Genomic DNA, 144,179 nt, shown 5'->3' with positions numbered 1-144,179 from the left:
TAAATACTTGGTTCGACATTGAATTGATGGCCAGATATACCATAAACAGTAAAATATGTTTGTAGTTTTTGATCATAAGAGCTTCCAGGCATATTTTTCATGACTATATCAATATATAGGTAATTATTCCCAATGTTTTGACTTTTTGTGAATTGACTTATTAACCTGATATACTTTTGTGTTTTAAACGTTTTTCTGCTAACGTTATGAATAGTTTCAATGGACGATGTACCATATATTTGCAGAGTGTCTGGGTCAATATTAACATTTACCCACATGATCTCAAGACAAATAGTATATTGATCGTTTACCAATGTATAAAGATTTAGTCCAATTCTCGAACTATAATAACGTTTTGAACTGTCAAGCAACAATTTCATGTCAACTACCTCTTTATTTACCTTATGTGGTGAATTTTGAAAGGTTACAACATTCCCCAATTCGACATCATCTTCTTCACTCACTTGTGCATTGGGATCATCCATTATATATTTGAATTTATTTTCACCATTAGCTGATTGAACATGACTTTCACCAACATGATCAAGCATGAATTTTTTGTTTACAGCGTGTGAATCATTTAAGGGAGGTTTTAGATTTGTTATGCGATTATCGTTCATATCGAGATTTGCCTCCATTACATTTGTACCATGGATATTGAGCCTATTTTGTATGCTCTGAGCTAAGCCATTACCCACGGATTTAGTTAGAAAAGTACTGTCCACATATACCTTCGAAGCCTTACTCTGAATATTGCGGGCTAAATTAGCTCCTGTATTTTTGGTTAAATATGTATTATCAGTGTATTGTTTATCTGCTTTCTGTATGATTTTAGTATCAATTTTTTGTATTTTAGTATCAATTTTTTGTTCAAGATCAGTGTCCATTAGATCTACATACTGTTTTGATACCAAGCTCGTTTCTTTATACATTCCAGGATAGTATAGCTCAGTATTATGAATATTATTTTGATTTGCATCGAAGTCGTTACCTGAAACATTTTTCGTTAGGCAGTTTAATTTAACGTAGTCTTTATTTACAGCTGACGATAAATCAAGCCTATACGATTCATAGTCAGCATCGATGGCTACATCGGATTAAGTCTTTAACCCAAATATTTTCTTTTTATCCATATCATAGTCACCAGAAGCTGTTAGTTTAAACCCAATTCCGGGTCTTCCAGCTTTTATATTTTGAGAATATTTGGTAGTTATAAAATCATTTTCGTCATTAATGTAACCCATCTATGTTAATATATTAGATTATAATATAGATTCGTCGAAATTCTTTTTTACGGTATATTTTTGCTTGTCAAGAAATAAAAACTCATATTTTTTGAGTTTATCAAACAAATTCGGATCTATTAGATTCTCCCGTGCGATCATCTGAAGGTTATTTTTGGTTGTTGGTTTGTACAAAATCATATGTGAGGAATTCAAGCGAATTTTCTGTGGTATATCATAGTAGCTTTGACTCAAATAAATTGGACTAATATTATGGTGCCTCCCATCAGTAAAATGGTTAGCTATTTTATCCTGGATTTTATTGTTTGAATTCATCATATCATCGAAAATGACGATTTTACGGTTATCAGTTTGATATTCGTTTGTATTTTTTATATCATCTCCACCACCAACTTCGAGCACATCATAACCTACAAAACCAGATATTTCCTGCATCAACTTTATAAGATCTTGAATTTTATCTTGATGCTGATTAGGGGTATAAATATATATTTTATCATAAAAGACAAGCGGTTTTCTCAACATGAACATCATTAGGTTTGATTTACCGCAATTGCTACTGCCCGCTACGAGCATTCTATAATCTTCGCTTATAAAATCGCATAACTTTCTCTCAGGCTTATTTGATGATTTTCTGTCTAAATTTGGTATCTTCATTTATATTATTTAATTATATAATATGAAAGACTTCTGGAAGACTGATGAAAGACTGATGAAAGACTAATGAAAGACTAATGAAAGACTTCTGGAAGACTAATGAAAGACTGATGAAAGACTTCTGGAAGACCGATAATAATCTACACTAATATATATATAAATGAGTCTATTAGCTTGGCAAAAAATTGCTGACCAAAAAGAGGAAGTTGAGAATCAAATCAAGAATATTAATAATCAAATAATGTCTTCAAAATTGGTAGATGAATTAGGCCAAATCAAATTTGCAAAAATGTTTATACCAGTGACATCTCGTCTCGACACTCAAATTGAAGCAACTAAAAAGTTGAAAAATAAAGGGGTAAAAGAGGGTGATCCTCTTCTAGAATATCCAATTGATGAAGATGAGGATGAAGATGAAATGCCAAATTATCCACCCCCGATACCAATTGATGAAGATGAGGATGAAGATGAAATGCCCAATTATCCACCCCCGATACCAATTGATGAAGATGAGGATGAAGATGAAATGCCCAATTATCCACCCCCGATACCAATTGATGAAGATGAGGATGAAGATGAAATGTCTGATTTTAAAGTATCACCCTCAATAGAACGGAAGAGAAAAGAATGGGCTCCTAGTTCAGTCAAAAATGCTGATCAAAAGAAATTAGATAATGAACGCAAATATCTAGCTGAAGAAAGACGTCGCGTCAACGTTTTATTAGGGAAGCTCTCGAAAAGTGGTAAAAATTATGTTAAAACGGGAAAGTATCGTGGGCTATCATATGATGATCTATTAAAACAATCAGATAATTTTACAAAACAAATTAACAATATTGAAAACCAGTTGTTATTAACTAAGCAAAAAATACAACGTATGGAGTACAAACGGGTTCCTTTCTCAGCTTCGGATTTACAGGAAAAATCAAAAAAATTAAAAAAGACCCCCCGTAAAACTAAATATAAGAAAAAACCAGCTATAGAAAAATCATTATTTGATAAGATAGAGGGTATGAGGAGGGACACAGCGCCTGATTCTGATAGAGAAGACGATGAATGGTATGGAAGTGGATATGATCAAAATTATAAAGTAATCTATTACAATAATCCTGAAAAACTTATTGGAAAACTGAATGTAATTTGCGGTACCATTAGAGCAGGCAATTCAAGTAATGAAGTAAGAAATCAAGGTGTTATAATATTGGATGAACTGTTAAGAGTGAAAAGAATTACAAAGCGTCTATATGAAAAAATTTATAACAACTATTTTATCTAAATTAAATATATAATGGAGAAACATTTAATACTTAGTTCATTCAGGGCGAAAAGACAAGCCAATAATTATAATCAGAAAGCACATGATTTTACAATTTATCTTGACCAGCCTTTATTCCTAGATCCAAACAAAAATTATGAAATGGCGTTGGACGAAATAATCAGTATGACGTATAGCTGGTATAACGTGACAGCCTCATTCGGTAACAATAAATTAAGATATCGAAAAACAACAGGTAGTGATACAAGCTTTAAAGATATCGTTTTTCGAGATGATGTGTATTCATATAGTGACATCGATACTTTTTTAAAAAATGCAGTGGGTAAATACGATGATGATAATTATATATTTGAAGTCAAGTTTGATTTATCATTATTCAAAGCAATAATAACCATAGCACCAAGTTATGAGCTAGATTTATCTGTATCAGACTTTAATATGATACTGGGTTTTGATAAGAAAATTTTAACTTCGGGGAGTAATATAAGTGACAAAATACCTGATTTAACAAGGAGCGTTGATATGATATGCATCCATACTGATTTAACCAGTAGAAGCTTAACAGACGAATCAAGAGATGTATTATTTTGTTTTAGTATAATAGCACAAGGAATTCGTAGATCATTTCCTTTCACTCTTGAACCAAGACGACTGAAATTTTCACCAATTAATAAAAATAGTATTGATTCAATCAGACTATATATAACCGATTCGTATAATCGTCCCATTGATTTAAATGAAATCGATACGGCGTTTCATATCGTTATCAAAGAGGTGAATTAATCTAAACTAATAATATAAAATGAATCGAGTATACGAATGGTCAAAATTTTATAACCCTAAAAAAGGTTTATATCAATATCGTCATAAAGGATCAGGTTTAATAACTAATGATTTATCAAATATCGGACAATATTCTAAAAAAATGGTAAAAGATATCAATAAAACTGTAAAAAATATCAATAAATCACCTATCATCAAAGCACAAAAGAAAGGCTTAAAATCAGTGTTGAATAAAAGTGAAAAAGCAGGTGATCTTATTTTGGCACGATTAGCACAATTGAAGTAAATTATCTAATCTATTAATATAATGAGTTTCAGAAGCATAGAAAATGTTGAAAAAACAGATTATCTCAGGTTTAATTTGTCAACGCCAATTATTCAACCTGCAAATGGACTATATCAGGAAAAAACAGGCTATATATTCAATATGACTGATCGTTCTTCCTGGTTTGATTGGTATAATGGATACTTTATCGTGAAATATAAACTTTAAAAAAAGGCGGATGGCGCTAACATTGTAGCCAATAACCTACAAACACCAGTAATAACGTCTACGATCAATGATAGTACCAGTATGATCAATCACGTTATGATAACCAGTGGAGGTAAAAAAGTGTACGATGGTAATGACCTACATAAAATTTCTTTCATAAAAGGATTGCTTGAATTTTTGCAGGACTATGCTAACACCATTGGTACTAATTTCAATTGGTATCTCGACGATAGAGTATTAGCAGGTGATATGAGAACAGCCCCGAAAGTAGGAGCAATTAAAAGAGCTGAATTGTGTTCAGAATCGAAGAACGTATACGCAAGCATTCCGTTAAATCGTTTTTCAATTTTTCAAGAACTCCGCGACAAAATGCTTCCCCCTATGCAAATCGAGCTAAATATAACATTAAATGATGACAGAGAGTTCATTTATCGTGTTGCGGGTGATGAAACTCGATATGTGGTTCTAGATTTTCAGTTATGGCTACCACGTTTGAACTTTACATCAGCTGGACAAAAATTAGTTAATAATACCTTTTTAACAGCATCAAAATGGACATATTTAAGGGAGTTTATTAAGCATTCATCACCAACAACTGCTATTTCTGGGGTATATCAAATTACACCAGCTATTAAAAATGCAAAACATGTATTTGTGTACCTGCAAAGAAACAAGAGTAATAATGAACTAGAAAACCCCTTCATTTTTGATACTTTTAAAGTAAATTCGGGCGATGATGCATGTAAATTATCTACTTGTCGTTTACAACTTGGAAATTCGTATTTTATGCCAGAATTAGAATATGATTGTGATTTTAAACCAAGATTATATAATGACATTCAAGAATATGCATTCAGAACCAACGACTACAATTCAGGAACTCAGTTGACTTTGCAAAATTATTCTGAATTATTTCCTGTTATCTATTTCGATTTAAGAAATCATAAGGAATCGGTTACTGATGATCCAAAACAGTTATTGTTTCATTATCGATTGAATGTACAAGCTACTGACAATTATATGATTTACGCTGTAGTACTTTATGAGGAAAGTATCGTAATTGATAAAATTGGTAATGAACTTATTGTTATGTAATATTTAATCTAATACTATTATATACATGAGCACAAAATATATTTCAACATATATTCCTCTAACAGAAGGCCAAATGAAAAAGCTAGCCAGAGCAATCAAAAATTCAAGTCAAGTGAGTTTATTGATTGATAAGCATCAGATCAAAAAGAAGAGTAATACTGAGTTATACCTTACAGAAAGGCAAATAACACGGTATAATAAAGTAAAAAATCAGGGGAACGGAATTACATTGAGTTTATCTAAAGCCCAAATAAGTAAAATGCGAAGGGATATGATTGGAAAAGGAATTCGAGTCACACCCCCTCAAGGAGGGACAGGAATGCAAATTGAATACCCTTATTATCCATCACCAAACATTAGAAAACAAAGATAAAAAAACGGTGGTAAAATCAAACTACCGACTAAAAGAGATGGATTATCTTACAGACCTCCACCAGTAATAGGATCATGGGATGAATATGATAAATTTCTTAGAACAGGTGGATTGGTGCTTCCAAAAAAAAAAGATCTTAAAACCAAAAAGAAAGTAAGAAAGCCAACATTCCATAAGAATATACCGATGAGTAATTTTGATCTAATAAAATGGTGCAGATATTTAAGCATCCCAATCAGTGATGTTTTGTCAAGGGATGAAAGAGTACCACATAACCATAGACAAGCATTATTTATTTACAATCTTGAACCATCTTATATGAGCGGTAGCCATTGGGTTGCAACTTATGTAAAAGATATGGTAATCAATTATTTTGATAGTTTTGGTATGCCTCCATTTCAAGAAATAGTCGATCACGCAAAAAAGAAGAATTTAACATTGATACATCAAAACAATCAGATACAGAATATAAATACAACCACATGCGGATACTTCTGTTTATACTTTCTCAACGAAATGAATAAGGGGAATTCGTATTATAATTTATTAGAAGTGTTTGACATATATGACACAATGAATAATGAAAAATTCATTCAACATTATTTCAAAAATATGTAACGTAATATATATACAATGACTAAATCGTATTGTGTACGTGAAAAAATAAAAACTAATTCAGTTCCTAATTCTGAAAAATATATGAGAACAAAAAACAATCGTTTAATACTCAAATCGAAATGCGTTTCTTGTGGTATTACTAAAACCCGTTTTGTTAGTGAGAAAAAGGGGCGTGGAGTTGGTGAAACGATTAACAAAAAGGTCGGTGATAAAATACCGGGATTCAGGGAAGCTCAAAACACTGCAAGTGCTCTAATGGCCATTACAGGAGGTGATAAGGATTTATTTAAAAATATTGGGACGGAACCTTTTTGAAAGGTATGGTGAATAAACGATCTGGCATTCAAACCAGCAACTTCTGGAAGCCCGCATCAGCATATTCACATGAAAAGTTTGATCCCAAGTGTAGTTATAGCGAATATAAGGGGAATGGAAGGTGGGTCAACCACTATTGCTGATGTCGTGCTGATTAATATAAATAATATATATACAAAGATGTGTCGATCATACTGTGTTTCGTGTAAGAAAAAAACAAAATCAATCAATACTAAAAAAGTAAAAACGAATAATAACCGACTTATTGAAAAATCAATTTGCCATATATGCAGGAAGAATAAGAGTAAATTCGTTAAAGGGGGAGGCATTGATATTCAAAAACACCTATCAAAACTTGGAGAACTACACATGAGAACACCTACAGGCAAAAAGTACAATTATTGCGGACCAGGTACTCGATTAGAAGAAAGATTAGCTTCTAACAATCCTAAATATAGAGATCCAATAAACAATCTTGAAAGCATATGTCAACAGCATGATATTGATTACAGTAATTCAAAATCACTAGCTGATAAACATAAGGCAGATGATCTTATGCTTAAGAAAATATCAAAAATACCATTCAAAGATCGTCCATGGGGCACAACAGGAGTACAAGCTTTACTCGCTAGTAAAAGAAAACTTGGTCTTGGTGTTAAACAAAAAAGGAAGCCAAAAAACGGAAAACGGCGTTGAGTAAAAATGATTGGTCTCAACAATTAGCCGATCAGCTTCATAAACCAATCAGACGAAAATTTAAAACTAGAAGAGTAATATCAAATGGAATTGACGAGATATGGTGTAGTGATCTTGTTGAAATGCAACAGTTTAGTAAATGGAACAAGGGATACAGATATCTTCTCATGGTACTGGATGTTTTCAGTAAATATGGTTGGATAGTGCCTCTAAAAGACAAAAAAGGTGAAACTGTAACTCAATCATTCAAAACCATATTCAAAGAGGGGCGTAAACCTCAATATCTTTGGACTGATAAAGGGAAAGAGTATTACAATAAAAATATGAAGGAGCTTTTGGAAAAGAATGGTATAACACTATACTCCACCGAAAATGAAGAGAAAAGTAGCGTATGCGAACGATGGAATAGGACAATTAAAACCCGAATGTGGAAACAATTTACTGCTCAAGGTAATACGACGTACCTCGATATGCTACCCAAGCTGTTAAAACAGTATAATAATACCAAACACTCAAGCATTAAAATGACACCCGGAGAAGCATCGAGGAAAAAGAATGAAGGCTTAGTATATTTCAATTTATACGGTGATATGAAAACATCAAAACAGAAACCGAAATTCAAAATAGGTGATAAGGTTCGAATATCGAAGTATAAAAGAAATATTTTCGATAAAGGGTACACGCCAAACTAGACCGAAGAAATTTTTACAATCGATAAGATACAATACACTAATCCTATTACTTTCAAATTGAAAGATCTCAATAATGAAGACATACAAGGAAGCTTTTATGAACCTGAACTGTTAAAAGCAAAACAGGATGTATTCAGAATTGATAAAGTCATTCGGAGGGATTATAAGAAGAAACAAGCTTTAGTGAAGTGGAAAGGATACAGTGATGACTTCAACAGTTGGATTCCAATCAAGGATTTGAAAGATATATAAACAATTTTTAATTTTATTTACGGAGTATATGTTAAGAGTGCCTTAAAATCAATTATCAAGTATTACACATGCAAATAAAAATATTAAGTATAATATTTTTATAAATCAGTATTTGATTACAAAAAATATTTTAAGACATACATACAAGATTAGATAATCGTAAATCTGTTTCATTATTGTTTAAAATCATAATATCACAATCTTCAATAGGCCCATGAAAGCATTCATAAATAAATTGCTTTTTTAAAATTTTGTCTCTAAAACGAAATAAACCCGCGAGATTTACAACAATTTCATTATATTTATTAAAAGACTGTTTTGGTGTTTTTTTAGTATGAATATTAATCAAATTACCAAATACATCACTACCATAAGATTTATATTTATAATGAACATAATACTCATTATTATTCAATATGACTGTTAAAAGGCACATATATATTTATATAAGATTTTAATTTTTATATGTTATACATTAAAAATATTTTTTGAATCTTAAGCTCTGATTCTATAATATATTCACAAAAAAATTGATTCAAACTTCTTCTTAATATAGTTAATATCTTTAAGATTGTCAAATTCATCATAAAAATATTTATCAATGTTTATAATACTAGCTTGGTTAAAAACGAGCATTTCAATCACAGCTATATCGTTTAAATTGGTAATAACGTAGCTGTTAAATTTATTATCAAGGTCATCAAATATATCCTCAATTTCATCAACAAAAGGATTATTCATTTCGAAAGGGATAATTAATTGTTTTGGTTTTCTATATTGTATATGCTGAATTTTATATTCATCTTCAAGCATTTTACAAATTTGTAATAAATCATTCAATCTCTTATCATAATATGTTGTCAATCCCAAAATATTCATTTTCTATATATAGAAAAGAGATTTTATTCTTAAATGATTAATGCGTTTAAACATACTTGATTCAATTTTTTATTTCAATGATTTGATTCCAATATAAAATTTAAGTATAAGAAGTTTGATTTAAACGCACTTTGATTCCATTTTTGAATTTTAGTATAAGAAGTTTTTTTTTATTTTGAACCTAGGGTTGAGTTAGGGTTGGTTTTTCAGGCTTGGTTTTACAGGCTTGGTTTTCTAGGGTTTCAATCCATTTTATGTAATAATTGATTTTCATATTAATTTAACAAATTAATATGAAATACATATAATATTTATCCAACACTGATTTCCAGCACTGTTTCCATATTTGATCCCATTTTTGGACCCAATATTTGGACCCAATATTTGGACCCATTTTTATTACCATATTTGGACCCAGTACTGGAAAGTAGTATGTACTATCTCTAAGGCAAATTTGCCTTAGAGTGTAGTACATTACTACTCACGTGAACTTAAAATAAACGTCAAGTTTATGAAGTCAAAGTATTTACAGTACATCACTTGCGATACACATCTGACGGTGAACCAAGTCCACTGTTGGTCGTCTCTTTTTCCCTAAAAGAAGACGATAAAAAGAAATTTAATGACAACTGCCGTATAACGAGTGTATAAAAGTTATGGCTCATTTCTTATTTATATTAAGCAAAGACAGCCAAGGGTATTTTAGACACCGATACCCTTTCGTCACCCCAGCCTGAAAGAATAAAAATGTTAAGAAATAATAATAAAAATAATCAGCTTAGAGTTAAATAAAACCACTTTTAGTTAAAGAGACATAGCGGAATTTAAGTAGGCACCGGCTAATTTGAATTAAGTGTCTGTACTATTAACGACTGAGATTTCAGATAGAGTCGAGTCGAGTCGAGTCGAGTCGAGTCGAGTCGAGTCGAGTCGAGTTTAGTCGAGTCGAATAGCCGCTCTCCAATCTATTTCGTGGAACTAACTCGGTGCCATGAAATATCGGCTGGGAAACTACAATTTTGGAAAATAACTGTTTCGCGCACATTTGTTTTGTAATGATTTTTCCTTTCCGTCTCCTCTGATCCATACTGATTGGATCTGAATGTGAACGCTACTGCTTAAGACCCTTACAAGTAACATGACGTTTGGAAGAGGAGAGGGGGAGTTTACTTATCAGGGTATTTTAGGCGCTTGATTCTTACAAAGTGCATTATAACCTAGGCCAGCTAGGTTCTGTCCAAAATTGTAGCATGACACGAGACTGTCATAATTGTGTTTTAACGAAAATGTTAGCTGCTTTTAATTGTGATTATTATCTCGTACAGTATGTATCTTTACTTCTCTAAATTTAACTTACTTTAATTTTCCAAAGTCAATCGTCACGTTGTCTCCAATCAGCACAAATGGCGCCCAGTCGCAAACTTCAGAATATCCGTTTCCTCTCATCCACTTCATTGCCTCGTGAAGAGATTCACTGGCACTTTTTTCATTAGAAAGGTGCTCATAGAAACGATTCATAAGCTGCTCTGTTGCTCTGTCTCCTAAGGCCCACAGTGCCACCAACACTGAGCGTGCACCGGAACCTAGGAACGCTCGAGCAATTCCAACCACTCCTTCGGCTCTTATTTGTCCACGTGCACTGTGACAACAGCTTAGTACCACCAGTTTAGCTCGCAGTTGAACTTGTGAAATGTCAGACATGGTCAATAGGTAGTCTTCATCTTGTGGAAACTGATGAGTTGCGCGTAAAGGGGATAGGGCAATTTCTCCTCTTTCGGCGTTACCATGGGCAGCAAAATGTATCAGACTCACTGAATGTATCCTTTGAAGTACCGCATGTTTAGTGGCTTGCTCCCCCAACAAAGGCTGAACGCCTAGCAGACGTCCGATCATTTCTGCTTCCTTTCTGGCACAAGGCAATGGTTTGAAGTTTTCGAGATATCCCTTGTAAAACACCCGACCAACGTCAGGATCGCCCACTATCAGTGCACCAATCTGACTGTGATAGTCTGCTGGACTGTCATGAATGAGCTTGAGTGTCGTCAAGGACGGAACGATGCGGATCCTGAAGTTCTGTGATAAATACTTCCCATTCTCGTCACATAATGCTGCAAATGGAACTTGGTACAAGGAAGGGGCAGGAACAATGGTAATTTCAGGTTCATCAAGTAAGTCAACCACAGGAGCGATAATCCTTTTGTGAAGCAACTGAAGACTCGGTTCGGGATCTTGGGTTTCTTCATCGTCATCTTCTACAAGTCGCAAAGCTGCAGGGTTTCCTTTCCGAGATGATTTCAAACTGGGTTGAATGCCATTCAATGATCGATCTTCGCATTCATCCTCCGGTAAAATACCAAAGCTGCGGACGCTTTTAGCAAAAAAGTCATCCAAATCGGGAGCTAATCCGTTGCGAAAAAAGTTTTCATTTACTGTTAATGTTCGGAAATTAATGACTCCGCTTGTATTAAGAATCCACAAAAATATGATTTGCTCAAAATAAGATATGTATAGACAATTGCAGTTACTTTCTTTCTTTATAATATTTTCAATGCCAACACATGATTTCATATTAGATGGGATATGCTTTTCAAGAAAGTACTGAGCTGCCATCAAGTCTGCCAGGGCTCTAGCTCGTCCTAGCTCTACAGCGTAAAGAGCATCATTTGTTTTACCCATGACACAAAACAATGCACCTAGACGAAGGTAAGACAACCTGTTCAGATCTGAAAAAGATATCTTCAGTTGATCGTTGTCGATTAGAGAATTTCGCAAACCTTCGAGCTTTTCCATACCTTGAACCTGACAGAAAGACGCTTCCAGGATTTTCTTTTGCGCAAGCTTCGCCATTGAAAGATGGCAATAGCATCGAAACTCGTTTTCACGGTCTCCAATCTCTTTACTTATTGAAATCGCCTTCTTGAGATATTCTTCAGCCTTACTATATTCGCCAAGAAATTGTAATAGAATACCTAGTTTTAATTAAAACCAAACAAAGGATTTGTCCTACTGCGCTGTCAAAAAATTACTTTTCAACACAACTGTACCTTGAATAACAATTGAAAAGTTCAAATAAAAATTAATTTATTTGGAAGGAACTATGAACCAACTGTAAATATAAAGTTATCACAATAAATAGTGAATGCATTTTCTTTCTAATAAGTTGACCTTAAAATTAATTTTTGGTCATTTCTTTTTTTTAGTTTAGGCAACCGCTTGCTTGCTCTATACGACATTTTGTTATTAAATTCATTGCATTGTTCCTTTTTGCTTTACCGTCGTTCTAGCTTTGATGATTACCTGAGTGTCTTTCATGGCAACCCAAACAAGACTTAACTACAGCGTTACTGCCATTAATAATGGACAGACAAAAGGAGCCAGAACGGAACGTGGAACTCTCCAAGACTTTATTTATTGTGATAGCTGTTTCCTTTGTCAGTTGATTTTCGAGTGCTGTAGTTCACTGCATACATCATATAGTTCCAAATGTGTCCATTTGCCTCTGCTCTACATTTTTGTCATTTTAAATGTGGCCAATTCTATTGTCAACCCTGTAATTGCAGTTTAGATTTTCTATGTTCAGATAAACCTTGAAACAAATGAAGCTGCGGGTTAGCTGCCACAAGCTTTTGGGCCATCCTCCTAGACCCAGGGGCAGTTAGTTGGGCGAGGGAAGTTTATACGGGCGAAAAAAAATCGTTCTTGACTGTTCTACGCCGATTCTCGCCCGTATATAAACTTTCCTTCGCCCTCTCTAACTGCCGCTGGATTTCTGGGGATGTTTTTGGGCTTAACTTTTGCCTTTATTGCTTTAATATTTAGAAGGCATTAGCGGATCGAATTTAAGGAACGCGCATATTTCGTTGTTTAACTTAAATGCAGCTCTACTATTAACATGGCTTGTTCCTCTGTTTTTCCTGTTTCGGCTCGCTGCCATGCATTCGTAGTTTTACTGGGGTTTTACTCATGATCTTGAAAACTAGGACATGCCACTCTTCTATTTTACGAATCGTTACAAGAAAATGTCAAAGGACACACAATATTTTAATCCATCCGACTGACTCCAAAATACTTTCAAATAAAACAGGATGCTTTCGACTGAGGAAGTTGGCGACGATAAAACAATCAATAAACGATAAAATTGAAAGTATTGGCGGAATTTCGTTTTCATGACGTACGGTCGTCAAAGAAGATTCTTTTAAAATCTTTATATGACCATACCTAAACGGAAGAAAACAAGACTTGGGCCCAACAGCAATTTATTTTACATCTGTCCTGCTTCACGAGGTAGATACAATACAACTGTTCTTACAAGTTTGACAACATCTACACCATGCGAACGAGTCTCTGTTTGTTTTAAAGTGGCTCACGATAAAGTATAATTTCTCATTTTAGCATTCTGTTCCAGCTAGGCTGTTGATGTGGCGAAAAAACATTAAGTGTAAACCAGCAAGGCATTTATCAGTAAACATAGTCACTTCTAAATTACGTTTTTTAGAAGAGGCGAAACAGACACTAGGTATTAATACCTAGAGGCTAATAACTTACAAACTACTCTGAGAAAGTTTGTGTTTTTATACATCTTTTGTGTAATCATAAACATTTTTGAAACCTTTTAAAAAATACTGAAAGAAGTCCACACAAATTGACAGAATGGAATCCACTGTGCAATAAGTTTTATTAATTAATTTTAATAAATTGTGTGAGTGAGAATATTTGGTTATCTCCCAATTCTTTTGCCTGGTTTTTAAGCCATTCCTCAGTGCAAACTAACGCTTCCAAACTCACGTTTGTTTGTTTGTTTTGTCATAGCTGTTTTTCTTTTTGCAAGTTAAATGCATTTTCTTACGAAATGTTTTTTTACTAGTCTTTTTTAACAAAAGCATAAAACAACATGGAAATGACACATTTCTGTCCCAGAAATCCGTTGAAAACGTTCTGAAGCTCAATTTTTTGAAGCTCATTTTTTTCCAAAAAAAGATAAAGTTTAACAGTGGAATAGCTTCCTTATTAGCTGACAGTTAAAAAACTGTATTTGTGAGACAATGCACGTGAACTTAAAATAAACGTCAAGTTTATGAAGTCAAAGTATTTACAGTACATCACTTGCGATACACATCTGACGGTGAACCAAGTCCACTGTTGGTCGTCTCTTTTTTCCTAAAAGAAGACGATAAAAAGAAATTTAATGACAACTGCCGTATAACGAGTGTATAAAAGTTATGGCTCATTTCTTATTTATATTAAGCAAAGACAGCCAAGGGTATTTTAGACACCGATACCCTTTCGTCACCCCAGCCTGAAAGAATAAAAATGTTAAGAAATAATAATAAAAATAATCAGCTTAGAGTTAAATAAAACCACTTTTAGTTATAGAGACATAGCGGAATATAAGTAGGCACCGGCTAATTTGAATTAAGTGTCTGTACTATTAACGACTGAGATTTCAGATAGAGTCGAGTCGAGTCGAGTCGAGTCGAGTCGAGTCGAGTCGAGTTTAGTCGAGTCGAATAGCCGCTCTCCAATCTATTTCGTGGAACTAACTCGGTGCCATGAAATATCGGCTGGGAAACTACAATTTTGGACAATAACTGTTTCGTGCACATTTGTTTTGTAATGATTTTTCCTTTCCGTCTCCTCTGATCCATACTGATTGGATCTGAATGCGAACGCTACTGCTTAAGACCCTTACAAGTAACATGACGTTTGGAAGAGGAGAGGAGGAGTTTACTTATCAGGGTATTTTAGGCGCTTGATTCTTACAAAGTGCATTATAACCTAGGCCAGCTAGGTTCTGTCCAAAATTGTAGCATGACACGAGACTGTCATAATTGTGTTTTAACGAAAATGTTAGCTGCTTTTAATTGTGATTATTATCTCGTACAGTATGTATCTTTACTTCTCTAAATTTAACTTACTTTAATTTTCCAAAGTCAATCGTCACGTTGTCTCCAATCAGCACAAATGGCGCCCAGTCGCAAACTTCAGAATATCCGTTTCCTCTCATCCACTTCATTGCCTCGTGAAGAGATTCACTGGCACTTTTTTCATTAGAAAGGTGCTCATAGAAACGATTCATAAGCTGCTCTGTTGCTCTGTCTCCTAAGGCCCACAGTGCCACCAACACTGAGCGTGCACCGGAACCTAGGAACGCTCGAGCGATTCCAACCACTCCTTCGGCTCTTATTTGTCCACGTGCACTGTGACAACAGCTTAGTACCACCAGTTTAGCTCGCAGTTGAACTTGTGAAATGTCAGACATGGTCAATAGGTAGTCTTCATCTTGTGGAAACTGATGAGTTGCGCGTAAAGGGGATAGGGCAATTTCTCCTCTTTCGGCGTTACCATGGGCAGCAAAATGTATCAGACTCACTGAATGTATCCTTTGAAGTACCGCATGTTTAGTGGCTTGCTCCCCCAACAAAGGCTGAACGCCTAGCAGACGTCCGATCATTTCTGCTTCCTTTCTGGCACAAGGCAATGGTTTGAAGTTTTCGAGATATCCCTTGTAAAACACCCGACCAACGTCAGGATCGCCCACTATCAGTGCACCAATCTGACTGTGATAGTCTGCTGGACTGTCATGAATGAGCTTGAGTGTCGTCAAGGACGGAACGATGCGGATCCTGAAGTTCTGTGATAAATACTTCCCATTCTCGTCACATAATGCTGCAAATGGAACTTGGTACAAGGAAGGGGCAGGAACAATGGTTATTTCAGGTTCATCAAGTAAGTCAACCACAGGAGCGATAATCATTTTGTGAAGCAACTGAAGACTCGGTTCGGGATCTTGGGTTTCTTCATCGTCATCTTCTACAAGTCGCAAAGCTGCAGGGTTTCCTTTCCGAGATGATTTCAAACTGGGTTGAATGCCATTCAATGATCGATCTTCGCATTCATCCTCCGGTAAAATACCAAAGCTGCGGATGCTTTTAGCAAAAAAGTCATCCAAATCGGGAGCTAATCCGTTGCGAAAAAAGTTTTCATTTACTGTTAATGTTCGGAAATTAATGACTCCGCTTGTATTAAGAATCCACAAAAATATGATTTGCTCAAAATAAGAGATGTATAGACAATTGCAGTTACTTTCTTTATTTATAATATTTTCAATGCCAACACATGATTTCATATTAGATGGGATATGCTTTTCAAGAAAGTACTGAGCTGCCATCAAGTCTGCCAGGGCTCTAGCTCGTCCTAGCTCTACAGCGTAAAGAGCATCATTTGTTTTACCCATGACACAAAACAGTGCACCTAGACGAAGGTAAGACAACCTGTTCAGATCTGAAAAAGATATCTTCAGTTGATCGTTGTCGATTAGAGAATTTCGCAAATCTTCGAACTTTTCCATACCTTGAACCTGACAGAAAGACGCTTCCAGGATTTTCTTTTGCGCAAGCTTCGCCATTGAAAGATGGCAATAGCATCGAAACTCGTTTTCACGGTCTCCAATCTCTTTACTTATTGAAATCGCCTTCTTGAGATATTCTTCAGCCTTACTATATTCGCCAAGAAATTGTAATAGAATACCTAGTTCTCCACTGGATGTTGCTTCCCCGCGCTTGTCCCCAATCTCCACTGAAATCGTTAGTGCTTTCTCTAAATTTTCTTTCGCCTTGTCGTATTCACGTAGAGATTCAAACATAAATCCTTGGTTTCTGTAACCTGTTGCTTCTCCGTTCCTGTCACCAATGTCCATTCTGATCGCCAGTTCTTTCTCAAAATATTTTTTTGCATTGCCATGTTCACCGAGATATTGAAACACGTTACCTAGATTTCCGCAATATGTTGCTTCTCCATCTCTGTCCCCAAGTTCTTTTGTGATCACTAGTGCTTTGCCAAGATTTTCCATAGCTTTGCCATATTCACCGAGAAATACAAACACAGTTCCAAAGCTTCCGTAATTTGCTGCTTCTCCTTCTCTGTCCCCAATTTCTATTGCAATCTCTAGTGCTTTCTCAAAATATTCTATGGCCTTGCCATATTCACCGAGAAGCATAAACACAGTTCCTAGGTTTCCGTAATCTACTCCTTCCCCTCTCCTGTCACCAATTTGTATACGCATCGCAAGTGCTTTCTCAAGATTTACTTTAGCCTTGCCATGTTCACCGAGAGACATAAACAAAGCTCCTAGGTTTCCGTAATCTGCTGCTTCTCCTTGTCTGTCGCCAATTTCTCTTCTGATCGCAAGCGCTTTGTCAAGATGTTCTTTAGCCTGGGCATATTCACCGAGAGAATCGAACAAAGTTCCTAGGTTTCCGTAATCTGCTGCTTGTCCATACTTGTCTCCAATTTCCATACTAATCGCAAGCGCTTTCTCGTGATATTCTTTAGCTTTACAGTAATCACCTAGAGATGTAAACAAAGCTCCTAGGTTTCCATAATCTGCTGCTTCTCCTTTTCTTTCACCAATTTCTATCCTGATCGCTAGTGCTTTCTCATAATATATTATAGCCTTGCCATTTTCACCCAGAGATGTAAACACACATCCTAGGTTTCCGTTGTTATGCTCGGTTCTATCGATGAATAAATAAGGACACGCCGGCATATGCGATGAATAAATGAGGACACGCTGGCATATGCGGAGTGGGGGCAGCAGGAGTGATCGGTGTTTCTGGCAGGATAGGCTGGAAGGACGGCAATGCTGGAGACTGCTGAGGGATATTTCGTGGAGATGCCGCTGGTCGCAATTGGGCCCGGTTTCGGCGGAGGATGACGTTGCCTGTGTCTATGTTGTACGAACGTGGCGATGGATTGTCGATGATCCGACCATAGAGCCAAGGAGCCCCCCGTTGAGATGGGCGAGGCTTTGCATAGGCATGGGAGCCTAATGGTAGTGGCGGTAGAGGAGGATGTGCGTACTTGTCATATTGAGATTTAGAGGCTTCTCTGCGGAGAGTGATTTCGGAGCTGACTTTCGAAGGATCTGCAGGCTCGGGTTTGAGCAGGTTTTCTGAAGTTGGGAGTGTGGAGCGAGTACGTCTGCCCATTAACCTCTGGGCTGGGGAGAAGGAATAGCCACGAGGAGGCGTATTTCGTATGTTGAGTAGAGCCAGGTAAACATCGTGGGACTTCTTAAGAGTAGATTTGGCATCATGTACAGCTGCCTCAGCTTTGCCGTTGCTGCGGGACCAGTAGGGTGACGAGGTGATGTGTTCGAACCCATACGTCTGGGCAAATTTCTTGTAGTCGTTTGAGATGAACTGGGGGCCATTGTCTGTGAGACAACGCAGAGGTATGCCGTGGCGGGCAAAGTGGGCTTTGGTGATCTCAACAATGGTGGTGGATTGAGTGTTGATCAGCGGATCCAATTCATAGAAATCGCTGAAATGGTCCACAGTGACCAAATACTGCTTTTGCTCAAATTCGAATATGTCTTGTGAGACAAATTGCCAAGGTAGTGTGGGGGTAGGATGTGAGAGCATAGGCTCAGTGGTGGCTTGCTTTCCATACTGGGCACAAGTAGGGCACATCTGGCAAAATGTTTCTATGTCTTTGGACATGTTTGGCCAAAAAACTGCTTCTCTAGCAAAACGAAGGCAGTATTCAGCTGATCTGTGGGACTGATGGATCTTTTTCAGCATGCTTGGCCGTAGGGAAGGAGGTACAATGGCACGAGTAGATTTGAGGAGGATACCATTTGAAACACTGAGCTCTTCACGAAAATGCCAGAAAGCCTGAAGTTGGTGGGGTAGGTGTTCTTTAGTTGGTGGCCAACCATGTACGATGTACTGTTCTAGCAGTAGCATGTCTCGGCATGATGCTGTGGCTTTGCGTAGCTGTTCGCGAGTTATGTCAGTTAGGGCTGGCGAGGTGGGGTCCAAGTGAGAAAGATGCACTCGAAAGACTTGAAAGGTTTCCGGTATGGAGGGGGTGGCGGGGTTGTCTTGACACGGGGCTCTGGACAGGGTGTCTGCTAAGTGTAAAGAAGAACCTTTTCGGTACACCACAGTAAAATTGTAACGCTGTAGGAAAAGCATCATTTTCTGCAGGCGTTTCGGCGCTGAGGCGAGGTCCTTCTGAAAGATTGACTGAAGGGGTTGGTGGTCAGTGTGGACGGTGATGTTTGATTTTCCCAGAAGCCACTGGTCAAATTTGTTAAAAGCTTCAACTATGGCCAGGCACTCTTTTTCAATCTGTGCATAACGCTGCTCGGTCGGGGTTAGGCTCTTGGAGCTGTATGCGATGGGTTGTAGAGAAGACTCGTCAAGGATGCTGTCACCATGTTGTGTACTGGGCTGCAGGAGTGCTGCTCCAAGACCATAATCTGAAGCGTCCACTTGAAGGACAACTGGTGCATGTACGTCATAGTATGCCAGGCATGGTGCAGAGGTGGCGAGAGCTTTGGCTTCGTCAAAGGCTTGTTGGTGTTTTGTTGACCATAAAAATGGCGTGTCTTCCCTGGTGAGGTTGCGTAGGGGTTGGGTGACGCTGCTGAGCTGCGGACAGAACTTACTGAGGTAGTTGATAGCTCCTAGGAATCTGCGGATTCCGTGTTTGTCGGTTGGAGTGGGCATGGAGACTATAGCTTGAACGGTGACCGGGTTGGGCTGAAGACCATCTGTGGTGATAACATGACCCATGAAGGTTGCTTCACGGACGAGAAATTTCATTTTGTGCACATTCAGCTTGACATGATGCTGTTCGAACCGCTCAAGTACTGCAATGAGGTTCCGGTCGTGGTCCATTCTGGCTTCGGTGTCGGTGGTGCCGCAGCCCGGGATGAGAATGTCATCGGCAATGCTGATTACTTGGAGTCCTTCAAGGACCATATGGATGCGACGCTGCCATTCTTCGGATGCAGACGATATGCCAAATGGAAGTCTTGTCCATCTGTAGCGGCCCCATGGTGTGAACATGGTGGTCATCAGGGAAGATCGCAATGTCAACGGGATGTTTTGAAAGGCTTCCTTGACATCGATCACTGACATGTATTTTACCCCATGCAGTTTGTGAAGGTTTTCTTCCAAGGTTGGGATGATGTATTTGGGGCGTCGTATGGCTTTGTTCAGGGTCTGTGATGGGTCCAAACAGATCCGAATTTTTCCCGGCTTGGTAGGGGTTGGTTCTCGCTCTCTTATGACCATGTTGGAGATCCAGTCTGTTGGCTGGGAGACTCGTACTAGCTGGCCGGTGGCCTCGTAGTTATCCAGTGCCGTTTTGATAGCGTTCAGCTTTGAGATGGGTTGGCGGTGGATAGGGGCATGAGAGGGTTTGACATTTGGATCCAGGTCAAAATCAACAGGTGGGCCGAGGTAGCCAAGTCCCTGAAAGAGCGAGGTGCAGTTCTTTGAAATGAAATCCAGTGTTAAAGTTCCTAGCTTAGGCCAGATCCGCATTGAAGTGTTGGGGGGCGCCGGGGGTGGCCCAGCTGCCGATTCTTGAGACGTTTCAGGGCCAGTCATTGGGGGAAGCGGAGTGGTGCTTGTGGAGCATTTCCTTATGAAGTCAGCATTTAGAGTAAGCACGCCAAGTGTTTTGCTGGCCTCTGTGCTGAGTAGGGCTGGTTGGTCTGTGTTGATGATTTGGAAGGTGAGGATGCATGTTTTGCTGCCCTTACTGGTTTTAAGAGTGACCTGACCAACAGGCTTGATTGGTGGACTGGCATAGGGTAGTATCACAGTTTTGGTTGGCAGAACTTTAGCCCAGGGCATGCTTGGGAGATGGCTGGATGGCAGTGTGTTGCAGGAAGCTGCTGAATCTATCTGGAAGGGGACCTGTGTGCTATGGCCAGAGTCTGGGCTTGTCAAGTCTAGTAAAACGAAATGGCCTTTGTCAGCCTGGGCCCGGTGGAGAGGGGGCGGTGCCGATGGAGTGGTGTCAGCATTAGAACCTGGTTGCTGGTCTGAGAGGGTGAAGCAGTTCTCATATTGAATGCCTTCCTCAGAAGGAGCATAGGAGCTTTCCTCTTGATCAATCATCCGAATGTGCGCTTGCCTGGGGTCCGGTGGAATAGGCTTTTGGGAGGTTGGTTTCGAGCTCCGGTGGTCTTTGGCAGCCTGTTGGCAGACGTTTGCGAAGTGGCCTGTTTTGCGGCAGTAGTTGCAGGTTTGTCCTGAAGCTGGGCACATGTTACGGGAGTGTGGTTGTTTGCTGCCACAGAAAAAACAGGGCCTGTTGGGAGGTTTAGTAGATCTGCTAGGATAGCTGTGGGTGCCTTTGTTAAGGAACGTGGATGTGGTGTAGTGGACCTGTTCTTCTATGGTTGAGCTAGCCAACAGCGTGTTTGTGTGTTGTGCGGCTTCAAATGAGATGGCTTGACTCACCACAAATGCCAGGGTGAAAGGTGGGTCCTCAGGTTTCCGCTGGCCATCTCTGTAAAAGATATCTTCTCGGAAACGGCTAAAAGATTCGTTGAGGCCGAAAAGAAACTTGTCCCTCATGAATTGGTCTGCGTGTGCACCGAAAGAACAGCGGCCTGCGGCGGTACGTACTGCGGTTTCCCACTCTGAAATGGAGGTTTGCTGTGCTTGTGACATTTTCGTCCAGAAGTGGTAACGATCCTGCATCAAGGTGCTAGCGCCAACATAATGCTCCTTGATTTTTTGGAGCCAGACCCAGGGTTTTCCAGCGTCGTCGGCTGATATCTTGGACGCGATAACGTCGTCTAGAGTGTTCCATTCAGCGGCAGGAATTGCACTACGAAGGACAGCTAGTTCGAAGGGTCTCTTCGCGGGGATGTAATGATCGGCCGTTTCGGTGAGTCTGTCTTTAGCAGGGTTTCTGTACCCTTCAAGTAAGCAGTAGTCGTGGAACCGGGTTTCCCAGTGTCGGTAGTGGTCACGATTAGATCGCACGGCTTGTACATCGAGGATGGGCTTGTCGTGTTTTGGCATGGCGCGAGTGATGCAATGCTGTTGAAGCTTTCAGTTGTTCTTGACGTATTTGTTGGAGCGCTTTCGACGAGTAGCTCGCTCGGTAGAAAAGAAAAAGAAGAGTTGAGGCTGGATGCTAAGCTAAACCGCTTCTGACACCATGTTATGCTCGGTTCTATCGATGAATAAATGAGGACACGCCGGCGGCCATGTTGACTATTTTATTCTCTAGGAATTACACGAGCACGAGTTCATCCGGGAACTCGGGATCAGATGATGTAATCATAACGCGAGTAACGCAACGGTAACGTAACACCGTAATCAGCTGCTTCTCCACTTCTATCTTCAGTTTCTATTCTGATTGCTAGTGCTTTCTCGAGATATTCTTTAGCCTTGCGATATTCACCGAGAGAACTTAACACAGTTCCAAGGTTTCCGTAAGATGTCGCTTCCCCTGCTCTGTCCTTAATTTCTATTCTGATTGCTTGTTCTTTCTCTATGTATTGTTGAGCATTTCTAAGTTCTCCAAGCTGATAAAGCATAGATCCTAACTTACAATAAGCGTCTGCTTCTCTTTTTCTGTCGCCAGTTTTAATCATGATATCGATTGCTCTATTGTAAAGTTCTTTTGCTTCAGTATGTTTATTTTGACTCTGGTATATTCCCGCCATTATCATGGCAACAGTGGCTGTTTTACTACATTCGCGGGATATGAAAAGAACTTTCTTGCCATACTGTATTGCATATGACGTGCAATCAGCAATAAAAGAATACACCATAAACATTGTATAATAAATAGCAAAATAAGATATCTTGGCAGTTTCTTCTTCCATTTCCGGGCCTTTATTATTTAGTAAAATCAAACATTCCTTGCAAAACTCGACAGCTTTCAGACCACGACCGGTTGTGCGAAGGAATGTGGCAACAACTATTCCTATGAAGATGACATCTGTAACAATTTGTATGTTATCCATGGATCTTTTTTTCTGTATGCGTTGTAGGAACTAAGCAAAGCAAAATAGATTTAAGTTGTTTAGTCGCAAAGAATAACGTTATTTATAAGGGCGCAGACTGACTCGGCTACTATACAATTTCAGAAAATTAACATTTAAAACTGTTCTTGAAATGTAAACGCTCCCTCGTCGACTAAACAAGCACGGCACCAACGCGGCCACAGACAAAACCGTAATACAATACATTTGTTGATAGTTCACATACGACTATGCATTGCAAAACATCCTTTCAGTTATAGCTTTTATTTCAACTCCTTCTTATTCAATAACTGAGTTTACTTTCTCGAACAACTATGGTGCTTTTCTAAACAAGTACTGTATATCGCAATCTATTTCCAGTGGACGCCTGCTTCAGAAAAGGACTCAGTGACCCAAGAGTTGAGTTACAGAGAAATGCAAGCGCGTCCAAAGGCGAACGTAACGTCCGGAAAAGGGAGGGAGAGAGAAACCAGCAGTAAACCACCTATATAACCGTCTCGTCACCCTTCTTTTTTTACTACAGGAAATGAAGAACGGTTTAAAGCAAGCCGAATAAACTTACCGTTGTCTGTTCTTCGATGTCCCGATCAAAATGAAACCAAGGTCAACCAAAGATCCAAGTAAAGTAAGAAAGAGCAGTGCCTTACAGGTACTCTGCAAGGGCAAATGCAGATTGAGTATCACTAAAAAATAAAAAAACAAAGTTCAAACTCGATGCAAAGGAACATTCTTATTCAATGTGTTACATACGAATCTCTTGCAGACGACATATACTCATTCTTCAAATCATCGCTTCCATTTTTGTTGTTTATGAAATCAATGGGATTCATCTGCATATATCACAGGTGGCCTATGTGCTATAACGACTGTTCTTCTGGGTTTTTATAAGCTATTTAAAGACACGAAAGACCAAGCCTGGTTCACACTAGCGACATAGCGATATAACGACATAAAGAAAAGTTCAATTCTTTCCTTATGTCATTATGCTTATGTCATTATGATCCAACTATGTCGTTATGTTATGTTGTTCATACTGGTGACATAAAACATCAATGTGAGGTGTTTTTTGCATTTGCGTGACCTTGCTGTTATGTCGTTATGTCGCTAGTGTGAACCAGGCCTTACCATTTCTATTCATTTAATTAATAATAAAGTACTTTGCGCGATTTGGTCAATTTCATCCTTCTTCCTTTTGAAGGAAATTAAATCGCCAAACCGTAATATTAAAAATTAATTAAGATTAATTAAAATTAATTAATTAATTAATTAATTAATTAATTGATTAATTAAGATCGAAGGTGAAAGAACAAAACCAACACTCGGTTTTCTGTTTTTAAACTTTGGGCAGTGTCCTCAACAAGTGGTGAGTTACTGGTAGTATTTTATTGACACTTGAATAAAGTTATTATTCGATCGCAATTATATCATATATGACATCATCCAAGCAGCAAGTGTTATGACTGTCTATAAATAACTATGATTACAAACGTTCAGCCGCCAGTGTGGATGCGTAAGTGTTGTTATTCAAAGCGTATTCTTCGCCACAGATCAAATGTCGTGATTCTCTCGTTCTTATTATTTAAATCAGTCCAAAGCAGTTCTCCCTCACCAATCTTGTTAGTTGATAGAATAAAAGCAAAATCACCAAGCGTTAATAGCAGGCAATAAGCAACTAATTTCTGCTGTATAATGACACTACACAGTTTGCTTCTGGCGGTCTTCTGGCGGTCGTTCTTTCACGTTACTTGCTTTCCGTATTCAGCAAAGTATAACTATTAGTAAATAACACGGTTAACGGCAAGAACTTACCGAGTTCCGTTATTGACTGGTCTCCGGACCAAACTGAAACAAAAAACCAGTCAAGTGAGACAAGACGATTTTATATCCTGCAAAGCAAAGAAAAATGCAGACTGAGTATTAAACAAGAATGTTCAAACTACCGTGGAAGAAACTCTTTGTTTGAGTGTCCGTGCGAATCCCTGCGGTCTTCATTCTTGTTTTACTTGGAAAGGTCTTGAAAATAATCGACTATTCCGCTTTTGTTATTGATATTCATCGATCGAATTTACATTTTAGATTTCACAAGCTGTCATACAGACCGGGTATATACAGGCGGCCGAAGTGTTGTAAAAGGACAGCTTGTCCTCTGCATACAGCTGTACCAATGTATTTTAACATTCGAAAGACTATTTGTATTATTTTATTAAGTACTTTCTTACGATTTGTTCAATTTCACACTTCCGCCTTTTCAAACCAGACATGAGATCTCATTATGCACAAAACAGCTCTCTGCCCGGCGCTATCGAATTTGCCATTTACAGCTTTGTTTGATCTTTCATCGGCTATGACTTGATCATAAAGGAAATCCTCTTAGTATTCTAAACTAGCAGAAATTAAAGACAGAGAGCACAAGGCTTAGCTGTACTTACCACAACGAAAATTTGAATTGGCTTCCGAAAGTGAAAGTACTCTCGGGGTTTTGCCGAAATTTCGAGAAAACTGATCGATTCTTTATATTACGTCATCAAGCCAGTGTCTATAAATAACGATCATCGCCACAGAGTCTGGCGCATGAAACGTGGGAGAACGATGGCAGTATTCGTGTAACTCTAATTCGATATTTCGGCGAAATAAATTAGCCGGATTTGACATACCGTAAATTAAACTTCTCCTTCTTATCAATCTGACCTGATTTAAGAAAACAAGGCCCCAGAACTGCCAGTGGCAGCAACTCTCTTAGCCCTCCCCTCCCTTCCCCCGGTGGGTTTGAGAGAGCCAAGAGGCACTGCTAAAAAGCCTTCCCATTCCCGGTCACAACTGGCCTCTCAGAGGCCTCAAAGCTACTGAGCCCAGTCCCCAAAAACCAAAACCCGGCCACATAACAAAGTCTTTGGGGAAACAATCAAAAAAGCTGACTTTAGCCAGCTCGAGCCAGCCCTACAGCCAGCCTGCAATTCAACAGCTAACCCGGGACTCCCTAGGGTTGTTAGTTCATGGCCCGTTCAACCTGCCCCTGGGGTCGTTGACGGAGCCCCCCCCCCCCCCCTTAAAATTTCTCTGACCGCAATGGCTTCAAGCACGGATCCCGGAGCGAGTCCATGTTTTGTCAAATCCAGACAGAAATAGGCTCTAATTAATTACTTCTCCATTTCCAGACCATCGGCTAGTAATCGAGCGGTCCACTTTTCCTTCCTTCATGGTGCGCAACGTGACTTTCGCTTCTCATGTCCGTTTCTTATATATACCTGATTGAAGAAACGTTGACCCATGAAAAGCTCAAACCATGAACGATAAGACCGAATGGGATTATGGGTTTTTTGAGAGCTTTAAGAGCATGATTTATGCAACCTGTCGTATGATAATGTTCATTATATTCTGTCACAGATGACGATTACTTTTTTTCCGATTTCCCAGTAAACATTTGGGTCGCATCCTTTATCGTTCAGGCTTTTCACGGGTCAACGTTTCTTCAATCAGGTATATTTTCATCGAGGGACATAGCGTTCACCGATCATCGTTGTTGATACTGAGTTGTTTATCAAGTTCAATCTTGAATACTGTAATATTTCATCTTGTATGTTCACAGGCGGCCCAAGCTCACGATGTGAGGAGTTCAAATAATACTCTTTTGAAATACACGAAACGTGACTCTCGCCTGGTGGCATATTGAGGTGTTGTGTTACAACAACTCGTATTTATAAAGGTTTGTATGGGAATTAACCCTTTCGAAGTAAAGGCTGAACACTCGATTCCGGACTGTCTGCCGCTCGGAAAATTCGTTCACTACAAAACCAAAAAAATAATTTTTGTAATCGCTTAGCATTTCTTAACAAACATCGAATACCCTCATTAGGTTTAAACGAGACTTTCTGCGGGAATTTGGTGAGTATTTCTAAATGCCGGGCTGAGTCAAAAAAAATTTAAGTGTCGAGAACACAGCGATTTTACGGTATGCCCAAGTTCAGATATTTCGTCAAATAGAAAACCAACATGGTTTTTGGAATCGCTCAACATTTCTAAAAACACATCTAATACTCTCAAGAAGTTTAAAAGAATCTTTCAGTGGAAATTCTGTACATTTTTTTGACTGCCGGGCATATAGCATATAGCCACAGCGAAGGCTGAACACTCGATTCCGGACTGTCTGCCGCTCGGACCGAAACTATCTCGTCAAAAGGGCAATCGGCCCAATTCTTTCCCAGAATAAAAGTAGAGGTTTAAGCGCTCCTTTTCCGTAAGATTCCAACTCGAATACGTCCCCATAGGTCGAGCGGCAGACAGTCCGGAATCGAGTGTTCAGCCTTTACTTCTTCTTAGCAGTGGAAACCCGAAATGGCATAACTCGCTTAAAACGCCTCGGATCGGCCTGAGAACCGAGATAACAACAGACATAAGAACAAGACATCGAGGGAAGCTGATTTTATTGTCAAAATATCATTCTATTTAGCTATCAATTCGAAAGGGTTAACTCCCATACAAACCTTTATAAATACGAGTTGTTGTAACACAACAGCTCCATATGCCACCAGGCCTCTCTCCTCCGCAGAGGCTCCTCAGAGAGGTTTTCGGTGGGGAGTGTCCGCTGTACGAAAAGAGTGCAGGCGAAATAAAACGGCGAGGGCGGCCGCGGGAGCCTCTGCCAGATGTCACACCCAATATGGCCGCCATCCGGGGGAGGTAACCTTTCTATTAGTGTTCCTCACCGGGGGTGCTGTATATGTTACTACCATATGTCAGTAAATTGACTGCTAATATCATGCTTAGAATCGGTTCTAAAGTTAATTACGCGATGCACGACAAGCAGGCTCAACAAGAACGCATTCAGATGCCGGCGTGGAAATGTGGAAAACTTTTATTTTGCACAAAGATTGTAGTTTTATTAAATCTGTTTTGTTCTGTGGCGAACAACAAATTCAACAAGCAAAGGATTCGATTTGGAAACTTCTGGCAGCTGAAACTTCTATAAACGGATTAATTATTTCCTGAAAGAGAAGAGAACAAGTAGGTTTGTTTTGAAGAATGTTAAATTCAGATACGTATAAACAGATTCTCAGGTCGGGCATTCGATTGCGAAGTTTCAACATCAATTCTTTGCCGTACGAACTAATTAAACCAATCGAAATATAAGCTTAAATTCTGTTTCTTCGTAAACAGCTGCTTAAACTTGTGTAGAAACTATGCACACACTCATCTCACTCGCATTTTTCTTTACGAAATAATGCTTGCTTTGTGGTTGTTGTGTTACTCGATCAAACGATCAAAGACATTAAACTGGTAAATATTTAAAGCGAACTGCAACATGTAGGAAATTAAACACGAAAGGCACGAAATACAAGAAATACAAGAAGTATATTTACCATCAAAAGATATCTCCTCGAGTGGGAAGTCAATGCAAGATATTTGAAGTTTTTCCCAACTCACGCTTGACCTCCATAGAACAACAAACTTCCCACACGACTCCCCACAAGTTTTAGGGGGGACTTCGGATACAAAGATTTTTGCTTTTCTTCAGAAAAAATGAAAACTTTTCGGAGAAATAACGGTCCCTACTTGAAGTAACAAACTTTCCGCTGATTTTTGCCAAGTTTCAAGCTGCCAAAGTCGGCGAGGGCTTAGAAATTCATCAATGTACCAGAAAACGATAAGGATGTTCGAGAAAACGACAAGCTTCTGGCAGAGGTTCCCCGCGAAGTGGATCTCGATCTCGAGTGCGCCTGCACTCATCTTGCCCAGCGGATTTTTACAACGACTGCCCCATCGGGAACCTCTGCGGAGGAGAGAGCCACCAGGCGAGAGTCACGTTTCGCGTATTTCAAAAGAATAATATTTGAACTCCTTACATCGTGAGCTTGGGCCGCCTGTGGTATGTTATTGTGAGCCTTACCGTGGCTGCCAGCCCGGATTGCGGTTTATCGGTAGCAGCGGAAATACTGTACTTAAGTCTTTTTTAGAAAAACCAGATATTTAAGACACGCAGATCATGACCAAACACAAAAGAAAGACGGAGCTTTATATTACTATGCATCGTGCCAAAGTTACAAAAAATCTGTTGGCAGTGTATTTCTTGTTGTATGTCTTAATTCCATTTGCGGTGTAAGGTATATATTGATTTCCAGGTATTTACATAGCGATGTTCATACATAAACTTATTCATAGTCAAACTTTTGTTTTGATTCACATGAACATCAAGGCTTGAGAGCTATTTAAACAATGTTCTTTCATTTTTCGTTCAGTTGCGGCAAACCATTTGTCAAACGGTTTAATTAAATTTGATATGCCTCTTAGAACACTCAGGAACACTGTACTTGTCAAATTTGCGATCATATATGCTCAACAATGAACACTCCTGCAATACAGCCATTGAAAAGTGAAAAGGAATAAATGACCAACGAGAAGGTTTGGTGCTAAAAAAAATTCAAATGTTTACATAGTAGACTTTCATACGTATTTATTCATAGCCAAACTTTTGTTTTGATAAACATCAAGGTTAGAGAGCTGTATAGAAAAAGTTATTTCATTCATTTGGTGTAATCCTTTAGTCGAACAGTTTAATTAAAATTAAAATTTGCCCCTAAAAAACACTACGCTTGTCAAATTTACCATCATATGCTCAATGAACACACCTGCAATGCGGCGTATTGACAAGTGAAAAGGGATAGATGACCAACGCGTAGGTTTGGTGTTATAAAAGAAAATAGCACAGCAAAAATTAAGGCTTTTGATTTTTACACTTATCGAGTACCGACATCTTCAGTGCCATGTCTGATGCAGCTACTGTTGGGGTCGCCTATGTCACCGTCGTTGAATCTTTGATCATTATTATTGGCAACATCTTCACCATATTCGTGTTTTGGAAGCACCGTAACAGACTGAAGCGAACGTCCTTTCTTCTTATAAACTTGGCTGCAGCAGATGTACTTGTTGGGTTCAGTCAGTTGACCATGTTTGGAATAGCCGTAATTCCACAGCAGATTCGTGCCAACATCACTAGTACTGGACATATCAGTATAACCATCGCATTTCAAACGACTTTCTTCTATGCGTCACTATTTTCCCTCGTACTCATTTCTTTGGAACGTGCATATGCTTTGATTTGGCCGCTCCGCCATCGATCATCAAGCCCCAAGGGTTATCTTTACAGTGTGACCGTTCTATGGGTGGCTGGAGTATCTGTAGGAGCAATGGCCTTACTAGCTGAATACAACATTTTTAATCCCGTTCAACAGATGATTGTTCTCTGTTCTATTATAGTGTTATGTTTGATGACAATCTGTGTGTCTTATCTGGCGATCCGACGAAGGCTTAACTGCAGAGTTCCGGCCATCGACTCGGCTCATAACAGGAAAAACGGACCTGAACAGAATGCAAAACTCTCCAGGACTCTGTTTATTGTGATAGCTGTGTCTCTTGTCTGTTTTTTCCCAAGTACCGTTGGCTATCTTATCCATTACTTGTGTTCCAAGTGTGTTCCTCCGCCTCTTGTTCACGTTTTTAACATTTTTTATTTCGCCAATTCTATCATCAATCCTATCATATACTGTTTTAGAATTTCCATGTTCAGAGAGACCTTCAAAAAAATGACGATCCGAAGGCAGTCGAAACAATACAGAGTTAGCCATGTACTTGACAACAATAGAAAGGAAGGCAGTCATTTCTTCGCAAAACTAGAATTTGTCAATATCAAAAGCCGAAACCCTTCCGGGAATTTCTTTTTAACTCAACAAACTTAGTATCTTAGAGGTTTTACCGAGCTCGTTTTTGAGTTGCAGCCGAATCACAATTTCTCTAGCCTTTGGTTTATCGACGTAACTCCCCACTTCTCGAACCATTTTTTCTTTTTCTTGGATAGTACTTCTCTGTAATTTTACCTCCGATTTCTCGAACCAATCTTCGTTTTTCTTGGATAGTACTTCTCTGTAATTTTACCTCCGATTTCTCGAACCAATCTCCGTTTTTCTTGGGTAGTACTTCTCTGTAATTTTACCTCCGATTTCTCGAACCAATCTTCGTTTTTCTTGGGTAGTACTTCTCTGTAATTTTACCTCCGATTTCTCGAACCAATCTTCGTTTTTCTTGGATAGTACTTCTCTGTAATTTTACCTCCGATTTCTCGAACCAATCTTCGTTTTTCTTGGATAGTACTTCTCTGTAATTTTACCTCCGATTTCTCGAACCAATCTTCGTTTTTCTTGGATAGTACTTCTCTGTAATTTTACCTCCGATTTCTCGAACCAATCTTCGTTTTTCTTGGATAGTACTTCTCTGTAATTTTACCTCCGATTTCTCGAACCATTTTTTCTTTTTCTTGGATAGTACTTCTCTGTAATTTTACCTCCGATTTCTCGAAGCAATTTTCGTTTCCCCTAGAGGTTCGAGAAATCGGGATTCTACTGTATGCAACGAACCGTCAGTGGAAACGAAAATTGCTTCGAGAAGTATGCTAGACCACCCACACGACTTAAATTAATTTAATTTTTTTATGAAATTTAATTAAAATTAATTTAATTAAATTAATTTGATAAAATACAGCTAAAAAAGGAAAAAAACAGTTAGGTAAGACTACAAGAAAACAATAGAACTATATATGCAAGTCAACCCACCCATGTTTAAATTAATTTAAATTGAATTAAAATTAAAATTTAATTTAATTTCAAAATGAAATTGTAATTAATTTTAAAAAGGCCTAAAAGGGGATAAAAAGTTATTAAAGTCCTTAAAAACAAAACGTTTTCGACTCTAAGATCATCATAAGTGTGGAATGAACATTTACATTCAACTTGGTTTTGTGCTGTTATGTTTGTTCAAAAATGGTTTCTCGCAAGCAATCAACAGGCCTTCCATTATTTTGCGTCGAAATTTTTTTTTTCGTGAAGGCGATGTTCCATTTCTATAGGTGACCAATTCATTATCGATCCGGATCGGATCCACTCAAATCGATCCGGATCAATTCAGAACTGATCCGGATCGACTCAATGGATCAATCGATCCGGATCAATTCATCATCGATCCAATTTTGTGTGGAAGTTAAGCTTTGTGTAGAAGTTCAGTTTTGTGTGGACCTTGAGTTAGAGCTAAAAGGGATCCCTGGCAAAATGATATAGTGATGGAATGGACTCTATCCCGTCCAGGGGGGAGTAGCAACACTCTAGTCACCTCATGATAAAGAAACTGCAGTTAAGCGCTGGTAAATATGAGCCAATGGAATCCTTCAAGCCACTGGAGTGCAACACACTTAAAATCCCTTTTGTATGCATATTAGGCCAAAACGAAAATTAACTTCTAACAGCAAAATTGAGTTTGCAGCGTAGTAGGAATTTCTCACTGGAAATCAAGGAGCTCGAACCTTGGGTTATTTTGTTGTAACCATGCGTGCAAAGAGGATGAAGAATTGAATGCATAAACTGCAGAGCTAGTAAAAAGTATGTTTAATGACAAAAAATGCGAGGTCCATGATCAAAATTATTTTTAAACGGCTGCTTAATTATTTTAACATGAGTTTAATCAGCTCTACATATTTGCTAGCTTGTTTTGCTTGACACTATTTTATAAAGCGTTCTCTTTTAGTTGGCTAGTTCAAACGTTACATTCATTTTCCTTCGCACTCCACGCTAGAATCCTTGAGGATATTAGAAGTCGCATGACCAATCGCACTTCACGCCTGAACCAGGAGGCCAGGTGGGATAGCAGATACATCGGCAGCTTGAACACCATGAAGGACATGCACCAAAACAACCACTACCTCCTGGTGTAAAATAAAAATAAACAGTTAGAATGAATAGCCTAGAGATTTTGTACAGTCCACAAATGATATTTGATATAGATGATTTTTGGTATATTAAAGGAACCAATGTAAAACAAATATTGCTTAAGAGCAAGTCGTGTTGTGAACAGTATAACACACTAGGGCCTCTTTTGGCCTCTTCCTCGTCTTTCTTGTCATTAGAATCGTATTTCTTGTTGTTAACAATCAAAATTTTAATTCAATTTACGTTTACCCAAGCTACAATTAGCCGTTACTGACCTTCTGCCAAACGATTGCCTCAAAATTGTGGCCTTTTGTAAAATTCCCTTAGATATGTTTTTTTATCAAAATCCAGTCAGATATATAATTTTATATATCAAGTTTATCTTTTTATGTATAATAGTTTCTACAATTGAAGAAAGCAAGCCATATGATTATGATACCTTCACTTGGTGCAGCAAGCATTGCTATGGCAACAGCAACCAGCAGCAAAATCACCAGGCGATTCATCATAAACAGCTGCAGCGAAATAAAATAAATAAATGTTAGCACCCTTGTTGTTAATTTTCTCTGCAATGTTAAGGAATTAAAATGGTATGAAAATGGTACCGGTAGATAGAGTTCAAAAAGACAGAAAATGGTGTATTTATGTTTTAAAACTGACAATTGCTCTTCTTTCAGCAAGAAAAACGAATTTTCTTTGGAAACATTTCCTATCACACCCCAAGAAAAATGTGCGTAAAGTTAAGAACATGTGGTAGATATTGTATAAATATCTGTATGGGGCGGTTTTTATTTTACGAATGTGTGTGAAGCCCCGTGGATAAAGCTTTAGTCGGTAGGCACGTATTTTTGGCAAGTTGACTGAAACAACCCGTCTATTCCAATTGAAGTTGGAAAAAAAAATAATATAAAGACTAACCGCTAGAAACCTAAGCGTTTTTAGGCTAACCGGAGTGCTATTGGCTAACCTGAGTGCTATTCAGGCTAATCGGAGTGCTAACCTGCAAAAATACCTGAACTTAGTGGGTGACTTTTCAAATGAATGCTTTTAAGCAGTAATTTTAGTTATGGGGCAATGATTATCACGCTGTAAAAGTGGGCTTTTTATGTCTTTGGTAGTCTGTTAGTGTTTATTCAAAAACGGTTTAACAGCTGCGTTACGGGGAAACAAGCGCATCTGTGCTGTTCTTATAAGTGATCTGTAGACTTGTCGTTTTACTTTATGACTATAATTATGTAACTAAGTATGTTGTCAAAATTTTGAAATCCATAGGAGAACGTTATCAAAAATTATATAAAAGGTTCTAAAAAAAAAATTAAAAAAATGTTTATAGAGGGTGTCTCAGTCGTACATGGATGTGCTTCTAGAAAATTTCACGTTGTTCTCGAGACTTTAGTTGTCTTAGGAGATAGAAGTCGAATGTTTTCTTTTATGACTGTATTTATCGGAGTAAAAAGGCGCTAAACACAAGAATTTCAACTTCCGGTTACCATCTGTACTCGGCCTTCACTTTATAGATCCTTTGACGCTTGCACGGTAAGTTATTTCGGAAAACGCAAATACCGGAAATCAGAAAATAGTTGCTATCAATTCTTGGTTTTCTGATTCCTGAAATTCGAAAAATGTATTTGCCGCAAGGTTTTAATGATTTGAGAGTTCAAAATACCGTTCAGTTTGAAGCAAGAAATGAACTTACCGTGATCAGATCTTCGATCTTTTGTTCAAAATGAAACCAAAAGAAGTAAAGTGAAACAACACTCCGAGTGACTTATCCTGCAAAACACAGACAAATGCAGATTGACTAATAAACTTTAAAATTTAAACAAGCGAAAAAATTATTCAAATTAAAATTTTATTTAACGTGTTACATATGCAAGTTGCAGACGGTATTGTTCTATACCCCTCAAAATCATCGATCATCCCACTTTTTGCGGATGAAAACAATAATTCACTGTCAATTTTAGTTAACGTTTATAGAGGGCTTGCCAATGCTATGGTTTCAAAGGGCAACGGTCCTTCGTTGTCTTTTATAATTCGTCATCCATTTTGCACTCATTTTATACTTGAACAAATTGGTCAATTTAATACTTCCGCCTTTTCAAAACAGACATGAGTTTCATCGCCAAATGCACTGAAGTAGCTATCTATGCTACTGAATTTGGCCAATACAGCTTTGATCTTTCAGCTATATCGTGATCATCAGGAAAACCTTTTAATTTCATTTGACTGGAAATCGGACAAATAGCAAAAAGATTAAGCTGTACTTACCAGAACGAATGTTGAGTATGCTTCTGAAAGTGAAAGTATCCTCGGGGCTTTTCCCGACATTCCGAGAAAATCGAAATTAACTACACAATGCACTCTGGACGTTAACCATTTTGCTTAATAGAGTTCACACTCGAAGGAAAAGCTAACGTTCTAATTCTGTTTAAGTTTGTTATGTGCGTCCTTTGCAGACAGTACCAGCCCGAAACGCGTCAAAATCGTCGATTGAACCGCTTTTACTGTAGATATGCGATAACATGTAAAACAATGAATTCACTTGATTTATGTTCCTGTTATAGACCGTCTAAGCGTTATGAATTCCAAACACCAATTTTTTTATGGTCTGTTTATATAATTCTCCATCTTTTTTTAGTTAAGCGAAAGGGAATAAAGTTACCTAATTTTTGTTCATTTGATATTTTGCCTGAATTGGTAAATTTTATACTTTCGCTTTTTCAAAACCGACATGAGAATCATCTCCAAGCTCTGTAGTAGCTACTTTTTTCTCTAGAATTTGCCATTACAGCTTTGTCTGTTCTTCATGATGATATCGTGATCATAAAGTGAATCTAAACTGGTGGAAATTAAAGAAAGACAACGCAAGGTTTAGCTGTACTTACCACAACGAGAATATTGAGTTTGCTTTGGAAGCGAAAGTACAAACACTCTCGGGACTTTCCCGACATTCCGAGAAAACCGGATCGATTAACATATACTGCGTCATGCAAGGTAGAAAGAGTGGGGTCATGTGTTATGACTGCATGATTGTGTACTTCAAAATAGCTATAATTACAATTGTTCAGTCGCAATTAAAACGTGACATGGCAGTATTCGCTTTCCGCTGATTCGGTATTTCCTAGAAAATGGAGGATGTAAAGGAAAGCTGGAGCAGAACGAAGCTGCATGATTTCAAGTAGGCTCGATGTCCGCCGCTCTTTTCAGAATAGCTTCTCGAGGATCTTCGTTCTGTATATTAACCAAACGGCACCTGCCATGAAAGCGGCTCACTCTTTCTCTCTCGCACCATTAGAAGAGACTTTCTTGAAGACCATTTTTTTTTAATCTCCTGTAGAACTGTGACTTATACTTGTCACTTATCTGCGAATGCTGTAAAGGAATATTCACCCTAGTATAGGATAGGCAGTCCGTCAGGTCATTTACCTTTAAATTGGCGAAAAGCCTCGTTCCCAAACAAGAGGATCTTTCTTTTCCAGGGGCATGATTTGACTGCCTCGTACAATGGCGCTCATCCTTGGTTTGTAGCACGGTGCGCGTATAAAATGATGAGACTGTTACTCTAGCAAACTGGGCGCTTTTCACGTTTTGATGAGAGCCATAAATTATATTATTTTATGCATTTACTAAATAGTGATTATAACCCAGCGTTTTGTTATCGTAATTATTTTTCTTGAATGCTTCACATAAAATGATCTGGAACATTAAGGAGAAGGAAAATGATAAATGAAAGAGACGGTTAAAAGATCAGAAAAACATTTTGGTACACGTGTTTTTGTTCACTCTATTGGCTTCTTTCTGGTGCATAGCTGAAAACACCAACAACAAGTATTGAGTAGTACCCGAGCAGCTAACCAACAGAAACGCTACGATTAAGTAATTTAACCATATATAGTGTGCGAGTGCAAATCAAACGAGTGTACAAGGCGGTAAACCTTTCAGCTTAAATCTTGGCATCTTTTGCCGTTTTGTTCTTTGAACTTTCAAGAAAAACGAGATTTTACAATGGAATTGCCCGAGATGTTAAGCTACCACTATCTTCCTCAACAGTTAACCGGATTGTGACAGAAGCGAGTGAATTCGTGGCAATTAGAAAAGCGGGAAAAGACTGCCGACAAAGCAGTGCCATTAAACAACAGCAGTAGAATTCCAGTTTCGGTAAAAGAAAAAAGGAATGACTTTCTTCCTGCAGTTGTCTTTAGATGTTAACAAAACTTTTAAGGTTTATAGCTAGTTTACTGTATAATGTTTTGACTGCTTTCGGGGCTTCATTCGTGGTAAGGTTTCTCTGAACATGGGAATTCTAAAACAGTAAATAATAGGATTGACGAGAGAATTGGCCAAACGAAAGATGGTTGTAGTATAAACGAAAGTTATAGGAACACATTTTGAACACAAAACGTAAACGCAATGAACAACAACGCTCGGAAGTCTACAGACAAGAGACGCAGCTATCACAATAAACAGAGTCCTGGAGAGTTTTACATTCTGTTCAGGACCATTATGTCTGTTATGAGCCACATCGATGACAGGAACTCTGTAGTGAAGCCTTGTTCGGATTGCCAGATAAGACACGCAGATAGGGACCAAACAGACAAGAACGATGAAGCAATATGTAACAATCCAATGTACAATATACAAGATTTCGTATCCAGCTAGCAAAGCCAGTACACCTACAGATATTCCTGCTACCCACGTAAAAATCACACAGTAAATATATCCTTTGATGTTTGCTACTCGATGGCGGAGCGGCCAAATCAAAGCATATGCACGTTCCAGAGCAATGAGTACGAGGAAAAATATTGACACGAAAGAAAACGTTGTTTGAAACGCGCGTAAAATATTTTTACTGGTAGTGTTTGTTCTAAGTTCTTTAAGATGCCAAGGAATTTTTGTCAGAGTAATCACTATTGGTTCTGTGAGTCCAACAAGAAGATCTGCAACAGCTAAGTTTACAAGAAGATAAGAAGTTCGCTTTAGTCTGTTACGGTGCTTCCAGAAGACAAATATGGTAAAAATGTTACCAACAACAACGACCAGGGATTCAACAATAGAAACACCGAGAATTACTAGAGCAGCTGTATTGGACATCACAGTTCACGTTGCTGCAGATTTTTTGGAACTGGAATTTAGCTTAAAATTACCAGTTTTCTTTTCCTTCGAAGTCGGTTCAGTTTGGTTGCATATGTCTTTGTTAGCGTGAGCTGGACATTGCTATAGAGACGAAGATAATGAGCGACAACTTTTCAGAGATTCAATTTTTAATAAACACCTTTTAAATACCCTGTTTATTCTTATCTTGGCAAGATAAAAGATTTTGAAATTAGTTTCTTTCGATTGAGTAAATTGTTGAAAATGTTGTATGTATTGTATATTTATTGCCTGCGCAAAATTACATTGTGATGATATAACTTTGCTGACTTTGTAAATTATGTATAATTCTTATTTACCTTATATTGTGAATATTCACCTATATTTCAATTATATTCCAACTTTGTTGAAATAAAAGTAAACGAAGGGAACATTTTATTATTTTCTGTCAGGAACCTTATTTTTTAATGGTCAAGCAGACTATTGAACATACCCTATTTGTCTGTTGTGTAAATAAAGAATGTACATATAACATTAATTTTTAACATACTAACTCAGACATTTAGTGGTATATGTTTGTATTTTGTATTTAAGGAGAAAGGCAAAGTTTATTTATTTCAAACTTGAGAAAACAAAGCCTCTGAGCCGCACTGGCGGACTTCATTTTATGTTTCTCCCCGGTAAGTGCAATCTCTTTGTCAGACGGTTCAATTAAAATTTGCCTCCGCAAATAATGCTAGAAGAATTGATTATGTTTGTCAATTTTGTCTTCACAGGCTTACTGACAATGAATACACCTGCCATGAAACACTGAAAAGCGAACTGGGCGTAATAACCAACGAATAAGTTTGATATAAAAACAACTAAGCACAGCCAAACAAGCTTTTCATCGTCTTTCAAAAGATTTAGGCTTACGTTACCAGCATGTCTGATACAGCAGTCGTACTAGTTCGCTGTGGCCTCGTTGTTGAATCTTTGATCGTTATTATCGGCAACATTTTCACCATATTCGTGTTTTGGAAGCACCGGAACGGACTGAAGCGAACGTCATTTCTGCTTATCAACTTAGCTGTTGCAGATCTACTAAATGGCTTCACACAACTGATATTGATGGGAACATTTGCAATTCCACAGCAGATCCCAGCCGACAGTGACTTTAAAAAAATAGCAATTTCGTTGCAAGCAGCATTTACGCTTGCATCACTATTTTCTCTTGTACTTGTCTCTCTGGAACGTGCATATGCTTTGATTTGGCCGCTCCGCCATCGAGTTGCAGGCACAAAAGGTTACATTTGTGGTGTGATGTTTGTGTGGATAGCTGGAATATTTGTAGGTGGATTAACTTTACTAGATTTACACAACATCATAAATCGCTTTTTTGGGGCGGTTGTACTTTCTTGCATAATAGTGGTATCTTTGATAACAATCTGCGTGTCTTATCTGGCAATCCGTACAAGACTTAACTGCAGAGTTCCCGCCATCGACTCGGCCCATAACAGACAAAATGCACCGGATCAGAAAGCAAAACTCACCAGTACTATGTTTATTGTGATAGCAGTGTCTCTAATCTGTTTTCTTCCGAGTAGTGTTGGTATTCTTGTTTATTATCTGTGTTCCAAGTGTGTTGTTGAACGTTTTTATTTCGTTTTCAACATCCTTTATTTGGCCAATTCTTTGGTTAATCCAATCATTTACAGTCTTAGAATGCCCATGTTCAGAGAAACATTGAAACGAATGAAGCCCTGCAAGCAGTCCAAACAATATAGAGTTAACTATAAACCTTGAAGATTACATTAATCTAAAGCAAAAATTAACGGCAACGGAAAGGAAGGCGTCGAAAATTATTCCATTCCGGAATTTTTTGGACATAGACTACACCTCTATCATTTGAATAGTCGTTCGCAAAAGGAATTCTCAAGGTTAAACTAAAACTGTTATTTTACCGTGGTTGTAATCTGTACCTTTTCTTTTCTTTCAGTCCTTATCAGTGCTGTCCGACTCAACCTTTACCTCGCAGTTTGTAATTCGGTTTTCAACACTGAAAATGTCGGTTATTGAATTAGGCGTTGATGATTGCGATGTTTGACTTCTAAAACCGTTTGCAAAAGTAGTTTAAACACTCTCCCAAAAATGCACTTTCCCTACAAACGTGCCCTCGTTGAAAAAAGTCAAATAGCTTTCTTTTTGAAACTGCTTTCCCTTTCAAAGTTGTTGCTTATATAGTTTAAATGACACAACATTGATCAGGGTGAAAGGGTGGTACACAAGGCGCCATTGTTAAAATCATCGCTTTTAATGACATTCGTACAACATTCTTGATTGGTTTTTAAAAGAATAAAATAAACCGGATGGATAATCACCAAGGAGTTCGTTTATCTATTTTTTGTGGTAGGTAGGCATGCGCAATTCAGCTGGAAGTCAAAACTGAATCAGAACTTTCCGGGGTCAGTCGACTAAAAACTGTTAGCCAAAGGCAATGACGACTCTGGGGCGAGGTCTGTCGTTTCTTCATAGGGTCGATATCCTCTGTTTGGTCACAGGTGGCCAAGCTTGTTATTTAAATGTTCTTTAGTTGTAGTAAAACGAAGTCAATTATTTTCGCATCGTTCAGGTTTGTTTTTATATTTTTTATTTATTTTTTTCCGGCGACTTTAAAAAACCGAGAGTAGCATATGATTATTTACACACTTGTGTACTACAGTTCATGATTTTTTTCTCTTGTTTCTCTTCACCCGTGGCCATTTTATTGAATGCAACACCCCGCCCTACCCCTCTACCCCAAAAAAACACAGAAATACTGTGCCCCTTCCAAACTTGAAGTAATGGTCTGTCCATTGACGGAAATTTTTAAAATCGATTTAACGTCTTGTATAGATGAACCTTTCATTTTCTCCTCCATACAATCTTCTCCTTTCTCGAATTATTTTCCGTCACATGATTGATCACACCCACCACCTCTGTCTCGTATCCAGGCGTTTATCAGGATTTTCGGCCAAGGACGTAAAGTTTCAAGGGAAGGTTTAACCGTCTCTCCCTTGTAACAATGCGCCCCTACTAGAACTGTATTAGATATGACAGTCCATGTTGCTGCAGATTCAGTTTTGGAACTGGACTCAAAGTAAAAAAAAGCGATGGTGTCGCTCTTTATTCGGAGTCAGTTCAATTTTGTTGCATATGTCTTTGTTGGCCTGAGTTGGCCACGGCCATAAAGTCACATAACGGAAGATCTTCTTATTTAAAAAATAATGATAACGATCTACAGCTTCTCCGAGGTTCAATTTCTAAAAAATACAGCATTTATTTACATCTTGGCAAGATAAAACATTTTGAATTTTTTTTTTTTTTTTCTTTTCAGTTAATGTTAAAAATTTCGTATGTATTGCATATTTATTGCGTGCGCAAAATTACATGGCGATAACTTTACCTTGCTGACATTGTAAATCATGTATTAATTATTATTTGTTTTATATTGTGAATATTCATATAAATTTCATTTATATTCAATCTTTAATTAAAATAAGCGAAGAGATCATGTCATTTTTATTTATCTAGCGAGAACCTTATTTTTTAACGTTCAAGCAGACTATTGAAAATACTCAATTGTCTTTTCTGTATAATAAACAATGTAATTAAAATATAACACTAACATAGTAAATACTATATTTGGTGGCAGATGTTTGCATTGCGTATATTCACGAAGACAAGCAATGTTTATTTATTTTCCAACTTTTTAATCGGGCGTGGCCGATTTATAGTTTACCCTTTGGTCGTCCTAGAGCATAGTCTCCTGGCGCGGCCAAAAAGACGAGGATAGCTTGGGGTTGCTACAAAACCGCTACGGGTGACGCATACCGCAATGGTTTTCATTTTAGTTTTGACAGGAAATCGTTGCAGGCACACTTGGTCGACTTTTGGGTTAATGTGTAATCAGGTTGTGTTTTTTTGCTTCGGCGGAAGGACAGAGAAAAAAGCTTACGGGGCAAAGTACAGTATGGGGCCCAGTTCTCGGCCACTTTTGACGTAAACTTGTATTTCTTACCTCAGAAGAACCGCAGGAACTTGAAATTTCTCCCAGAGCTAGCTACATTATTCGGCTTTTTGGTGTAAAGCTATCGACCGGTCAAAAATTAATTTGCCCGAGCAATAATAAAAATAAAAGCTCCATTTGTGGGCCCAGTTCTCGGCCACCTTGGCCCAGTTCTCGGCCACTAAAAAGCTTGTGCGTAATTATCTGTAAAAAAATGCTCAATTAATTTTCGCAGTCATAAAATCACTCTGTAAACCTATTTATAGTATATCGATCCCAAATTATTTTTATGAGGCTTTGTTTTACTTTAGAAAAGAAGGATTTTAACGCGCCTAGTTGCCTATGTGCAGGTTCTGGCAAAACCGCATTGTGTGACCCGTGCATTTAGCTGGTTTATTTTGCAGTGAAAAGGTCTTGAAAGATTTAGGTGTTGTAGAAATAATAGACAAGACAAGAGTCAGCTCAAAACTTAGAGATAAGATTGAACTTTATTTTTAAAACATTTATTTCTTTCATTCTGGCAGCAGCAGATGAAATTATATTAAAAACCAAGCGCTAAGCTGTGATAGCGAGCAGGGTGGCCGAGAACTGGCAAATACGCAAACGTCGCAAGAAAAAATTTCGAAGTAAATTAAGACCAAAAAATACAACGGTTCAACGAAAAGTTAACTAAGGCAGAAAGCTGAATTATTCTACGTTTCACATGCCAAAAATTAGCTCGTATGGTGGGGGCTTTTGGATAAAATACGAATTTAACTACATCCATGAATTTGTTTGCGATATAAAAGCAAATGAAAAAAATTTAACGTTGGCTAACATCTACGCCCCGAACGACGATAACCCAGTGTTCTTTTCTGATTTTTTCGACCATCTTGCTGACTTCAAAAGCGAGGAAATTGTTATAGGAGAAGACTTTAACCTCGTCCTAGATCTAGAAAAGGACAAAATCGGTGGTCTTCCAAAAACGCACCAAAACAGTGTAAAAATTATTCACGAATTTTCTGAGAATCTTGATTTAGTGGACGCATGGCGGTTATTGCACCCCGAAACCAATAGATACACTTGGAGACAACGGCACCCTAAAGTTCAATGCAGGTTGGACTTTTTCTTGGTAAGCCAAAGTATTGCTAACTCGACAACTCACGCCGAAATATCTCCCGGATATAAATCAGATCACTCTATGATAACTTTAAAGATATCAATACATTCAAACCCTAGGGGACCGGGTTTCTGGAAGCTTAATACATCCTTTTTGACTGAAACGACTTATGTAAATCAAATAAAAGCAACTATTAAAGAAACACTTGACGAATATAGTGAAGATAACTCGGTCAGGCCTACACTTCTCTGGGAAATGGTTAAATTAAAAGTGCGTGAAAAATCTCTTTTATATGCCAAGACTAAAAAGAAACAAACAAAGGAACGGGAAATTGACCTAGAACAATCAATTGCCAAATTAGAGGAGGAAGCCGACAAAAGAAATTTAGATGACGCTCAAACTTCACACATCGAGGAAGAAATTGATAAACAAAAGCGTGAACTTGAGAAAATAATTGAAGAGCGCACTAAAGGTGCAATATTGAGATCAAAAACGAAGTGGTATAACGAAGGAGAGAAGAATACTAAATACTTTTTAAATCTAGAAAAACGACACTATAAACAAAGTGCAATAAGCCAAATCAAAATAAGCGAAAACCAATTCGTTACTTCAAAAGAAGAAATTGGAAATGAGTGTGTATCTTTCTTTAAGAGTCTTTATGAATCCAGATGTATGGCAGATGAATTGCTTGATACATCTGTCTTCTTTGACGGTGAAAACGATACAATCCTTACAGATCATGAAAGGGAAGCGTGCGAAGGTCCAGTTACCAAAAAAGAGTGCCTAGATGCTCTTAAAACCATGGAATCAGAGAAAACCCCCGGTACGGATGGCTTGCCAGCCGAGTTTTACAAAATTTTTTGGAATGACATATCCACCACTCTTATCAATGCATTAAACTTTGCCTACGATACAGGTCAACTCTCAATCACCCAGAGAAGGGGAATTATTAAACTTATCCCAAAAAAGGACGCAGAGCCTTATCTAATCAAGAACTGGAGACCACTAACTCTACTAAATTGCGACTATAAACTAGCGGCTAAGGCAATTGCTAATCGTATAAAAAAGTACCTCCCGAACGTAATTAACAACGATCAGACAGGCTTTATTAAAGGCAGATTCATTGGTGAAAACATCCGACTAATCGACAGTATCATTCGCTATGCAAAAGAAAAAAATATACCAGGATTATTACTGTTTCTTGACTTTGAAAAAGCTTTTGATACAGTTGAATGGCCTTTCATCAGGAAAACTCTAGAATATTTCGGTTTCGGCACTGGTATGATAAAATGGTTAAACCTTTTTTACCAATCTTCTGAAAGCTGTGTTTTAAACAATGGCTGGGCGAGTGATTTTTTTCAAATTCAAAGAGGCGTTCGGCAGGGGTGTCCCCTTTCGCCTTATCTGTTCGTTTTATCAGCTGAAGTGTTAGCCAAAGCAATTCGCAAAAATAGAAATATTAAAGGAATCCTATTAAAAAATAAAGAAATTAAGTTAAGTCAATACGCGGACGACACAACTTTAGTTCTAAATGGGTCAAGAGAATCTTTACTAAATTGTCTTCAAACTCTGGATGATTTCTACAAAGTCTCCGGTTTGAAACTAAACGACAAAAAAACGGAAGCTCTATGGATCGGATCAAAATGTGGTAGCTCTGAAATATCACTTCCTGGAAGAAACTTTAAGTGGCCAAAAAACAAAGTAAAAGCTCTTGGTGTTTGGCTTTCAATTGACGCGAAAGAAACTGCGACTTTGAACTACAATGAAAAATTAGAAAAGGTAAGGACTGTCTTAAGCTGCTGGAAATATCGCAGACTCACACTAATGGGCAAAATAACAGTCCTGAAGAGTCTTGTCGCCTCTCAACTCGTTTATGTATTATCGCCTTTACCTTCAAATGAGAAAGTCATCAAAGAAGTAAACAAACTTTTCTTTTCATTCCTTTGGAATGGAAAACCAGATAGAATCAAACGAAATGTTATCATTAATGACTACCCAAGCGGAGGCCTCAGAATGATCGATATTGAAAGTTTTAGCAAATCCCTGAAAGCCTCGTGGGTTAAAAAATATTTAGATGAAGAAAATCATGGTAAATGGAAACTTTTTTTTGATGTGGAGTTAGACAAAAATGGAGGTCCAATAGTCCTTAAGGGCAATCTCAACACGAAAGACATAAAGAAATTTCAAATTAAGGATACTTTTATCAAAGAAGTACTGACAATCTGGTCGGATGTTAATTTTGAAGATGAAATTAAATCTGAGAATCAGTTCCTTAACCAAAACTTATGGCACAATTCAGTGATCAGAATTGATGACCGTCCTGTCTTTTACTCTGAATGTTATCATAAAGGTATCACAAAGGTGAAACATTTGAAAGATGGCTCAAATAATTTCTTATCCTATTTTGAACTACAAACAAAATTCAGTCTTAAAATTTGTCCTCTAAGATACTATGGACTCATATCGGCCCTTAAACTGCTCTGGGACGCACACAAAAACAACCTTATTATGACAGACTCCGAATACGAAACCTTTTCGGAAACGTTAATAAAATCGCAACGAACAAGCCCACCAGTGTATCAGAAACTGATATCCAAAAAATCTACGCTTTCTTCCCAATCTCAACGGAAATGGTTTGAAGACTGTAATACAGAAGAAACAAAATGCATTAAATGGAGCGATGCCTATCAATTAGCCTTTAAATGCACCAAAAGCACAAAACTTATTGAGTTCCAATTCAAACTTTTACATAGGCGAATATCAACTAATGAATTCTTAACAAAAATTGGAGTACAAGATGACCCAAACTGCTCTTTCTGCAAAGAAGAACCAGAAAAATTAAAGCATCTCTTCTGGTCGTGCTCCAAGGTGACCTCCTTTTGGAACTCCTTAACCGAACTGCTAAAATTATCTAAAATATTTCCAGAACACTACACAGTAAACATCTCTGTCGCCTTAGGATTGATACCGGACTGCTCAAAAAATCATCGCCAAATTAATTTCTGCTTTCTACTGGCCAGACACTTTATTTGGATTTGTAAAAATAAAACAAGACCTCCTAAAATAGAAAGTTTTCTACTTTATCTTAAATCGATTTATGTCGTTGAACAAAGAACAGATGACACAACCAACAAAAAGTGGGATTTGCTGGAAAGCCTTTTAAAGAAGAAATAAAATAAATGAATAAAAACTTATCTCTTTATCTTCACCCTCCCTAGTCGAATATACACAATACATAAGGCTCTAAGGTCCTCTGAACAGGTAATTCCTTCAACGCCCTTCAAGCCCCTCTCAATGACTGACAGAAACAGTTAAAACTTTTGAACAAAATGTCGGTAAGATAAAAATGGCGCAATTTGATTTAGTTTTTATAAGTTACCATTTTTATTTTCATTATCTTTAATAAGCCAAAAGTAGTTGTAGTTTTTTTGCAAATGTATTAAAAGAGATAAATTGTATTGCGCTGTTATAAGTATAAATATTAAATTTTAACAAATTGAGTATTGTATTGTAGGTAGTGTGTTGTAAACAATTTAATTGTCATGTAGGTAGTGAAAGCAGTGTATTGTACTGTAAGTAGAGTAAGCTTTGTATAGTAATGCTTAAAGCCTTGTATAGTAAGTAATTAGTAGCGAACATGTCAATTTGTAAGAACGTTCTGTGTGTGTTTTGCAATAAAAAAAAAAAATAAAAAATAAAAAAAAAAAAAATACATCCATGAATTTGGAGCCGTAAACAAACAAATTTTTCGGGAATGCAAATTCACCCACCTCCGCGTAAACTCGACGTGTGAGCTTTCTATATCGAATTGAACGATCAAACTCAAGATACTTAAAGCACATCAATCAGTCTATCGTTTGAAGGAAATACCTTTTTCTTTTGATTCAACTGGAGTGTGAAAAAACGCGTTAAACACAAAGTGGCCGAGAACTGGACCCGGCCGAGAACTGGGCCCCATACTGTACTGATATTCACCATTGTGAAATTGCACTTACTCATTCTCGTTCCCAGAGCCTCCGTTTCTTTTGGTCACGTGGTCGGCGAAACGAAGGGCTCTGGTAACACTGACTACCGGATGTCGTAAAATCCACGACATCCGGTAGCGCATGCCCTCTGCATAAATGTTCGTCTGCGCCTGCTCAGTAAAAGAAAGGGGAAGGCTGGGGCTGACTGAGACGAGAAGAAAGCGAATTTTGAAAGCTGGTTTTGGCAATTCAAGTGGTTGATATTTTAACTTACACAATTCGATTCGTTTGGAACTCATTGAATTGCATGGCTGATAGATGTGTTGATGATGTTGTGTCGTCTCTACACGCAATATTATCTGACGGCAGATAGAAAAGTTAGAATCCAGAGGAATTGGAGTTAAAGTGTACATGGAGTCGTGGATATCATCAGCTGATAACATTCCGACGGTTGATGATACTGTGAAATTTATTTATGGCCATGCGGAGGTATTGTAGAAAATTCAGAACCAAAAAAGCCGCTGATCGACGAGGTATCATTCTATTGAGCAGCGGTAAGAAATATCACATTGAATTTCAAAGTCTTCATGTATTCATGAACTCCATTTAGTGTGTATATCTTGTATAAGCTAAGTTGATGGTGCAAATGTTAGCAATATTTTTAATGCAATAAAAAGTACAACCGAGTTACACCTTGCAAGAGATGTACTTGTCATTCGTTCATAAACGAAGATCTGCTTCGTGAATACGTTATTCCAACAAACTCCCAGTGTTATTCGGTCTTTTTCCGGTAACATTTTCAAACTTTCCGCTGCATCTTCAATTGTTTCGATGACCGGAAGTATAACCAAAATTGCGTAGAAGCGTTTCGTTTTTTTACCTAATTACGCAAGCAGTTTTTATCAGCCAATCACAAAAATCATATTTTTTACCGTTACCAGGGCCACTACGTCATGTCATTTAAAAAAAATACGCGTGGCCCTGGGGAAGAGGATGGCACTTACTTTGACAAGTTAAAGTTCATTCTCGTCCCCATAGCCCTTTCGTTTCTCTTAGCCGGCTTGGCACGAGAAAACAAAGGGCTCTGGGGACATAGGATTTTTGAATTAATTCGAATTTTTTTGATTGGCTGTTTGGAACAAAGAGTTCCCGAAACGGAAGTGGAAAACGTAACGACTCCCTCATACATTCTTTTGAAACGTCGTGACTGCATACATGAAGACCGGAAGTCCTAGAATCTAGGACAGGAAATTCTGTGTCCCCAGAGCCCTTCGTTTCCTCGTGCCAAGGCCCTGCCGGCTAAGAGAAACGAAAAGGGCTATGGGGACGAGAATGGTTAAAGTTATTTTTGTAAATGAAAAAGGTAACGTCATTGATGTCACGCAGTGTTTTTTTTTTTTTAGCAAACTAGATGGTTTGCTGGTTTCTGACTATAAATGGGGGTGTGATCTTGCGGTATATTTTTTGAGCCTGACTCCGCCGTAAAACTTTTTTTTTATTTAGCAAGAACTGTGTCGATTTTCATTTCTGAACAATTGGTCGTCAAGTCGTTTGTCACAAAGAGTAGAATGTTTGTACAGCATGTTTTGGAATTATTTTAGATTTGGTTAGTAAGACGCTTCTGAAGACCTGAGCAAAACATTGGGAATGTACAGTATTAATAGGAACTTGAATGGAATCTTTCACAAGTTGGATAAAGGTATCAACTGAAAAAAATGGACTTCAAAATGAGAACTTGGATTTTGTTGTAATTAAATTTTATCGCGGATTGGATGCATAATATCACGGCTTTGAAAGTCTTCAAATAATTAGAAAGGTTCCTTTCTTCCTTTTGATCTTATTGTTATTTTCATGTATTGATTATTCGAAAGTGGTTTTCGTTGATACGAAAAAAAAAACGGGTTTTCACTGAATTGCTTGAAGTATTTTTAGACGTGATAATATTGGCTTAATCAAATTACATTGTGCACGAAATATTTGTTATTCTTTTGTCTTGAAACTTTGAGGAAATTGAAATTTTTGTTTGACAGTAGTGTATGAAAGGCATTTTATAGAACTGAATAAAAAATAAGAAACATTGATAAAGGTTATTTCAAAGATTTATTTTGCCTGATTTTGAAGGGTTTCAGGAGTTTTAAAGAGTGCTGGTAAACGGCTGTATGTTGTTTGTGATTACGGATCTTATTTAGTTTCGAACGCTCTAATTTTTGAAAGGTTAAAACAGGTTAAAACCGGGCGGTTTCATGAGTTTTTTGGGTAGAAAGGTACGGTGGTGGTCAAAAAAAAAAATGTTTAGAAAGGAATGACTGTAGTAGCACGTAAGTCGGAGGTTTGCGTGAGTCACGGGGTATAGTATGCGTGAGCTGGATTTTCGGCGTCATAACGGCATGTTTTGTTTACTGAAAGATACACTCGACGTTTAGTTAGCTTAGTCGGCTTGGGAAACTATTTTAAAAATGAATGTTGTAATAGTTAATTAATAGTAATCTAGAATTAACCCACTCTCGATTGGAGTCTGTTCTGGATTCGCGCTACCTTTTCGCCGCGAAGGAATTTTGTAAAATTTCGCAAGTGGAAAGAGGTACTGTAAGAACAGTATCAATAACTCAAAAGGAGGAACTTCTTTGTAGCTCTGAATTAAGACGTATGATAAAATTTTAGAATAAGAAACTTTCGATATATGGTTTTCATATTGTTTTTGTCAATTTCCTTTTGTGGCAGATTTTTTGAGAATCAGCTTTTCTTTCGTGTGATGACAGACACAGGACAGAACGAGAGGTGGATGAGAAAGATGCCGAAGATGAATAGGCACCGAAAAACGACAAGAACCGTCAAGGACTTATCTTTAGAGGGCGGGGAGTTTTGGCATACTGTATTTCGAGGACTGGACTGGACTGGACTAGTAAAACGCGGACTAGTAAAACGCGGACTTGTAAAACGCGGACTAGTATAACGCGGACAAGTAAAACGCGGACTTGTAAAACATGGACTAGTAAAACGCGGACTCAGGTAAAACGCGGACTTGTAAAAGGCGGACTAGTAAAACGCGGACTAGTAAAACGCGGACTTGTAAAACGAGGACTAATAAAACGCAGACTTGTAAAACGCGGACTTGTAAAACAAGCGCTTGTAAATCGGATAAAACTAAACGGTTTAGCGAGCGAAACAATTTGTGTTTGAAGCTCTTGTGTGTTTCTTCGACGGCATATTTCTAGCTTTTTTGAGCACTCTATGGTCTGTTTTAGCGTGGAGATGTTTTTGCAGTATAGCACATGTTCGTTCTGCAAACCCCTACTAAAACAACGGGATTGATGCTATGAGTTGTGTGCATATGTTTCTTTCTTTCCACTACTTGACGTCTGTTGAGTGCAGTCGTTTGTATTGCTCGCACGAGGTAGAACGGGGCCCGTCCAGAAATCAACAGTCAATGGTAAATAAAGGTGACGGGCCTACACGACTCCTACGTTCGTGACATTAGAATATTTGCCGTTAAATGTTTAAATTCGGTCTTTCGACCTTATTTGCTTCTGACTTCTTTCTGAGGGTACTGTTTTAATTTGGGGGCAGTATGTGGTAAATAAAGGTGACGGGCCTACACGACTCCTACGTTCGTGACATTAGAACATTTGCCGTTATATGTTCAAATTCGGTCTTTCGACCTTATTTGCTTCTGACTTCTTTCTGAGGTTACTGTTTTTTTGAGACATTATGTATTGAAGAGAGCCGTAAGATGATTGTGGCCAAGGAATTCGAAGTGTCTAGAGGCGTTTTACAAGTTCGCGTTTTACTAGTCCGCGTTTTACTAGTCCAGTCCAGTCTACAAGTTAAAGGCACATCAAGACCACCCCACTGTGAATTGCCATAGCACAGACAAAATTATAGTCAATATCTTATGTGTTTTTAAGAGAATTACATAAGAACCAAGGCATGTCTTGTCTTGCCTTACATTGACATGCAATAATTTGAAAATACTAAGTTCGTAACAGTTTAAGACAGAATCCATCAGGAATTTGAGTAACATTAATTTTAGTTACGCAAAAATTGAGCACCAGAATAATTTAAATCCTTGTGTTCTTTCATACCTTGTTAAAGGCTTGACATGTGATAACACCAACATAACACCAACAACAGTTCTTTATCAGTGGGGATTGAAGAAAAAAATGGAAACATCATCACACAGTTGACCCCCATGCAAAAACACTCCAAGATGTCACGGGACTGTTTGGTGTCTGTCTGCCAATTTCTAACTTCAAATTCCAATGTTAAATTCACATTAAATTTTCAATATTTCTTAGTTGTCTAAATTTTACTAATTCTTTTAAAAAAACTATCACCTGCCAAACATCCCCAAAAATCACTCAAAAAATTACAAAATACCGCAATACATAGATACATGGGATGAGTGAAGTTTCCTTGGATTCCTTGAAACACCAACAATATATTTCCGTTTAAGGTGGCTGATAATGGGTTTTCAGTTTCAGTTGTGATCATTTTCTTGACAATAGTAGTTCCCCGGTAAACAGTTGTAGTACTGTCCCATCAAAGTGCAATGCCTGGAAAATACCGAAAAGCACACGACCTTCAGGTGAAACCGCACCTTACAGTATTACCAATACACTGCACTTTGCTAAGTCTTAAAACTTTACATTGTCTAGTCGTCTACTTCAATCGTTTATTTGTATTGTGTGAAATACATTTATAAATTGAAACCATCATGTCATTAAGTAATAATGCAATCTCGACAACGTTCTAGATATTATATTATGCACACTAATACAGCTCATGCAAGCCCTGTGACTTACACAAACACAGTCGGACTGAGTGCTACTTAAGTAACTGCTTCGTGGTTTCTGCTGTACTGAACCCTGCCTTTCAAGGCAAAGCGCCCGATTTTAAGCTTCTCAAGCTTCTCAATGTTCTTGTTTTCAATTAGGCGAACATCGAGGCTTCTGAACCGTACAGGCGGACTTCAATATAGGCTCCTCCTCACTGGGTGCAATCTCTTCTTTGTCAGACGGTTCAATTAAAACTTGCCTCCGGAAATAATGTTAGAAGAATTGACTGTGTTTGTCAATTTCGTCTTCATAGGCTTACTGACAATGAATACACCTGCCATGAAACACTGAAAGGCGAACTGGGCGTGATAACCAACGAATAAGTTTGGTATAAGAAAAAACCTAGCACAGCCAAACGTGTTTCATCATTTTACAAAAGATTCAGGATAAATTTATCACTATGCCTGATACTACTACCGTCCTAACTCTGTGCATCGTCATTGTTGAATCTTTGATCATTATTGTTGGCAATCTTTTCACCATATTCGTGTTCTGGAAGCACCGTAACAGACTGAAGCGAACGTCCTTTCTTCTTATCAACTTAGCCGTTGCAGATCTACTAAATGGCTTCACACAACTGATATTCGTTGGAACATTTGCAATTCCACAGCAGATCCTAGCCAACAGCAAAATCAGTGGAAATATTGCAACATCAATTCAAACGTTATTTACTCTTGCTTCACTATTTTTTCTTGTACTCATTTCTCTGGAACGTGCATATGCTTTGATTTGGCCACTCCGCCATCGCGTTGCAAGCACTAAAGGTTACATTTGTAGTGTGATGTTTGTGTGGATGGCTGGAATATCTATAGGTGGATCGAATTTCCTAGCTGTAAACAAAATCGTAGATCTGGTTCATTTTTCGGTTGTAGTTTCTTGTATCATAGCAGTATCTTTGATAACAATCTGCGTGTCTTATCTGGCAATCCGAACAAGACTTAACTGCAGAGTTCCCGCCATCGATGCGGCTCATAACAGACAAAATACGCCGGACCAGAAAGCAAAACTCTCCAGGACTCTGTTTATTGTGATAGCTGTGTCTCTTGTTTGTTTTTCTTCCAAGTACTGCTGGTTATATGATTCATTACCTGTGTTCCGAGTGTCTTAATTTAGCTCTGGCTTATGTTTTAAACATCCTTTATATGGCCAATTATGCGGTCAATCCAATCATTTATAGCTTTAGAATTCCAATGTTCAGAGAAACCTTGAAACGTATGAAGCTCTGCAAGCAGTCCAAACGATATAGAGTTAACCTTAAATATTGAATTATTCTAAAACAAAATAACTACAACTGAAATAAAGGCGTTTAAACTGAATCCATTCCGGAATTGTTTGGCATAGACTGCAAATTTCTTATTTGTATAGTCTATCGCAAAACTAATTTTGTATGCGGTTAAACTAAATTGTAGTCTGTAACTTTTCTTTTTTCAATCCTTAACAGTGCAGTTTCAGCTTAAAACTGTTTTTTTCAATAAATCTGTGTCGGTTATGATTGCATTAGGCGCTATTGCGATGTTTGACTTCTGTAACCCCAGTGCAAAATAGTTGAGAAATTCTTTTTATACTTAAAATTGCATTTCTTTTACAACAACATGCCTTCCTTGAAAAAGAAAATTACAAAATAATTTCATTTTGAACCTGCTGTACGGTCCTAGGTTGAAAGAGACAACAAGTGTTTTGGGGAAAAAGTGGTACATAAGGAGTCATCATCGCTTTTAATGACATTCCTAATGCAAGAGAAGTGTTTCAAATCTTTTTTTCCAATGATTGTATATTGTGAAGTAAATTTTTATGACTTCACGGAATAAATTTACAGAATTGTGTAATGATATGAAATATTATCAAAAAATCTACTGCATTAAATATGTTTGCAATCAAAACTTGTCCGTGTCCTTCTCTCCCGAGAGGGGTTAGGGTGGGGTTTGTTTAATTATGGGGTCCTCTCAATTATGGCCTCAAATACATTCCCCGATCCTTGAGTCGTTGTTTTTGCAGCTGCTGAAGCTTGTTCAAACGAGCGACTCTCGAAAGTTCCGTTGCAGGATCGATTTTGATCGGTTTCAAACAGAATATAAGTAACTGGATAGTAAAAGAGTATGTACAGCTGTGTATGTATTGGGCATGACAGTTCACGTTGCTGTAGATTTAGTTTGAAAACTGAAACCAAACAATTAAACTGCCGGGTTTTTTCTTTCCTCGGAGTCAGCTCGGTTTGGTTGCACATATTGTTGTTGGCCTGAGTTGGCCTTAGCTATAGGGCATGCACATAACAAGAGACATTACCAAAAGACATTATAATAATAATTATTATCATTACTTAGAAAGTAATGCAAATGGTTTACAACATTTCCGAGGTTCATGTTTTAATAAATACCATATTTGTGTATATCTTGGCAAGATGAAAGATTGTAAAATTGATTACTTTCGCCTAAGTAAGTCGTTGTATGTTCTATAAACTAATTGCGTGCGCAAAATTACATTACATGACATCAGTTCGTTGGCATTGCAAGTCATGTACCAACTGTTATTTTCTTATACTGTGGATACCATCAATATTTCATTGATATTCAGGCTTTGTTGAAATTAAAACAAACGAAGAGATAATTTCATTTTATTATCTGGCGGAAATTTTATTTTTCCACGTTCCAGCCGACTATTTAAAATACTGTATTGTTCTTTGAGTATAATAAACAATGTTCGTAATATAAATTGCTACCATAGTGAATCACATATTTGTTGGCATTTCTTTATACTACTGTACATATAAGTATAATAATAATAAAGTTTTTTGGGCGCATTTAAAAAAAACGTAATGAAAAAAATAGTCATATATTCACCGTGACAAGCAAAGTTTATTTATTTTTTAACTTTGTCCAATTAAGGGAACATCAAAGCTTTTGAGCCGTTTTTGTTCTTCCTCAGATGGTAAAATCTCTTTGTCAGACGATTCAATGAAAAAATTTTTCCGGAAATATTGTTAGAAGAATTGATTTTGTTTGTCTTCATAGGCTTACTGACAATGAACACACCTGCCATAAAACACTGAAAAGCGAACTGGGCGCAATAACCAAAGAATAAGTTTGGTATAAAAATAACTAGCGCAGCTAAGCAAGAGTTTCATAACTTTACTAAAGATTCACGATAAATTTATCACTATACCTGATACCACTGCCGTTCTAATTCTGTGCATCGTCGTTGTTGAATCTTTGATCATTATTGTTGGCAACCTTTTCACCATATTCGTGTTTTGGAAGCGCCGAAACAGACTGAAGAGAACTTCATTTCTTCTTATAAACTTGGCTGTTGCAGATCTACTTAATGGCTTCACACAACTGACAGTTATTGGAACATTTGCAATTCCACAACAGATTCTAGCCAACAGCATTGGCAGGGGAAGTATTGCAACTTCAGTTCAATCAGCAGCAACGCTTGCATCACTATTTTCCCTTGTACTTATTTCTCTGGATCGTGCATATGCTTTGATTTGGCCGCTCCGCCATCGAGTAGCAAGCACCAAGGGTTACATTTGTGGTGTGATGTTTGTGTGGATAGCTGGAATATCTGTAGGTGGATGGACCTTACTAGCTGTATACAAGATCATAGATCTCGTTCATTTTTCGGTTGTAGTTTCTTTTATCATAGCAGCATCTTTGATAACAATCTGCGTGTCTTATCTGGCAATCCGAACGAGACTTAACTGCAGAGTTCCTGCCGTCAATACGGCTCATAACAGACAAAATGCGCCGGACCAGAAAGCAAAACTCGCCAGGACTCTATTTATTGTGATAGCTGTGTCTCTTGTTTGTTTTCTTCCAAGTACTGCTGGTTATTTAATTCATTATCTGTGTTCCGAGTGTGTTAGTGTACCTCTCTCTTACGTCTTGAACATCCTTTATTTGGCCAATTCGTTGGTCAATCCAATCATTTACAGTTTTCGAATGCCCATCTTCAGAGAAACCTTGAAACGAATCAAGCTCTGCAAGCAGTCCAAGCGATATAGAGTTAACTATAAACCTTAAATATTGAATTATTCTAAAACAAAATAACTACAACTAAAATAAGACATCAAAAATGATTCCATTCTGAATTTTTTGGCATAGACTGCAATTTTCTCATTTGGATAGTCTATCGCAAAAGGAATTTTCACATGTATCGTAACTACGTTGTCAGTGGTCAGTGGTCAGTGGTTTGAGCATGCGTAGTGAATATTACCTCCCAAGGTTTCGCTGGCCTGACTTAATTATCTGCTAACATTCTAATGTGTGGAATGCTTGCATCGAACAGGATTAGAACTCAAAAACATTAAGTTGTTGGTAAAAAATAGTTGCCGACAACTGGATGTCATCTCTGTGGAGAACCATAGACTGTTTAAATGAGCCAACATTGATCAGGGTGAAAGAGTGGTATACTGGGCGTCGTTGTTTAAATCATCTATCGGCTTTTAATGTCTATGACATTCTAAAGGCAAAAGGGTTTCAACTCTTCTTGCAAATGGCTGTTTCTTTTGAAGTAACTTGAAGTAACTTATTGTATGATTTCGTACAAAAATTTTTTAATTATTCTGTAATAATTTAAAATAAGATTCGTTAGTTTATTTCCCGATTTGGTAGGGGGTAGAGGTGAGGGGCAAGGGGGTCCTCTCAATCATGGCATGAAGTGTTATCCCGAACATCGAGTCTTCGTTTCTTTATCGTTCAAGCTTGAGCAAACGGACGACTCTCGAGAGTTTCGTTGCAGGATCGATTTTTATTGGTTTCAAAAACAAATAACGTCAAGGAGTTTTGGTAGGTAGGCATCCGCAATTCAGCTGGAAGTCAAAGTTTTGCGACTTCCAATACCAGAACTTTCCAGGGTAACGTAGTCGTTTTCAGACGGCTGGTCAAGGACAACGACGACTCTGGCACAGGCAGCCCAAGCTAACGATAAGAGCCACACAACTCTAAGACTTAATTTTTAAGGTTTTATACTGGAAGGAAACAATTTTGTTTTACGATGCATAAATTCGCCATGTCTCTGAGGCGATATTGAAATTCGTCGTCTCTCCACAGTTTGTTTGGTCACTAGTAGCCAAGATAATGATTTAACTTTCTTTCCCTGTTTATGCATACGTAGTAAAACAAAGTAAAATATGTTCGAATTGTATTCCTTTACTGTTCCAAGGATCAGGTTTTAATTAATATAAGATAAAAGATTTTGAAATGAGTTTCTTTTTTTTCATTTTCGGTAAAGAAAATATTAAAAATATTGTACATATTTGTATTACATATTTATTGCGAGAACAAAATTACATTTTGATGATATTACTTTGCTCTATTTACGTCACATACTATTATATATATTATTTGTTTCACATTGTGAATATTCTTCTATATTTGATTATTTATATTCAAACATTGTATGAAGAGATCATTTCATTTTTATTAATCTGGCAAAAACCTTATTTTAACGGTCAAGCAGTCTTATAACGAATGTACATAAAGTAAATTACTAATATAGTGAATTATATATCTGGTGACATATGTCTGTATTGCGTATATTCATGGAGGCCAACAAAGTGTATTTATTTTCAAACTTTTTTTCAACTAAGTCAACATTAAAGCTCTTGAGCCGTACTAGGGGTCGTACTAGCGGACATCATTTTTTGTTCCTGCCCGGTGGGTGCAATCTCTTTGTCAGACGGTTCAATTAAAATTTGCCTCCGCAAATAATGTTAGAAGAATTGATTATGTTTGTCAATTTTGTCTTCACAGGCTTACTGACAATGAATACACCTGCCATGAAACACTGAAATGCAAACTGGGCGTGATAACCAAAGAATAAGTTTGGTATATAAAAATAAAAAAACAAGCACACCTAAGCAAGAGTTTCATCATTTTACAATAGATTCAGGATAAATTTACCACTATGTCTGATACTACTGCCATTCTTATTCTTTGCATCGTCGTTGTCGAATCTTTGATCATTATCGTTGGCAACATTTTCACCATATTCGTGTTTTGGAAGCACCGAAACAGACTGAAGCGAGCCTCCTTTCTTCTTATCAACTTAGCCGTTGCAGATCTGCTAAATGGCCTCACACAACTGATATTGATTGGAAAATTCGCAATTCCACAGCAGATCCTAGCCAACTTCAATACCAGCGGAAATTATTTTTCTATTGCAGCTTCATTTCAAACAGCATTTATGTGTGCCTCACTATTTTCCCTTGTACTCATTTCTCTGGAACGTGCATATGCTTTGATTTGGCCGCTCCGCCATCGAGTTGCAAGCACCAAAGGTTACATCTGCGGTGTGATTTCTGTGTGGATAGCTGGAATATCTGAAGGTGGATTGATTGCACTAGTTTTACACAACATCATAGGTCTCGCTCACTGGTTGGTTGCACCTTCTTCTGTCACAGTGGTATCTTTGATAACAATCTGCTTGTCTTACTTGGCAATCCGAAGAAGACTTAACTGCAGAGTCCCCGCCATCGACTCAGACCATAACAGACAAAATGGACCTGATCAGAATGTAAAATTATCCAGAACTATGTTTATTGTGATAGCTGTGTCTCTTGTTTGCTTTCTTCCAAGTACTGTTGGTTTTTTATTTCATTTTCTGTGTTCTGAGTGTGTTAGTGTACCTCTTCTTTACGTTTTCAACATTCTTTATTTGGTCAATTCTTTGGTCAATCCAATCATTTACAGTTTTAGAATGCCCATGTTTAGAAAAACCTTGAAACGAATGAAGCTTTGCAAGCAGTCAAAGCACTATAGAGTTAACTATAAACCTTGAAGATTGAATTACTCAAAAACCAAAATAAACGACAACTGAAAGGAAGGCGTCACAAATGATTCCATTCCGTAATTTTTTGGCATAGACTGCAAATTTTTCGTTTGTATATTCTAACACAATAGGAATTTTCACGCGGTTAAACTTAAACTACAATTTTATCGTGGCTATAGTCTGAAACTTGTCTTCAGTTTCTTTCAAGTCCTTATCAATGCAGACGCAGTTTTAAAACCCAGTTATCAATAAATGTGAAAATATAACAGTTATTGTATTTCGCGCTATTGCGTCGTTTGACTTGTACAACCGCAGTGTAAAATAGTTAAGACACTTTCCTATCCTACAAATTGCATTTCTTTTAGAACAGCATGCTCTCCTTGAAAACGAAAATTACCCAATAAATTTCTTTTTGAACTTTCTGTCCTTTCAAAGTTATTGCTCATGTAGGTTGAAAAAGACAGCAAATTGTTTAGGAGAAAAAGGTGGTACACAAGGAGTCATCATCGCTTTTAATGACATTCCCAATGCAAGATTATTGTTTCAACTCTTTTTTTGAAAATGATTGTATATTCTGAAGTAAATTTTTATGATTATATGGCCGGGAATAAATTTACAGTATTGAATGTAATGATATGAAATATTATCGAAAAATGTACTACAATAAATATGTTTGCAATCAACTGAACCTTGTCCTTGTGCGTCTCTCCCAAGAGGGTTTGGGGTAGCGCTGGGGTTAATTAAGGGGCCCTCTCACCTGCAATTATGGCCTCAAATACAATCCCGATGCTCGAGTCGTTTATTCTTCAGCTACTTAAGCTTGTTCAAACGAGCGACTCTCGAAAGTCCCGTTGAAGGAATTCATTTTCATTGGTTTCAAACGGAACAGAAGTAACTGGATGGTAAATACGCATGCGCGGCGCTATTGGACATGACAGTTAACGCTGCTGTAGATGTAGTTTAGAAGTCAGTTCGGTTTGCTTTAATATATTTGTTTTTCTTGGTCTGAGTTGACCACAGCTATAGAGTACATAACAAGAGACATTATCAAAAAAATTTATAATAATCATTATCATTATTTAGAAAACACGCAAAATTACAAATTTGGGAAAACATGCCTGCGATGTTAAGTTCCTGACACATCATCCAATCCTACCAAATTATTGCCAGATAAATTTTAGGAAAACTCAAAAAGTTTGGCAGCGTTTGGTTGAATGTTAAAAAAGTTATAAGGGTCCAAAGTCACCACGGGCCTCAAAAGCCCCCCCCCCGGTCTGAATAGGGTTAAATCGGCGAAAAACCCCGTTCCCAAACAAGAGGATCTTTCTTTTCCAGGGGCATGATTTGACTGCCTCAAATCAAAAAACAAAAAGGCGCTCGTCCTTGGTTGTAGCACGGTGCGCGTATAAAATAGGGAAACTGTTACTCTTGTAAACTGGACGCTCTCCACGTTTTTCTGAAAGCCGCCTTCTAATGATATTATTTTATGCATTTACTGAATAGTAATATTAACCCAGCGTTTTCTTATCGTAAATTGTTGCTTGAATGCTTCTTAATTATAAAATGTTCTGGTACATATAAGGAGAAGGAAAAATAAAATTTAAGAGACGATTAAAAAGACCAGAAAAACATTTTGGTACAATATTTTTGTTCCCTCTATTGGTTTTACTGGTGCATAGCTGAAAACACCAACAACAAGTATTGAGTAGTACCCGAGTAGCTAACCAACAGAAATACTACGATAAATAATACGATACGATTGTGTGTGGGTGCAAATCAAACGAATGTACAAGGCGGAAGACGTTTCAGCATAAATCTTGGCATCTTTTGCCGTTTCTTTGAACTTTCAAGAAAAAAAAGAGATTTTTACAATGGAATTTCCCGAGCTGTTAAGCTAACACTGTTCTCCTTAACAGTTTACAGGATTGTGACACAAGCGAGTGAATGCATGGCAATGAGAGAAACGGAAAAAGGCTGCCGACAAAGCTATAGCATTATACCGCCAACAGCAGTAAGAATTCCAGTTTTGGTAAAACAAAAAAAGAACGCCTTTCTTCCCGCAGTTGTCTTTAGATTTTAACAAAACTTTTAAGGTTTATAGTTTACTGTATAAAGTTTTGACTGCTTTGGAATCTTCATTCGTGCTAAGGTTTCTCTAAACATAGGAATTCTAAAACAGTAAATAATAGGATTGACGAGAGAATTGGCCAAGCGAAAGATGGTTGTAGTATAAACGAAAGTTATAGGAACACATTTTGAACACAAAACGTAAACGCAATGAACAACAACGCTTGGAAGTCTACAGACAAGAGACGTAGCTATCACAATAAACAGAGTCTGGACAGTTTAGTGTTCTGTTCTGATCCATTTTGTCTGTTATGAGCCGTATCGATGGCAGGAACTCTGTAGTGAAGCCTTGTTCGGATTGCCAGGTAAGAAACACAGATGGAGACCAAACAGACAAGAACGATGAAGCAATATGTAACCATCCAAGGTACAAAATATAAGATTTCGTAAGCAGCCAGCAAAGACAGTACACCTACAGATGTCCCACTCACCCACGTGAAGACTACGCAGTAAATATACCGTTTGAAGCTTGCTAATCGATGGCGGAGCGGCCAAATCAAAGCATATGCACGTTCCAGAGCAATGAGTACGAGGAAAAATATTGACACGAAGGAATGCGCTGTCTGAAACGCGCCTAAAATATTTTTACTGGTGGTGTTTGATCTAAGTTCTTTAAGATGCCAAGGAATTTTTGTCAGTGTAATCGCTATTGGTTCTGTGAGTCCAACAAGAAGATCCGCAAAAGCTAAGTTTACAAGAAGACAAGAAGTTCGTTTCAGTCTGTTACGGTGCTTCCAGAAGACAAATATGGTGAAAATGTTGCCAATAACAACGACCAAGGATTCAAAAATAGTAACACGGAGAATTACCAGAGCAGCTGTATTGGACATGGCAGTTCACGTTGCTGATCATTTGAAACTGGACTCAAACTAAAAATTGCCAGTTTTGCTCTTTTTTTGGAGTCGGTTTAGCTTGGTTGCATATGTTTTGTTTGACCGAGTTGGTAACTGCTATGAAGTCAAATAACAAAAGCCTTATGACATAGTGTTAAAAAAATAGAAATAATAAAAATGATTACAGCGGACAAATGCCAAAACTATTCCGAGGTTCAAGTTCTGATTAATACAAGGTAAAATATTTTGTAATTAGTTTTTTCGGTCAAGCAAAATATTGAAATATTTTTGTTTTGTATTGCATATTTATTGCGTAAGCATAATAAAAATATTGATGATATTACTTTGCTAACATTGTTAGTCAGATACTATTATATATATTCATATATATTATTTGTTTCATACTGTGAACATTCATCTAAATTTAATTATTTATATTCAAACTTTGTTGATGAGATGATTTCATTTTTAATCATCTGACGAAAACCTTATTTTTTTAAGTTTCAAACAGACTATTGAAAATGTTCTACTGCCTCTTTGTATAAAAAAGAATGTTCATAACATTAACATAGTGAATAATTTATTTGGTGACATGTGTTTGCATTGCGTGTATGAAGGGAGACAAAAAGCCTTTATTCATTTTCAAAGCTTTGTTCAATGAAATGAACATCAAAGCTCTGAGCTGTACTGGCAGACGTGATTTTGTTATTCCTCCCCAGTAGGTGAATCTTTGTCAGAGGGTTCAATCAAAATTTGCCTCCGCAAATAATGCTAGAAGAATTGATTATGTTTGTCAGTTTTATCTTCATAGGCTTACTGACAATGAATACAAATGCTATAAAACACTGAAAAGCGAACTGGGCGTAATAACCAACGAATAAGTTTAGTATAAAAAAGCAAATTAAGCAAACGTTTCATCATTTTACAAAAGATTCATGATAAATTAATCACTATGCCTGATACTTCTGTCATTCTAGTTCTATGCATCGTCGTTGTTGAATCTTTGGTCGATATTATTGACAACCTTTTCACCATATTCGTGTTTTTGGAAGAACCGTAATAGACTGAAACGAACTTCCTTTTTCTTATAAACTTGGCTGTTGCAGATCTACTTAATGGCTTCACACAACTGACAGTGATTGGAACATTTGCAATTCCACTACAGATTCTAGCCAACAGCAATGGCAGCGGAAATATCGCAACTTCAGTTCAATCAGCAGCAACGCTTGCATCACTATTTTCCCTTGTACTTATTTCTCTGGAACGTGTGTATGCTTTGATTTGGCCGCTCTGCCATCGAGTGGCAAGGACCAAAGGTTACATTTGTGGTGTGATGTTTGTGTGGATGGCTGGAATATCTGTAGGTGGATTGACCTTACTTTCTGTATACAACATCATGGATCTCGTTCATTTTGCAGTTGTAGTTTCTTTTATAACAGCAGCATCTTTGATAACAATAGGCTTGTCTTATCTGGCAATCCGAACAAGACTTAACTGCAGAGTTCCTGCCATCGATGCGGCTCCGCAATGCGCCGGACCAGAAAGCAAAACTCGCCAGGACTCTATTTATTGTGATAGCTGTGTCTCTTGTTTGTTTTCTTCCAAGTACTGCTGGTTATTTAATTCATTATCTGTGTTTCGAGTGTGTTAGTGTACCTCTTTCTTACGTTTTCAGCATTCTTTATTTGGCCAATTCTGCGGTTAATCCAATCATTTATAGCTTTAGAATTCCAATTTTCAGGGAAACCTTGAAACGGCTGAAGCTCTACAAGCAGTCAAAGCAGTATAGAGTTAACTATATACCGTGAAGATTGTTTTACTGTAAAATGAGGGCTTCCAAAACTAGTTCATTCCGATTTTTTGGCGTAGACTGCACCTCTCTCTTTTGAATAGTCGTTAGCAAGAAGAATTCTCACGGTACTGGACTTCTGTAATTTTACGCTGGTTGTAGTCCGTGCCTTTTTCGTTATCAATGCAGTCGCAGTTTTGCAAACAGGTTTTTTTTTTCAATACTGAAAGTGTGATCCTCTCAATCGTGGCCTGAAATTCACTTCCAAGTTTTGAGTCTTTGTTCATTTCTGTTCAAGCTTAAGCAAACGAGGGACTCTCGAGAGTTCCGTAACTTCCGTTGCGTAATCCAGTTTGATTGGTTTAAGAAATATTCAGATAGTGACCGCATAGAAAAATACCAAGGAGTTCGTTTACACATATTTTTTGCGGTGCGTAGACATAAGTAACTCAGCTAGATATCAGATATTTTCGGACTTCCACCGAATCAAAACTTTTCAGGTTGGCTGCATGGTTTCAAACTGCTAGTCAAGGGCAACGACGATCTGCTGCGAGGTCTGTCTTCTACTCGCAGGCTCACCTTCCACCGTATGGTCAAAAGTAGCCAAGATAATTATTTAAATTTCTTTAATTTTTACGACTATACATATATAATAAAACGAAGTAAAATATTTTGGCATTGTTATTATTTTTTCTGACGACGTACAGTGAGGTTATTTAGACACTTGTGTACAACAGTTTTAACTAAAACGTTTATTTTTCTCGTTTTTCTCCACCACGGGCCTTTGTATTGCATACAACACCTCTTCGTGCAACCCTCCCCCCTCCCCCCCAGAGACAGTCTTTTTTCAAATGTATGTGCCCCTTCCAACTAAAAAATGGTCCGTCACTTGACGCAAATTTTTAAAATCGAGCTAATGTCTTCTAGAAAAAGAACCATTCCTTTTGTCCTTCATAGAATCTCGTCCTCTCTTGAATTATTTTCCGTTCCATGGGTGATCACACCACCATCTCTGTCTCGTATCCAGGCGTTTCTCAGGATTTTCTGCCAAGGACAAAAAGTCTCAAGTGAAGGATTAACCGTCTCTCCCATGTTACAATGCGCCCCTACTAGAACTGTATTAGACATGACAGTTCACGTTGCTGCAGATTCAGTTTGGAACTGGACTCAAAGTAAAAAAGTGATGGTGTCGCTCTTTATTCGGAGTCGGTTCAATTTTGATGCATATGTCTTTGTTGGCCTGAGTTGACCACTGCTATAAAGTCACATAACGAAAAATCTTCTTCTTTAAAAAAATATGTTAATGAGCTTAAAACTTTGTTTTAATTAAAATAAACGAAGAGATCATGTCATTTTTATTTATCTAGCGATAACCTTAATTTTAACGTTCAAGCAGACTATTGAAAATACTCTATTGTCTTTTCTGTATAATAAACAATGTACATAAACGTTCGTTCAATTTATTGAACATTATAAACCGTATAGGTGGATTTCCACTGACGGGTAAATTTTTACGTGTGTAAAAAATTTAGAGACAATGTATGAACGACTTGCGTAAATCCTGTAAATGTTTACGCACGTCACTCATACATTTTCTCTAACTTTTTCACGCACGTAAAAATTTACGCGTCAGTGGAAATCCACCTTATTAGTGGACTTCAAATTTGGTTTCTCCCCAGGAGATGCAACCTCTTTGTCGGACGGTTCAATTAAAATTTGCCTCCGGATATAATGTTAAAAGAATCGATTATGTTTGTCAATTTTGTCTTCATAGGTTTACTGACAATGAATACTCCTGCTATGAAACACTGAAAAGCGAACTGGGAGTGATAACCAACGCATAAGTTTGGTATAAAAATAACTCACGCAGCCAAGCAAGAGTTTCATCATTTTACAAAAAATTCACGATAAATTTACCACTATGTCTGATACTACTGCCGTTCTCATTCTTTGCATCGTCGTTGTTGAAACTTTGATCACTATTGTTGGCAATCTTTTCGCCACATGCGTGTTTTGGAAGCACCGTAACAGACTGAAGCGACCTTCCTTTCTTCTTATCAACTTAACCGTTGCAGATCTACTAAATGGCTTCACACAACTGATATTAATAGGAACTTTTGCAATTCCACAGAGAAAACTGATCCTAGCCAACAGCAGTAACAGCGGAAATGATTATTTTATTGCAGCTTCATTTCAAACAGCATTTATGTGTGCCTCACTATTTTCCCTTGTACTCATTTCTCTGGAACGTGCATATGCTTTGATTTGGCCGCTCCGCCATCGAGTTGCAAGCACCAAAGGTTACATCTGTGGTGTGATGTTTGTGTGGATAGCTGGAATATCTGAAGGTGGATTGATTGCACTAGTTTTACACAACATCATAGGTCTCGCTCACTGGTTGGTTGCACCTTCTTTTGTCACAGTGGTTTCTTTGATAACAATTCTGCGTGTCTTATTTGGCAATCCGAACAAAACTTAACTGCAGAGTCCCCGCCATCGACTCGGCCCATAACAGACAAAATGGACCTGATCAGAATGTAAAATTCTCCAGAACTATGTTTATTGTGATAGCTGTGTCTCTTGTTTGCTTTCTTCCAAGTACTGTTGGTTTTTTATTTCATTTTCTGTGTTCTGGGTGTGTTAGTGTACCTCTTCTTTACGTTTTCAACATTCTTTATTTGGTCAATTCTTTGGTCAATCCAATCATTTACAGTTTTAGAATGCCCATGTTTAGAGAAACCTTGAAACGAATGAAGCTTTGCAAGCAGTCAAAGCATTATAGAGTTAACTATAAACCTTGAAGATTGAATTACTCAAAACCCAAAATAAACGGCAACTGAAATGAAGGCGTCACAAATGATTCCATTCCGTAATTTTTTGGAATAGACTGCAAATTTTTCATTTGTATATTCTAACGCAAAAGGAATTTTAACGCGGTTAACCCTTTCACTCCTAAACGCGCATTCAGGCGCTATTTGGAGGTGCAGTCATTGATTCACTTGTGACGTCATTAATTAGCACGTCAGTGGAAATTCGTGATAAGAATCTGATAGAGCTTGAATCGACCTTTCTACAGGACTGTTCATTTTGAATATCAGTTGCATTCTGACAGAGCTAATCAAAGAAAAACAAAATCCATTTTTGGTGCAAAATCGTTGCTAAACAGGCCAGAACACCTGTAATTGGTCAAGGTCCGCTTTTCAGGGTTTTCCATTGATAATGTCAAAACTTTTTTAACCAAAAGATAGGATATGAACAGTAGAAAGTAACGAGAATAAGAAAGCGAAAAAAAAAGGAAGCAAAAGGGGCAAAAAAAAATTTGGAACGGTTCAGCAAAATGGTGCATGGCTTATGCGCATGCACCAAAGTAAAATATTGTACATTTTTACACAGAATCTTTATGAAAATATTGCTGAAGTGCAAAAAAGTGCTTCTTTAGCAAAGTGGAGGTAAATTCCAGACCATAGCACCAAAATTGCAGTTTAGCGGCTAAAAAAACGCGGTTTTTGAGGAAAATTTGGGTGTCAAAGGGTTAAACTAAAACTACAATTTTATCGTGGCTATAGTGCGAAAGTTTTCTTTCTTTCCAGTCCTTATCAATGCAGTCGCACATCTAAAAACCAGTTATCAATAAATGTGAAAATATGTCAGTTATTGTATTTCGCGCTATTGCGTCGTTTGACTTGTACAACCGCAGTGCAAAATAGTTGAGACACTTTCCTATCCTACAAATTGCATTTCTTTTAGAACAGCATGCTCTCCTTGAAAACGAAAATTACCCAATAAATTTCTTTTTGAACTTTCTGTCCTTTCAAAGTTATTGCTCGTGTAGGTTGAAAAAGACAGCAAATTGTTTAGGACAAAAAGGTGGTACACAAGGAGTCATCATCGCTTTTAATGACATTCCCAATGCAAGATTATTGTTTCAACTCTTTTTTGAAAATGATTGTATATTCTGAAGTAAAGTTTTTTGATTATATGGAATAAATTTACAGTATTTAATGTAATGATATGAAATAATATCGAAAAAAATGTACTGCAATAAATATGTTTGCAATCGAACCTTGCCCTTGTGCTAGTCTTGCGAGGGGTCTGGGGTGTGGTTTGGGATCCTCAGGTCGTTTCTTCTTCAGCTGCGGAAGCTTGCTCAAACGAGCGACTCTCAGCGAAAGTTCCGCTGCAGGATCAATTTTGATCGGTTTCTAAACAGAATAAAAGTGACTGGACGGTAAATCTGCATGCTTAACTGAATTGGACATGACATTTCACGTTGTTAGATTTAGTTTGGAAGTCAGTTCGATTCGCACACAGTCACAATTAAAGTAATTAAAACCCGACCTAAAAAAGAATTTCGCGCGGATGGAATCGCATTGTTTGTTTAGAGTTGGTTTCAGTTCTTTGATAAAAAACGTTTCAAAAATAAGGCAGTCAAACTTAATTGTTTCCATAGTTTTAAGTCTTTTTAGCATTTAAACTTCATGGATATTTTGTCACTTATTTTACATATTTTATCGCATTTTAGCGTTCGTAACATTTTTGCTTTTTACTATTTTAATATATTTATGCTAATTTTATATTTCACTCCCACTTGAAAATGGCCTCGGAGAAGTCAAAACGTCGTAACTTTATAGCGTTGAATTTTATAACAAAATCAATATCTAAGAAATTACTCATTAAAATATTTTCGCATCGCATAACTTTGCTTTTCTCGTTTTTCTTCACTACTGGCCTCTTTATTACGTGTAACACTCCGCCCTTGTCCCACAAGAAAAACAGAAACTTTCTTTAATTAAATGTATGTGCCCCCTCTAAATAAATAATGATCCGTCCATTGACGCAAATTGTTGAAATCGAGTTAATGTCTTGTAGAGAATAAACCTTTTCTTCCTTCATCCATATAATCTCGTCCTCGTTTGCTCTCTTGCTTATTTGCCGTCACATGGATGATGACACTTTGCAAAATATCGAAAATATTACTACATTATTTACTACAAAACTTGATGAATTCGACATTGCTAATCCTAGCAGTATGCAGGACGCGTGTCACATATCAACCTAGTAAAATGGCCCAGCTCACAACGAGTCTCTCGTAGCTCAGTTGGTAGAGCGCCCAACCGATATCTGGGAGGCCATGGGTTCGATTCCCGTCGGGGACTCAGAATTTTTCTTTGTCCCATGCTCGTGTCATGTAGAACATCTTATTTTTATTATTTATTACCGAGCTTAAAATTTACAATCTTTATTATTTACTATCGAAAATATTGTACGAATATTCGTCTCTATTTCATTTACATTCAAACTTTGTTTAAAATAAAATAAACGAAGAGATCATTTTATGTTTTTTCTTCTGGCGGAAATTTTATTTTTTAACGGTCAAGCAGACCATTGAAAATACTCAAATACTACGCTGTAGTCAAAAAAACTATTCCCGACGTTTCGACAATGCTGCCTTCTTCAGGGGGACAAAACTATTTAGCCGTTAAAAAGTTTGTTGTATCACACGCGCATTTAAATAAATGCTCGCGCACGTTTCCGCTCGCGCGAGAGCGCACGATAATACAAAGAAGTCAATTCACGTAAAGCTAAAATCTTGATTAAGTCCACTCGGAGCCAGAGTTCCGTGTTGGAAGATGTATCTCATCTCCTGTTTCTTGCGGTACTGTTGGTTTGTCAGGCCTGCTTTCAGGACAGCGACCTTCATATCCTGCAGGGAGTGATCCGGCTGGTTAAAGTGTGCTGGTACAGGAAGGTCATTCCTGCCGTTGATCACATCACATTTTTTTTCATTTATACATTCAGCACCTACGCTGCGCAGGGTTTCAAATTTTTATCACATTGAAAATACTCTATTGTCTTTTGTGTATAATAAGGAATGTAGATAACATTAAATTACTAAAATAGTAAATCATATATTTAGTGGCATATGTTTGTAATGCGTATATTCACGAAGACAAGCAAAATTTATTTCTTTTCAAAATTTTGTTCAATTATGTGTCACTAAACTTTAAAGCTTTTGACCCGTACCGGCGGATATATCCTTTTTTGTTCCCGGCCTCCCCAGTGGGTGCAATCTCCTTGTCAAAAGGTTCAATGAAAATTTGCCTCGGCAAATAATGTTAGAAGAATTGATTGTGTTTGTCAATTTTGTCTTCATAGGCTTACTGACAATGAACACACCTGCCATGAAACACTGAAAAGCGAACTGGGCGTGATAACCAACGAATAAGTTTGGTATAAAAATAACTAGCGCAGCCAAGCAAGAGTTTTATCATTTTACAAAAGATTCACGATAAATTTATCACTATGTCTGATACCACTGCCGTTCTCATTCTTTGCATCGTCGTTGTTGAATCTTTGTTCACCATTGTTGGCAATCTTTTCACCATATGCGTGTTTTGGAAGCACCGTAACAGACTGAAGCGAACTTCCTTTCTTCTTATCAACATAACCGTTGCAGATCTACTAAATGGCTTCACACAACTGATATTGATTGGAACTTTTGCAATTCCACAGAGAAAACTGATCCTAGCCAACAGCAGTAACAGCGGAAATGATTATTTTATTGCAGCTTCATTTCAAACAGCATTTATGTGTGCCTCATTATTTTCCCTCGTACTCATTTCTCTGGAACGTGCATATGCTTTGATTTGGCCGCTCCGCCATCGAGTTGCAAGCACCAAAGGTTACATTTGTGGTGCGATGTTTGTGTGGATAGCTGGATTATCCGAAGGTGGATTGACTGCACTAGTTTTACACAACATCATAGGTGTCGCTCACTGGTCGGTTGCTCTTTCTTCTGTCACAGTGGTATCTTTGATAACAATCTGCGTGTCTTATTTGGCAATCCGAACAAGACTTATCTGCAGAGTTCCCGCCATCGACTCGGTCCATAACAGACAAAATAGACCTGATCAGAATGTAAAATTCTCCAGAACTATGTTTATTGTGATAGCTGTGTCTCTTGTTTGCTTTCTTCCAAGTACTGTTGGTTTTTTAATTTCTTTTCTGTGTTCTGAGTGTGTTAATGAACATCTTTTTTACGTTTTCAACATCCTTTATTTGGCCAATTCTTTGGTCAATCCAATCATTTACAGTTTTAGAATGCCCATGTTTAGAGAAACCTTGAAACGAATGAAGCTTTGCAAGCAGTCAAAGCACTATAGAGTTAACTATAAACCTTGAAGATTTAATTACTCAAAAACCAAAATAAACGGCAACTGAAAGGAAGGCGTCACAAATGATTCCATTCCGTAATTTTTTGGCATAGACTGCAAATTTTTCATTTGTATATTCTATCACAATAGGAATTTTCACGCGGTTAAACTTAAACTACAATTTTATCGTGGCTATAGTCTGAAACTTGTCTTCAGTTTCTTTCCAGTCCTTATCAATGCAGACGCAGTTTTAAAACCCAGTTATCAATAAATGTGAAAATATAACAGTTATTGTATTTCGCGCTATTGCGTCGTTTGACTTGTACAACCGCAGTGTAAAATAGTTGAGACACTTTCCTATCCTACAAATTGCATTTCTTTTAGAACAGCATGCTCTCCTTGAAAACGAAAATTACCCAATAAATTTCTTTTTGAACTTTCTCTCCTTTCAAAGTTATTGCTCATGTAGGTTGAAAGAGACAACAAATTGTTTAGGAGAAAAAGGTGGTACACAAGGAGTCATCATCGCTTTTAAAGACATTCCCAATGCAAGATTAGTGTTTAAACTCTTTTTTGAACATGATTGTATATTCCAAAGTAAAGTTTTTTGATTATATGGAATACATTTTCAGTATTGAATGTAATGATATGAAATATTATCGAAAAAATGTACTGCAATAAATATGTTTGAAATCGAACCTTGCCTGTGTGCTACTCTTGCGAGGGGTCTGGGGTGGGGTTTGGAATCCTCAGGTCGTTTTTACTCGTGAATGCATAATGAACGAGTATAGTGGGGGAAGTTGAGCCATCCGTCCATCCTTCCATCCATCGTTGTTAACATTATGCAAATTAGGTATGCTCACAGGCGCTTAGCTTTCTAAATTTCGTTTCCCTCGGCTGTGAATAAAAATACAGCTTTGCAAAGGTATCATTTCAAAGAAATAAGTGTAGAAAATACTTCACCCCTGTAAATGAGAAACAATCGTTTCACAAACGATGAAATATTGCTTTTTCGCATATAATAATCGCGAACATTCGGAAACGATGACCAGTGACTTTATGTGTGTTATTAAAAGACTGCAAGGTTTGAGCACGGCACGATTTATTAAAGGATAATCAGTAAAAGAGTATCGAAACTTTATACAAGACAGATATGTATATAATATCCGTGAAAAAAAAAATAAGGAGGAAAAAAAAATTTTAGCCATTTTAGCCATATTTTAACCCGATCCCGGGTCACCCGCTTTAGAACGCAGAGCTGTACCACTGCGCCATCGGTTTGCTAAGCTATTAAGAACGATGAAAAAGTAATTCTTATACCTAAGCGTCCTGTTATATATTCACCCTCTTTAAATAAAGTAGATTATTATTATTAATCCCTATAATGAATATTTTCCATCGATACTATACTGTTCAAAGGAACGATTCAAATATATCTAACGCATTCACGAGTAGGTCATAGACCTCTTTGATTTTCTTCAGCTGCTGAAGCTTGTTCAAACGAGCGACTTTCGAAAGTTCCGCTGCAGGATCAATTTTGATCGGTTTCTAAACAGAATAGAAGTGACTGGACGGTAAATCTGCATGCTTAACTGTATTGGCCATGACATTTCACGTTGTTAGATTAGTTAATAGAAGTCAGTTCGATTCACACACAGTCACAAAGTAATTAAAAACCGACCTAAACAAATAATTTCGCGCGGATGGAATCGCATTGTTTGTTTAGAGTTGGTTTCAGTTCTTTGATAAAAAACGTTTCAAAAATAAGGCAGTCAAACTTAATTGTTTCCATAGTTTTAAGTCTTTTTAGCATTTAAACTTCATGAATATTTTGTCACTTATTTTTACATATTTTATCGCATTTTAGCGTTCGTAACATTTTTGCTTTTTACTATTTTAATATATTTATGCTAATTTCATATTTTACTCCCACTTGAAAATGGCCTCGGAGAAGTCAAAACGTCGTAACTTTATAGCGTTGAATTTTATAACAAAATCAATATCTAAGAAATTACTCATTAAAATATTTTCGCATTGCATATACTTTACTTTTCTCGTTTTTCTTCACTACTGGCCTCTTTATTACGTGTAACACTCCGCCCTTATCCCACAAGAAAAACAGAAACTTTCTTTAATTAAATATATGTGCCCCCTCTAAATAAATAATGGTCCGTCCATTGACGCAGAGAATAAACCTTTTCTACCTTCATCCATATAATCTCGTCCTCGTTTGCTCTCTTACTCATTTGCCGTCACAAGGATGATGACACTTTCTTCTGTTAAGCAAACTATTGAAAATATTGTACGAATATTCATCTCTTTTTCATTTACATTCAAACTTTGTTTAAAATAAAATAAACGAAGAGATCATTTTATGTTTATTTATCTGGAGAAAATTTTATTTTTTTAACGGTCAACAGACCATTGAAAATACTCGATTTTCTTTTGTGTATAACAAGGAATGTAGATAACATTAAATTACTAGCATAGAAAATCATATATTTTGTGGCATAAGTTTATATTGCGTATATTCACGGAGACAAGCAAAATTAATTTGTTTTCAAAATTTTGTTCAATTACGTGTCACTAAATTTTAAAGCTTTTGAGCCATACCGGCGGATATATCCTTTTTTTTCCTTCCCAGTGGGTGCAATCTCTTTGTCAGACGGTTCAATTAAAATTTGCCTCCTCAAATAATGTTAGAAGAATTGATTGTGTTTGTCAATTTTGTCTTCATAGGTTTACTGACAATGAATACACCTGCCATGAAACACTGAAAAGCGAACTGGGCGTAATAACCAACGCATAAGTTTGGTATAAAAATAACTAGCGCAGCCAAACAAGCGTTTCATCGTTGTACAAAAGATTCAGGATAAATTTACCACTATGTCGGATATTACTGCCATTCTTATTCTTTGCATCGTCGTTGTTGAATCTTTGATCATTATTGTTGGCAACCTTTTCACCATATTCGTGTTTTGGAAGCACCGTAACAGACTGAAGCGAACTTCCTTTCTTCTTATCAACTTAACCGTTGCCGATCTACTAAATGGCTTCACACAACTGGTGTTGATTGGCAAATTTGCAATTCCACAGCAGATCCTAGCTATCAGCGGAAATTATTTTTCTATTGCAGCTTCATTTCAAACAGCATTTACGTATTCCTCGCTATTTTCCCTTGTACTCATTTCTCTGGAACGTGCATATGCTTTGATTTGGCCGCTCCGCCATCGAGTTGCAAGCACCAAAGGTTACATCTGTGGTGTGATGTTTGTGTGGATAGCTGGAATAACTGAAGGTGGAATGACCGCACTAGCTTTACACAACAAAATAAGTCTCGTTTACTGGTCGATTGTACTTTCTTCTGTCACAGTGGTAACTTTGATAACAATCTGCGTTTCTTATCTGGCGATCCGAACAAGACTTAACTGCAGAGTTCCCGCCATCGACTCGGCTCAAAACAGACATAATGGACCTGATCAGAATAGAAAATTCTCCAGAACTCTGTTTATTGTGATAGCTGTGTCTCTTGTTTGTTTTCTTCCAATTTGTGTTGGTTATTTAATTCATATTTTGTATTCCGAGTGTGTGAGTGTACCAATTTTTTACGTTTTCAACATCCTTTATTTGGCCAATTCTTTGGTCAATCCAATCATTTACAGTTTTAGAATGCCCATGTTTAGAGAAACCTTGAAACGAATGAAGCTTTGCAAGCAGTCAAAGCAGTATATAGTTAACTATAAACCTTGAAGATTGAATTACTCAAAAACCAAAATAAACGGCAACTGAAAGGAAGGCGTCACAAATGATTCCATTCGGTAATTTTTTTGCATAGACAGCAAATTTCTCATTTGTATATTCTATCGCGAAAGGAATTTTCACGCGGTTAAACTAAAACTACAATTTTATCGTGGCTATAGTGCGAAACTTTTCTTTTTTTCCAGTCCTTATCAATGCAGTCGCAGATCTAAAAACCAGTTATCAATAAATGTGAAAATATAACAGTTATTGTATTTCGCGCTATTGCGTCGTTTGACTTGTACAACCGCAGTGCAAAATAGTTGAGACACTTTCCTATTTTACAAATTGCATTTCTTTTAGAACAGCATGCTCTCCTTGAAAACGAAAATTACCCAATAAATTTCTTTTTGAACTTTCTGTCCTTTCAAAGTTACTGCTCATGTAGGTTGAAAAAGACAGCAAATTGTTTAGGACAAAAAGGTGGTACACAAGGAGTCATCATCGCTTTTAATGACATTCCCAATGCAAGATTATTGTTTCAACTTTTTTTTTAACTTGATTGTATATTCCAGAGTAAAGTTTTTTGATTATATGGAATAAATTTACAGTATTGAATGTAATGATATGAAATATTATCGAAAAAATGTACTGCAATAAATATGTTTGAAATCGAACCTTGCCCGTGTGCTACTCTTGTGAGGGGTCTGGGGTGGGGTTTGGGATCCTCAGGTCGTTTTTTCTTCCGCTGCTGAAGCTTGTTCAAACGAGCGACTCTCAGCGAAAGTTCTGCTACAGCCGAAATCAATTTTGATGGGTTCTAAACAGAATAGAAGTGACTGGACGGTAAATCTGCATGCATAACTGTATTGGACATGACATTTCACGTTGTTAGATTAAATTTGGAGGTCAGTTCGATTCACACACAGTCACAAAGTAATTAAAAACCGACCTAAACAAATAATTTCGCGCGGATGGAATCGCATTGTTTGTTTAGAGTTGGTTTCAGTTCTTTGATAAAAAAAACGTTTCAAAAATAAGGCAGTCAAACTTAATTGTTTCCAAAGTTTTAAGTCTTTTTAGCATTTAAACTTTATGAATATTTTGTCACTTATTTTTAGATATTTTATCGCATTTTAGCGTTCGTGACATTTTTGCCTTTTTACTATTTTAATATATTTATGCTAATTTTATATTTTACTCCCACTTAAAAAAGACTTCGGAGAAGTCGAAACGTCGTAACTTATAGCGTTGAATTTCAAAACGAAATCAATATCTAAGGAATTACTCATTAAAATAGTTTTGCATTGCATAACTTTGCTGTTCTCGCTTTTCTTCACTACTGGCCACTTTATCACGTGTAACACTCCGCCCTTATCCCACAAGAAAAACAGAAACTCTCTTTTATTAAATGTATGTGCCCCCTCTAAAGAAATAATGGTCCGTCCCTTGTCGCAAATTGTTGAACTCGAGTTCATGTCTTGTAGAGAATAAACCTTTTCTACCTTCATCCATTTAATCTCGTCCTCGTTTGCCCTCTTACTTATTTGCCGTCACAAGGATGATGACACTTTCTTCTGTTAAGCAAAATATTGAAATTATTGTACGAATATTCATCTCTATTTCATTTATATTCAAACTTTGTTTAAAATAAAACAAACGAAGAGATCATTTTATGTTAATTCATCTGGCGAAATTTTTTTTAACGGTCAAGCCGACCATTGAAAATACTCTATTGTCTTTTGTGTATAATAAGGAATGTAGATAACATTAAATTACTAAAATAGTAAATCATATATTTAGTGGCATATGTTTGTATTGCGTATATTCAGAGACAAGCAAAATTTATTTGTTTTCAAAATTATGTGTCACTAAACTTTAAAGCTTTTGAGCCGTACCGGCGGATATCCTTTTTTGTTCCTCCCCAGTGGGTGCAATCTCTTTGTCACAAGGTTCAATGAAAATTTGCCTCCGCAAATAATGTTAGAAGAATTGATTATGTTTGTCAATTTTGTCTTCATAGGCTTACTGACAATGAATACACCTGCCATGAAACACTGAAAAGCGAACTGGGCGTAATAACCAACGAATAAGTTTGGTATAAAAATAACTGGCGCAGCCGAGCAAAAGTTTGATCATTTTACAAAAGATTCACGATAAATTTACCACTATGTCTGATACCACTGCCGTTCTCATTCTTTGCATCGTCGTTGTTGAATCTTTGTCCACCATTGTTGGCAATCTTTTCACCATATTCGTGTTTTGGAAGCACCGTAACAAACCGAAGCGAGCCTCCTTTCTTCTTATCAACTTAGCCGTTGCAGATTTACTAAACGGATTCCCACAACTGATATTGATTGGAACTTTTGCAATTCCAAAGCAGAAACTGATCCTAGCCAACAGCAGTAACAGCGGAAATGATTTTTTAATTGCAGCTTCATTTCAAACAGCATTTACGTGTTCCTCGCTATTTTCCCTTGTACTCATTTCTCTAGAACGTGCATATGCTTTGATTTGGCCGCTCCGCCATCGAGTTGCAAGCACCAAAATTTACATCTGCGGTGTGATTTTTGTTTGGATAGCTGGAATATCCGAAGGTGGATTGACCGCACTAGCTTCACACAACATCATAAGTCTCGTTCACTGGTCGGTTGCTCTTTCGTCTGTCATAGTGGTATCTTTGATAACAATCTGCGTGTCTTATCTAGCAATCCGAACAAGACTTAACTGCAGAGTCCCCGCCATCGACGCGGCTCATAACAGACATAATGGACCTGACCAGAATTTAAAATTTCCCAGAACTCTGTTTATTGTGATAGCTGTGTCGTTTGTTTGCTTTCTTCCAATTTGTGTTGGTTTTTTAATTCATTTTCCGTGTTTTGAGTGTGTAAGTGCACTTCTTTTTTACGTTTTCAACATCCTTTATTTGGCCAATTCTTTGGTCAATCTAATCATTTACAGTTTTAGAATGCCCATGTTTAGAGAAATCTTGAAACGAATCAAGCTTTGCAAGCAGTCAAAGCAGTATAGAGTTAACTATAAACCTTGAATATTGAATTACTCAAAAACCAAAATAAACGGCAACTGAAAGGAAGGCGTCACAAATGATTCCATTCGGTAGCTTTGCATAGACTACAAATTTCTCATTTGTACATTAATTCTATCACAATAGGAATTTTCACGCGGTTAAACTTAAACTACAATTTTATCGTGGCTATAGTCTGAAACTTGTCTTCAGTTTCTTTCCAGTCCTTATCAATGCAGATGCAGTTTTAAAACCCAGTTATCAATAAATGTGAAAATATAAATATAAACCTTGATAACATACTTAGTTACATTGTAAACATACTTAGTTACATTGTACTTATTTATTCTTATTTTATTTTATTTCATTTCGTCTGCATGGTAATTAATTAATTAGTAATTGTCTTATTTTACTTCTGTCTTCTTTTATGTACAACCTTTTCAAAGCAATTAATTTTTTTTTTAACTACTCAGCTCGTTTAGTTTATTTCTACTCTGAGTAGTTTTTTTGCCTATTTTAGTTAATTTATTTTATGCTGTAATTTATCTTCTATTTAATTTGGCAAAATAAAATGGTTGTTGTTGTTGTTGTTGTAGTTATTGTATTTCGCGCTATTGCGTCGTTTGACTTCTACAACCGCAGTGTAAAATAGTTAAGACACTTTCCTATCTACAAATTGCATTTCTTTTAGAACAGCATGCTCTCCTTGAAAACAAAAATTACTCATTAAATTTCTTTTTGAACTTTCTGCCCTTTCAAAGTTATTGCTAATGTAGGTTGAAAGAGACAACAAATTGTTTAGGAGAAAAAGGTGGTACACAGGGAGTCATCAGCGCTTTAAATGACATTCCCGATGCAAGATTATTGTTTCAACTCTTTTTTGAAAATGATTGTATATTCTGAAGTAAAGTTTTTTGATTATATGGAATAAATTTACAGTATTGAATGTAATGACATGAAATATTATCGAAAAAAATGTACTGCAATAAATATGTTTGCAATCGAACCTTGACCGTGTGCTACTCTTGCGAGGGGTCTGGGGTGGGGTTTGGGATCCTCAGGTCGTTTTTTCGACGTTTCTGCTTGTTTACAAGCTAAAGTAGGAGAATAGGGGTTATGTAGACAAAATTTGGAACCACATATTTGTAAGCTCTCAAGGGACTGTTTTAATTTCTCAAGGGATTACTTTCCGCTGTGGGTGATCACTTGCGATCTCCTGGAAAAAACGTGACTTGTCACATTTACAAACGTTATATAATAATTTTAAAAGTGACATGTCAGCTTTCTTATCTCAACGCACGTGTGTCTGAAAAGCGATCTATAAAAAGCGTCGCACAAACAATGGATTGCGTAACTAAAACACGAATAAATAATCACTAGCACTTACATCGTTTAAAAATTACAAACGTCAAAAATAAACCATACCAAAAAACTCGCTCTTTTCAAAGATATTATTGAAGTTAAAACAAATGCAAGAGATGGGGGTTTCTTTAAGCTTAGGAGCGGTTAAAAAATTAGGCCAAATTTGGTCGCTTTATGCAAGCGCCATTCTATTTCGTCATCAGCCTAGGTCGTTAGGGACGTGACCTCGCGTTGATAGCAATGTTGCATGAATCGTCTTTACAACATGCGATCGTATCTACGCAGTTCGAGTGGAATTTCAGTCAAAGACAGCAAAATTCTTTCGTATTTTATCTTCAAATATAATTCGCAAGCATTCACTGTATATATGGCTTTTGTTTAATCCTGGGTCTTGATATCCGACCTTCGCAGAGCCTAGACAAAACGCAGCTTGAGTGTAACGATTTGTTTACGCCGCAATTATATGCGCAATGTTTTCTCCGACAGTAGTCGGAAATATCCGTATATTTTTTTCGGCGTGCTTTTTCGTGGAGCAATCGTAACGATACGGCCTTGAACACATTGAACAGTGGTCTACCTATAACAATTCAAATATTGCGTCGCAAAAACAAAGCGCTGCCGTAATCGACTGCCTTGAAAGGTCCTTGCAATTTTAAAGTATAGAATTGTCAGATCTCGCTGAAATTTGCACGGTTTATTTGTGTAATGTTAAGGAATATGTGTATAAATATCCGGCGCGGACGAGCCATTTTTGACAAAATTATATGGCTGCATTTCCTCCGCGAAGATAGGAAATTGTTAAACTAAACTACAAAGAAACTGTTATGATAAGTTCGAAGAACAATGAACAGGATAAACCTTCGACTAATACTTCATGCAAAAACGTCGGAATCTCGAAGAGACTTTGATTTCTTCAGCTGCTGAAGCTTGTTCAAACGAGCGACTCTCAGCGAAAGTTCCGCTGCAGGATCAATTTTGATCGGTTCTTAACAGAATAGAAGTGACTGGACGGTAAATCTGCATGCTTATTGTTAACTGTATTGGACATGGCATTTCACGTTGTTAGATTTAGTTTGGAAGTCAGTTAGATTCACACACAGTCACAATTAAAGTAATTAAAACCCGACCTAAAAAAGAAATTCGCGCGGATGGAATCGCATTGTTTGTTTAGAGTTGGTTTCAGTTCTTTGGTAAAAAAAATTCAAATATAAGGCAGTCAAACTTAATTGTTTCCATAGTTTGAAGTCTCTTTAGCATTTAAACTTCATGGATATTTTGTCACTTATTTTTTTTATATTTGTATCGCATTTTAGCTTTCGTGACATTTTTGCTTTTTACTATTTTAATATATTTATGCTAATTTTATATTTTATTCCCACTTAAAAAAGACTTTGGAGAAGCCAAAACGTCGCAACTTTATAGCGTTGAATTTCAAAACGTAAGCAATATCTAAGAAATTACTCATTTAAATATTTTCGCATTGCATAACTCTGCTGTTCTCGCTTTTCTTCACTACTGGCCACTTTATTACGAGTAACACTCCGCCCTTATCCCACAAGAAAAACAGAAACTCTCTTTAGTTAAATGTATGTGCCCCCTCTAAAGAAATAATGGTCCGTCCCTTGTCGCAAATTGTTGAAATCGAGTAAATATCTTGTAGAGAATAAACTTTTTCTTCCTTCATCCATATAATCTCGTCCTCGTTTGCTCTCTTACTTATTTGCCGTCACAAGGATGATGACACTTTCTTCTGTTAAGCAAAAGATCGAAAATATTGTACGAATATTCATCTCTATTTCATTTACATTCAAACTTTGTCTAAAATAAAATAAAGGAAGAGATCATTTTATGTTTATTAATCTGGCGAAAATTTTATTTTTTTAACGGTCAAGCTGACCATTGAAAATACTCTATTGTCTTTTTTGTATAATAAGGAATGTATATTAAATTACTAACATAGTAAATCAAATATTTAGTGGCATATGTTTGTATTGCGTATATTCACGGAGAGAAGCAACATTTATTTGTTTTCAATATTTTGTTAATAATGTGTCACTGAAGGTAACTGAAGAGCATTTGAGCCATACCGGCGGATATCCTTTTTTGTTCCTCCCCAGTGGGTGCAATCTCTTTGTCAGACGGTTCAATTAAAATTTGCCTCCGCAAATAATGCTAGAAGAATTGATTATGTTTGTCAATTTTGTCTTCACAGGCTTACTAACAATGAATACACCTGCCATGAAACACTGAAATGCGAACTGGGCGTAATGACCAACGAATAAGTTTGGTATAAAGATAACTGGCGCAGCCAAGCAAGAGTTTCATCATTTTACAAAAGATTCAGGATAAATTTATAACTATGTCTGATACTACTGCCATTCTTATACTTTGCATCGTCGTTGTTGAATCTTTGATTATTATTGTTGGCAACATTTTCACCATATTCGTGTTTTGGAAGCACCGAAACAGACTGAAGCGAACTTCTTTTCTTCTTATCAACTTAGCTGTTGCAGATCTACTAAATGGCCTCACACAACTGGTATTGATTGGAAAATTCGCAATACCACAGCAGATCCTAGCCAACTTCAATACCAGCGGAAATTATTTTTCTATTGCAGCCTCATTTCAAACAGCATTTACGTGTTCCTCGCTATTTTCCCTTGTACTCATTTCTCTAGAACGTGCATATGCTTTGATTTGGCCGCTCCGCCATCGAGTTGCAAGCACCAAAGGTTACATCTGTGGTGTGATGTTTGTCTGGGTAGCTGGAATATCTGAAGGTGGATTGACCGCACTAGCTTTACACAACAAAATAAGTCTCGTTCACTGGTCGGTTGCTCTTTCGTCTGTCACAGTGGTATCTTTGATAACAATCTGCGTGTCTTACCTGGCAATCCGAAGAAGACTAAACTGCAGAGTCCCCGCCATCGGCTCGGTCCATAACAGACAAAATGGACCAGGACAGAATGTAAAATTCTCCAGGACTCTTTTTATTGTGATAGCTGTGTCTCTTGTTTGTTTTCTTCCAATTTGTGTTGGTTATTTAATTCATATTTTGTGTTCCGAGTGTGTGAGTGTACCAATTTTTTACGTTTTCAACATCCTTTATTTGGCCAATTCTTTGGTCAATCCAATCATTTACAGTTTTAGAATGCCCATGTTTAGAGAAACCTTGAAACGAATCAAGCTTTGCAAGCAGTCAAAGCAGTATAGAGTTAACTATAAACCTTGAAGATTGAGTTACTTTAAGATAAAAAAAAAAAAAAAAAAAAAAAAAAAACAAGCAAAACTGAAAAGACCGAAAAGGATGGAGTCAAAGTTGATTTCAGTCGATTTCTGATGGACACTTCGGTCGCTGTTTATCTGTGTTCTGTATTAATACTTTGCGGTATCTTTTAAAAAGTGACACGCTGTCATATAAAGTTAATTTAAATTTAACTTAGCTTTTCTAACATTTATCAGTCACTGCTTATCTGTGCACTGACTGCACCGTATATAGACCTCTACTTTGCCATTTGTCAGGGCCGTAACCGACCTTTGCCATAAATAAGGCAAGATCTTGCTAGTGGGTAATTTTGGAGGCATGCCCTTCAGAAAATTTTGAAATTTAGAAGCTATGAATCTCTTTCAGAGACATTTCTCATGAGGTATTTCTTGAGAAAAATCCATCTTGTTCGACTGCAGATTGTTTTTCCAACGAATTTTTTTTTTCAATTTTGGGTAAAACTTCAGACGAGGCAAGTCCTTCGTCTTGCCTCTTGCTAGTTACGGCCCTGTTTGTATAAAGATCATGTGCTAGGTTCCAATGAGAGGGGCCATGAATGGTCCCTCAAAATGTCGCAGTGCTCGCAGTGCTCGCAAAATTTAATGGGGGCTCGTTTGCTCGTGCTCCCACAATTTTACAAGTGCTCGAATGCTCGGTTTTTAGTGAAGGTAGGTTTTTGAAAAGTGCTCGTTGCTCGCAAGGCTAATTTTTGTCAATGCTCGTGCTCGCAAAGAAAAACGCTATGCTCGCTGCTCGCAAAGACCATTTGATACCCCTTATGAGGTGAACGCGTTTCAAGAATTGTATGCGAGATATTTGAATTGAATAATGAACGTACTATTTCTTTAGTTTAAACCTAAATAGAAATTTAGGTTTTAGTCACTCGTTCTGTTGCTTTTAAATTGCATGATTTAGTTTTTCAATAAATGCGTAAATAGAAAACATGTTCCGTGTTTCTATCGAGTTATAGAAACACGAGTGGAAGTTTGGGAGAACGAGAAATGCTGTGGGAACACGAGTCGATAGACGAGTGTTTCCACAGCTTTTTCGAGTTCTCCCAAACTTTCACGAGTGTTTCTATAACTCGATAGAAACACGGAAAACATGTTTTCTATTTCTTTTAGAAAACAGCACAAAGAAAATAACGCACATCAAAGTAATATTTAGCGCTTTATTTAACATCAAAACGTAGATTCTCTTCACCTCGCGGTTTTACGTCATGAACAGTAATCAACCAATCATAGTACGGGAGTCGATGAACAGAAATAAATCAACTGTTCAACATTTGCTTCAAGGCTAAAATTCACCGTTGTTTGGCCAAACAAACAAAGAAAACAGGCCCCAAAGTTAACGTAATTATGAGAAATAACTAAGTCGATGGTTTAACTGAAGTCCAGCACTGGAAGGAGTCAAGAATTGTGGTTTTATTTCGGTTCATCGAACTAACCGAATGGTTTGACGACCGACGATCGAGCGACTCGAACCTTGGAGGTGAAAGTGAATTATTTTTCTGTTAAAAGAAGTTTGACTCGGCATTCTGGACGAATATCTTGTCCAGTTGAGGAGCTGTGAATACTTCTGAAGTGCTGCAAAGCCTAGAATGGAGTGAAGTTGCGCCAATTCATATACTTCTTTGAAAGGTCAGCCGCTTCGATAATTTCTTTCACAGACTATTTTTGAATGTGTAGCGGGCTCTGTAAACATCTTACTCGCTTGTTTTAAAATGTGCAAATATTTGTTTAGTCTTAACCTGGTTTTTGTCAGCTGTGACATTAAAATTTGGCACAATTATTAGTTGTTATTTTTGCATTGCTTATTTTAGCGCCGTGAATATTGATTGCCGTGTCTACGACAGCTGTCTGTGTCTCCATCGAGTTATAGAAACACAATTTTTAACCAATCAGCGCACGTATTTACTTTGTGCTATTTTCTTAACTGTGGCAGCTACTGTGGCATGATTCTCAGACGACTAAAGCGTCTGAGAATAATTGACTTAAGCGTGTGTTCTTTGGTTTCCACTCTACGGTGAACTCTTTCTACTGAAAGTACACCGCCTGGACCTGCTCCAGCTGTCCGTCTTAGAGAGGTGTCTGTCCTATAGGGAGTTTAGTCACCGTAAAATGACTGAAAACGGCAGGAACGGGACCAACACCAGGTGTCCGTCTTATTATACATGTTCCCGTTTGCAGTTTGAATGTAATTTGATGAAGAGAGCTCCAGTTTTCCATTGGGCGCTTAATTTGTTTACATGTAATGTACGCAATTTTCCGGTCACGTTGATAATCACACTTGCCCGGCGCTTATCAAGGACGCAAAGTAGCAAGGGAAGGAGTCAAGAATTGAATGGTTCCTCAAAATGTCGCAGTGCTCGCAATGCTCGCAAAATTTTAGTGTGTGCTCGTTTGCTCGTGCTCGCACATTTTTACAAGTGCTCGCATGCTCGTGCTCGCACAGAAAAACGCTGTGCTCGCATGCTCGCAAAGACATTTGATACCCCTGGGAAGGCTCAACAGTCTTTCCCATGTCTCCTTGCGCCCCTGAAAATTACGAGGTAGAGCGGCGCCTGGGTACAAGGCAGTCACAACAGCAGACCGACGATACAAACTTGCGTGACATTTCCGTGCTCGAAATCCGTGCTATTTATACGCAGTAAATGAGTGCATCTTCGTTCAGGTTTTGGAGAACAACTAAGTCTGTTCTAAGGATAACTTACATAAGCCGACATTTTAGTGGATGCCCAGCTATGTTACGCAATGTAGATGTCGCTGCCATGAGAATGGAATACAAAACGCCGATCGGCTTTGACGAGTCCGGTCTCGTGGCGAGGGAACCGTTCATGCAGTTTGACGCATGGTTCAGAGAAGCTACGAAGGCGTATAATATCGGAGAAGCTAACGCTATGGTTCTCTCAACCTGTGGACGGTGAGTTTTGAGGTTGGCCGAGATATCAAAGGCATTCTTCGTGTTGTTACATAATTAATTTGTCCCTGTTGCATAACATTGGAACGGCTTGCATTGTGTCCGCCATGTTGGATTTTAAGATTGCCAGCAGGGGTAGGGAAGGGATGCCATTTGTTTTCTTATTCATATATTTGCAACTGTTTTTGTTTTAAAGGGATTGCCGACCGTCAGCAAGGGTTGTGTTGCTTAAGGGTTATGATAACACAGGATTCACATTTTTTACAAATTATACTAGCAGAAAAGGAGAACAACTGGTAAGAGTTACATGATTTTTTACTTTCATGAATATTACAAGTCACGCCACCCCCCCCCCCCCCCCCCCAACCCCACATGTAGGAATGTCACATTTGCTGCTATGATTATAAGGTTACTGAACAGGTTCGCAGGTGAAATTTTTCCAAAATTGTGATAGAAGACGAACATAAAGAATGTAGTCTAGGCTTGCTTTAGCAGAAAAAAAAATCAAAATCTCTTTTCGCTTTAGACTTATCGTAAAAAAACCTTTTTTGCGTGACTCATTATGTGACAGTCCAAAAGTGTTGAGCTGTCAACCCCACTGGACCTCCTGCAAAATTTTAGCGTGAGAGCATTGCTTGTTTGTTGATCTTGCTTGTCCACTCGTCTTGGTTCTTATAATTATAAGCTTTTTAAAAAAATGATGTATACTGTAGGTTTAATTATTTTCTAAAATTATGCGCCCATGAGAATGCGAACCTGTTCAGTAACCTTAAAAGAGCAGTTTTCAGTTGAGTGTCTTGAAACCAAAAGCAAAGTGATTACTCTGGCCAATCACAAAGTATACAGACAATCGGGTCGACCAAGCAAAACGTGCATGAGCAAGTCATGATGGATTTTGGTTTGAATTATGAAAGTGCATGGTGTGAGTTTTTCAAACCAGTCACTTAGCACAGCAATGCAAAACCAAAGGAAATGCAAATTACTTCCGACACTCAAGTGAAAATCACTCTATACCATAAAAGCACTATTAATTCCCCTTCTTTTTACCCCCCCCCCTCCCCCCTCTAATAAGCCTTAGCCCTCTTCTGGAAGTTCAATTTGTTAATAAGCTTCTCCCATCAAGATGTTAAAATAAGCTCAATTTATGACAAGGAAACAAGGCAGCCTTACACTACAGGTATCACCGCGTTACTAAACAGCACTAAAGTTCACTTTGTTTCTTTTATAATTATGTACCCCATCTAATTACCTCTCTTTCTGCATGTTATTCATCCCTAACTATTTAAACAGACTTTGTGCTTTTATGACATAGAGAGATGGCACTAACCATTATAATTTTTTCGTTATTGATTTCCCTTGATTGGAGACTCAGGAAATGGGAGAAAATAACAAATGGTTCAGAATTTTCCGACAGTTCTAATTACCAACTGGAATGAAAGGACACATACAGCTTTAATAAGTCTACAACTTTCGGGAAATAACTTCCCAATTTTTTTCCAACAGAATTTTCCAGGATTTTTGGTTAAATGGTGAGCTCCCCTGGTAGCAGGTCAAAAGGACACTGACCATTGACCTGTACTTGAAATTCTTTTGAAATAATATTTTTTTATTTGTCATGAACACCAACTTCATTTGACCTTCCTTTTTTTTTTCAGAAAGAAAACCCATATGCCTGCTTGTTGTTTTATTGGCATCCCTTACACAGACAGGTACATGTACCATACATGTATTAGTAAAACTGTTGATTTTGTCCAGTATGTTAACATATAATGAGCACTTTCTGTAAATGAGAGATTGGTTAATTTTCTAAGAAATTTGCACAGTTTCTCACAAATTATGTGTTCTTGTCACAACTGTTTCTGATAGGTAAAAATAGAAGGAAAAGTGGAAAAGCTGTCTGATAAAGAGAGTGAGGAGTACTTTCACTCTCGACCTCGGGGAAGTCAAATAGGGGCCACTGTTAGCAACCAGAGCTCAGTTATTGCAAGTAGAGAGGTATGTACATCAGCAACATGGAATCATAAACCCATATTAATTTTTATCTTGTGTTTTGCTGCAGTATCCATCCATCTGCAGTGGGATCAATGAAGCTAGCATTGTAGGCCTGCAATGTGTGCAAAGAGTTACAGCTACATAACATAGTTCTCACCAGGCATTGTGAGCCTCAGAAACCCACAAGGGTTGAAACATGTACACGTGTAACGCGCGCGCACAGCGTTTGAATATTCATTTTGCTAAGTACCATATTTGGAAACACGAAGAATTTGTACACGAATGCTTTATACACGTAATGGCTCACGCAACATAATTTTTGGTTTTGCGGTAAGTTGCTTGAATTTCAACCTAAACGCCGTAAGTTTCTTACAGAAACTAAAGAAATACAGTAAGTGTATCGAAGCGAAGTTCTCCAGACTACTTCAAGAAGATTTTTTTATTTTTTTTATTTTATTTTTTTATTATTAATAATACACAACAAAACTTACAGAACAGTACTTACGTAGATTTACGGGATAATGCTTACAGTAGACTACAATATATTATTACATCACTTACAAACATTTAATTACAGCATTTTGACATAACATTGTCTTTTCCCTATATGTACTTACTAATCATAGTCGCCACATACAATTCTAAAAGCTATAACAGATGTTTAAACGGTTATTTATGTTTACACTCTATTTATAATTTTAAGATTTACAAAATAAAGGCCCATGTTAGCTGAAAATTTTCTAATGATTTTTTTGCAATTGCGATCTCCCTAAGTATTTGCAATTTGTCTTTTACCCGTAGTAGAAAGCTTTGGAAACAAAGTTCATCTTTTAGACCATTTGTGCAGAAAATGTAATATTTCGCTAGTAGAATAAGGTAATTTAGAGGCTGCCAGTGCGATGTCTTTTCAAAAAAGCCGTACAATATTTTACTTTGATCTAAGCGTATCGTTTCGTGCGTTTTCTCGTACCACCAGCTATGAAAAGTTTTCCAAAAGGAGGTCGTTTTGATGCAAGTAACTAATAAATGGTTCAAGGTTTGTATTTCGTTTTTGCAAAGAGGACAGGTATCATTTTCTGAGATACTGTCACGATATAAACTCATTTGGGTAGGTAGTATGTTGTGTATAATTTTAAATTGAAACATTATGATTTTAATTTCTTTTGTAATCTTAAAAGGACGTAGTAAGTAAACTTTCTGAACATTGTTTTCAGTAAAGCCGTGACGCAGAATTTTACTTTGAGAGGTTGGTGGTTTGAAGAGGCTTGTCAAGATAGCAGAATAAATTGAACTTGTGGACAGGGCTGTATTACCGTTTGTTGAGTTACTCTCGATTTGGAAGCGCTGTTTTATTTTATTTTTCCATGCGTTAGGAATGGCGTCGATGAGACCGTAAAGGGTAGTAAACGGCACATTCAGGTTATATTTGGTTTTAAATTCTGCGAGATCGTAGAAATTACCTTGTTCGTCCAATAGATGATGCACATGAACAATGTTTTGAGTGAACCAATTATTATAAAAAACTGGCTTCTTGTCAATTAAAATGTTGCGGTTGTTCCATAGAATTTCATGTCTAAGGTCTGTTTCTTTAGAATCTAATGTTTTAAAATACTGCCAGTATTCCAATATTGACCGATAAAAGTCCGGGAGGTTATTGAGCTTCAGCATTTTAGTTTCGTAATTACATTTTGTTAAAAAAGCAAGGTTGCCATTAAGTCATGAGAAGTAGCCTGGAATAATACTACTTCAAGAAGATGAAACAAGAAAATTTTAATAACCAAATGTAACTTTATTCAACCAAGCTTGTTTAAAAACAAGATTACGCCATCGAGCGCGAGCTAGTGCGCGCTGTGAATTTAATCCAAATATAGTAATTTTGATTGGTTAAATATTTCTCGTGATTTTCCAAATATGGTACTTAGTGTAAGCGAATGTGCAAACGCTTTGTACAATGCAAATCATAGGGAGTTACACGTTTCAACCCTTATGGGTTTCTGGTGCCTTCAGTACTAGCTAAATTTAAGAAGCCAAATAGGGTTGCTTTTGGGATTGTACACTCATGCATTCAAATAAATGTTTGACCAAAATTAGATTGGGGAAAAATCAAAGTCAAAAAAAGTCATTCTTCACTGGCTACACAGCTGTAACTACATGTACCTTTCTTCTGCATGTCTGATGAATGGATGGAATGGTGGATGAAATTTGTAACACTCTTCTAGGTGTGTTTAATATGTTTAGTCATTTGTAGGCTGCGAATCACATCCTGATTAGATTGGGAGTTAATCCTATTAACTGCATTTTAAGGTTTTGGAACTGAAGGAGAAAGAACTTAAAGACAAATATGCTGATGAACAGAAACCAATTCCTAAGCCGGAACACTGGTGAGTCAGAGGGAACATTAACATCAATTTTATGCAATTTAAACTGTCAGTTAAAAATTGGTCAAAGATTGCAAAATTTTTTAAAAGCTTCTTGGTGACCACCTTTTCTCCAGGTTGATGTTACATGTAGTTCTGGGAATTTAGTGTTAAATGCACACTTTACAGTACATTGTGATGATAAAAAGTAATATCAATCCTAAATTGTAGCTGAATATCTACTTTAATTTTTATTATCGATAAGAATTTTTTTTTTACTTGTAATTATTTAAACTTAAGCTACTTGGATCTTTATGTTTAACTCTACTGGTTAGATGATAATTTGAAACTGGAGTTCAGATTTTCCAATGAGATTTAAGGTCGCGCAGGACCCTTGAAATCATTATGTATGTATTTATTTAAAGATTGTGCACGAACTGCGACGACTGAAGCCGACAACAAACGAAATATTCATGACAATGTTTTTCTTAAAGTTCTTTGTACAAGTAATTAGACGGTATTGTTCTCAGCTTTGCGTACCGTGCGCTGAAACAAAGCGAATTATCATAACTAGATTCACAGCTGCGAATATAGCACAAGTCGGTTGTAAACATTGTCTCGGAAGATCTTCGGAAGAAGAAAAACCTGCAATTTTGTGTCCAAGTTTTCTTCGCCTATATAGAATTTCAGGAGTTGATTCGCGAGGAACATGAACTTGGTGCACTCTATTGTGTTATGACAAGAGCGAATTTTGAAATTTCGTTCTCAAAATGAAGATAGCACGTTTCAAAGTTTAGTTTTCACATTTTTACTCTCTTAGAAGCAGATAACTTCTAGCAGTTTTTGAAATCGAAAATTTCGTTCTTGTCATAACACAAAAGAGGTTATGATTCATCTCTAGGTTATACAATCATTTAATTCGGTGCGCTGTTGTAGCCGAAAACTTGGACACAAAATTGCATTATCTGCAGTTAAACTTTTAAGAGCCTGTAGCATTACAATAAACGGTTATCTCTCAGTAAAAGGACAATCATGATGTAATTCCATCATCCCTTAATATCCTTGATAAATTTTAGAGGAATCGATGTTCAAAATGTAGCGAATTAAAGCTTTACAAGATAGCACCCCGTCAAGAAATTTGGCCAATGAATTTATTAATGAGCAAGGGTCCTGCGCGACCTTAAGACTACTAACATTACAATTTCCAATGACTATTTTTTTCAGGGGTGGTTTTAAAGTAATTCCAGACAAAGTGGAATTCTGGCAAGGACAAACTAGCAGACTTCACGACAGGATTTTGTTTCGTAAACCCGAACCAGATGAAGTTATTGATGAGAATTTAACCAAGGAAGGCTTGGATGGTTGGGTCTATGAAAGACTTGCACCATAGGGTGTTAAACTTTAATAACATTATTTTGAAGGAAAGACTTCCACCATAAGGTGGCAACATTTTATAATAATTTATTATTCTTAGGTTGTTTTAACTTATTTGAGACTATGTTACACCATTTAAAAGCATTGTTTTTTCAATTGTGCAATTATACAAAAATCTTTTTACAGGGGCAAGGTTTCAGACTCCAAAAAAGGGTGGGGCAAAAATAAATTGTGACACAGTACCGGTACCTTTTATCCAGTCTGAAACAAATTACTGAAGTGAAAAATAATAGTTAATATGTAACATACATTCACTTTTAAATTATAGGCACTTTTGTAATTACTATTATGGAAAGAGAGAGGTACTGCAAGAGGAGAGTCTCTGCCCAAAAAACAAAATGCAATGACTCACACAAGGGCTTGAACACCGACTGTGTGATCTGAAGGCTAGCACACTAACTGCGAGGCCCTGTGCCCTACCGAAAGCTAATAATATTATTATTAGTTTTGGCATGGTCAGTGTTCAAGACCTTGTCGGGTCATTGCATTGTAGATTTTGGGCAAGAAAAATTTCCTCTCACAGTGACTCTTTCTATCCATGCATCATAAATGGGTACCAGCAAAATTTAATGCTGGGGGTAACCCTAGCCTGCGATGGGCAAGCATCCCACCCAAAAATCCTCCTACACTTTGGTCAGATGCAGACTTGTAATTAGTTTATTAAAAACAAAATCACTTTCATTTAATTAAACTAATTGTAATTAATGACTGTTTCAAAAGGGGTAAACCTGAGCCTCAATGACTTTGACGGTTTATTATTTTTCAGGTTATAAACAAAATGTAAGTCACCATTCTTTAAAACTCAACCGCACAAATAATTTTTCAAGACATTAATAATTGAATAAATAATAATAAAGTTTATTTCAAATTTTGTGTTGGTCACAGACAGTTTTCATTCAATAAAATTAATGATCAATACATACATGTAATGCACTTAGAAAAAGTAATTATATATTAGCACAAATGGGAACTTCTGTTGAGTTGTCTTTGAACATAAAAAGTATAGTATTTACAGAGAGTAAGATATTAGTTTTTAAGTAGTAATATGTCAGTCCCTATTATTTTAATAGGAACCAATTTTCAGAGTATGGCAGTGACAATTTACTCATACTTTTCATTATAAGAGATAAACCGTTTAAAAAGCAAGTATTCATATTGAACATATTCTGCACTTAAAAAAATACACACAAATGTAAAGGCACTTGGAATATACAGTGTGCAGGGTTTTACAGTGAATAAAAGGAATTTGCAAGAATGAGTTGTGAAACACGTCTTGCACTTTCAATGTCCCACTTTCTAAAGCAGAAATAAAATTAATGAACAAGATTTTGTACATCATCTACCCTATGTCATGCCCTGGGGACTTTATCAAGTCACATCAGATTCCCAGGGGGGTACTCCGGGATCAAAGTGACGGGGATGATCGAATGGAGGCAAAACTCAGGACCCAAAAAAATCCCTAAGTCTCCCGACATTACCCAAAAAAATCCCTGGACCAAAAAAACGCCCAAAAAAATCCCTAGTCAAATTACCCCTAAATTGCCAAGGCCGCGCCAAGGCACTTTAGTTTGATTTTAATACCCCAAAAAAATCCCCTATTTAAATCAAGTCACCCAAAAAAATACCTGCCAAATTTTCGACCCCCAAAAAATCCTTTGCACATCCCCGTCACTTGGATCCCGGAGTACCCCCCCTGGGATCAGATTCACTTGAATGTTCCTTAGCAGATCATTTGAAACATGTATGGGTTTCTGGTTGCATTGACAAGTACTGTATGTTTGCACACAGTAATTGTAAGATAAAAATTATTGTAATCACAATCCTCTTCAGTGTGATGCATTCTAAAAGTTATTTAAAGTCCATAAACTTGACATCACTGAGCAGAAAGTATTTCCTTGGCAAAGGTCTTGGAGCTGGAGACAGCACTACCATTGTTTGGCGATCTAAATCAACATCATTGCTGAAAAGGAAAAGAACCAATTTTACCACAAAAGAAGAAAACAGAAACTGTCGCTACAGTGTATTGTGTACTGTTACTAAAAATAAAAATTTATTTTTTATCAAAAACTTCAAGGGAAATTCTAGAGTTCCTTTTAGTTTCTTGACATTCATTTTTAGTGAGAATTATCAGGAATCAAATTAATGGAATATACATGTACATTTTCGTGTCAATATGAAGTAAAACAAAGTCCAAGGACTTTCAAGCTCTAAATTTACTTTTCAAGGACTTTTGTGGTGTGTATACCCAAGGTGTCGAAGCGGTTTTTTTTTGGTCTTTTTTTTTTTTGCAGCGACAGTGAGCGGCGATTGATCGATCACGGCTCGCAACTCTCTCAACAATGGCAGCATTTGCCACTCTCTGTCGCCAAAAAAGGGAAAAAAATAAATCTCTAGCACCCTGGGTAAGGTGTGTATGATCCTTGCACATGACTGAATTACTGCTAAGCAGCTGCTCATTTTCTTTCAGGAAACTAGATTGGGAACGTACAGTACCGCTCAGAAATAAGCGTCCCAAAACATACACGAAAAACGCGTATGCTTTTGCACATACGCGCGTATGCGTATCTGCGAAAAAAAAAAAAAAGTATATGCGTCTGCGTATGTGCGTATGTGCGTATACTCTGTATATGCGTATGCTCATCAGTATGTATGAGCAAGCTTATTGTTTTTTCTTTTCTTTATAGTTTATTGTTCTTTCGATGGCTTGCCATTTCTTCCTTTAGAGATCGCCGATTTATGCAAAATAGAAAGGGAGAAATAACTTTTTCGTTCTAAAGTGATCAGTTTGGCTCTAATTATTTTACAAGCTTGCTAGCACACTAGAAAAAGAGAGCAACTTACACAACAACAAAGCCTATTGTGTTTGTTGTGACCAAGTCTTCTTCTAACGATTCAGCTGCACTCAGTGCTAACACACAGTGCTTCAAGTCACGCCCTGTGAGGAAAACAGTTGATAACCAGCACTGTCAGTGAACTTCACCGTATAACTTTGTCCTACCCATCCACCCAATCTAGCTCCTGGCCTCCAATTACAGTATACCAGTTGTATCTTTACCATGAGTTACATAGTAAACAGCATAAACAACAAACTCTACATCATGATGATGTAGACTATCAGCATGCATGGAAATTTCTTGCAACTAAAACTGTATTTAGCCTCCCATGCAGTTGTTCTTAGGAGTGAAACACGATTGCCCCTAAAATCGACTGCGTGGGAAGCTAACATGTATTCAGCTGTTTTCAATTTACCATGCAAATGATAAACTTCAATTTTCATAATCATACCTGGGAAAATAGATATCACTACACGCAGGTGTACAATGTATATCCAAGTAAAGAAAAATGTTCACATTAGCATCCCATCCAGGGAGAGTAAAAATGCTCCTTAAGTTGCTACAGTGTATGTGTTACTAAAACCGAGGATTAGCACTGACCACATGGACTTCCAGGCTTGATTACGTGTCTTGTCCAAGAACAACACAATGACCCCAGCCAGGGCTCGAACCTGGACTGCTCAATCAAGAGACCAACCCACTAAACCATAAGGCCACCAGACAGGTCTCCCAAGGATATTCCTAAATTAATGGGCTGAGGGTAAAGGTGCATAGAACCAAAATGTTTTCTAGATTTTGTTGAGTGAAGTGAACAAGAATAGGCTAAAATTAATACTACATGTACCAGTCAGTGGTCAGAATAACATACCTGGTTGCACTGGAACCAGTTTGGTTTCATTCTGATCTGGAGCCATTCCCAGTGGAAGACAAGAATCAGGAACAGCTGGAGCTAAAGGTTTCAATTAATGACAGCAAGTTTAGAACACTTGATCACTACAGTTAGCAACTAAAACTGTTGGTTTGCTTGGTGATTCAAATTGCATTTTTCACCATTTTTTCTTTCTTTTCTCTTTTTTTGTAATGAGTCGGAAACATTAATTTTATTATTACTTAACAAGCGGGCAATTTCTAGACAAGTCGATAAAATTGTAACTTGGACTCAGGGAAACTGTTTTCTATTGATTGCTACAGTGTATATACATGTGTGTTGGTCCATTTTTTTTTAGGTTAATTTGTTTCCAAGCTACAACTGTCATGTAGGTTAATCTGTTTCAGCCTGAAGATAACACATTCATCACAACAATTGAATTCATTTTTTTTATGTGACGAAAGTTGTTAATTTTTATTACTTTAATTTTTTAGTTTGAAACAGATTAATCAAGGCTGAGAACAATAACATTTGACCTCAGGCTACAACAACAGCGATGATAACAAACACGACAACAACAAAACTTCTTTCACCTGCAGCTACAATAAGCAATTTAACCACAGTACATTTGAGGCAAAGTTATTATTATGATAATTTATTTATTTTACATGAATTTAACAACTTACCTCCTATTTTAAATATTTTTACGTCTGCAAATCGGACCTCAAAACTGTGTGGATAAAAGTTTCCCTTTATCCCATAAAAGTAGTTTCTCACTCTGCCATCCCTTGCACCCCGTCGAGTTTCTGTACTGCGTACCACCACCTAAATGTTAATAGCATTTTTATTGATCACTAATAGTTGTCTATAATTCACTCTTCAAAAAAACCATTATATTACCTACATGTACGTAATCTGAAAACTTGGGTTTAAAGCAAGTTATCTTACTAGTATGTACTAGAAGTGTTATAAATCAATAGTCAGATTGAACTACATTGTATCAATGTTTTATGATTGCAAGTGTTCCAATAACAACATATCAATAGTGAGTTCAACTACACAACTTATACAGTATGTATCAATAATAATTGCACATATTATTAATAGTTTATACATTTGTAAATGTGGTTATTTAATCTCTTGTAGTCCTTTTTTCATTGCCTGTGTATTTCTTTTTCTCCACTGTCTGTTTTGCTCTTTTTTTAATCAAGAGGAAATATTCGGCTAGGATTTTAGTTGTTCAAGTTCAAAAAAATGGCAATTAGCAACAGTAGCTGTAACCTGAAAATTCTCAATCTCATTTGAGGAAAATTCTGAACAGCAAAAAGTTCCTTACCCCACCAGATTTGGGAAGATGCACGATCTGGACCTTGTTACCAAACTGCTTCTTTAAATCATTGTAGACTCTTTCTTGGTCAAGGACAACTATTACATCCACTAAAAAATACAAGAAAGTCGAAGAATCGTAAATTATGCAATGAATAATGGAAAAATAAGGAAACCAACACCTGAAATTTATACAGTACTGTAAGAACATTTGTTTAAAATTTATGTTGAAAGAGTGCTTTTTAACTTTGAAAAGATACAACATGATAGTGTAAAGCCTAATGCCAGAAAAATACAGTACTCAGTTATCTGAGTGTAGTTTGTCTCCTCGCTGCAAAATCCTGGGCCCCAGCCATATACTACATGTAGCACATCAGAAATACTGACCTGTAGACCCTCTTCCAAAGTAAACATGAACAATTTTGAAATTGAAGCTGTCTAATTACACAGCATGTACTGTACTTTACTGTAGGGTAACCAGTTGGTTATTTGCAAAGCAGAGCCAAGGAGTAGAACTCTGGACGAGACCAAGAACAGATCCAGCTGGTGGCAGGATACTGTAGGATTATTATTTTGATTCATTGAACAGCTCCCCCCAAAAAACCTGGCCAACACTTGGCCGTTTAGTTCTTGGCCAACTATCGGCCGTCTGTTGGCCGTTTGTCAGCCGACTTATTTTGGACAGCTCTACATTTCAATTTGCAGCACCCATAATCACTCACTTTCACCCTACAATACAGCTTGCAATTGCATGTGTTACAACAATGTTAAATCATTCTGACTATCCAGCTATGTCTTTTACACATACAGTCACTTAAATTTAATATTGAAAACTCTTTAAAAATAAATTAATGTGTACAGCATGCATCCCTTGATAATAAAAATCACTGTGCTACGCACCGTCAAATGCTTCAGCCGCATGAACCAGAATTCTGTAACCAGTTCCAGTCACCCAGCCACAGGTGTTGATAATGCAGCCACTTGCTCGAGCTAAAACAAAACATCCCACATAATTATCAGTATTTCAATTCTCCTTGCTGGCTTCATAGATTTTCTATAGATTTTTGCTGGAAGAATATGGCTTTTGGTCAAGATATTTTTCAAGTACAGTACCAGTGCAAACAATTCAAGCAGGGTGCAAATATAATGGATTTTCTGGGTTCCCCTTTGGGCACTTTGTGCCAGCCCAATTATGAAGGCCATTCTCAGTTGCCTTACTTTACCTGCCAACAAAATGTCCAAAAATGTTACTTGCCAATCGGGCAAGTAGTGGATAAAATCCACTAGCCTAACAGGAAATTTTTAGCACTAGCCCCAACTTATTGGACAGGACTGACCAATTCTTTGCACACTGCAACTACCAAGTGCCGACAGCATGGAACACAGACTTGCCTTTCTTGTTCTTCTCAAATCTCTCTTTCGTGACTTCAGCTATTTTGCTGGATATCTTGTTGTACAGCTTTTCATTGGGTCCAGGTGACAAGTGTCCATAATGATAAACCAATGGTGCTTGAAGTGGAAACCCTGCAGGAAAACATTAATAGCTCCACAGTAAACCAACACACCTTCACCTCAGTACTGATAACATTATGTTTATAAGTTACAGTTTCTAAAAGGAATTTTTACCTTCTTCAATGTCAGCAGGTCTCTCAATCAGAAGAGCACCTGTCAAAAGAAAGGGAAAAAATCTAGTAACTTAAGGTGATTCCCAAGTATTGCATTGCGCATCCTTACCGCGCAGAATTTTACGCATAATTAGCGTGCGCACATAAACAAAATGGCGACTTTTTCTATGCGGCTTGGCTCTCTTAGTTCAAAAGTAGCGATCCAAATTATTCTTCCTTTAAAATAAATACAGATCAATTTGTATGGCAGAATAATACATTATCACCAAAAACGTGTACTTTGCCAGTACCTGCAAAGGAAATATAAGGAATTATATGGTAAATACAGGGTCTTCCTGCTCCTAAATGAATACGGTGACCCCCCTTTTTTATTTCAAAATTTAACTTCCCTTAAGGTACATGTAAACAACCAACTGGCAAAGTTTGGTTGGAAATCTATGAGCAGTTCTATTTCAAGGGAATTACCTTAATATGAAATCGAGCCTACTTAAACAGGCCATTTCAGAGTTACCATTTGCCTCCATTTCAAAACGAGTCTATGTGCGAAACCATTCAAATGAAAATGAGTTTTGCCTTCAGGTCCATTTTCATGCAAATCAAACTCATCTTCGTTTGAATGGTTTTGCACGTAGACTCATCTTGAAACAGAGGCAAAGGGTAACTCAGAAATGGCCTACTGTTTAACTGGGTTTTTACAGTTATCTAAGGTCTGTAAGTACAAAGTGTCACATTTTATGACATTTTTGCTCAGGCATGAGCAAAATGCAAAGTTTGGAGATGATCTTACTGAACAAAAACTATTTACTACATCCATGGGTAAAATATTAAATTAAAGACAATTCTATATACTGGTACATGTACATTGGAACCTGAATATGAATGAAGGGCCAAGGTACTGGCAAAATGTGTTCGCTATATAGAGGTTTCGTTATATCAAGGTTCTTTTCCATATATTTTGCTATTACTGGGACGAAAAATAACGTCCGTTATATCGAGGACTTCGTTATATAGAGGTTCGTTAAATTAGGGTTCCACTGTAATACATGTAGCACTACACTATTACGATCTTGTACACTACGTTGTGCATCAAGTTTTAAACATATAATAAAACACAAATGTTGCACAATGTATTTACGAAAAACTTACCCATTGAGCCTGGGATACCAATAAAACCCTGAGAAGGAAAAAAGGTTGCATCATAAGAGTAGTTAACCAGAAATAATTTTTAGTGTACAGAAGTGAGTTCATAATTTATAAGCAATTGTTAAATGACACCGGATAGTGGAAGAAGGAAGAATGGACGTCCACGGTAGACTTGGAGGAGGACGATCGAGGCAGAAATGAAAACAGCAGGGAAGACGTGGAAAGAACTTGAGAAGGCACCCATGGAAAGGGAGCAATGGAAATCTCTGGTCTCAGCCTTATGTGCCTCCTAGGCGCAAAGAGGATTATGTTATGTTAGTTAAATTAATGTTAACTGCTGAAAACCGCACATTGTAAAATTGCGGCGGTGATCTTCACAAAAGTGCACATGGTTGAAGTAAGACCTTGGACTTCAGTTGACAAGTGTATGTTCTTATTAATTACATGTACCTGCCCTACATCCAGATCCACAAACACTGGTCTTCTTCCCATCCTAACAGCATAGTTTAACAGCAGCTGACACAGGGTGGACTTGCCAACATCCACAGGACCCACAACAAGTACCTGGATATTGTCAAAATAATATTAACTACGAACATGATGTGTATTGTGAACATATTAACGACTTACTTTTCTGCTGTCTGATGACAAGCATTGTACATGTAATTTATAAGTCTGAATAGTGCAAAACACTTCTATCAAGTTAAAATAATGATTATAGTGAATATAAACTAATTATAATGTACAATGCACACCGTATATGCACACGGCAGTGCACTAAATTCTAAGAAGCTGTCGACTAATACAGTATGTATAAAAGTTACAGTGTGCATGTCGGCTGTAACAAACTCCTTGATTGGCCAAGAACATGGCCCATGACTCAGTTGCTTAATAGTCCAGAGTTGAGCATGCTAACCAGTTTTCCCCAATGTCGCCCACAGAAACTTCATCTGATACAATTAAATTAATGTAGAACTCAATACATGAACAGTATCTCTCACCCTAGGACCAATCTCAGATTCATCAGTTGAGTTTTCAGCCTTTATTCTCTTTTGTTCCAGGCCCATGTGAAGATTCAGATACATGACCATAGGTGTTTCTTTAGAGACATATGCCACCTCCAAGGGACCAGAGATGTAAACTTGGTTATGGAAGATACTACTATGTATATACTTTATTACTACAGTCGGAGCTCTCATAAGCAAACACCCTCGGATTGCGACAAAAGTGTCCGTAACTGGCGCTGGCCACTTACAAGAATGGTTCATGAGGGGACGCAAGCGGCGTCAACTGTAAGTACTTCAGAGGAATGCTAGGATATTATCCTAGCATTCCTAACATACTTCACACCGGGCTCCTTCGCTTGAGCCGCGAAAGGTGTCATAATCTGTTTCGCTGTCAAAAACATTATTAATCTAATGAAGACCAGAAAAAGATGATCATAATACCGTCGACTAGTAATTTTGTGATGTTGTGATAACAGCGCGCTGTGATTTCGAGTTTTTAAAATGTTGTTGATGTACCTCGGCAAAATCGGAGAAACAAGGAACCAGTTTTAAAGATGATTATTGAATAAAGCGTGAAAATAAACAAATTTTTAAACTAACAACGAAATTAAAATGCACAGCACATTAATGAAATACAGCCGGACTGCTGTATCGGTACACCTTGTTCGATTTTCCTGATCGAGCCTATAAAAAAACTATAGAATTTTCGAACTGACGAGCGCATATTATAGCCGTAAGTAATTTACCAAACTGAATTAGCTGCATAATGAGCAGCCGACAATAAAAGAAAGGAATTTTCCTATGATTTTTTTAAAGGCCAAAGCAGTTTAATTCTTGAACTGCGAGAGTAGCGGCCTTTTGCGTACTAGACTCGTACTGGTAACAGGCCCGTAAAATCACGAAACTGAATCTTAAAGCTGTATCGAAGCAAAGCCTTCAGAAGAAAAACGCATCCAATGGAAAACAATGCTAAATAACGCCGCACTGTTTCCATTTTCAGCATTTTGTACAATGTACAAGTGTTGTGGCAAGCATATGTGTGCAGCCGTCTTCAATAGAAACATGCACATAAAATTATTTTTTGCAGTTGTTCCATGACGCTGCACCACCTAACAGACAAAAAAAACGTTGCCAGCTAATGACTAGTTACTCTTGATAATGTATTCCATTGGGAGAACAGACTTAAAAGTATATATTGTGGCTCGATGATAAGTATCTCCGTGTTGCAGTCTAAACTATATGACCCACCAGTTGAAGGAAAGAACATTGACACAATTTTAAAGCGGAGAAGTATTAGAATTGCAGGTTACATCGGACTGTATGAGGCGCGCCGCCCGCCAGCTCCGATGGAGAAAATATTTTAAAGCGGTGTAGTATTAGAATTGTAGGTTACATCGGACTGTATGAGGCGCGCCGCCCACCAGCTCCGATGGAGAAAATATTTATTAGAATTGCAGGTTACATCGGACTGTATGAGGCGCGCCGCCCGCCAGCTCCAATGGAGAAAATATTTATTACAATTGCAGGTTACATCGGACTGTATGAGGCGCGCCGCCCGCCAGCTCCGATGGAGAAAATATTTATTAGAATTGCAGGTTACATCGGACTGTATGAGGCGCGCCGCCCGCCAGCTCCAATGGAGAAAATATTTATTACAATTGCAGGTTACATCGGACTGTATGAGGCGCGCCGCCCGCCAGCTCCGATGGAGAAAATATTTATTACAATTGCAGGTTACATCGGACTGTATGAGGCGCGCCGCCCGCCAGCTCCAATGGAGAAAATATTTATTAGAATTGCAGGTTACATCGGACTGTATGAGGCGCGCCGCCCGCCAGCTCCGATGGAGAAAATATTTATTAGAATTGCAGGTTACATCGGACTGTATGGGGCGCGCCGCCCGCCAGCTCCGATGGAGAAAATATTTATTAGAATTGCAGGTTACATCGGACTGTATGAGGCGCACCGCCCGCCAGCTCCAATGGAGAAAATATTTATTACAATTGCAGGTTACATCGGACTGTATGAGGCGCGCTGCCCGCCAGCTCCGATGGAGAAAATATTTTAAAGCAGTGCAGTATTAGAATTGCAGGTTAATACATCGGACTGTATGAGGCGCGCCGCCCGCCAGCTCCGATGAAGAAAATAGAATTGAGCAGGATTAGAATTGCAGGTTACATTGCTAATACTCTTGTACTGGTCAGTTTTAAAATTAATCTTTACTTCGACGATACGGCTGTATATTTTAGAGAACGAATAGAAAATGAATGTAGCGAAACAGAATGTATCGGAAATAAAATGAGCCCGCACAAATCTGTGTTTTTGTAACAAGAGTCTGACCAAATGTTACAACAAAATGGAATCTTCAATTTACTGACCATGACCTAAAAATTGTAATGTTTAATGGATTGACTTACCTGGCGACCTCCTTATTAATGATCCATGACGTGATAGCCCGGGCCATGATTATATTTAAAACATTTCGAAGGATAGCGTGCAGTTGAGCGCTTGCCTTAGTGCTGCAGAACGAGTGTCCGGACAACCGACAATTAATTTTCACGGCACAACTGAAACGTACACTACAATATGTCGGAACATATTTAGGATTTTGAACGACTTTCTGCTTGGAAGGCGCCAGCGTGACAGCGTCACCGCAACTCGCGGCTGCAAACTCACCGTAATTTTCACTTTGTAAATCCACATGAATGATCGATCGATAGAACATAGAAATGATCATCTTGCATAAGGCGAAAACAACTTAAATCTTAAAAGGTCGAACCGGTTACGCGACATCAGGGTATCTAGAAATCATTCCTTGCTAGATGAGCTTCTTATGTCTTTCCCCAATTGCCGCCAAAGCAGAATTCGCCGCGAACATTATAATTTATTCTGCCGCCAGAATGGAAATTGATCCATGTAATATAACACAACTGATGAGAAGATAACTCAAATGCTGCTGACAGATTATAACACTTTCGGTAACCGCAAATTAATCCTCTTAAGAAATCAGGAACTTACAGTTGAGGCCGCTTGCGTCCCCTCATGTTGTAAGTGGCTACTAGAGGTGTAGGGGATAAATGGTCGCTTACGGGAGCTTGCCCAGCTAACATTAAATACAGTACTGTATCAATTGGAAATACAAAAAAATACCCGTATGTCTTTGTAGATACTCAACCTCAACCTAATATCCAAAGTTATTTTTCCCCTTGACCAGTGGTGTGTAAGGAGCCACCCTGGAAAGTCTGAAATCATCGGACCTCAAGTTAAACTACACATGCTTGGCATTCAAAATCATGGCTCACTGGACTCTTTGGTGTTTTTCTTCTGGTCAGTTTTTATTTTTTTTTTAGAATCCATCATAAAATTGATCCTGCAACAGAACTTTTGAGAGTTGTTTGTTTTGTCAAGCTTGTGTAGAAAAGGATGAAGACTCGTCTCTATATGAGATTGGGTTTTACTTTAAAGCTATTTCAGTCCAGACTCATTATACTTCACAGATTTTAGAGTAAACTAAACTGTTTCAGGCTTGCAGCCTAATATGAAATTTTAACAGTTTTTGCCAAAACTAAGTAAAGATTAAAAGGATATTTCCACAGTGCATCCATGCCAGGTGAAAATGGCAACCTTTGACCCAGCTTTGAAAGTAAACTTTTTGTTCTTTATGAGCTCAGTTCCAAATACTTCACCCTGACCTTGGAGAAGCTAGAAAAGCAAAAGAAATTTTACACAAGAATTGAACCAAGGATAAAAATGATGTACAAGAGCTACATATAACTTATGAGGGGCGGTAAGGGGGGGTCATGCGCACAGTTCACGACTATTAAAAATGGTAAATCACGTTTCACGGAAAATAACATCATAGACGAGGAAGTCTCCATATCGAAGTGTTTTTAGTCTTGCAAGGACGATTTTGCAAAAATGACTGACTACCTGTTCTTAAATATTTAGCCATGCAAATTGTGTCCAAAAGTAATCTTCCTTGCACAGCAGGTTGGTTTTTACAGAGAAAGTGCTGAATTCTAGTCAAATATTATGATTACACAACCTTATTTTTTGCTTTCACGTGTCACAACAAGTATGTCATTCACAGTTCACGGACAATATTATTTTATAATCACGGATCACGGAAAATAAAAACGAACAATCACGTTTCACGAGAAACCCCCTTACGGCCCCTCAACTTATGTCATCATGTTCAAAAACATTAACTACTGTAAATGCACCTTTTCCAATAAATTTTGCTTTGTAAAATCTTTTGCCAGGTATCTATCTTAAAGTTTTAAAAGAAATTTTTACCCTTTTTAAAACGGCCAAAAAAATGACTGGGTTAATTCCTGCGACCTTTTGAGTTCGAATGAGATATATACAAGTGACATTATTCACAAAAATCACAAATTATATTATAATGCTGTACATGCAGCTTACCACTAGTTCAGCTTTTCCTTTTTCTTCTGGAATTTCAAGTCTTAATTCCGTATCCTTTTCAAGCTTCCATTGCTGCCTTTCCTCTGGCTGAAAAAGAACCGGGAATATATATAAAGGTCGTAATATTGTTTTCAGATTCTAAACTGGTTACCGTTAATATTTAGTCAGTTAGCCTTTATAACAATTTGGTCTTGATTGTGTTATCATACTGTATCATACAATGAGCACGTCCTGATGGCTTAATGTTTTTCTTTGTAGTAAAATCTAGATCTAAGTAAGGTGTATGATGTTACAATAAAACAGTCCTTGCGAAACACGTGCGTGATAACCGCGTTTGAAAATTATTTTGTGTATGCTTAGAACTATGACATTGTCTACACCTACCGGACCTTTCTCCTGCTCCACTTCCATTTTCTTAGCAGATAATGCTTCCTGAGACGTTTCAAAAGTTGTCTTCCAAGGTCATTTCCACGTTTCAAGTTAAAATTACGAGAGAATATACTTCAAAGTTCATTCATCAACTCAGCCGTCCGCCATCTTTGAAAATTTCCTCTCTTCCCAGTCTCTGACCGAACTCTCGAGACCTTGAAAACGAGGCTGCCGTTCACCCGCGTTTATGGCGGGAAAAATGTTTTCGTCGACAACAAACCTTCGGTTTGGCGTAAATTTTTTCGCTTTTTTCACTCCTCTCCAGTTTATTTCAACAAATAACGACAATAGCCCCATTATTCAGATGCAAGGTAAGAAATAGTGTGCATTCTCCTTTAGGGGTCAATTTTTAACAAGAGTGAACAGTTAAAATATTAAATTTATGTCGACATTCCCAGCTGACTAACAAATGTTTATACCTCTGTGGTTTATTACACCTCTGAAGCAGTTAAAACTGATATAAGCTTAGCTTACATAAGCTTATTATATATAAATCACCTTTAAATTTCGCGTGAACTGTGCTTCAAACTAGAAAAGGCTTCTTTAAAATATATACGCTTTCTACGTAGACTGTAAACAAACTTTTATTTTCGGCGGTGGAATAAATTAACAAATATTAAAAGTAAAATAAAAAATGACTGGTACTGTCTGATTGACTGACTGACTGACTGACTGACTGACTAATTGACTGACTGACTGACTGACTGACTTACTGACTGACTGACTGACTGACTGACTGACTTACTGACTAATTGACTGACTGACTGACTGACTGACTGACTGACTGACTGACTGACTGACTGACTGGCTGACTGACTGACTGACTAACTGACTAATTGACTGAATAAATAAATAATATCTAGTGTGATGATATGTGCTACATGTGAGCATAGTCATGTCTGGGTAACTTGTAAATTATTTATAAGCACAAGCAAACCTGTATTTCTCCAGCTCATCAAGTCAACTTTTTTAGGCAGGGTGGCCCAATCTGCGCTTGGCTGGTATCAACAGGGGCCCTGCGCAAATTATGACTACATTATAAAAAAATTAATATGTACAAGATAAAAGCGGGTAAAAAAGTGCTTAAAAATACAAATGAATTATAATTATTTTAAAAATTAAGAAGAAAATGGGAATTTATAAGGATAAAAAAACTACTGTCTAAAATGAAGTCTAAGAAGGTTCTTAAACGTAAAGCTTTTAAATGATAGCAGCCTACTTTTCAGTTTATGAAATAATATTTTTTTCTTTCTTTTTCAGAATTTCCCGAAATTGGATGACCTTTTTACAACCAGCTATAGTTGTTTCTTTAAATCCATGAGTTAAAAATGTCTGGCTTGCAGAGCGTCAAAGCTTGGGTCCATCTGTATTTCTTGTTTGCACTCCAAGACCATTGATCATGTTACATCTTTTCTGTAACATTATATCTGACTTGAACACATATGCGATGGAGGTCATAAACTATTCACTGGCTAAGATGGTGCTTGGTAGTCATTGTCTGGTACAAGGAATCAAGAGACTTGATGGCTTTGGAGAGAGATTATACAGTGACCTGGCATTTGTTGTAACAACAAAATGGAAGCTCCTTTTGCTGTTATTCACAATACTGTATGGTATCTTCAGATTACTACAAAAAACACGTAAGTGGTGGTTCAGACCTGGGTTTCAAAAATGAGCCAATCACATGCAGGTGGCAAATTATATAGATGACTCATATTGTGAGTTACGTCAGAGCATGGTGTATCCTGAGGGAATTTGCAAATGTGGCAGTTCAGAATTTTTTTCCTGTATTAAGAATAATTTTTTTTGGAATCATTTTAGATAATGCTTATATAATATAAAAAAAGGATGAAAAAGAAAAAATAATTGTCAAAAAGTTGTTCAAAATATGCAGAACATTTAATTGTGATTAATAATAAAGAATTTTCGGTGTCCATCAGTGGTAGCAGTTCTCAGTTTTTTAATTTCGATTTTAAAATTCTAATGTTTTAGGTCAGGAAGTCAAGCCTTCTGAAGATACATTTCTTCTGGCAAGATTATTTAATATGATCAAGGTGTGTATAAAAAATGGTATAAGCTTTCACATGCACAGTCATTAATAACTGATTAGTTGAGAAGAAATCTTGACAAATTTTATTCTGTTATAGAATGCTCATAAGCCTGGAATTACTGCAGATGTTATATCCCTTATGGAAAAGCACCACATAGATGTGAACAGAAAACACCCAAAATCAGAATCTGGTTTAACTTTGTTTTTGGTAAGTTGATTGTTTCCCTTTATGACTAACTTGGTGAAAAATTGTATAAAATTTAACTTGGGGTGTAGAATGGCTTAATTCGAGACTCGTCGAAATGCTGAGACCCTTTTTAAATCAGCGCCAGTGGCTGTGCTATTCAAAAATTTAAGTGTGAGACTTTAACAGCGCTTTGTAGCCCTCTGTCTGTTCTATGCATTTTACTAAAAATTATTTCTAGATAAATCGGAACTGCAATTTATGACCATTATATAGAAAATTATAATATGATTTTTCTTTGTTTAGCTGTTGCTTTGTGACAATTCATTCAGAAAAAACTTTTGCTTTGCTTGTTAGATTTCGAAACTCAAATTGCAATTAATTTGACTGATTCCAAAACCAGCTTTAGTTTTTTCAAGCTCGAGACGCTAAATTAAATAGTGTCCCTGATTAGTAGGTCCTATGGTCAGCTAGAAGAGCAGACACAGTTGTTATTGTTATTATTATTATTATTATTATTATTATTATTATTATTATTATTATTATTATGATGATGATGATGATGATGATTATAATTATTATTATTGTTATTATTGTTTTGTTTGTGAAGCCATATTAGATTTGGAGTTTCCTCTAAAATATGCCTAGGCTCATTATATTTCAAGTACCAACCCCTTTTACTGTGCACGGATAATTCAGAAGAAGATTACTTACAAAGCACATTTAAAGTCTGAAATTAGTTTTCAGTTACAAAGAAAAACAGACCCATTCCATCCAGGTTATACACCTATTTAAATGACTGCTATGGTTTGTTAAGGTCTGAGAATAACCAAGTTCCCTAATTGTGTCCTCAGTGTGCGTGCTTGAGTGGTGACAGCAGTCTCATAGCATACATGTTGAATAAAGGTGTGTTTATATTATTATGTATGTGCTTGATTATATAGAACACATACAAATTAATGTAGTTATTCTAAAAGAAAGGAAATCATGACCCGAAAACTCCCAACATTTGTATCTCTTGAGCAAATTACTTCCTTTATATATAAAAAAGCTCTCCAACTGCCTAGGGATAAGGAGTTATTGAAATGTTTGTAAAAACATATCAGGTATGTGGGGTATAATTATGTCTACAAAGAAAATTGTTTCTTACAGGTTACCTTTAGTCTACATTGAAGCAGTTGTGTGACAGCCATTGAGGCCTTTCTAAAGGCCTTTAACTTTCTCAGCTAATGAAAAAGTTTAAAAAATAATGTTACTTGTCCATCAGGCAAATGATGGACAAAATCCCTAAGCCCAACAGATAAGTGCACAACAACAATGTCCCACTTGCCCAGATTAATTAGGAGTGTTCAACAAAAGTTCTAAAAAATATTCAATTATCACTTTGTTATTAGCCTGTGTTCAGGCAGGAGAGTGAGCAGTTGTACACAGGCTATTTGACTACATGTTTTAAATATGGTTGTTTCACAAGCAGGTGCAGATGTAAATTCAAACACAGCTTGCAAGGACAGTCCCCTTCATCTTGCCAGCTTTTGCTGTGCCACACAAGATGTCAAAAATGGTCTTGGAGTTATCACCTCTCTGTCTGAAGCAGGTACAGTGCAGCTAACAGTACAGTATGTAAAACTGAGGCACCCAAATAACAAGTAAGCCCTAAGTATACTCGCTGGTAACATGAACTTGTTAATCAAAACAACGCAGCACATGCAGAGGGCTAGTAGTGTAACATAGCCCTCTGCAAGCTTTGCACTCCTGCACGCATTGCATGCCCCTATTGCTGTGCAATAGCCAATTTCGATATAATTTATAAAATTCAGCCTAAAACAAAAGACCTCAGGACCGGGCTCCGGGGACTATACTATAGAGTTTGTTGGGTTTGTTCCCCAGTTTGGGCGATTACCATTATTTACCAAGTACCCATCATTAGGCTTAACAAAGGGCTACCGCTTAAGGCTCTACACATTTTGCGTGCCTGTAATTTTAGGTAAGTAATTGAATTCCAATTTTAGTTGGCCATACTTTGATTGCTATGTTTACTCTGTCTACAAAAAGTGCTTTATCCATTTTACCTCTGCAGGATGCAACATAAATTCTAAAAACTGGCTTGGTAATACTCCTTTAACGATCGCTGCATCTTCTGGAAAATGTAAACTTGTCTGCCATCTGATGTCCCTAGGTAGGTTTGCCACACAGCATGGGGACCGCTTAAAACAAAACATAGATGGCCCTATGATGATATTGTAGAATGCAAATGTTGCTCGATTTTTGGCATACGCAAAAGCATGTCCAGTAGATAACTTTGAATTAGTTTTCTAGAAAACCAAAACCCGGCAAAGTAATTACATCAGAATCAGAAGACAGCATACTGAAATAACGCTGTAAACCAATTAAAACTCGAAGCAAGAGCATTAATAGGGCGCCAACCGCGGGAAGATAATTGGACGAGGCTTTTGAACCAATTAAAGAATTCAGCTAAGAAAACAAAATTCCTATACGTGTCCAAAAGTAGCAAACTACATAGTAACCCTAAGAAATTGCGTCCATGGACTGCTTAGTAGAATTGCTGTTGGAAAAGAGGAAAAATGAATCTTTTCCGGAACGAGAGTATTGAAAGTAAGAGTTTTACAGCCAGCAATGGCAATGTGGCAATTTTTTTTTAACTTCTTAGACAAACATTAACACTACTAATTTTAAAGGGATTGTTTTGAGCAGATAGAGTAATAATTACATTTTGATTTGTTAGGTGCAGATAAAAGTATCTGCAATAATGACGGAATTTACGCCATGGATTTTGCGATAAATGCTGGTAAGTACTGCATGCAGCTTGTTGTGTGGTACATGTAGAGGTCATGCTGTTTCCTGTTGGCGCAGATTCGGTTAACACTCAATGCTCTTAGAGTGCTGTTTACTTATCCTTTGGAATTTGGTGGTACTCAATTTCTAGTGGTAGAAACTTTTCGTCGTTCTATGATCTTCTATTTTTGCCGGCCATCATCGCGCGAAAAATCATGGTTGCAAAATTTAAGGTCAAATAAAGGTTTCTTACCCGAACCATATAAAAAAAACTAATGAACTTCACTTGGATGTTTTTACTTTTTTTTATCTTTTTCTCATGACCTTTGGTGCTGAAACTGAATAATTTCCTGTTTATCAGTCAATCCGTTATCAAGCAGACTAGTATATTTTGTAAACTTCCAAGTTATTTAGATAACCTTTTATCATCACCTTTTTTATTTTTAATTTCTACATTGATTTATCATATAATGACAGGCCGGGGTAATTTGTGATTCGAAGTAAGTTATTCCAACTAAAAATGTTGAAGTTAAAAAACTTTAACTGAGAAATGTAAACGCGGAAGGCTTCGGAATGATAAAAATTGCAAAATAAAAGCTCTGAGTGAGCGCAGCGCATGCAGGGTATGATTTCACTCTCCATCACGAGTATGCCACCTTGGCTTACAGGTTCAGTTCTGCTGCAAACACTATTCCAGACCGGGATTGACCAACCTTTATTACTTACAATGAAGTGTATACCCAATTTTTGGCTCTCCTTTTTTGGCAAGCAAAAATAAGATTAAAGAACGACGTAAATTCGCTTCTTTAATTCTGCATTGAACACAAACTACACAGGTCATCTGGATGCAGCAAATTTGTTGGCAATTGACGTTCCAAACCCCCACGTTTGGGACATCGTCGAACCTCATACTCCCCCACGAGTCAAGCTTGGCCTTCAGAGTCCTTCCAAACAGCATCTGGTGTTTTCGTCCTTCCGAAGGAGACGCATGGATTTTAATACCCTTGCTAAGTAAAAGACACTTCATGGCATTTCATATACAGTATCAGATCATGAGGCGGTAGGGTTGAATTGCACTGTAACAAAATAATTGCGGAAAAGTTCAGTCGTTTGGCAACACGATTAACGCACGCGTCTGGCAACGTGCGATTACTTCTGTAAAATCTTATAAGCTGACATCGTCGCGTTCCATTGTTTTACAATGTCTTAGTATCAATTCAATTACTTGGCACGTTTTAGTGCGCGCTATACTGCGTTCTTATTGGTTTTGATGCCAGTCTGTTATGATTGATTTGGCGAGATTTTTGTTGAAGTAAATAGAAAAGAGAAGAAACTTTATATGGATAATAAATTAAGTTGAGAATCCTTTGATACAAAATTTATCTGTTACTTTACTTAACCAGTAAACCACTGGCATGACGGGGTTAAAGAATAATCTTGCCTTTAATCCATCTCAGCCGAATCCTAAATAAAATCTTGGCGCCACGTGCACCTCTCTTAAACTTAACAATTTTTCAAGTTACTGTTACGACATTAGTATATATTGTATATCTACTTCCGCGTTCATAAATCTGGTAGTTTCTCGACGAATACGGTTTTTATCCTATTCGTCGAGACTAGTGTACCATTGAAATCAACCAAATTAAACATAAATGGAAGTCTTTCACGATAAGTTAACTTTTCCTTATCCATATAAATGATTTCACAAAGGAATTTTGAGGCTCTGCCAACAAGTCGCTAATTGAGTATGCTATATGCTTGGGTTTATAATCTCATTTTCTTAGCTTATGATATTTTCTGGTTTCTAAAACCACTCTAGATTTTTTTCACTAGGATTATCCATTTTAGACTGGCTAGTATTTTAATTTTCAAGTCACTGCTATTGTGAAAATATCAAAGTCGGTACGAGAAAAAGGCACTAATTCCAGCAAATACCACCAGAAGGGTATAATTCTTCTGTAAAGACAGTATGGAGAATTTTAATGTCCATTTTATAAAAATTGCAAGAGTTGCGGTTAGGTACTACTTCCTCCCACCAGCTTCTCGCTCGGCTCTGCGCTGCGTGGGTGTTTTTTTTTTCGATTCTCTACCAGCCAGACTGGTTTCATACCTTATACCTTCGTGCAATAAATTTTGCAACACTGTGAAATCTGATAATTTAACACAACTCAGCTGTAAGTTCTGTTATGTCCAAAAGGATTTACTGCACGGTTTGTTAACAACCCTTGTTTGTCGTTTCTTATGCGATACGCAAAACCTCAAAACACAAGCACCACTTATCACCGGAAATCAGTCCTCGCTCTCATATCGTTCTCTTACCCCACCCATTATTGTGACTGCCTCTCGCAAGATTTTGTGGCAATTGTGGCCACCCAGTTGAAGTGACGAAATCACAGGCGCGTCGTTGCAAAAGGTGCGGTACATTTTGTTCTTGTTACTTGTATAACTTCAGTTTGATTATCATAGCTATGTGTGGAATCTAGTACCCTGACGTGCAAGTATTCAGTTTCCTTGGTCCTTGAGTTCATTTTAAAGAAAACGTCTGGCATGTTAACTCTTGCATCTCAGTCCATATGATATTTCAGCCAGTGTGTCAACCAGCTTGTTAACTTTGTTTGCGATTTTAAGTTTATAGAGCGATCGTTAACTCTGTATACGTCTGGTAGTCTAATATCAGTGGTTAAACTTTGCCTTGTCAGTTGAGGCTATCCACGTGAAATTTACTGCTAACGCGAAGAAAGAAACAAAATTGTATTTTGGAAATACGATAAGCAGGTCAAATAATATGAGTATAACAAAGTCTCGTCACGGCACTAAATTGGGGAGAAGGGAGCGTTTTCTTCAAGTTGTGAAGTTGAAAAGAGTTTCATAAGGTTTGATGGCAAAACTGATCCCTGACCATGTGAGTTTTTAAAAGCTTTTTGAAAATACTTTCATGTCTTAAGCTGGAACATTGTGGTCATTCTTTACTTTTTGATTCGTTCTTTTCATTTATAGAAATACTTTTCGTTGTTAGAAGTCTAAGAAACTTATTTTAAATCGTTCATAATCTAATTGTAAGCTTCGAGGCGATCCGTTTGAAAGATGCCGTAAGTCTACTAATTCTGCTAGAAAAACAAAGAGCTTCCTGTCGCGCCTTTGTTGTTGTTTTTCGTTTCATAAATCTCGTATTTTTTAAAAAAGAAAGTAAACATCTCTCCTGGCAAGATAAAATGTACTTGATGCTCAAACTCGATGCAATGCTATGCATGTTTCAGTTTGGCACCCACCAATCCTTATTATGAGTGCTACCGTAGTAGAATTATTTTAAACAGAAGAGGAGAACTCAGAAAACAACGCAATTCGATCACAGAGTGACATTTGGAAGACGTCGGTAAATATTCCCGACGGCAAATACGGGGCAGTTCCGCTTGTGTGGACAGTGTGTGTTCTTATGTAAATTACGATGACTACGAGTGTCTGTTACTTTTAAGAGAATTGCTTTTATGCAGCCAATGCTGTGATTGGTTAGACGGCGCATTCGTGCTAGAAGGTCATTGAAACGTTCCGGCTGATTAATATATGTGAAAATACCAGAGTGACCTCAAAGCCTCTTATGAAATCCGTGCTTCAATGCGCATCTGCATAAATGTTGTAACACCTGAGCACTCAACACAGACGGATTCACTCCTAGCATTCCTTCAGTGTTTCTTGAATTCCACTGGCTTCTGGGAACATGTTGCGAACATTTTCTCTTTTATTCCTGCTTGTCAATTGTGTCTTGGTGCTGATCTGGCTAGGTAAGTCATTCCTCTTCCTTTTAGAGAAGTTAAGTTGTTTAGATTTTACCTTTAACAATAATTTTGTTGAAACTTTGGGCATAAGTTATGCGGCACCGGTACCTCGAGATGCACGTCTCTTTAGTAATTGCTTTACGAATATTTTAATCGTCGTTTGTTTCTTCTAATTAGTACAAATGGAAAGTATTCACAAACTTTCCCGAAGACCAAAATACTGGACAGATGTGTGTTCAAAAGTTAGCCAAAGTAAAAATCTTTGTTCAAATCCCAAACAAAGACTCGACAAATGCTCTTCGGCTGTATTTAGTTATAGAAAGTTGTTGATTCGTCTCCACTTTAAGAGCTTTCGTTTCGTTTTGAAGTATCTTGCATCATATCTGCAAAGAAACTTCTGCTCATATCTTGCTCTCTCGAGCGCTTAATGTCAGTCAACAATCGAATAACAAGTAGGAGGTAATTGATTTGTCAAATTTACAGTCGATGTCTTTGTCACGAGTGAAAAACTTCGCACTCGCTTCGTGTCGATCGCCGCGTTAATCGTGAATCAAATTCAAATATCAACAAAGAACTCGGCTCACTTAGCCGTCACGTTTCTCTTCGTGAATATTAAATGCCCGTTAAAGGAACATCTTACGCATGCAATTTCCTGATTTGACACTAACATCAATATCGTCTGATTTATCTCTTATCAGGTGCTGAAGCACAGCTCGTAGGTGAGTAGTTTTCAACACTTAATTAGCATCCATTTAGTCAAATCATCACGTTAGTAAAAGTCAATAAAATATCCATGGCGATGAAGTGGGAACGCAAACCTGCGAGAAGGTGTTAATAGAATGTGCTAGCTGCTGTAAAGAGAGCAGGCTGTCTGTGGCGGAGGCGTGATACATTAGCGTGATAATGTTCACTGATTGACGGGTTCGATTTGTTTCACATCGATGCTTGGCGTTTTGCGGTTATGCGATTGCTCTTGAGGTCGGAACAATCCCTTTTTCGCTGGAAGTACTAAAAAAATTGATCGTCCGCTCCTTCGGAAACGAATGGGCTAGGTTTCTGTCTTTGTAGATTGTTCCAAAAAAGCCCGGGGGAGGGTACTCCTCTATACAAGATTTATTAATATGTTCTGCGCCAAGGTGGCTATAAGTTTGAAATTGCTTGAAATAAGATTATAAATCTTACGTTTGTGACATCTGAATGGTTCAAGTTTAGCTACAGGGAACAGTGGGGCCGTGTGCACGTTTATTTTTTATCTTACCCATAACTTGGGGTATTGATCTTCAAAAGAAAAAGGGAGAGAGAGACGTAACATCACTGATAACATCACATATCACTGATTAGGTTAAGGGCTAATAGATACCGCTTCAGGTGTATAACACAAGCGGAAGCGAGCTTTCAGGTTTAAAATTTAGTACGGAAATCATGTATGTTGATACAAAATAGGGATAGTATCTCGGGGCACTCTGCCACCCTAAATTCCCTAGGGTATCCCCCCGGACGAATTTGCAGAGACTACCAGTGAAACGTTTTGAGGCGTGTTTAAACCCTCCTGCTTTTCTCGTGCATCGTCCGTTTTACTTTCTTTCTCGTGATTTTCAACATGTGCACCGTCTTTATGTCAATATAATTAATTACGACCGCTAAAATCTTGTTTATTTCAAAAATTGTTATAGTGTTAAGCCCTTAAATGGTGCGGTAAAAGACCAACATAGAATCAATTAGCGTATTTGAGCAATTAATTTGAACAGTACGTGACAAAGTGAAAAGGGATTTTATATTTCATTTATTTAAAAGCTTATCATAGTTTATCGAACCGACTAGAACAAAAATGGTTACACGAGGATTAGAAAATCTTGAACACGGTCGATTTAAATGTGGTGACCTCTCGGTGGGGTTATTTAAAAAATGTAATCTCTTCAAAATATTCGCAAACAAAATTCTGATCTGTTTTCCTTTGCTTACGGCAGAGCCCTTAGAAGATAATTTAAAACTAGGTTAACCACGAGTAACTCATCCCAGAGACTCTAGTACAGTCTTTTCGTTAGAGTAAGAATGGCAAGTTGTTTACGCCAGTTCATCGTGTTATTTTGTTTAGGGCTTAGCTGAGCCCCTGCCCACGAAATTGTGTTTAGGATGTTCTATAACGTCAAGTGTTTTCGTAGCCTACAACAGACGTGGGAAAGGACAACACTTTATTTCACAAGCCTTCGCTAGCCAATAAACATGCCAAGAAGTATTTAAAACTTTTCTGCACTTCGACCTTTCTTTGTTTTGTATCCATCTAGTTAAAACAACTTTAGAACATTGCTTGAATCACTTTTACATTCAAAGATGTGCTCGGCGTCTCACTGCGCATACAAAATGTCTTTCGTAAGTGTTTTTGACACAATCTTCGTTCGACAGTGTTGACACAGATGTGAATCGTACGTATTCACAAACAGTGGCTTATTGTCGTTGTTAGATATCGCGAGAATGGCAGAATGCAATCAATTATTTGAATCTTAATGACTTTGTTTTAATTGCCTTTCCATTGTTCTTTTTAGCCCCCAGCTGCCTTTCTCGTGTATTGTTTCCCCTATTAATTACGCTTTTGTCAAAGGATTAGTTGATTTTCTTTCTCTCCTTTGTCATAATTTCATTTTGCGCTCTTTGTCAAACTTTCGACCAGTTTTGCGGGCAAATTTTTGTTGCATTCTCAGCATACTGTCCTCGAGAAAATCCGCAAAGAACGCATAAGAACGGTCACCCTTCAAAATCGTTACCACTTCTTTTTGCCAAATGTTAAACAACTCGAGATTAACCTGCCCAATAAACTATTGTAAAGTTGAAACTTGGGATACAATATTTAGCAACAAGTATTGGTCTCGTAAAGTCTCATTCTTTGTCAAAGCTATGAGCGCGAGGACAGAACTGCCCGTGATATTCTGACACTGGTCATACGAAAAGTGCTTTGTTTAGCAAAATCCTTGAGTTTTCCATTCTTTATATACATTCGGCAATATAGCTTCTGCCAACACTCTCCTATTTCCTTATTTTTATGTAAACGTAAATATACCTTGACATATGCTAAGGTCTACACTAAACGGATGCGTGTACTCATATCTCTTTCAGATGACTGTGGTGGACTTATGAAAGGCGGAAGCGGGACCATACAGACACCAAACTATCCTCTCGACTACCCAGTGGATAAAGTTTGTGCTTGGGTTATAGAAACACAAAAGGGTGATAAAGTTGTGCTTACTTTTGAAGCGTTTGCCCTTGAAGACAACTCTGTTTGCCAGTACGATTACGTCATTATACGTGATGGTTCGTCGTCTAAAAGCCCGATGATTGGGAAATTTTGCGGCACAAGCAGACCAGCCACCATTACTTCCACCAGCAATTATATGTGGATTGGTTTCCGATCAGATTCGTCTACAACAAAAATGGGTTTTAAGGCAACCTGGAGGGCGGAAAAGTATGCCGTCACCACACCAGCGACTAGAAAGACGCTACCTCCACCTGTTGTTCCAGAAGGTTTGTTGTTTGAATGAATAAAAAACTTTATTTAAGTGCAAAGGTGGTTAGGTTTCTGCTGGAAAAACACATTGACTGTTACTGTGCCATTACTAACTATTTCATCAGCTCGATATACTATTACTGATTTCAAAGGACATAGATATACTCGCGAAAGTGAATGGGAGAACTCGAAACAGCTGGTCAGCTGAGTTGGCGAATGAAAATAAGCAAAAATCATTCAAGCAAAGTTCATCAAGGAAAGATGAAAGAAAAACGTTTGCAGATAAGAAACAAAAAATACAACTCTGAACTCACTCGGCGAAAACAGCAGCTCTTCTCAAAACTTTTAAACTATTAAAGTGGAAAGGAAACGCAAATTTCTGTGAAAATCGTACTGTGAAACAAGAGTTAGCCAACTGCCGTAGTAAAATAACTTAAAACGGATAACTACCGGTTTTGTTAGCCTGCCAATGCCGCAGACAAACAAAGTTTACTCCTCCTTGCAAGGCACAAGGCAATAATCATATGCTTGTTATACAATTTCAGATGCGTGATCGTGCGAACTGTCTTTCCGCAACTGTCATGTGTGTTTGTTAGTGTTGCTGTTTTGCGTAAGTATTTGTAATTTTTTTTAGGATGTGGTGGCCATATGACTGGTGACGGTCAAGAATTTACGTCGCCGAATTACCCCAAATCATACCCTGTCAACAGCGAATGCATGTGGACCATAGTCACGGCTCCTGGAGACACTATTCAACTGACATTTCACGACTTCCACTTAGAAAATAACGGCGTTTGTCGCTATGACTTTGTGGAAATCAGACAAGGCAGTACTCGCCACTCGCCACTCTTTGGAAAATATTGTGCGAGTACAATTTTTTCACCCATAAACTCAACTGGAAACTCACTCTTCATAAGGCTTGTATCCGATGGAACAGTCAGTGAAAAGGGATTTCGAGCTACATGGAGAAGGATATCACATAGTACTCCCACAATGCCAACTACCCGAGCTTCTACCACCCGGACTCCCACCACACAGCCAATAAAAGGTAAGCACTGTTAGCCTCATATTTTTATCTTTAATACTGTTGACTGAAGTGAGTGTACGCTCTCCTGATTAGATTTTTGCCTAGACTGTCGTTTTTAAGTTCCACAAACTCTGCTTTAGAAATTTGTTATGAATTTATTTATTTCGTTTCAAGCGCGCACAAGGACTCAGCGTATCAAAATAAGCTTAATTCAAAAAAAATCTTTCATCGCAACCATTTGATGCAGTTTTTTTTCCTTTCAAATAAGTCCGGTCACGGTGAAAGCGGGCCTGTTAATTGTGTTCCTTCTCATATGTTTGTCTCTGCGTTTTCTGTCCAACTGTGGTGGACGTGAAAATTCATTTTTGTGATCCAGCCTCAGTAAATTTTCATAATGATCATTTACGAGAATCATATCCCCTCTTTTAACCATCAGATATACCTAAAGAAGACATTAAACTAACGTTAATTTTTCGTTCTTACGCGTGGTCGAGCGAAGTACGGCCATTGTCGGGAAACGGGAGTTTGCCGGTACAATTAGTACATAGGTTTTTTTTGACCAATTTGACCAATCATCGCGCGCGTAGTATCCGAGTTATTTAATAATCGCTGATTGAACACGATCGCCCGCTCGTTGCTCATTTAAAGATTAATTTTTCTTCATTTTTGGCTTAAAGTACGTAAAATTGTAGGTTTTGGACTGCAGTCGTTTAAGAGTTTCTACTAAAACAATTTGACTACTCGCTCATAGAAAACTCGTGCTCGTAGTCCAATTGTCAAGTAAAATGATGTAACAATTGTTTCTCGTTTTTTATTCTCAGAATGTGGAGGTGTCTTAAATGACGAAAATGGTGAAATAACAAGCCCAGGTTACCCAAACCAGTATCCGTTAAACAAGGAATGTACCTGGATCATTTTGGCACCTGACGATAAAAACATCGAACTACAGTTTCGAGAATTTGAGCTCGAGAAACACTCTAGCTGCCGCTATGACTACTTGGAAGTCAGAGATGGCGATGGACCACAAATGCCTTTGCTTGGCAAATTCTGTGGTGACGTGGTTCCTTCTACTGTCAAATCCTCCGGAAATGCTGTGTACATAAAGTTTTACTCCGATGGGCTCACTCCCAAGCGCGGATTTTCGCTTAAATGGGAAACCTATAAACGGCAGGCCCCGCCACCTGGGCCTCCGCCCTCACCCGATGGAAACACAGGTAAACTGAATTCTGTGAACAATCTGATTTTACAGCCCTGTAGTAGGAACCGAGTTTGTTCGAGTTTGTACAGTAAAGAACTAGGGGACACTGTCCTATCAGAAAATGAAGCCCTCATGTAAATACGCAATTCGCCCCTACAATTTTATAACTGCCCTCGAAAGCTCATTTCTCCCGGTTTGCAATGCAAAACATAACTTTCACTTAGAAATATCTTGCGAATTAAAAAAACTTCCCCATCTTTTTCCTTCGTCTACTGTGTTACCTCCAAACCCCCAAGGATTGAAAATTTCCCATTTCCGTAAATTCAGTATACAAATCTTTTTCTAAGTCACGTTCTTTAATCTACTGCGGATCTTTGTGTCGATAATTTTTAACCACAATGTGTAGTTTCCTTAGATAAATTTGGGTTCACAGTTTCCCTGGCGCCTCCCTGGGAAGGCCTTTAGTAATAATCAATCAAGAAACTCTCTATCGCACTGATTGGTTAAAATAAGTCACATGGCGCACCTCTACTACGATATTCCTAGTTCAAAGAGATAATGTCCTTAGTAGTGGAGAAGCGCGTTAGTGGTGTTTGCTGTTCATGTAAGTACGAGGGTAGAATGGCCGTGGTAGTTTTCCGACAGAAGTAAAATGATAAAGGAAACAATGGTTCAGACGATATAAGTAAAATAAAACAGTTAACACAACGTAAACGCCAACACTGGGCTAATGCTGCTTAGTGGCTGCTTACTGCCCTGAGAAATGGATTTTCGTATGGGATAGTCAGCAGAAACACTGGTTCATGTTTGTTTCTTATTGTTTCCTGCAGCTTGTGGTGGCACATTTACCAAGATGTCTGGTGTTATACAGAGCCCGAATTATCCAGAGAACTATCCGGTAGACGTGTTGTGTCAGTGGGTTATCCAGCTACCACCGCAATACAGAATACGCTTAGAATTTATAGACTTTCAGTTAGAGAAAAGCACAAGCTGCCAGTATGATTTTTTGCTTGTTATGGACGGCACTCCGTCCTCTCCAACTGCCCTTGGGACATTTTGTGGCAACTCAAGCAGAAGCCTTGTGGACTCTAAGACCAATATAATGACCGTTGTGTTTAAGTCGGATACGACCAAAACCAAGAAAGGATTTGAAGTCTACTGGTATGCCCAGCCGGCCATTATTGATGGTACGCCATCTCCATCGCCTTCTCCTAAACAGCCATCGACAAACGTAACAGGTGAGTACAACAATAACGGCAATCATGCTTTAAATGTTAGAATTGAATAATCAAAGAAAAACAGGAATTGGTAAAATCTACTCTTAAAAACTAAAAAATAACTTATCTGGCTTATTTTTAAATAAGCTTGGAATGTTTTTTCAAATGCCGTGAATGTTTGTACGTTTACTGTGGGTACTTTTTGCGTTCCTTTAAGGTAAGCTTCCCAGTGATATTGCATGGGTTGGGATGAGGTCAAAAAACAAGATTTCACTTTGTCTAACACTAATTTAAACAGCGTATCAGCGAGATAAACGCAGCCAGAAGGTGTACAAAATTACTGCTAGCCAAGTGTCGTGTTGGTACGTTGTTGTTGTTGTTTTCAAGCTCGCATACTCGTTATCGCGGATTCAAGTGTGGAAACATAATCGTAAAGCCTCTGCTTGCAGGCTCCGTGTTTTGACAAAAGTAAGCACGTTGTTATACCGAGTCTCCCGGTAGTAACTATGAATTTTTAAGTCAAATTACTCTGACGTAGACAATGCTCATTACGGTGATTTTTTTTTTTTTCTTAAAAAAACTTAGACTTGCAGGGTAAACATTTGGCTTTATGTTTTAGAGCGGTTTTCACTTGAATATCGAAGGTAACTTAATTGCTTTTACTTTGGTTTTGCATTACTACGCTCATCGCGCACTTAGTGACCTTTACATGTAATTACTTCGAGTTTTGATTGGTTTACTGAATTGTAAGTGTCCCTTGTAATTAGTCAGAGTAATTACTTTGGTTTTGGTTTTTGCTCTTATTGAGAGAGAAAAGTAAAACCATATAAAGGTTTCGTTCTTAAAAAGGCGTAAGCATGCCGACAACATTTCTAACTGATCAGTATTGTTTAATTTTTAGAGTGTGGAGGAAAACACATGCGTCCAAGTAGTGATATCTTCTCACCTTATTACCCCATCTCCTCGTTCGATCCCGTGGATTGCGTGTGGGTTTTGTCAGTTTACGATGGAAACATAATTGCGATTGGTTTCAACGAATTTAAATTGGCGTTCAGTGAGAACTGTGATTCTGAGTATGTGGAATTGAGGGACGGGGAATCAGCCGACTCTCCTCTACTGGGACGGTACTGCGAGTCTGCACCGATGGTGGTAATTGGTTCTAAGAGCAAGATGCGGATGCGCTATTACTCGGTTGGAACGGGAAGTGAGGGATTTGAAGCGACATGGACTACAATGGTGCAAACAATGAAAACGATGAAACCGCACGGTGGGGATGTGGGCAATGTGCAAATAATAGAACCCCTTCCTCATCCACCAAGTAAGTTTCACCTTATATCTTAAAACAAATCAATATCTAAATTCTCCCTATAATGTCAGGAAACTGTCATGTGAACAAGTTTCGAGAGTGAAGAAGAAACTCAGCAAGTAACGGATGTTTTAGAAGTGTTCATCGTTTAATTGACCACGAATTATTCTTGGTTTCTTTTCGTGATGAGCCCCTAACTGCCATGCAAACTGTCATGCAAACAAGTTTTGAGAGTAAAGAAACTCGTCAAGTAGCGGATGTTTAAGAAGGGTTTATCGTTAAAGTCAGCACGTCTTATTGTTGATAGATATTTAGAAATACATTTCTTTTGTAAATTTCTCATTGAGCTCCTATAAGAATTACCAATATCATATTATTCCGTGATTAGCTCTTTACCTTTGATGTAATCAGTAGACACCAGCATATCTAGGATAATTGTGTGTTGCGATAAATATAGGCTCAATTGTTGACGAGACGTTCAATATACCACTCATCCAGCTATCATACAATCTCGCCTCTAATTGCACCGAGGCAAATACAAAAATATAAAAATAAAACGGTTACAAAAAAAGATTATAGCGTTGTCTTTTCAAAGATGTAATTTTCTGAGGCCTACCTAATATGTGTTATATTAAGAAATACATTGTTCAGTTATAGTGTAGTAATTAAGCGATGCAACATAAGATAAAGATATTTGACTTTGAAAGGACCCTTTCTTTTATCGGTCGTCGAGCGACAGAAGCAAAACCAGAATACGTGAGGAAAAAATGAAACAAACTTTACTTGCCTATTTTTTCTCGTGTGCCTACGTGGGATTGCTTGTAGAAAAATACATATCGGATGTGTAATACAGTAGCACATCTTTATTTCAGTCGAATTTCATTTCGATTTAGAAAACCGCGATTTCGAAGCATTCTACAATAAACACCATTCCTGCTTTACCGATAAATACTGATTTTTAGCGTTGTTTCTTTCTTTTTGGAAGAAAAATGCGGGGACGCTCTTGGTTTTGAAAATGGTGAAATCAAAGATGGCCAACTGACGGCCTCTTCAGTGTGGATGAGTGTGAACACATTTGGTCCTCAACAAGCTAGGCTTAACAACCAAAAGTGGCCGCAAGGCTGGAGTGCTGACCTAACTGATAAACAACCGTGGCTCAAAGTGTCCTTGCAGTCAGATTATGTGATTACTGGCATTGCGACGCAAGGTTATGGCAATCCTGTTTTCAAGGAGTGGGTTGAAAGCTATTTCTTAGTCTGGCTGGACAGTAAGGCCGGCGAAGTCTATTATCACGAGGATGGTAAGATAAAGGTAAGTGTATCCGCGGGTTTTCGGCATTTTCCATTTTGACCCTGCTTAATTTGCTAGATAATGTTTTAAAAAGTTGAAAGAAAGAAAAATACTGACAGGCAAAAAGCGTCTATCTGGCGTCTGTTTTCGTTTATGAATTGTTGTCATCTTTTGTTTGTCTAAAAAAACGGTGAGTTTGCTTTTTGCAAGTTAGGCGAGTGAACAATCTTAACGTCAGTCTTTAGACTATGTGATTAGTAACTTCATTTATTATATACCACACAAGTGAAATGAGCTTTTCGTAAGTGGACAGCTCTTCTTACGGCCGCCTTGTTTGAAACCCCATTTTAACTCCTATACAAACTCTGTATTTTTGCATTCTCGTAAGCGGACATTCCCGTAAGCGGCCGCGGACACTTTCAGAGATTATGACTTTTAAACTTTTTTCTTTGTTTTTTAACCCCCGTAAGCGGACACCCCAAAGAAAATCCTGTTCACAATCTCTGTAAATTGTTTTTTTTTTTTTTCAATTAACTTCACATCTCCGTTCAGTAATTACAGGACCATATTTCAGTGTTTGTTTTGGTCGTCATCCACGTCCGCCCTGTTATTGTTAGCTGGGCAAGCTCTCTCGACCAGTTACGGACACTTTTTTCGCCTCCCGAGGGTGTCCGCTAACGAGAGCTTCGACTGTAGTTAACTCGGAGGTGACTAGCAAATTACTATTCACCTCCGAGCAGCTGAAGAGAAACAAAATTTCCCTTGTCGCCTTGGTTACCGAGAGTCATGCTTTGGTCCGCTTGTTATTCGTTATTGGTCGGCTCGGTAAATATCGAACACTATATTTACATCCATTTCGGTGAATAATTGTAAGGTATGTGTCACGGTCTTTTTCCCAAATCCTAAGAACTACTATTTATTTCTAGGTTTTAGATGGAAACAGTGATTACGATACCGTTGTTCGTCATGTGCTTAAGGAGCCCTTTTTAACTAAACAAGTGACTGTCCGACCCAAACTGTGGAAAGGCAGCGTTGGTCTTCGAATGGAGTTGTATGGATGTAAACTTGGTAAGCATGCTAGCGGCTTTGTTAAAAGCGTTTGTAAGGAATGTGTAAGGACAAAACAGTTTTTTTGATGATTTTCCCTCACCCAACACCAGGATTAAGTCTGCTAAACCTTATTACTAGCTTCCTTTCAAGGGATAGTAACAGTTTCTTTAAAATGTTCAATTTATATACTCCTTTATTCAGATGATTGTCAGGAACCACTTGGATTAGAAAACCGAAACATTAAAGACCAACAACTGACAGCATCTTCCGCTTGGAGCGATGATCAAGAAAAGTTCGGTGCTCACAGAGGAAGGCTCAATTTGGATCGCTGGCCTCAGGGATGGACAGCTAACGTAGAAGACACATCTCCGTGGTTTGAAGTAAATTTGAACGACCATTTCATTATAACGAGCGTAGCTACACAAGGGTATGGAGGGACGATTGATCAGTGGGTAGAGAAGTACCGATTGTCTTGGGAAAATGAAGAGGGAGATTGGCATAATTATTCCCTTCCTCATCGTGTAAGCAACTCAGCAGTCCACTGGAAGAACAAGGTAATTTTATTTTCACAGCGAAACGCACAAAAACAGAGATCTACATTTTTTAAACATAATGTACACTTAAGCCCTGTTTTATGGACGCTCATTTATTATTTTAAAGTCAGTAATTTCAGTCCTTAAAACTTAAAACTCTTTCTCTTTCACTTGCTCGTCATCACGATGATGATTTGAACCACCAACACTCACATCGTATGACCGGCTACGGACGGACTATGTATGCATGAAACCCAGGCAATTTTATCCAGGTAGCTGGAATTACCTATCATACAGTACGAGTATACGATTTCTTGTTTTTGGTTTTCTTGCTTTTGGTTTCAGCGTCCTTATGTAGTTGGACCTTTGTCTAGTATATTGTGCATAACTGGTCGTGATAACCGACGTAGTTAGCCTCCTTTGCACTCAATTTCTTGTTTTCTCTTTTTTGCAGGTATTTCATGGTAATAAAGACAGGACGACAGTGGTATCGCACACTCTGTGGAATGCCATTAAGTCAAGCAAAATCCGTTTTTGGCCCCTGGTCAAGCACAACTTTGTTTCCATGCGAACGGAATTGTACGGTTGTATGGGAGGTGTGTAGAGGTCTCTCTTTTCTCTCCAAAAATTCAGCGTTAAGTGCTACAGTAAAAACCCGCGAGTAAGAACATAATTTTTTCCAGTTTAGCCTAAACAGGTTCTTATATATAAATGGTAGTTAACACAAATTTAGGCTATTCAGGTTTTTAATAGGTTCTGAAGAAAATTTCCATTGATGCTAATAGAAGTTTTATTGGTATTCGGCCTATTCCTTATATAAAATTTGCAAACCACATAAGTGATAATAAAAAGGTGAAGCACTAATCATTAAGAATATGACCTTATATACATGCAAAGTAGTAATTTGTCCAAACTTATTTCCCAAACGTAAACATTTTTCATCAATTCTAGTCAAATAAGAACCTTTTTCCAAATTTGAAAATAAATTAAAAATGAGGTCTTATTTGCAAATTTTGGCCTAGCAGGTTCTTAAATGTCAGGTTCTTACTCGTGGGTTTTTACTGAATTTTGTACATGCTTGAAGATCTTTAATGGGTAATTCTAGTATTGATCTTAAATGATATAGTTATTCTTTAATATAAACATTTCCTCTTTTAACATAACTTCGGGTACGTGTCATGTGTTGTATATCAAATATATTTTAAAAACCTATTCGGTTATGTTTCACTTCACTATAGCATTATGAAGATTATGCTTATTGTACTTGGCATCATAGGTTGGCAGCAATATTGAATTTAAGTGATTCCATTCCTATCAGTGTATCTATAGGGCCTCTTCTCTAAACAGAGTATCTCTGTATTACATTAACAGCGGGAGGTTTCGTGTGGTTTATGTTTATGTTTGCTTTTTTACTATAAATCTAACAGAACCATCAAGAGCTGTAACAGAATGTACAACAGTTGGTCACCGCTTGAGTGGTGAATCAAATCCACCCAGCAAAAAGGATTGTCAGTGGCATGTCACTTCATCCAAGGAGGACGGCACGGTAACGCTCAAGTTCACAGCTTTTGACTTTTCAAAAAGCGATCCTTCCTGCAGCAAGGACTATATTGAAATCAGGAATGGCCTTACTAAACACGCTCCTATGATAGGAAAATATTGCGGGGGCAAGATGCCCGCTCCAGTGCAATCCTCAGGAAATGGTCTCTGGGTGCGTTATGTGGTGTCTGGTGATGTAAAAACTAAGGTTGGCATGACTTACCACGATGGTCCTCAGAAGTCTTATCAGGGTGATGAAGGAGAAAAAGGTATATTATTTTTCCTGTTTTCACTCCTAAAATGGTAAATACCAAGGGTTGAAATGAAGTGCAATGTTCTCATTGCTAAAGAAACTACGACAAAAAAAGACCAAGATGGATAGCATTCTCATAGAACCAAAATGTGCCTGTGTGTATTAGCCGTAATCATGGACACTGTAACAATGTTGTCTATTCTTGGTCTACTGTAATTTCTGGTTGTCCTGGCAACCATATGGTGTTTGGTATTAGAACGTCTTCTTTCTTTTCTTATTTCCCTTTTTTGGCATTTTGTATTAGAAAATGTGCCCTATCGCCCACGATAATCGCTAGCCTGCGTTGCAGACGAACAAAATCCCGGTATAGCTAGATAATCGCATGATTATTCTAATCGGTCTAAGAACTTCTTTCTTTTCTTATTTTCCCCTTTTGGCATTTTGTGTTAGAAAAATGTACCATGTCGACCAGGATAATCACATGATTATTTTTTATCGGTCTAAAGTGAATTAAACCGTCTGATAACTTTTTGTGCCATTGTAATCTCTAGGGTGTGGAACTCGAAAACATCCCACCCCTCCCAGACAACCTGACGGAAGTGTGTCCAAACAATGGCCCGGACAGTGGCCCTGGCAAGTTGCCCTTTTGCTGATGGGACAGTCTGTTCAACAGTGTGGTGGAGCTCTCATTGCACCTCGATGGGTCCTCACAGCAGCTCACTGTTTCAAACGGTAATCTACATTTCTTCGATTTTTGAGACTCACTCGTTTTTTCCAGATATATACACCATCTTTTTGAAAGATACATACATGTACAGTGAAACCTGTTGTAATTTTTTCAGTTAAACTCTCAACCTCGTTCCACGGCGTTTTCTTTGTAGTTCCAAATTACCAAGGGAAAAGCCCTGGAAAACCGGTTGTTCCACTCTCAAAAACTTGTTTTCCGAAAGGCCAAGGAAAAAATACAATAAATGTAGGCTTGACACACAGTAAGAGTAAAATCAATAAAAACATAGAAACAAGTAAACAAATAAACAAGATAACTTGCTTTTGCTTTCTCGGCAGTATAGGGACAACGCCCTTTTGTCGTTGTCGACCTAGTGTCCATTTCTAGTGGAAAACAGTTATCTTTTCTTTACTCTTACCGTTAGCTCCGTATACACTTTACGAACTGAAAAAACACTTTTCCCAATAAAACTCTCGACCCTCATTTACAGGTTCAAGCAGCCTTTACAGTGGGTCATACGTGCCGGAGAATTTGATCTCACGCGAAAGGAAGGTTCCGAACAGAACATACGAGCTGAAGCAATATATGTTCATTCTTCCTACATATCTGCTACAAACGAGAATGATATCGCTTTGGTGTACCTCGAAAAGCCAGTACAGTTGAACGACATGGTTGATGTGATTTGCCTTCCCAATAAAGGTGACGTTCAGCCTGGAAGCTCGTGTGCTTCAGCTGGTTGGGGGTTTACACCCAATCTCCATCATACATCTGCCCCGCTAAGATCGCAGGTGGTACCCATAGTGTCCCGCCAGGACTGTAACAGAGTCAGTTCCTACGGCGGTCTTGTAACGGAAGGAATGATTTGTGCAGGGTTTGAAAAAGGCGGCGAAGATAGCTGTTACGGAGATGGTGGAGGTCCTCTAATGTGCCAAACTTCGCAAGGAAAGTGGGTTGTTGGCGGAGTCAATAGCTGGGGACAAGGCTGTGGACTGCCTGGCAAGTATAGCGTGTACACATTCACGGAGAAGTATCGAGACTGGATAAACCGACACATGCAAGCAAACTGATCTTCCCCAGTTGTGCAATATAAATGAACGCTAAACCAACATTTCAGTCAACTCTGCTATTCCATACTTTTAGCGGGCACCGCTTGGCTTGCTGTTTCGTTTGCAACACGCAAGGGCTGCTCGTCTTGTTCAATTTGCAGCGTGAACACCTCAATGGGAAAGTCTCGACAATACACTTCGATCTTTTGTGAGACATTGTAAAAGGGAATGTTTATGTTACATTCAATTTATTATAAGCGAACTAAACCTTTTTTTGTTCCACTATTTGTTGATGTGAGATCAGAGGTTAAGCCTGCGTTGACGTTTATATTTAAAATTAACATTTCTCGCTGCAAATATCACATCGCATTTTACAAACTTCAGTCCTTGAGAGAAAAGAAAATCACTGATTTTCTTTCGGTTGCGACAGCGTAGGAGCTATCAACAGCTAATCAAAGTCTTAAGCGGTGTAAATCATATATTTATAAGCTGGTACTTAGCTAAAACGTAATCTCGCTCTGATAAGATTACTGAAGTGCTTCCGGTCTTGTTATGAATAGGGCGCCTTCAAGCCTGTTTCAAGTCTGGTGATTTACGTTAGCACGTAGTTATGACGTGTAAAATTCTCTTATTTGGCAAACTTTTCTCTTTGTGTAGAAACTGTGGTTTCCTGATTGTCGCGGCAATTTTTCCTGTCTGCGTTACCCTATTTTTATCCCAATAACGAACATTTTTTACTTATTTAATAATACTGAATCCGTGAATGAATTTATCAGCTATTTTAATACTGATGGATTGGTTGTATTTGCAATCCACATTATAACGAAATAAAAATGAACGCTTGTTGTTGTCAACAGTGGAATCTAAACCTCACGTGGTTTTGTAAATGTTTTATTTTGTTGACAAGACCGCACTTTCATCTTTAGGTAAATTTTGAGTATTTTTTTGATGATGAGAGAGAGAAAGCCTTTATTTAAATAGGGCTACTCCATCAGCTTTTACAATAAAAACTGTTATCAATAGAGGCCCTAAGGTAGATCTTTTATCGATTAATTCGATCTTGCTATCCCGTGAAAATTAGCAACTTTTCAAACTGTTAATAAGAGTGATAAGATTGAAGAAGACTTAACAGAACACTGATATTAAGTGAGCTAACTTACCGAGAACATGAATACCAAAACACCAAAAAATAGAAAATTGTCCTTATTAAAACCTCCAATAGGGATTAGTTTAGCAGGTGTGAATAAGAAATTTCATGAAAAAATACGAAGCGAACTATTGCTTTCCCCGTGAACAGTTAAAAATAGTGCTCACTGATTAGGAATAAACCGCGCCAGGAATGTTCGTGAGATTGTACATGTAGCAAAATCAATAAAATTATATTAATCGTTTGTCTCGCGATGTTAAATCACGGCATAGTTCCCACGGTCAGATAAACGTCCAAAAACAAAGTTGTTTTTTTTTATTGTCGGGGAAATTCAAGAAATTTTTAATCAGGTCATAGAATTTTTCAATCTTTTGCTTCAAAAGGTCAAAAAAAGTCGGTAAAATGAAAAGCTTGGACTCAGCATTGTTCTCTCAAGCGGAAATGCAAATTGATTTTTGTGGCGCCCTCTGCCACCAATTTGAGTTTTAGTAGCTGATCAGTTTAAGCCACAGGAAACGAAATAGACAATACAAGGAACGATGTAAAAGAAAGATGCGTTTGGCTCAGTCCTGGCGAAAATCGGTAAGTTTGGGTGTTGTTTTCCTTTCAGTAATGTATAGGGGATTCAGATAAAGATCGCGGGTTTTCGACCGTTTGGTATTCGTCATTGGTGGGCTGCGATTGGTGGATCTCGATCGCATCTTGATGACTAGTCACTTGATGAATTTCTTTGTATCATATCGTCATTCTAGTTGAATTAGTGTGTCGACATGCTTTATTCTCCTCACACCCACTCGTTCGATGCTCGAGTGTTTGAACGTTTTCAGTTCCGTCCGTACGTTAATCCTACCTCTCCAGCCTCGAATGAGAATTCAGTACATTCTGCCAGATATACGACAGGGTTTATAAATGAGAAGCACGTGTCATCGAAGCTTTGATCTTTCGAAGGAACGTCTTTAAGATTAGCAACCAATACAAGCTCATTCCAACGTAAGCAACGCAAGTCGACGATTCAACCTTATCAGGCGTAAGTAAAGTATATGGCTGGCGTTGTAACGCCTTTTAACTCCGTTGAATTGCTAAGTTTTAATCGCACCGAAATGATTACTCAAAACGAAAATACTTCCTATCAATTAGCTTGATAAAATCATTGTCAATCGATAGTGGTATGGTATTTGTTCTGCAATTATATTGAGCGCTCTGTGGTTTGACCTTTGCGTTCATTTGGTGCTAAAAAGGGAATTCCTTTTAAATCGCATTAAGCATAAGCCAACAAATGTGATTATTCTTCAGGTTTTTAATATAGCATACCTACAGATAATTGAGAATACGTGTAGCAATCTAGTAGAGAATTAGTAGGAACAGTACTGGTTGCATATGGTAAATCGATGTTCATCAGTTCCTTTTATCTTATCGTGAGTTTAACAAAGTTCTTCAATGGAATCCCGATTATTCATAGCTCTAAAGGAAACGAAAATCAATTCGAGAAATCAGGGAAGTCGGGAATAAAATTTAAGTGTTCGACTAGCGGGAAGGGAAGCGGCTTTTGGTTTGAGTTGTCGAGGGGATTCGAAAAATCGATGGTTCAAGAAAATGAGGGTTTCAGTGTATGTTTGATATAATAGCCACTTTCCTTTAAGTTTGAACTTCAATAATCGAGTCTTTATTACATAACAAATAAAAGCAATCACTGCCCGCTTCTTGATGACTTGAGCCTTTTAACATAATGCTACGTTAATTAATAGGCGGAGTGTAAAGCAATACAGGTCAAGCTCAATATTTCAAGTATGCCTTCTAAAAATAACACTCGACTTATTTTATTTTGTCTATATCGCTGGAAACAAGTTTCTCTCCCGAGCTAAAAGGACATACACAATTAACAGGCTGAAAAAACACAACTTGATTGTTTTCTCTCAAGAGTAATATTTTTCTGACATCTTGGCTTTGTGTCTTGCCACTTTTCGGTGCTAGAAATTAAAAAGACGTTAATTGCTACCTAATGAGCTATAAATTACTTAGGCGCGTCAAATATACTTCCGCGCCAAAACGTGTTGAGTGCTTTGTTTGTGAGATTGCGTCGAAACACTATTGTTTCCCTGGCAATAGTGCACGCAAATAGCCGATGTTACGAAAGAACAATTTATGACTAGCAGGTCATCAGCGTGGATTCTATTTAAACGTAATTGTAGGTAAGTTTCCTAGATTAGAAAACTTGCCTTACTATCTTTTCTGTAATGAAATCATTATTTACAAGTTGGGCTTTTCCGCACAAAGCCGGCGTAATCCTTCTATATGCTTCAATCGGATTACGAAACGTGATTGTAGGTAAGTTTCCTAGATTAGAAAACTTGCCTTACTATCTTTTCTGTAATGAAATCATCATTCACATGTTGGGCTTTTCCGCACAAAGCCGGCGTAATCCTTCTATATGCTTCAATCGGATTACGAAACGTGATCGTAGGTAAGTTTCTTAGATTAGAAAACTTGCCTTACTATCTTTTCTGTGATGAAATCATCATTCACAAGTTGGGCTTTTCCGCACAAAGCCGGCGTAATCCTTCTTTATGCTTCAATCGGATTACGAAAGCAGTCCTTTGCCCTCATGTGACACTACCTTATATTGTGCAGTATCAAATGGAAGTGAAGACAGTTTAAAGATGGCTGTTACTTAACAGGTACTTTCAAATATGCTGCGTCAGAAAACGCTAGAAACAAGCAAGATAAGCGAAACACTAAGGCTTACAATGCTTCCTTCCTTTCTGCTGTTGTTTCAGTTTCCAACATAAAAGGACTCTGGAAATTTCCGCATAACACACATAGAAGCATACAGTATTTGATGTCGTAATAATAATAAAAAACGTCATTTAGGGTAATTGAAGACCGTCGTCGTCTTTGCCCCACCGGCATGAAAACGGAAAACTAATGGATTATCGGTTTGATCTGATATTCCTAATTGTCGAACTTTGCTTTTCCAGTTAAGAGTAGTTCAAATATCATTAAACAGCCTATCGTTTCTTGCTTTTGTTATCACCAGATCGAACCAGAACGGAATGTCGCCGACATTGTCAGACCAACTGTGATAGAATATAAAACCGAATAATTATCTTGGGTCGCTAATCAGGATATCAGTTTTGTACATTATTTTAACTTATTTACTAACTAATAATAAATTGTGAATGTTCAATTTAAAAAAAAATGAACACAAAAAACTTCAAATTAAATCGGAGCAGTTTGTTTAATGTTTTGTTGTTTTAACGTCTGCTCTCATTCTGTAGTGGTCGTTCTCAGTTTTGATATTTTCCCTCGTTAGTCAGTGATCTTTGAATACTTTGGCTGAAAATAGATCCATGTATTCAATTGGGCTATGATCAGCTGAAACACTAATTGCTTTCATTCCAGTATAAGCAGTACAAATATTTCTTTGAAATAAACTAACAACATAGAGCATGTATATAACGTTAACGGCATTTTCACGGCATATAGCGATCTCACCTCGTCCAAATTAACCAGTCACTAAAGACTAAATTGGTTTTAACATGAGATTTAGCTGAACTAAGCGGAACACTTCGCACGTGGAGTCGAAAGCTGAGTAAGTACTTTTACATAGAAGTTCAGTACATTGTGACATAAATCCGTTGAAGACACACTCGGCAGGTATCGTGCTGATACTATTGTAAAATCTCAGGAATAGCAAAGATCTGAATATTCTTCATGAGAACGGCACGTGAACATGGCGAGTGCTGCTGGTGTACCGAGTTTCTGTATTTGCCTCTGCCAGCAGGATATTCACTTTTTGAAAAACAGGAAATTTGTAACACGCGTCGACTCAACGCATTGGCAGATTTTATGTTGCTCGCATCTGAGAAGAACAGCTCAATATTGCTAACGTGTGCTAAACTAGCTCAAACTATATTTTCGACTCATTTGACGTAAGCAGTAGTTTCCGTTTATTAGTTTGATCGTTCTTCTTGCTTTGTTGCTGCATTTTGTTGACTGAGACGAGATTTTGTTTTACTTCTTAACTTGTTTTACTTTTTTGGGAGAACCAGCTTTTGTTTACAGTGATTTCTTTTTTCAGGATTCGGCGTGACAAAAAAGGGAAAATAAACAAGTCTGCCTGCATTGAAATCATCATGCCCCGAGGTGAGCGCCAAATTTGGTAATTTCCATTTCTTTTCTTCTTGTTAAATAGGTTAGATATATTTAAGCAAATTCACAATTCTTTGTCGATATTTGGAGTTACGAGTGATGTCTCCCACGTGCCGTACCGATCGCTTTCAAGATACCTTTGTATTGAACTGCAACCACATTACAGCGGGAAGGTTATTCTAAAACGATGTTTAGAATTCTTTCCTTGTGAGAAAGAGCCCCGAACGGGAAACTATTTTGGGTAAACGTTGGCGAATGAGCCATGTTTGGTGGCTGGAATGTAAGACATGATTGTCATACCCAAGACAATGTACGAAACGATTACACCTAATTATGAAGCGTTTTGTTATGATAATTTTGCCACACTGAAAAATTTTTAACTTTGTCGTCTCTTTATTTAGAACAGTGGGTCGGTGCGTGAGTGAAATGTCAAACTCTACGTTGTCCCTAAGTGGGTAGTTCAGTGAAATACCAGAGCTCTCGTCAATTGAAGTCATTTGGCAGTGAGCCTCGTGCAGGAAACATTGAACTTGGTGAGCGCGATCACTTTCGTTTTAATTTATCTATAAGTGCTCGTGTTTAGCAGACTTTTACTGTCTCGGAATATTCTATAAATATACTCACGCCGAGAACACGTTGTTGAGTTTTATTTACTATTCTCGTCTTTTGAGCGATAACTGGAACTTGCTTGAAATGATGTATTTTGCTTTATAGAGCTTACGAACAAGAAGACGATTTGTCCGAAGTCTACAACAATGAAACTGTCACTGATGTACCTGCTTCTTGCAGTAATCGAGACAACGTGCAACCCTTTAAGCGACTCAAGCAGCTGGAAGGACACAAAACTCGCGAAGTGGTCTCGCCCGTCCGCAATTAAGAAAGACCCCACCGAAACTGAAGACGGCACTTTATACCTGAACATTGACGGAGACAGTAATTCAGTTGATGATTTTGCCTTAAAAGTCCTTTCTGCGTTTAGTCTCTCCGATGGAGACGTCTCTTTAACTCACGTGGAATCCAGTCGTGGAAGGACGCGAAGGGCGAGTGGCATCTTTGGAAAGGACAACCGGGTAAACATGCGAACGTCTCTCGAGGCGCAGATGTATCCCTTCTCTACCGCGGTGATGCTTTCTTCCGGTTGCACTGGCACGCTCATTGGAGCTCAGCACGTGCTGACAGCCGCACACTGCGTTCACAATGGAAAAAAACTTTTAAAGAGTGCTAAACAGTTGAAAGTCGGTAAGTAACTTTCTCTAACTAACCCGTTTGTAGAGTATGACTTTAGCTTGCTCAATCTGGTGATGTAATCATTGTTATTTATGTCAGGTTCACTCTTTAGTGTATTGTTCAGTGTAATTTACGATTCAAGAAACTTTATGGGAGGTACACTATGTAACATTGCTTTTACGCGAAAAATTCGTGTGTTATCGGTTTTAAACGGTTTGAAATTATTTAACGATACAGGGATTGTCCTCTGCCAGAGGTTTCTCGACTAAACTCGATTATAAAATTGGTCTGCTTCGTAATTTTAGTATAACACTTTGACAATTGACGACACAGGTTGCTAAGTGCTTGAAAACATAACTCTCTGAACTTTATAGCAACCATTCTAGACTACTTATATCGTCAGCTGGAGATAAATATATTATAAGGAAACATATGCTTCACTTGACGACGTTTGTTTTGATTTGTCGTTAATAACGCATAACAGTAACACCAAGATTAATATAAGATTATTGAAATTATCAGCCCGCAATTGATAAACCAAGCGTGCAACGGGGGCGTTGAGGTAGTCGTAATTAGACGGTAAATGGAATAAACGTCATGCATTTGGTATCTTTACTGTCAGCATTACACCATCTAAATGAAAAGTGATTCCTTTGCAAACTGTACGCGTTTGTGTTCTTCAATGGTTTGTTTGTTTTGGTTTCTTTGATCTTGGTCTTTGTTAAACGTTTCCGTCGGTTATCAGTGCAAACCTCAAAGTTTTCAAGCATTCGAGCAATGTAGAATGTTTCGTGACAAGCGATCGTGCGTGAAATGTAGCAGTTCTATTTCGCTTCAGTTTTAATGTTTTTTATTATCGGGAAACCTCTTCTATTATAATGAGTGTCAAAACAACAAAAAACTGTTTAAGAATGATCAGTTTCGGAGTTTACATTTCACAGGACAATGGCTACCACGGTTATTTAATAAACGTATTTAAAATGATCTCCGGTCAATTTCATTGACTGGTGTTTATTTTCCTCGGTAGTCTATGAATAAAAAACCGAGGTCATGCTATGTAATAAAAGAAAACACTTGACCATAACTTTCTGTTATAGGCGAAGTTGTTAAATTGCAAATACTTTTTAACTGTTTTAATGTTGTGGAAAAAAAATGTACTGTAATTTATATAGTTGTTTACTAACACGTTTTCAAACAAATCGCATTTGACTAAGTGGATAGCTTTTAATATGCAAAATAATAAAGAGGCAATGATGGCTAATGGATTTCATATCTACAGAATAATGTTATTATATAATTATATTATTATGTTTTCAAACGGTTATGTCTGTTTTGTCAAATGCTTAACTTTTTAGAGAATGAAATAACCTCTTGACTATTGTGTAGTGGGTCACTTATAGAAAAATTTGAAATAAGTCGGCCCTTATTTAGTTTTTAAGCAAATGGTTTAATAACAATTTGTTGCGACAATTATTCTATCTAAACTGATTCCATTTAACTGATTTCTCAGGTTTGCTTCAGCGCTCAGGAAAGTTCCACTGGATCCGCGTGCAAAGAAAATATGTCCCTAAAGAATGGAAGAAACAGTCCCCGCCGAAAGACAGGCTGAGATACGACTTTGCAGTTTTGAAACTCAAGCGTCAGCACAACAGGCAGCATATGTCGGTGCAGATTAGCAGCCTTATTCCCGGCTCAAAAATCCAGTTTTCTGGTTTCCATGGTGATAAGTGGTACAACTCGTTATGGTACACGTACTGCCGCGTGTACAGAAAATCGAATGACATGATTCTAAACTTCTGTGATGGAGTTAAAGGTGTCTCCGGCTCAGGAGTTTACGTAGACACCCCTAGAGGTGATGAAAATGCCGTGGTTGGAGTGGTTTCGGCAATAGCACGAGGGACGGTGAAAGGCAGAGTGTTCAAATTCAATGTTGTAAATTCCCTTACCAGTACCAAGGTGCGACAGATCTCAAAATGGGTTGCCAGACGCTAACAAATCAAACTGAGTCCGTCGAAGACGTCGAAATGGACGTAAGCTAATACGTGAGATGCAGAATGGTCATCGATGGTTGCTCTTCTTCGTGTATATAATAATTCTCTATAACCTTTCTCAAAATGGCCTTCGTGTATATAACAATTCTCTATAACCTTTCTCAAAATGGCGCAGAAAATGAAAACAGTATTAATGTTCAGTACTCACATGCACATTCACTAATGACGGAATAAAAAGCTGCCTTTCATACCTTTATAACTCGTCAAAGATTTTCATTTATAGTGCGAAGTACACTATCTTAAAAGCAGAATTGTAAATCTAGTTTACTTTGTGAAAACGAGTGAAAAAACTAGAGAGTAACGTTGAAAATTGAAGCACAAGATGCACGACCATACTTGTGAAATATCTGAAACAACTTTTATCATAATTAGTATAATTTACTCTTATCCTGACTGGTCTGCAGTTAACAGTAGCGTTTTCTGGCACGCAAAGGCAGAAATAAGGTATAGATATAGGTACATTTGTTTTATTAAGAGAACATTTAGAAATATTAACTTTTATGTGATATTTATTATTGATACCGAGGGATAGGCGTTTTAGTTACCTCGGTTTGTGTTGTGCGTAGGTGAAAAACAGAAGCCGTTGTAAAAAGCTTGAAGAGGTTGGAGGAGATTAAATGAAGTGATTAGTTGCGAAATTCTTCCAATTGTAGTTAAAGAAGCCGCTTTCTGCCCAACCTGAAAATTATTTTTTGAATACTCTGTGGATTGTCAATAGTTAGTAAATATAAACTTTTATATTATATTTATTATTGATTCCGAGTAATGGGCGTTTTAGTTAACTCGGTTTGTGTTGCGCGTAGGTGAAAAACAGAAGCCATTGCAAAAAAGCTTGTCGAGGTTGGAGGAGATTTGGCGAAATAATAAACTCTCGAAATTCTTCCGATTGTAAATTGAAAAAGGCGCTTTCTGTCCAACCTTAAAATTATTTTATATATACTCTGTAGTTTGTCAATAGGTAGTGTCCACTGAGATTATCTTCTCTGATGGGTTAAATTATTATGAGCAGTTTTTCTTCTATTCTATGTAAAGCTTGTTAGTATTTGGTTAAGACTAGTTGTTTATTCTTTGTAACTATGATATTCTATTCAAATGAAATGGAATAATGTTAAGCACCATACTTGGTGGTAATCCTTAGTAAGGAAAGTTGTAATAAATATTGTCAACAGAAACTAATTGCTTCTTTAAATTATTTAATTCATTTGTATTTCTTTCTTTGTCACTAAACAAAGTTGAACTGAAGTGATTTTTTTTCTCTTAATATCCTTTACTTGTTATCTACAAGCTGGGCAATTTAACTTTACTTAACATCAAGTTCAAAAGGTCAAGCAACAGGAAAATAAGAGCGTCTTCTATGTGTCGTAAAAAGACCCCGTAAATGAAATCTCCCTGATTTTGTTTTTATTCTACTAACCGTGCAAAGCTGTAAAGTGATATGCCTCAGTTGTTGAGAACGTCCAACACCTTCAGCAACGCTGTGACAGATTTCCCTTTTCCTCTGTAACACTGCTTACCCCATAAGGTCCATTGCCAACATCCATGATGAACAATTTAATTCAATATAAAAAAACAATTTTCATTTTTTTTCTTGTGACTTGAACATTGGAATTTTGAGAAAGGACTATGGGAACCAGAAAATTTGTTCAAATGTTGATGATGTTGTAAATAATCTCCTTGGCTAAGATGTTTAGTTAGTTCCACGTTCCAGTGGCAAGGCCTCAGACAAAGATTATTTTCATCAAGGGTGAAATAAAGCTTCGATTATGCAAATTTTGAATTTAGTTTAGGTAGTGTTTAGCAAACCTATGGTTGCATGACCCCGTTATCAAAACCAATAGACAAAACACGCACTTAATAATCGCCCGGTGTATATGAGAACACACACAGCTACTAGTTAAATTAACATGTTAATTGAATCGCAGAGAATTAGCTATTAGGAGCGTGGGAACTAAGACAGAATCTTTTGTTTAGCTCCTCCATCAGTCGAGGCAAAAAGTTGTTTACATTTTCCACCACAATTGAAAACTGAATGTTTTGTTTTCGGTAACCAACCTGGAACCAAACACCTGAAGGCAAAAATTCATTTTTTCACCCCCTGCAAAGCGAGAAATAGTGATAGATAAGAGGTTCCTTTTTAGGCCAAAAATAACAACAGGTGGACTATTCTACAATGAACCTTAAATGGAGACTTCGATGGGGCCTTTAACAGTTATAATCAACCTATTGTAACCATACATGTACTTGTGGTAGCTCGAACGAAGCAAAGCACAAGTTCCCAAGTGCCGGGATTCATGTCTTTGCCAAAACTATTTCTTCAGATAAAGTCCTTTGTATTTGTTATCTTGAAGTCTTTTCACGTCTATTGTTGAGACATTTGGCTCCGTGACAGAATAATTATCACAAAAATTTAATCGGCTGCCTACAGCAAACATCTCATTCAATCTTTGAACGGAACAGGTTTTTATAAGAACCCTAGCCGATTACGCTAGTATTCCACAAACCAAAGCAAAGCGTGATTCCATTTGCTATCAATTTGCATTACGTCTCCTGCATCGAACAATATCGTTAACGATACATGGTCGTCCTAACTAAAGAAATCATTGTTTTTCTTATTACGTGCATTTTGCGAAACACCTGTGCAATTTATTGACGTTTTTATATCAAGTCATTACAAGCTGTCTTTTTCACAATCAAAACTTGGTCTCTTATTTAGTTGTCAGTGCATATCCATGACGCTCTGCTTAAGAAAGCGGCAAATTTTCGTGAAACAAAAGTACTGTTTTAACTTGTGTAAAACTCACTGTAAAATAGAAGAACCCTCACGAAGACTGGGTTCATGGTCATCGGCATTAGCCTTTGTTCTTTTGTGAAATCCAAATGTCATAAAAAAATTCACGGCTGTGGACCAACGGGTTTTAAATTTGATGAATGACATGACTCAGCAAACTAAAGAAAACAAGGCTTTTGCTTTAATGTGACGGAAGTTTTCGTTGTTGATTATTTGTTCTTATTAACAATTTCAGTTAACTTAAATTTATGTTTAAGATAGGAAATTTAATTTCTATTTACTTTAATTTCTCTCGCTTTCCTTTAATGCCCATATATACGAGCCTTCGTGAGCTTATGAACGGCTTCTGTACCGTACGCATTCATTCATTTATTTATTCATTCATTTATTTGATACACCAGACCACACCACACCGATCGAATTAAGTGGACAAACTTTTACATTGCAAATACGTATGAACGCAAAGTTGCAACTTGTGTGTGCTACGGATATTTTGTTCTTTCCTTTTTTTACAAATTATAGGCAAATGTGAATTAAATCACACAAAAGGTAAATCAGTTAACTCTGCTGACAGCAACTTTGGGCAAACGTCTCCGCAATAAAGTTGCTACACAATCGCTGCAAAAGGAACGCCTGAGTTACTTTGCCCCTTCGATGACCCACGCAAAACTAATTTCATGGTCGATGATGAAGCACAAGTAGCTTACTCTGCACCCACGTAGCCTCTCATAAGCTCACAGAGACCCTGAACCCTCTCTTTACTGGCTGGTCTCCATACCATGCACTCGTCGAACGAGGGAATGCCAAGATCATGGCCAAGGCCATGGCAATTAAGATGATTAGATTCTTAAGTGTATACAAATTGGAAAATCATTTGCAATAATTTACTTCTATTATTGACGAGCGAGGTTGAGGTATCTTCTTTTGTTTGGAAAGCATGTCGAGAATTCTGATCAAATGGGTTGGCGCAATGATAGGAATTCGTCTTAGAAGGCATTTGCAAGCTCGCATTTACAAGACCTTTCCGGAATGTGCTGAAGATCTTCTTGTCTAAGTATGGAGTTTTGTCTTAACCCAAGTTACGGTCAAATCATGGAGTTTTTCTCCGGATGTACTGCAAGTTTCTTCTATGGCACTGAAATGGGGTATAAACATGACCGATAGCGGAATTAACACATCTTGATGGTTCACCTTCGTGGCAATTACAAGGAACAACAATAATATCATCGACAGTTCTAGAGGCTGTTTATGGAGCTTGGCTAACATTGAAGAGTCTGAGTTAGAGAACAACTGTTGCATGAGTTCTATGCACTTTTTTGTTTTGACTGGAGTTTGGGAAGCTGTCAACACACCATAAAAGCAGTATGTATCGAGTTGATTAACAAGCATAAATGATAGAAACATTGAAAATTCTCACAGGTGAGTACAAAGTACCTTGCACAGAAATTTTCGTCGGGGATTAAGTCTACAATTATCAGATTTAGAAACGATTTACTGACAGATCAATCCAATGGTAGCTTTTCTTGTACCAAGCCGTCGTCTCCAGGCAGATGGCTCGATCAGACCACAGGAATGCAACGTCATGCACTGGAGCCTTCTTCTTCTCCAAACCAAGCATTCGTCTTTTTTTTTTCAGAGACAGCATTTAAGCTGAAAGTTCTGATCTTTGGCAGGTCCTAGTTGTGAATATTTTTTCTAGGTAAACGTTTTAACTTGACAGAAAAAAAAAACAAGATTTTTCGTAATTGTATTGTTATTTGATGACCTTTACATAAAAGAATGCATAAGAAATTTCGATTTTGATAGGAGAAATATTCTGGCATAGTTAAAGTTATTGTTTTCATCATGGTTTTTTAGTCCACTGATTCGTATTTTTTTCATACACAGATTAACTCTTAAAGAACAGTTGACTAGATGGGTCAGTCCATGTTAGAGAGTCCTTGGTTAGCAATTAACGAGAACAGTGGTAAGTGGCTTCGATGTACTTCTGTTTAATTTGAACAAAAATCTTTTCTTATTACTTTTTTTATTATTTTTTTTTATTTTTACTCTTATTATTGTGCAATCCTTTGCCTCATGATAATTGTTACATACGTAAAGTAACCAGATCTTTTACTGATACGTATGGCTGTAAAACTGTCTTTTATCAGCGCAATGCACCACTTGGAATGTTGTAAAAGGATAGAAATATTTGTAAATTATAAGTCAAAGGCGTGTCATTTGCATGCCGCCTTTCTTAAAACTTAAAAGTGTTCTCACATGGCATCCACAGTGGCTTATTGCGCCGATCAGCTTAATATATTTCTGGACTATTGTTTTCAGTGAAATGATTGTAATTGTCACGTCATACTCCAGAACGATAATCATAAGCTATTGACCAGTCATAATACGCCCATCATCTCAGTAATTGTATCTTTTTTTAAAAAATAGTGTGCCAGATTTTTGTAACTACTGTAAAATTCCGAAAATAAGCTCTGGGCCTATATTAATCCAGGTGGGCTTGTTTACGTGTTAACGTTGGGGGGGGGGGGGGGGGGGGGGGGGTATTTTCGGAAGGAAATTTGCGTTTAAAAAATCTTTGGGTTTCCATTTGGACGGAACACTGTGGCTCTCTTTTTGGCAAATACAAGAATACCAATTTGTAAAACTCTCTAAACATAATGATATGAAGCCCTTAACAAGTCCTACAGTCACACTGAGTATTCTCTAACAACGTAAAATACAAAGCGAGCCATACACAAGGGACTTATACTCGGAAAAGTTATAAGCGCGTCGGCTTGTTGATTTGAGAGGGCTTATTTTCGGAAGGATTTTACTGTAAGATCTGGGGGGGGGGGGCTTTTTTGAAATTTTACCGTTTTTAAGGCTTAGAGACCAAACAAGTGATGAAATGCTTTTACCGATGGGTGCGTTTCTGACATTTGTAAACACTGTTGCTTTTCACTGTCTTTCAACAAAAACACCTATTTAAAAACGCATAACGCCGTGCAAAACAATGAAACAATTTACAAAATACCGTACTATATTTTACTCTTGTCTCCTCTTCAGAGTAAAGACTAACATTTGTATTTATCTTCAGTCATATATACTTTTACATTTTAGCAAGCGAAAACATTTAATTCAAAAATACATGTTTTGTTATTGACATAGATTAAGGCGGTCTTACTTTCTTTTCTCAGGGAATACTCATTAAAATATTCAGCAAGTTTGCATTTGCCAAACAGCAATTAAATTTGTCTAATTGACTCGCCTGTAGAACAATAAATTGTTTTGCACTGCTCCCCTTTCTAGACCGTGAACAAGCTTACCATAATACAGCATTCAGTCTAAAGCAACAATAGTACTTTATTTTCTTTTTTCTTTTCAACTACCAGGATATTTCATATTATTTAGTTCTTTAATATACGATATGCTGCTCACAAGTTGTTACTTACATAATTATTCATATTGTGTTTAAGTTATCTTAAATTATGAATGAACAATTAGTCTTCGGCTTTCATTTGGCCTTGCTTATCCTTTTTAAAGTCATAAACAAAAGCTACCTCTAATGAACAGGAACAAACGAATAACAGATCTAATAGACACTATTTACAATAACTAGATTTCCTTTTAGAGTGATTTCATTTAACCCGTGAAACAATATCTACATGTTTGTGCGTAATAGTCGAAAGGAAACAAAAGAAAACATTGTAATTTGTGTCTAATAGTATCTAAAAGTGTAATAAGTATTCCACGGGTTAACTGAAATCACTCTAACATGTACTCAATAAGAGAAATTGATTTACAATATTTACAATTATTCAAAGCCGTTTAAATCTATACACAAATAATCCTTTTATAAATATTCAACCCTTTTATGCACACAGTTTATACGCCGTGGTTTTTACTGTATTTTAACCTCAGTCTAACCTAGCGTTGACCATTGGGTTTGCCATTGTGCCTTCCCTTTATGTTTTCTATAAACGATATTCGACATTAGGTCCGCTAAATAGAAACAAAATTAACTTTACATAAATTGTTCATGGAACCGAAACACGCCGTAGGCAACATCAGTCTAATTCATGTTAATTTTAATTGCCTTTTGCAATGAAAAACATCTCAAAATAAATGGAAAGCTCTCAAGCTCGTAAATATTTTAAATAATATCAAGTTACTTTTTGCTTGAAAATTACCCGAGGGATTTTTCAAGCCTTATTTAACAGTTAGCCATACTGCCTGTCAAACCGGGTTTTTCCACAATGATTGTACACTGTTGCGTATTTCTTAGCTGTTTTTCTTTGCATTATATGTAAAGTTCGATTATACGCAGTGCAATGTTCACTGCTGCTATTAAAACACGTTTTATGCATTGTTAAGAAAACCAATGTTATCCACACGCAGTAAGTTGCAAAAGTAAAACCATAAATACAATAGACGACCAGATATATTTCAAACCACTTAACACAACAATGTAAATGTCTTTAGTTAACCGATACCTTTAACAGTCGACAGTGTTGCTCTGCAACATTTACGTCTTGATAAAAAGTCCTTCGGAACGCTTCCATCTCAAAATACATTTTTTTTAAAAACGGCTGTTGTTCAAATCCCACACAAATGTTATTGAGCTATTATTTAGTCGATGTCTTGAAATAACGCAAGTCTAGACTTTCATTGCGGTCTCCTCGCACGAAAATCACTGATTTCTTGACTCCAAAACTTCACATGAACAAGGACACATACTGTCAGCCGTTTAAACACGGTCTGCAGGCGCACTCTAATGCCACTGGGTAGCGATACACTTTTCTTCTCCCTCTGCAGGACACTGTTTTTTCTCTTATGGTTGATTTGATGGGTGCACAGCACGAGCAACTTGAAGCAAATCCAGTTCTATGGCTGAAAGGTTTTGCCGACGACAAGCAGATGCCGTGACAACCAAAAGTTGTAATACTGAACCTGCAGTCGTCGCTTTGCATGAGGAGGTAGCCAACAGTTA

At 37.5% G+C, this 144,179-nt stretch overlaps 9 protein-coding genes, 2 long non-coding RNA genes, 1 other non-coding gene and 1 pseudogene across 15 annotated transcripts in view; 8 read left to right on the top strand and 5 right to left on the bottom strand.

Moving 5' to 3' along the window:
* Positions 1–9,736: 9,736 nt before the first annotated feature.
* Positions 9,737–12,146, bottom strand: LOC144661643 (tetratricopeptide repeat protein 28-like). Its single transcript, XM_078522450.1, has 2 exons — positions 10,731–12,146; positions 9,737–9,967 (listed from the first exon to the last, which is right to left on the bottom strand). The coding sequence occupies exons 1-2, from the start codon at positions 12,047–12,049 to the stop codon at positions 9,910–9,912; spliced, it is 1,377 nt and encodes a 458-aa protein (XP_078378576.1). The 5' UTR covers positions 12,050–12,146; the 3' UTR covers positions 9,737–9,909.
* Positions 12,147–22,454: 10,308 nt separating this feature from the next.
* On the bottom strand, positions 22,455–25,700 carry LOC144659146 (uncharacterized). The gene is made up of 4 exons (XM_078519590.1): positions 25,607–25,700; positions 24,987–25,063; positions 23,740–23,831; positions 22,455–23,189 (listed from the first exon to the last, which is right to left on the bottom strand). The coding sequence occupies exon 4, from the start codon at positions 23,157–23,159 to the stop codon at positions 22,455–22,457; it is 705 nt and encodes a 234-aa protein (XP_078375716.1). The 5' UTR covers positions 23,160–23,189; positions 23,740–23,831; positions 24,987–25,063; positions 25,607–25,700.
* Positions 25,701–32,585: 6,885 nt separating this feature from the next.
* On the bottom strand, positions 32,586–35,906 carry LOC144661681 (uncharacterized). 2 transcript variants are annotated; one of them, XR_013572328.1, is made up of 4 exons: positions 35,809–35,906; positions 34,620–34,696; positions 33,363–33,438; positions 32,586–32,919 (listed from the first exon to the last, which is right to left on the bottom strand). It is a non-coding gene; the product is annotated as an uncharacterized LOC144661681 (long non-coding RNA). The 2 variants fall into 2 exon arrangements; XR_013572329.1 differs by lacking the exon at positions 35,809–35,906 and adding an exon at positions 35,192–35,755.
* Positions 35,907–37,153: 1,247 nt separating this feature from the next.
* On the bottom strand, positions 37,154–38,014 carry LOC144661661 (adenosine receptor A2a-like). The gene has a single exon (XM_078522469.1). It carries the CDS (start codon positions 38,012–38,014, stop codon positions 37,154–37,156), a length of 861 nt encoding a protein of 286 aa, XP_078378595.1.
* Positions 38,015–52,320: 14,306 nt separating this feature from the next.
* Positions 52,321–53,457, top strand: LOC144661660 (trace amine-associated receptor 5-like; annotated as a pseudogene).
* Positions 53,458–68,539: 15,082 nt separating this feature from the next.
* On the top strand, positions 68,540–68,613 carry Trnai-gau (transfer RNA isoleucine (anticodon GAU)). Its single transcript has one exon. It is a non-coding gene; the product is annotated as a tRNA-Ile (tRNA).
* Positions 68,614–73,411: 4,798 nt separating this feature from the next.
* LOC144659145 (somatostatin receptor type 5-like) lies at positions 73,412–74,626 on the top strand. Its single transcript, XM_078519589.1, has one exon. It carries the CDS (start codon positions 73,498–73,500, stop codon positions 74,359–74,361), a length of 864 nt encoding a protein of 287 aa, XP_078375715.1. The 5' UTR covers positions 73,412–73,497; the 3' UTR covers positions 74,362–74,626.
* A 9,954-nt stretch (positions 74,627–84,580) lies between these two features.
* Positions 84,581–90,738, top strand: LOC144661667 (pyridoxine/pyridoxamine 5'-phosphate oxidase-like). Its single transcript, XM_078522473.1, has 6 exons — positions 84,581–84,923; positions 85,117–85,216; positions 86,576–86,629; positions 86,787–86,915; positions 89,217–89,293; positions 90,494–90,738. The coding sequence occupies exons 1-6, from the start codon at positions 84,655–84,657 to the stop codon at positions 90,657–90,659; spliced, it is 795 nt and encodes a 264-aa protein (XP_078378599.1). The 5' UTR covers positions 84,581–84,654; the 3' UTR covers positions 90,660–90,738.
* Positions 90,739–92,466: 1,728 nt separating this feature from the next.
* Positions 92,467–104,481, bottom strand: LOC144661644 (protein CLP1 homolog). Its single transcript, XM_078522451.1, has 14 exons — positions 104,316–104,481; positions 103,932–104,018; positions 103,095–103,208; positions 99,501–99,635; positions 98,950–99,063; positions 98,503–98,530; positions 97,358–97,396; positions 97,124–97,255; positions 96,632–96,721; positions 95,742–95,842; positions 95,092–95,230; positions 94,406–94,486; positions 93,545–93,638; positions 92,467–92,663 (listed from the first exon to the last, which is right to left on the bottom strand). The coding sequence occupies exons 1-14, from the start codon at positions 104,340–104,342 to the stop codon at positions 92,552–92,554; spliced, it is 1,293 nt and encodes a 430-aa protein (XP_078378577.1). The 5' UTR covers positions 104,343–104,481; the 3' UTR covers positions 92,467–92,551.
* A 64-nt stretch (positions 104,482–104,545) lies between these two features.
* On the top strand, positions 104,546–111,609 carry LOC144661650 (uncharacterized). 2 transcript variants are annotated; one of them, XM_078522458.1, is made up of 10 exons: positions 104,546–104,671; positions 105,621–106,000; positions 106,353–106,414; positions 106,508–106,618; positions 107,449–107,500; positions 108,066–108,188; positions 108,672–108,770; positions 109,338–109,400; positions 110,224–110,402; positions 110,502–111,609. In XM_078522458.1, the coding sequence occupies exons 2-9, from the start codon at positions 105,760–105,762 to the stop codon at positions 110,400–110,402; spliced, it is 930 nt and encodes a 309-aa protein (XP_078378584.1). In that variant the 5' UTR covers positions 104,546–104,671; positions 105,621–105,759; the 3' UTR covers positions 110,502–111,609. The 2 variants fall into 2 exon arrangements, with proteins under 2 accessions (XP_078378584.1, XP_078378585.1); XM_078522459.1 differs by having other exon boundaries at positions 104,548–104,671; positions 108,069–108,188.
* A 1,357-nt stretch (positions 111,610–112,966) lies between these two features.
* On the top strand, positions 112,967–129,236 carry LOC144661628 (cubilin-like). Its single transcript, XM_078522433.1, has 14 exons — positions 112,967–113,166; positions 113,859–113,879; positions 116,272–116,676; positions 117,294–117,707; positions 118,508–118,900; positions 119,715–120,122; positions 121,003–121,419; positions 122,393–122,718; positions 123,624–123,765; positions 123,949–124,301; positions 124,735–124,876; positions 125,708–126,088; positions 126,624–126,804; positions 127,290–129,236. Exons 1-14 carry the CDS (start codon positions 113,103–113,105, stop codon positions 127,864–127,866), a joined length of 4,224 nt encoding a protein of 1,407 aa, XP_078378559.1. The 5' UTR covers positions 112,967–113,102; the 3' UTR covers positions 127,867–129,236.
* Positions 129,237–132,336: 3,100 nt separating this feature from the next.
* On the top strand, positions 132,337–137,608 carry LOC144661649 (serine protease 23-like). Of its 2 annotated transcripts, none has more exons than XM_078522457.1 (4): positions 132,337–133,135; positions 133,548–133,674; positions 133,856–134,380; positions 135,879–137,608. In XM_078522457.1, the coding sequence occupies exons 3-4, from the start codon at positions 133,897–133,899 to the stop codon at positions 136,358–136,360; spliced, it is 966 nt and encodes a 321-aa protein (XP_078378583.1). In that variant the 5' UTR covers positions 132,337–133,135; positions 133,548–133,674; positions 133,856–133,896; the 3' UTR covers positions 136,361–137,608. The 2 variants fall into 2 exon arrangements, with proteins under 2 accessions (XP_078378583.1, XP_078378582.1); XM_078522456.1 differs by having other exon boundaries at positions 133,543–133,674.
* Positions 137,609–139,495: 1,887 nt separating this feature from the next.
* The window catches only part of LOC144661607 (uncharacterized), a 22,960-nt gene continuing 18,276 nt past the window's right edge, over positions 139,496–144,179 (top strand). The window contains exons 1-2 of the long non-coding RNA XR_013572318.1: positions 139,496–140,626; positions 141,095–141,173. This is a non-coding gene — a long non-coding RNA (uncharacterized LOC144661607). The remainder of the gene's footprint in view (positions 140,627–141,094; positions 141,174–144,179) is intronic.

The sequence above is a fragment of the Oculina patagonica genome, chromosome 7, assembly GCF_052425735.1.
Source record: "Oculina patagonica isolate OP01 chromosome 7, crgOcupat, whole genome shotgun sequence".
NCBI lineage: Eukaryota > Metazoa > Cnidaria > Anthozoa > Scleractinia > Oculinidae > Oculina > Oculina patagonica.
Note: the sequence above shows the minus strand (reverse complement) of the source record. Positions and strands in the feature narration are given on the sequence as shown.

Bases quoted from the DNA above. Each gene is read 5' to 3' on its own strand.
- LOC144661643 (XM_078522450.1), bottom strand. From the start codon at position 12,049: ATGGGTAAAACAAATGATGCTCTTTACGCTGTAGAGCTAGGACGAGCT. The intron at 9,968-10,730 runs GTAAGTTAAATT...GTCTTCTTTTAG, and splicing joins ATTGACTTTGGAAAATTAAA to GGAAAAAGAGACGACCAACA.
- LOC144659146 (XM_078519590.1), bottom strand. From the start codon at position 23,159: ATGGATAACATACAAATTGTTACAGATGTCATCTTCATAGGAATAGTT.
- LOC144661661 (XM_078522469.1), bottom strand. From the start codon at position 38,014: ATGTCCAATACAGCTGCTCTAGTAATTCTCGGTGTTTCTATTGTTGAA.
- LOC144659145 (XM_078519589.1), top strand. From the start codon at position 73,498: ATGTCGGATATTACTGCCATTCTTATTCTTTGCATCGTCGTTGTTGAA.
- LOC144661667 (XM_078522473.1), top strand. From the start codon at position 84,655: ATGAGTGCATCTTCGTTCAGGTTTTGGAGAACAACTAAGTCTGTTCTA. The intron at 86,630-86,786 runs GTACATGTACCA...TGTTTCTGATAG, and splicing joins GGCATCCCTTACACAGACAG to GTAAAAATAGAAGGAAAAGT. The intron at 86,916-89,216 runs GTATGTACATCA...CTGCATTTTAAG, and splicing joins CAGTTATTGCAAGTAGAGAG to GTTTTGGAACTGAAGGAGAA.
- LOC144661644 (XM_078522451.1), bottom strand. From the start codon at position 104,342: ATGGAAGTGGAGCAGGAGAAAGGTCCG. The intron at 98,531-98,949 runs GTACATGTAATT...TTTCCTTCTCAG, and splicing joins TGGATCTGGATGTAGGGCAG to GGTTTTATTGGTATCCCAGG. The intron at 97,397-98,502 runs GTAAGTTTTTCG...TTCTTTTGACAG, and splicing joins TGGTATCCCAGGCTCAATGG to GTGCTCTTCTGATTGAGAGA.
- LOC144661650 (XM_078522458.1), top strand. From the start codon at position 105,760: ATGTTACATCTTTTCTGTAACATTATATCTGACTTGAACACATATGCG. The intron at 106,001-106,352 runs GTAAGTGGTGGT...CTAATGTTTTAG, and splicing joins CAGATTACTACAAAAAACAC to GTCAGGAAGTCAAGCCTTCT. The intron at 106,415-106,507 runs GTGTGTATAAAA...ATTCTGTTATAG, and splicing joins GATTATTTAATATGATCAAG to AATGCTCATAAGCCTGGAAT.
- LOC144661628 (XM_078522433.1), top strand. From the start codon at position 113,103: ATGTTGCGAACATTTTCTCTTTTATTCCTGCTTGTCAATTGTGTCTTG. The intron at 116,677-117,293 runs GTTTGTTGTTTG...AATTTTTTTTAG, and splicing joins TCCACCTGTTGTTCCAGAAG to GATGTGGTGGCCATATGACT. The intron at 126,805-127,289 runs GTAATCTACATT...CCTCATTTACAG, and splicing joins GCAGCTCACTGTTTCAAACG to GTTCAAGCAGCCTTTACAGT.
- LOC144661649 (XM_078522457.1), top strand. From the start codon at position 133,897: ATGAAACTGTCACTGATGTACCTGCTTCTTGCAGTAATCGAGACAACG. The intron at 134,381-135,878 runs GTAAGTAACTTT...CTGATTTCTCAG, and splicing joins TGCTAAACAGTTGAAAGTCG to GTTTGCTTCAGCGCTCAGGA.